The sequence below is a fragment of the Telopea speciosissima genome, chromosome 11 (genome assembly GCF_018873765.1).
Source record: "Telopea speciosissima isolate NSW1024214 ecotype Mountain lineage chromosome 11, Tspe_v1, whole genome shotgun sequence".
Taxonomy (NCBI): Eukaryota; Viridiplantae; Streptophyta; class Magnoliopsida; order Proteales; family Proteaceae; genus Telopea; species Telopea speciosissima.
This window is the reverse complement of record NC_057926.1, coordinates 27,007,936-27,152,114: the sequence shown is the minus strand read 5'-3', so window position 1 is coordinate 27,152,114 and position 144,179 is coordinate 27,007,936. Positions and strand designations below refer to the sequence as shown.

Genomic DNA, 144,179 nt, shown 5'->3' with positions numbered 1-144,179 from the left:
CAGAGAATTCCAAGTGATCTCGGACTGAGCACCGAGTCAAACTTGTGAGTCTAGACTAACACTACGTTATCCAAAACAGTTTGAATAATTAAAATAATATATTTCTAATTTATTACTTTAGGATTTGATTCCGTGCTTGAGGTGCACAGCCAGATACCGGCCAAAACTGAACAAACAACGAACCAATACGATCAAACCAAGGTGAGTGGAATTACACCATGAGTGTAGGTGTAACATGACTGATGGGTCATGACAACAACAATAATATTTACTATCTTTAATTACTTTAAATTGTTTTATATCCTCATTTGAATTCTGAATCTTATTTGATGAACATTGGAAATGGATGATAATGCTTATATGTGAAATTGCTAGATTAGATGCCGTAGCCGGCTTGGAAATGAGGCCTGTGGTAGCCCGTATTATGGGATACGGTTGACACCACCTGACTCATACGATGTCATATAGACATGGGGTTAGAGTTTCATCACCTGTGTTGCGCACCCTTGCCAACAGGGGTTAAGGTGTTGGATGCCTGTGGGAGCGACCGCACAATTCCGTTACGAGCTATATGCCGAGCTTTAAGCCACAATTCAGTTACGACCTATATGGCGGGCTTTAAGCCATAATTCCATTACGAGCTATATGCCGGGCTTTAAGCCATAATTTCGTTATGAGCTATATGTCGGGCTTTAAGCCACAATTCAATTACGAGCTATATGTCGGGCTTTATGCCACAATATAATCCAAAAGAATAAGAAAGGAAAAGAATGGAGATGAATGCCAACGGCTACCTCATAGGTTAATCACAAAGGGCTGGTCGGGTTGACCTAAGAATGAATGCGGGAGCCGACTGGTCTTCTTCGACAACTCAATGGGTGTATCGCGGGAAGGGATAACCATGCCCGCACCAGGGATACATGTATTGGGGATTGTAGTAGCACTAACTTGCCTCAGTTGTAATGTTAGGTTATGTGGCTAACAAATAAAATGAACTGCACCTCATGTGGGACTCATTTGGTTATGCTTGCATGTGTATGCATGATTTATATTTCATTCACGGGCTCGGTGGAGCTCACACTCTTGTATATTCTTTTTTAGTTCATTTTGCAGGAATGGGTTTGCCAATGGGCGAGGAAGCTGTTGATGGAATTGTAGATCTTCCTCATCTCGTTGCTTAGCGACAATTTTGTTATTATTTAAGTTTTTTTCTTTCAAGAAGTGTATTACCAAGATAATGTACTTATTGGACATAAATGGATATGTATATGGTATAATATAAGTATTTGGGATTGTATTATCGATGATATAAATCATTTGTGGGTAGTCTGATCTTCCGTTGCACTCTGATATTCTTTTACTACCTTTTTACCCTCATTGCATGGTTTGTGACGTGTAAATACTGCTTCTTGATCCTTGGGGATTGGCGGATGTCGTAGGATATCCGATCACTTGCCTAAATCCTCCCAGGGGGTGGTTTGGGGTGTGACACCTCAGGGGGTTGGAACGTTGAGCAAGTATCACCGCTTGTAGTGGCTTCTCTTGTCGCTTTGTGTGTGACACTTCCTTGTCAAGCCGAAATCATCGGATGGATATTTTAAGGCTTTGATCTTGAAGCTTCAAGTGGATTGTGGTACTCAAGTGGATAGGGAGGCAATAGGTTAAGGCGAAGTGAAAGGCCAAAGGATAGAGACTCAAGGCACTCGAGTGGGGAATGGCTAGATCTTGTGGAACTTATGGGTATGCTCATGGAGAGTTCATGTAACTATCCTCAATGTGAGAGGGGTGTATTTATAGATGTAAAGGGGTGTGTGCACTCCCAAATTCATGTAGGGATGTTCAATTTGATCTGGATCATTGAAAGGAAAGGTCTTTGCATCGATAGTTGGTGTTTGGTCAAGGTAATGACCAATGGAGTGTAGTCAAGTGTTTAGCTGCCTTAGAAAGTGTTTCTTGGGGCTTAAGGAAGCCAAAATACGCATCCAAGGTGCCAAAAATAAGCTTGGTCGCAAAAAGAATTGAAATTGGAGCTAAACATGGCAAGTTTTGGCTTCTCGGATTTGCACAAATTCGACAGTCAACTGGGGTCAAGTAAACATCGAGGAAGGGTATGGTCGACATCGAGTGACTGTTATTGATCAGTACTCGACATGGAGGGAAATGGCTTGGGTGTCGATGTGTATTTTCTAAGTATCAAGGTAAGTTAGACAGTAGGAGTACTCTGCTCGACAGTGAGATGGGATAGCTCGATGTCGATGGAAGGTTGGGTCGATGTTGACCCAGGATCTTTGAATGTCGATCTAGGTGTCAATGTCAATAAGGAAGGAATGGGATGTTTGGGCTAGGTTCTATGCTGGACCAGGCTTGTTCCATGTGGGGTTAGGTCTAGCCTTTCTAGGGGTTCTTAGAGGGCTTGTAGTTTAGGCTCCGACAAGGGGGAATCGATGATCGTTGAACGGATTTGGGCAATGCACATTAATGCTACATCCACAGACTTAATGATTCTATGCCTTGGAGGGTGCTCATCATTGTTATGGGAAACCTCCGGGGGGAAAGACAAAATGAGGTGTCTATAGAATGCCCCACTTTGTGTACTATCCCGACATAAAGGGGAGATCCAAATATGTAAATTTCGATGAAGAAATTTTGTTAAGGGGTGGAGATTTGTAATACCCTGATTTTGGATTAGGGATAATTTGGTCTTTTTATCTAATGCAGGATTAGGGCAAGCTGAAGTGTAGGAACTTGGACTAGCTGGAGGTGCATACATGCATGCATGGTAAGTAGTGTGCCCTAGTGTAATACCCTCATTTTGAGTTAATTCCTTGGCTAAGTGTAGAATTAGGATTTTATTTATAAAATATATAATTTGATTTGGAAAATAATTCATAGTTAGTAACCTAGCCTAGTGCTTAGACATGTAATTCAATTTGTTAGAGGTCTAAGGTTCTATTCTTTAGAGGTGCAATCAAATATTTTATTTTTATAATTTTTTAGGGCTTAGAAGGGCATCCACGATTCTAACTAGGGAGGTCTTAGATTTTAGCTAGGGAAGTATTATGGATTGATAAGGAAATGTGAGGTGGCGATCTCCAATTGGCTGGAAACTCAAACTTGGAGAAAGAAACTCTTCACAAAATAAAATCCCAACAAAAAAGGAATTTAGCTAAAATTAAATTACCTAATCTAAAATTTTAATTTAAAAATCTTAAGTCAAGATTCCTTTTAAAATATTTTCATTGGAGGAAAAATAAAGAGATCTAGTTAGAGACTAAATAGAATTCTTCCCATCTCTTTTTTTGTTAGGATTAAATTCTCATAACCAAATCCCAAACCCCTTTCCCTTTATCATAAATTTGAGAGGGAGAGAGAGAGAGGGAGAGAGAAAAATCCATGGACTATAGAGAGGAGGAGAAGAAGAAGGAAGGAGAAGAAGGAAGGAGAAGAAGGAGATTCGAACTATATAGAATCAACAACTTGATCATTTTTGGAGTCAAATTGTGAAAATCTTATTTCACGATAAAACGTAGCCTCATCTCTTGTCTTTGCAACCCAACTTAAATCAACCCAAACGAGGATCTGAGAAGAGAGATATTGCTGATTTACTAAAGATAGGTCATTCTGTCAAAAATCTATGTTTTTCAAATCCGGGTATAAGCAATAACTGGATGTTGATTTCTTCATTACCTTAATCATCGGACTCCATTAAAGTGATTCTGAATTAGGCAGAGATATATCAACATCATTGAAGCATTAATTTGAGGTCACTTATAGAAACCCTAGTCGCTTCACACAAGGTGAGTAGATCTTCAACCATTACACTTAATATTTTTCTTACATATAAAATTTGTTTTGAAACATTGTTTTAAATCTGAGATTTAATTTTAGATTGAGATTTATCATGCCAAAAACATATTTCATTCAAGCTTTTACTCAAATAAATTGTTCACATATGATTGCTTGCAAGGAATGGTGATTTTCTTATGATTTAATTCACATATGTGTGTGCAAAATTTTTAATAATGTCATGTTTATAGACTAATAAATCCAATGCTTATTTTTTGATAGTATGATGAAGGTCTATGAATGATTCTTCATGATTATAACCTAATGCATGATGTTTTTGGATGGTGCATAAAAATCTGATTTTGTTTAGGATTTACTTTTAATTTTCATTGATCTTATTGTTGGATAAGTAATTGCGAAGATTTTGCCCAATCTTCGCTATTATTATTCTTCACTTTATGTATTGATATGTTGATGAAAATTACTGTTTTCACATTTTATTTTCATTCTTTTCAATAGCATGTGTTAGGGTGGAATTAGGGAGTTGCTAACCCAATGTTTCGAACTTGGTTGTATAGCTTTAAATTATAACCAACCCTTGATTGTTATTTTGTTGTTTATCTTACCGACATTGGTGAATATGTTGGGGTAAGGATAAGTTGGAGAGTTTTTTAGTCACGGGCTTACCCTTATTGGTGCTATATGGACTACTAGAAAGAGGGAGATGATCAAAAACTCTCCAAGAGGGCATTGCTGGTAAAACCTTCTGGGGCTTTGACTTGGTCTGGAGCAAGTTTGGTCACTAATTTCTCCATTAATTTCTTGATGTTGAGAGGGGATACTGGTGTCGTAGTTGATCATAGCTAGCGTTCATACGTTGATATCATGAGGGCCTTGACTAGTCTATGATAACTAGTTCACACTAGTCCATTAAGGAGCGATGTGTTTGTTATTTTACGTTCTTTCAATATATCTTTTGTTGATCGTTGTCATATATATTTTTCATTATGGTAGTGGTGATAAGCAAATATGGTTATGATCATTTTATTTTGCTTTTTTTTTTTTATTTTTTTTTATCTATATATACATATTATTGTATGTCTTTACATTTGTATTACTTGTGCATATTTTCACACCTATATAGTTGTTATGGATTTACTTGCTAAATTTTTTTCGAAGCTTACCCTTACTACTTTTCAGATGAACAATTTTATGAATGCGAACCTGGATGTGAGGATGTACTAGAGGAGGAGGTCCAAGAGGACGAAGCGTTTGGATTTCTTTAAATTTTAGAAGAACTCATAGTTTGTTTGAGTTTAATTTCATTTTGAAGATTGTAACCTATATTTCAGAATTTTAAGTTTAATTTGAGAATTATAATAGCTTAGTTCAACTACCCTACTTTAGTTGAAGTTTTAATCTATATATTTTAGACATGTGTTTGTGTTTTGGTTCTACTCCAATTCATATCTCCTTGACATAGACGATCTTTTGGACCGTCAATGTCCCTAAACCGCTAAGGTGGTTTTGGGGGCGTTACACTTTGACTGAGGTAGTGCAACAGTTGTAGGTCAAAGAAGTGAAAATTTAATTCGTCGGAATGAGCAAAAACTTACCAATGCCTTACTTATGGACACTAGAGTATGGAGGAAAGAGGCATACCTGTGCAGGTGGCTCCATCTGTTGAAGTGATAGTAATGCTCGGGCGACCAAGTACGGGCTGCGCTAGCTGGGTGATGAGGTTGGTAATAGTATGGACTCTTTCGTCGGGATTGTAAACAGAATCTGCCATGGTATGGGTATACTGGGAAATATTATCGTTGACAGGGCATGGTGCATGTGAAGAGGTCGCCGATTGTGTGGACGTGATTGGAGATTGGAATATTTGTTGTAGGTGATTGCGGACCACGTGTAAGGTGCATATTGGAGTGCGAAGGGTGCCAAATCACCATGACAGTGGACCCACTATGAGGATCCATTCCGGCAAACGTGCCACATCCCGCGCAGAATTTTTTTGGGATGGTTTTAATGGTTCCTCGGTTGGAAAGAGAAGGAATGTGTCTTTTCAAGGGTCATGATATCAGGGGATGTCATACCCCCAAAACGACTAGACCTAATGGGGCCCATGACACTAGATCTAGCTGGGGTCTAAGCATGTTCAACTTAAACATTCTATAAAGAGTATACTATACATAGATCATAAACATTCATTTGATCTATGCCATAATAACTATCGGAGTGTTAGAGGAAACTTTCATGGGTTAGGGACATCAAATTTAAACCATTAAACCATAAAACCTTCGTCCATCCCATGTTCCTACCCATTGGATAGTAACATTGTTGGCATCTAGCTTTGAATATTACAGTCATCCATATGGAATACAATCTTAGAACATCATTCTTATAAAGGTCTAGACAATCATAATAATGACCTTAACTACACTTGGAGAATAGCGAGGTCAACTTCAGTCTGAGTGATCCCGCTCAATCACAATTCCTTTTCCTTTATCTTTGGCTCCTTTCTCTGTAAAAACATTCATAATAATAGAATGATAATGACAGCCCAGTAAGTATGATAAACAATCCTTTATAACAAAACTTATACATAGGTCATAATCATTAATAGGGTAACAAGCATCTTTCACTATCTCCACTATTTTTTTATTTTTTTTTTTTTTTGACAATCATATAATACCTGTCTTTTATTCTTAACCTTAGCCTCAACTCCTTATTAGAAGTGGTATCCCCTCATGTCAAACCGTGTCTTGGCTAAACCCTCAACGCCTCTTAAAACTTTTGTGTCGGGTCATGTCTTGGGGTTAGCCACAATGCCTCTCAAACACCTATATTTACCACCCCAAGTCGTCTATCGGCTTAGGCTTAAATTTTTGTTCTCACTTAAAACTTGATCTTTCATCATGCACAAGTGTACTTTCATAACAAATCTTAGGCCTATCATGAATGCAAATATAATTCATAGGCAGCATCATATAGTTGCAAACACTATATAAGCACATACTTTCTTTCCATTTCTAAACTCATTCGAATATTTAATCACGCACATATAAAATTCTCATTTCCATTATAGCATACACATCTATCATGTACTATGCATACAAGGCTTACAAGTAGCATATAACATATATTCATTTATCCAGTTAATCATTAATACATATAAACATACATTAAGAAACTACATATTCCATTATAATTATGTATCATTATTTACCGTTCGACGCTTCCAAGACTTCCAAACTTTAATCCAGTTCAAGTAGTCCTAACTTCATAAATACCTTCCTGTTCAAAGCTGTTTTCGAGTCATTTCCAGAGCACCTGGGTTGTTGTTTCCTTCATAGAAAAATTATGGCACCGCTTGATAACCTTACCATGTGTTTCTATTCTGGAAATGTGTTAGGAAACACCAAAACATTTTTTTGTTTTCCAGCACAGTTTTTTTCATTTTCATTGCTGAGAAACCGTTTTTTACCCGCTTGGTAAATCTATTCTGGAAACGTTTCCAGAAGACAATTGGAACACCATTGGTGCTTGATAAAATCTGTTTTTGGGAACATATAATGTGACCAATTTTAATAATATTGGTCTTGAATAATGTACTTTAGATACTAAAGGTTAAAATAAACATTGTAATTAAAATATCTTCCCTATTTGAAATTAATTACGATAATGCCATTTCTTTGTCAATTATACCAAAAAAAAGACTTGTAAAATCCTTTTTTTACCAACCTTAGCATAAAATTAAAATATCTCATTAACATAACCAAAGTATAAAAATATGTCAAATTTTAAGGATGCCATTAAAATTGGGTTCTTGTGTGCATTAGTAGCATAACTGACTATGCTATAAACAGTTGAATAAAGAAGGCCTTGGTGGACTCGAACCACCATCCTCTTGGAATATGCTCATGTTCCAAGTGCTCTACCAATTTGAGCTAAAGACCCATCAAGTAGTACTTTGTGGGTGGGGCCACTAAAGTCATGCTTATCTACAACTTTTAGACCGGTGCATGTCAAAAATGGATTCACACCATTCAAAACCAGACCAAAATGACTGTTTGACACCCCTATGCAACAACAGGGTTCCCTGAGCACCTTGAGCAATCAGAGATTACTTTCATAGATAATAGCAAAGCTGAATGTTGAGCCGGATTAGCAAAACCAGACCCAAATAGCCTCTAATTGGTGCAAAAAACCTAACAGTCTCCTCCATAGCTACTACCCTTTCAACCTGTTGTGGACTCTCTTTTCACTGCTCCCATTATCTACAAAGCCAAAAGAATAAAGAGAATTAAAGGCAATAACTAAGGGAGGGGATGGGGAGCATGGGCTTGGTCATGGGGGGAGGTGGGAAATATGGGAAATGGGAGGGCGCCTGATTTAAAAACACAATGTTTCCTATGCATACTACAATGGTAGGTTCACATCTTTAGAAGTGTGGGTAATGTCATCCAATGTAAAACTATCTCAAGAGCAGGAAACCCAACACAAATCATCTTCTTCCCTTCCCTTTGGGATCATAGCATCTAAGTCAGCTATAATCTCGAAATGACTGATGCCCTATTTGGGTGGTTGACTCATGATTACGCTGGCTTTAATGGCTCACATGCTAGAAGACTAGAATACATGTGTAAGGATGGAACATGTAAAGCCAGACCTCAATTACCACCACACAATAAGATAGATATATTCCTCCCTCATGCCAGATAAAACAGAGCACACCAGTTCCATATTCTCAATTAAAGAGCATTGCTCAATATGACACACATGCAATGCTATCCATCAAAGAGTATCCCTGAAGCACAGTTTGACAAAGGTCGACAAGAGAAACAGGGAGAGCACAGGGAGGGAATAATGAAAAGTTTCAAGAATCCCAGGCCAAAAACAGGGAGTGCCTTGCCTAAGCAAGAAGGGGGAACAGTCCTGAAGACAAGTCTCAAGAATCCCAGACCACATCAAACTGCTGGCTGTCTATTTTTTTCCCCACAATTTTCATATAAGAAATTAGACTGGATTATAAACACTTGACATCAGCCATTGTGAAATGCTGCAATATAGGTAAATTGCAGAGAAGAGTGGGCTGGAGACAGATGAGAGCAGCTGCAGTTCTGCTGTTGCACACTTACTCAAAGAAATAATACTGAAATAATACCCAATTGCAAGCTATCCAAGCCCAAGCCCATGAGACCCATTCATAGATGTAAGACTGCCCCCAAATTTTAAACAATTTATACTCTTAGCTAAATCATTTCATCTATCCTGCAGCTTCTTTATTCTGTCTAAAGCAGCTAGATTGAGGTGGTCACAAAGAGGAATGATTAAAGCTTCCTGGAACTGATGTTAATTCACCATCTCTGTTGGAACTAATCCACATCTTGTTATTGTTGTGCCTATTCATGCCGTTGTTTGCATTGTTGTTGGTGATGAGTAATACTCCCATGTTTATAGACTGCAGTTTCTGTCTATCACCTTCTACCTGGAACAGGAACTCTTCAATAATATAAAGTAACCTTGTCACAAGAGAAAATTGATGGGCTTCTTTGAGAAACCACATACAACAGGCAAATAGAACATAAATAATCAGTGATTAGCTAGTACTGATGGAAGTTTGGAGATTCAGACTTGGGTTTCGCTAGTTTGCTAAGAGAGGCAGAGACTTGCAGTGATGAGTTCATTTTCAGTTTAATTACCACTTGGAGGCACTCCTAGGAGTCTAGGACAGTCAAGTCTCATCTCAAAAGATGTGAACAGGTTGGCTGAACATAGGACAGTCAAGTCTCATATCTCCTATCACTTTTGCTGCCATTGCTGTACTCCTATTATTATTATTAATATAAGTCTATACCTTAACCGACCTTAAATCAGAAAATCCATCAAGACTTATAGAACCCTGTAAAACCACTAGAAAATAGCAAGCTAGAGCAAGAAATGAACAATGACCTAGGACTCGGAATCAAAGAAGAGAAAAATTGAGCATCATCCAGCATCATCCAACAACCCAGATTATTCAAACAACAGAGAAAAACCATTAAACTGACCCACCAACTACTTGTGATTCCCACCATTTTAAATAATTGTGCAGCACAAATTTGGGGGAAAAAACACAAAAGCATTCAATGAATCTCAGCCAACCAAATGCCAATAAAACGTCTCTGTAGAGAGGCTATAATCAATCCAAAGAGAACAAACAATAACAACCAATGCAAACATAACAAAACGAGGATGATAACAAACATCAACTACAGAACTAACAAACCATTACACGACTGCGCAGCCCATAATAGATCTATGTCTGAGATTTTTTCCCCTCTCCTCTTCTTCTCCACCCTCCAAACAAAATCTTTTTCACAACAAGCACTCACACACATTGGGTTGCAGAACCAACATTCACAAAAGAAGAGAACAGCAGGTGAAATATATTTTTACATGAATTCTAATCTCAAATTTTCAATCCAAAAATCCCCAAAATTGAAAGGTTATCTAAAATCTTCTCTTCAAGGCATGCACCCATCAGTCCAACAACCTCATTTGGCATCTGCTGGTTTTTTTTTTTTTGTTTAGGTGAGAATGGAAAGAAACAAATGATCTGATGCAAAAGCCGTAGAATCGCCAGTTCCCAGGGCCTGCCAGCCACCCAGCTAATGGCTGGAATTATTAATTCAACTTTCCAGTAAAAGCTCCATCGAGAGGGGCATCTAGTTAGTCTATTTTTAAATCATATGTGCTGCTTGGAATGTTGGATTCGCTCATCCAAAATTAATCACAAGAAACAGTTGAGAAGGCTTACAGAGAATCAACTAACTCCGAAAACCAGACAGGAATAAGGGAAAAAAAAAAAAACCAAGATCCAAGAGTAGAGTCTATCAAACCAGAAATTAATCATTCATAAGCAATACAACTGTTCAAATCCAACCAAACAAATCCGATATGGAGGATATGGAGGAATAATGAAAAAACACAACACTAAAAAGTTTTCTAATATCAGAAATCACAAATTAGCAAATCTTTATCACAAAATACTACAGATCTCATAAGTTTCTTCAATTAAAATATGAAAAATAAAAGAAATTGAGAAGAAAAAAAAAGGCCCTGAGATCTTGAACAGGGGAGGCAGAGGAAGAGGAAGCGGCCTAGCCATGTAGCTCTACTGAGATCTTGAGATCTTGGGTGGGTTACTCTTTCTTCGTTTCAGGTATTCAAAATGGTTTTCTCCTTGTACTGTGGGTTTAGAACAGAGAGAGCGACAGAGAGGAAGAGAGAGAGTGAGTGAGCCAGAGAGAGATGAGCAAGAGAGAAGTTGCAGATTCACACAGAGAGAGTGACTGAGAGAAACCGTAGTTGTGACAGAGAGTGAGAGATAGCAAGAGATAGATGAGTTACCTTCACAGTTGCAGGTTACCGCCAAAATTGTCTGTAGGAGAGCTGCCGAGATCGTCTGTAGGAGAGCCCCCAGAGAGCGAGAGAGCGAGAGAGCGAGAGAGCGAGAGTGTGAAACCAGGAAGTTCCGCCGTGAAGAAGGAGGTTTTTTGTGAGAGTTTTGAGAGTGAAAGAGTGTTTTAGGTTTTGGGGGGTTGGGTAATCGATTTTATCGGGCACACTTTTGGTCTTTCATGTGCTGAGGAATGCAAAACATGTTTGACATGTTCTGTAAAAAGTCTTCTGGGGAATAGAAATTATGATTTATCCACTGGAGAACAATTTCTGTGGAACAATGTTTATCAAGCACTTTTTAGGTGTTTTTATATTTCTCAGAATAAAAATAACACCAGAAACTGATTCTGAGAAGGTTATCAAGCAGTGCTTATATTTCTGAGTCCTCTAAACACAGAATTAAAAATCAGGTCATTTGCTTTTGAAATGACTGAGTTATGCCCAAATACTGAACAAGGGTCATTCTGCACCTGTACCCAGAATTCTACCCAGGGGTTTACATACCCAGACTTTGCATATGAATTTGCCCCTATTTAGGAGTAGAATCTGGGATTGAATCTTTCTTCAATAATTTTCCCCCATATGTCTAGTTTACAGCCCAACTTGAATCATTCACTTTCGATTTATAACGAAGTAGATATGCCCTCTGGACTGACCAAAGGTCATTCTGCCAGAGCAGGGTATCTAAATTTTAATGGGGTAAAACAAGGGATAAAGGTCGGAGGTCTTAGCCTCACTCCATTTCATCTATAACATTCAAATTTTAGAATACAATGGTGTATGATCAAAATTCTCATCAATCTATAAAAGGGACACTGATGAAATCTAGTTAGATTATACAATAAGAACAAATAAACAAGCTTACCTTCGTCAGTTACACATCTATGGAAATCCTACCCCTCTTTAGATTCATTCTTTTCCTTAATCCTTTTTTCAAGTTTCAAGAGTTCTTCATAAAGACCTTTAAATTTGCCTTACAATTTCTTCAATGAATCAGTAACTTAGCTTTTGAATTATGTAATCATGCTATTAACACTAACAATCCTCTAAGACCCTCTCTTGAGAACAAAATTAAACTATTAATTAGGCTTTCTTACCTTCAAAATTATGTGCATGGAATTCCTTCTTTTATTAGAACCTTAAGCCTTAATCTTCCAATAGCCCCTTCAAAATCACCTTGAAAACTCTCAACTTTACAATCTTCTAGCCAATTTCCCCTCTTTCTCTATTTTCCCTTCTTTTTCTACTTTCCCTTCTTTCTCTCTTTTCTTAGAAATGCTAAGATAATCTTACGTTATGGGCTCACCTCCTCCCCCTTCCACGATTTTTCCTTTCCTCTCCTTTCTTTTTTTTTTTTTTTCTTCTCTCTTTCTTAGAATGTCTCTCTCTCTTTCTTAACTTTATCTCACTTGAAATCTCACTTATGCCCCTCCATTATCTTCCTTTTTCCTACTTTACCTCCACATTAATTTAGATATTACTTGAAGTCTCCTTTATACCCTTCCATTATCTTATTTTTTCCTACTTTACCTCCACATAAATTTACATCTTAATTGAAGTCTCCTTTATGCCCTTCCATTATCTTATTTTTTCCTACTTTACCTCCACATTAATTTACATCTTATTTGAAGTCTCTTTTATACCTTTCCATTATCTTCTTTTTTTCCTATTGTAACCTCCACATTAATTTACATCTTACTTGAAGTCTCCTTTATACCCTTCCATGATCTTCTTTTTTTCCTATTGTAACCTTCCCATTAAACCCTCATTTAAATTCTTTTTTCCCTTTTGCTCACAACCTATAGTGAGTTAGTATTTAGAATCTTTCTAGTGAGTTTCCTATAATGTCATTGTTTTTCCTACTTATAAACCATAGTATATAAAGATGTACCATAGTGTATAAAATCGATACATAGTCTATATAGATAGGTCAAGGGTTATAAAATTACATAAATACCCTCACATAGCCATACACGACCAATAATTTAAACTCATGCTCATAATTCATTATAAAACTTGCAAAAAATTCATAAATACTTGAAATCTTACCATGAATTAACAATATCAACAAGAAAATCAATTCCCTACCATCCAGTCCAGTCATACGAATAAAAGATAAGACAGTAAACCAATATAAAAATGAAGTTCTTGGGTCGGGGTATTACATCCTCCCCTCCTTATAAAAATTTTGTCCTCGAAATTTGACGTACCTCGATCATCGAACAACTGGGGATACTCATCCTGCATGATAGATTCGAGCTCCCATGATGTTTCTTGGCTTGTATGATTCCTCCAAAGGACTTTCACTAATGGAACAGCTTGGTTCCGCAAAACTTTATCCTTCCGGTCAAAAATCTTCACAGGTTCTTCCACAAATTATAGATCTTCATTCAATTGTAATGGTTGGTAGTTCAAAACATGAGATGAATCACCAATGTACCTCTTCAGCATTGACACGTGGAAAACATTGTGGGCATTGAAAAACTCCGGTGGTAAGGCAAACATGTAAGCTACAGGTCCAACTCTTTCAAGAATCTCGAAGGGTCCTACATATCTCGGACTCAACTGGCCTTTCTTTCCAAATCTCATAATCCCTTTCATTGGAGCTACTTTTAAGAATACTTTGATGCCTTCTTCAAACTCTAAAGGCTTCCTTCTCAAATCTGCATAACTCTTCTGCCTACTCTAGGCAGCCTTCATTCTTTTCTGTATCAATTCCACCTTTTCACATGTCTGTAATATAATGTATGGCCCCAAAATTTGGTCTCTCCTACTTCAGTCCAGCAAATAGGGGATCGGCATTTCCTTCCATAAAGTGCTTCATAAGGTGCCATTTCAATTGTGGATTGATAGCTGTTATTGTATGCAAATTCAATCAATGCTAAGTGATCACTCCAATTTCCTTTGAAATCAATCATGCATGCTCTCAACATATCTTCCAAAATCTGAATGGTTCTTTCAGACTGACCATCAGTTTGAGGATGGAACGTCGTACTAAATTGTAACTGAGTACCCAAGGCCTTTTGTAAACTTTTCCAAAAGCGAGAAGTAAACCTTGGATCTCTATCAAAAATGATAGAAACTGGCACTCCATGCAACCGCACAATCTCTTTCACATAAAGCTCTGCCGATTTATCCATTAAGTAGTTAATTCTAATGGGGAGAAAATGGGCTGACTTAGTCAATCTGTCTACAATCACCCAAACTACATCATAACCTTGTGAAGTCTTTGGTAAGGCGGTAACAAAATCCATAGTAATCCATTCCCACTTCCATTTGAATAATGAGAGTGGCTGCAAAAGACCTGAAGGTCACTGATGCTCAACTTTCACTTGCTAACATGTCAAGCACCTCTGTACAAACTCCGCTATCTCCCTCTTCATATTGTTCCACCAATAGACTTCCTTAAGCTCGTGATACATCTTAGTGCCACCTAGGTGAACGGTGTATGGGCTGTAGTGTGCTTCTTCCATTAGAATCTTCTTTAGTTCAATGTCATTAGGCACACACAATCGATTTCTGGATCTTAAGGATCCATCATTCTCAATATGGAAATCCACCCACTTACCTTCACCAATCTCATTCCTTACATTTTCAAGGAATGGGTCCTTGAACTGTTCTTCCTTAATTCTTTCATTGATGGAGAGTTGCACTTGTAAGTTTGCCAATATCCCAGTAGCAATAGGTAGTACAACATCCAAATTCAGCTTCCTAGCATTTTCTATAATGTGAGGTTGGCTAGTCAACAGTTTTGCTGTATAACCTTGAGATTTCCTGCTTAAGGCATTCGCAACAACATTTGCCTTACCAGGATGATAGTTAATACTACAATCATAATCCGTCAGTAGTTCTAACCACCTCCTCTGTCTTAAGTTAAGTTCCTTCTGGGTGAAGATGTATTTTAGACTCTTGAGATCCGTAAAGATTTCACATCTTTCACCATACAAATAATGCCTCCAAATTTTTAATGCAAAAATTACTGCCGCTAACTCCAAATCATGAGTGGGGTAGTTTTGTTCATGTGATTTCAGCTGTCTAGAAGCATAAGCCATCACTTTGCCATGTTACATAAGCACACAGCCCAAACCTTTCTTTGAGGCATCACTATAAATAACAAAACCCCCTGTTCCTGAAGGAATCGTCAAAACCGAGGCTGTTACATGCTTGTGCTTCAATTCCTCAAAGCTCTTTTCACATTCCTTAGACCATATGAATCGAACTCCCTTTCTCATTAACTTTGTCAATGGAACAGCAATACTGGAGAATCCTTCAATGAACCGCCTATAATAACCAGCTAGACCCAAAAAGCTCCTTATTTCTGTAACATTTGCTGGTCTTGCCCAGTCCATCACTGCTTGTACCTTTCCCAGATCCACCATTATGCCATCCCTCGATATAACGTGGCCTAAGAAAATAACTCTGTCAAGCCAAAACTCACATTTCTTGAATTTTGCAAACAACTTTTCTTTCCTCAATGTTTGTAACACAACTTTTCTTTCCTCAATGTTTGTAACACAACTTTCAAATGTTCCGCATGTTCCTCTTCACTCTTAGAATAAACTAAGATATCATCAATAAATACAATCACATACTGGTCCAACACATCGTGGAACACTCTGTTCATTAGGTCCATAAATACTGCCGGTGCATTTGTCAATCCAAAAGGTATGACAAGGAACTCATAATGACCTTACCGTGTTCTGAATGCCATCTTTGGAACATCTTCAACTCTAACCTTCAATTGATGGTACCCTGATCTAAGGTCAATTTTAGAAAAGACCTTAGCTCCTTGCAATTGGTCAAACAAGTCATCGATACGGGGTAATGGGTATTTGTTCTTTACCGTCACCTTGTTCAATTCCCGATAGTTGATGCACATTCTCATTGTACCATCCTTCTTCTTTACAAAAAGCGCTGGAGCTCCCCACGGGGAAACACTACGTCTAATAAAACCCTTGTCCCGTAACTCTTGTAACTGCTTTTTCAATTCCTTTAACTCAACAGGAGCCATCTTATACGGTGCCTTTGAAATCGGCGCCGTACCGGGTAAAAGTTCAATACCGAACTCTACCCCTCTCTCTGGAGGTATTCCAGGTAAATCCTCCGAAAATACATCTATAAAATCACACACTACAGGTACATCAGTTATCAATAATTCTTTAGTTGTAGTGTCATGAACTGCTGCCAAGAATCCTTGGCAACCCTGCCTTAGCAACTTCCTAGCTTATAAAGCAGAAATCATCATTGATGGTGGTGCTCCTATCTTAACTCCAGAAATTTTAAATTCTGGTTCTCCAATTGGTCATAGAACCACCAACTTTTTAAAACATAACACACTGGCATGATAAGTTGCCAGCCAATTCATCCCTAGTATAGTAGTATTACATCAAAGTCTTTCATATCTAGTAACACTAGGTTGGCCTCAAGTCTCTTCCCATTAACATCTATGACACATAACTCATAGATAACATCAGTCTCCATAACATGTCCAGAAGGTGTAGACACACACAACGAACAATCCATATTCTTGGGTTCCACATCCATCTTACTGGCAAAATCATAAGAAACAAAGGAGTGCATAGACCTCAAATCAAATAAGACATAGACAGGCATACCAGAAACACTCATTATACCTATCAACCATAAACATGGACATGGAACATAACATCATTCATACATCACATTCTAACATATCATAGTATAGAACATGATATATATATATATATATATATCAATAAAATAATAATCATAAGAAAAAGTTGTACCTGCTACCACTGAAGGTGAAATTTCAACGTCCTTGGTAGTCAAAATATAAACTCTTCCAGAAGTCTTTTGCTTCTGGTTTTCCACCACTTTCTTGCCAATATGCTCAGTCTTCTTAGGCCTTTGGTAAGCACCACCAGACTTGCAATCTCTTGCATAGTGTCCACTCTTACCACACTTGAAGCAAGATGTGGTACTCATCAAGCATTCTCCCTTGTAGCTCTTGCCACACTTGGGACATTCCACTCTAGATTCCTTATCTTGGGATCTCTTCTTTTGGTTCGTCACCCACTTTCCTTTAAAATTATGTGACTTGAACTTTTTCTTCGGAGTCTCACCCTCAGGTTGGGTGTTCCCTTTGTCAGCTGCTTCATAGATCTGGGCCTTCTGAACGACCTCAGTGTAAGTCTTCAACTGAAATGTAGTCACTGCTTTTCTAACATCAGGCCTCAATCCTTGCTCAAACTGTTTGGCCCTCAGCTCCTCAGTAGCCACCATATGCGGAGCATACTTTGATAGTTCTTCAAATTTTCTTTCATAAGCCATTACAGATTGGCTTCCTTGTGTGAGTTGCACAAACTCCATCATTTTCTATTTTCTGACACTGGGAGGAAAATCTTTATTGTCAAAAGCCACTTTAAAATCTTCCCAGTTTATCACCTTCCCTTCCGCACCTAGAATGGTCTTTGTCATCTGCCACCATTGATCAGCTTCACCTTGTAGCTTGTAGGTGGCACATAAAACTTTCTGGGCATCCGAGCACACCATGAACTCGAATAACTTCTCCATTTCACGGATCCACGTCGTAGCAATAGATGGGTCCGTACCTTCACCTTTGAATGAAATAGGATGTAGCTTCTGGAAGTCCTTCAGTACGCTCATATTTGTGACTGTCGGCTGTACAAGCATTACCGCCACCACTTCCAATGCCTAAATCAAAAGTCTCAATCTCAGGGGATGCTTCTTGAGTAGGTACTTGTTCAGGTACCTCCTCCTCTTGAACAGGCCTTGCAACCGCCTGTATTCTAGTTCTCTTTCCTTTAGGCATTTTCTAATCAATAAAATCATTTCATCTTAGAATCTAATCAAAGTTCCTAAACATCAAAACTTAGAGAATTTGACTCAAAAGTCCTATGCCAATAGGTTACAAGTCTACAGAACCCTTAACTCCACTCTGATACCAAGTTATCATACCCCCAAAACGACTAGACCTAGTTGGGCCCATGACACCGGATCTAGCTGGGGTCCAAGCATGTTCAACTTAAACATTCTCTAAAGAGGATACTATACATAGATCATAAACATTCATTTGATCTATGCCATAATAACTATCGGAGTGTTAGCGGAAACTTTCATGGGTTAGGGACATCAAATTTAAACCATTAAACTAGGGGAGTCAATGGGTCGGGTCGGGTCGGTTCGGTTTTGGTTCGGGTTTTTCGATTTCGGTGTGACTTTTATAGAAATCGAAACCGAACCATTAAGAAATTTTCGGTTTCGATGCGGTTTGGTTTCGTGTTGGTTTCGATTTATGATAACGGGTTGATATCAGTTTGGATTCGATTCGGTATCGGTTTTATATAACTAATTAACTAGTAAGGTCCGGTTAGTATTATTATATTCCAAATGCAACAACTAGGTATAGAGATTCCCAATTCATATCTAACTAATAAATGAATTTAAACACGTGTTCTTACAGGGGTTGGTTCAATATTAAACCATAAACGAATATAGGAAACTAGTGCAATGGATGCTCTATAGTAATTATTACAGAAGCAAGTTTCCTGGCATTAAGTCATGAACTCATGATCGCATATAAGATGAGAGAACATCCATAAAATTTATTTGATCTCAACAGGTCTAAACGCTTTTAAAACTGATATAGATAGGTACATAAATCCATAAAATTTATTTGATCTTAGCATTTTATCGGGTTGGATCGATTCGATTTGGGTTCGGGTCTAACTGTTCAGGTCACCGGAGCACCGTCGGGCAAGCCCGTACATTGATACAACATTCATCCTTTCAGCGGTCCAGCCGTAGAATCCTAACAATAATATGATTGCATTGTTATTGAGTAACTAATTACTGCTAATCCTAAAACCCTATTAACCAAAAAAAAAATTCCTAAAATCCTAATTCCTCTTATGTTCTTAAACCCTCTCCTATCTAGCAATAAACAAACTTCAGCTTCATGATGGATCCTTGTCTTACGAAAAACCTTCACCAAGACATCATCTCCAACATTCTTATCAGGATTCCAACACATACACTCCAGTTCAAGTTCAGGTATGCATGCAAGTCATGGTTCGACTTAATATCTGATCTTTACTTTCATCAACAACACTTCCTTCACTAAAAAATGAACAATTGTTTATTCATCCGAGATCTCAATGATCTTGACAATGTAAATCTCATATACATAAATGGAGAAAATCTTGATGTGGAAGATCTTAGACTTGGTTGCCATATGAGAATTTTGGGTTCCTGTAGTGGTTTGCTACTTCTTTGGCTCCAAAATGACTCCTTTCGATGTGGTCTCAATTACATTAAAGTCATTAACCCTATTACCATGAAGTCTGTTATGATTGAATTCCCTCACCAATTGTATTCACTTGCGGGATATGGATTAGGGTTTGTTCCTTCCACTAGAAAAGATAAAGTGCTGTGTCTTGATGCTCAAAAACGACTTAAATGCTTCATACTAAGACTAGGTTGTTCAAATCCTGAATGGGGAGTGGTCAATAAAATTCCTACTTCAATATCTTCTTCCAGATTCAGGTCTGATCACTGATTTCAATAAATGGTTTCTTGTATTGGTTTCCTTATGGACCGTCCATTTGCATTACTGTGATGGATTTGTGTCAGGAGAAGCTCTATGAAGTTCATCTCCCCAAATTGAAATCTGAATCTATAGGCAATGTTTGTTGTTGGAAAATGCTGGAAATTTTTGGTTCTCTAACGATTACAGTGCCAACGATTGAAAGTCTCTTGTGGAACATTTGAGTTTTGATGGATGTCAAGATTGGAAACTGGGTGAGACAACATACTATCGTTCCTAGGTTTGATGATAAAATGGAAAGACGGTATCTTGTGCCAATTGGTAGCTTGAGAAACGGTGAAGTAATCGTGTTTTTGAATTGTGTAACTAAAAAGATGCACTCATACAATGTTGAATCCCAGCAGTGGATAGAAACCAAGATCAAGCTCAACACCACATTCTCCTCATACAAAGCTCATGTTAATAGCTTGCAGTTCCTTTAAGCAGTCACTGCACATTGTAATACCTCTATCTCTCTTAAAGTCCCTCTTTTAATTTTAACTTTCTTTCTATGTCCTGGCTAATTTTTATTTTCAGTTTATATAATGCTCATGCATTTGAACAATTTAACCACCCCTGCAAACCATTAAAAAAAAAAAAAAGATGGGGGGGGGGTTGGTGGTTGGAAGGAAAAATACTAATAAAATATTAGCTCTGTTCCTATGTTAATGATTAAACCTCACAAGTCATAACATATGTACTTCCTTGGTTTATAATTTCTGGGAATGGGATTCAGTCATGACCTTTATGTAGTTACTGGCCTTCCTTGCAGAGCAGTAGTAAATATTAAGTTCTCCCTACGAAACAAGATTGTTTGGAAGGTCTCTGAATAAAATTAGGGGTGAGATACTCGAAATGAAATATAGATTGGGTACTTGGTACTACCCTTAGTCTATGGGCTTTGTTTGTTGCATTATTTGCTTTCAAATTTCAATTGCTGCTATGTACAGTATACAGTATTGCTGCTTCCTGTTTTCCTTCCTCTCTCATTTCCTTATTTTATTGGAATTTTTTTTGGAAGAGGTTTTTCAAGTGGCCAGCTTGGAACTATTGCCATTTGCCAGTTGTTAACATCTACCATGCAGCAGCTATTTAGGTGAGATCCATATTTTATGGACAGTGGACCCCACGGTCCTCTGTTCACATGTAAAGTTTCAACCCAATCAAATTCGCCAAGCGGCAGAGTAGGCTTTCAAATATCCAAGACTATGAAAGTGCATAGTAGTGGTTGGAGTAATTGTACATACATGGGATCCATACCAATACACAAGAGGGTATTTGATTGAATAAGACTCTGAATTTTGACATCTAGCCAGTCCATACCATTACCTAGATATCTAACTGTCAAAATTGCCACCCTTAGCTGATTGAAGAACCTAATTTCCTCGAGCTTTTCTACCTTTCTAGCAGTATATATGTCAGCCTAACAAGTAAAAGAAAGACTTCATAGCCAAACACTGTGTTTGTAGCTTCCTAATGCTGACTTCATGGTCAAACTAAGGCATCATCTTAAACATCCTTATCAGACTTCCAGCCAAAACACACATTCCATTCAACTTTAGCTGCATGCAATTCTTGGTAGGACATAAACATAGTCTCTGACCCTCACTTTTGTCACCAGCTCTTCACTCAAAAGTTTATAAATGTTTACTCATCGGAGACATCGATGGTCTCGACGATGCATATCTTATATACATGAAAGGAGAAAAGATTGATATGCAACATCTCGGACTACTGCCCTATGAGAATTATGGGTTCTTGTAATGGTTTGGTACTAGTTTGCCCTAAACTATTCTCTACACTATGGTACTGACTATGTTCAAGTCATTAATACTAAGGTGCAGTCTTTAAATATTTGATACCCTCACTTATTCCCATGTGAGGTATGGATTTGGTTTTGTTACTTCCACTAGAAAATATCAAGTGGTATGCCTATTTGGATGCTACACATGGAGTGTAATAGATGTTTGATACTAGTTGCACTTCTTACTCAGAATTTCTGTAAGGGACTATTTCATTTATACTGCCCTGTTGAGCCGATGCATTTTGTGTTATGCAAGAGTACTAACCATAGATAGAGGTTTGCTTCGCCATTGATTACTTACCTCTACTAAGCTGAAGGATTCCATCAAAGAGCTCTAAGAATCCATTATTGTTCTATCCACATCCAAAAATATAGTTTGAGAAGATATAGTTTGGGGGGGGGGGGGTTGACAATGAAAATGGAAAAACTTGTGTCTATTATTTCTGCCATGATTCTTTAGAGCTAATGACTGTGATAGGATGTTAGAGCTTTTCACAAATACATCCTTTCAACCTATCTGGTAGCTAAGAATTCAACCTATTGACGGCCATGAATTTTGTACTGCCATTAAGATCAAATCAGAAGGAATTTTTTTACAGATTTATTTGACTTTTATCAATCGCCAGATGCGACTGTAGAAGTCCGAAAAAGATCCAAGTAGAGCTGATCCAAAAGGGGATCTCTATTTCAGAGCTGATCTGGAGCCACATCTATTACGTAGCGATAATGATAAGGTCTTCTCAATCCCCTGCAGCCATTTGCGTAGGGTATTCAGTACTTGAACAATCACTGATACTGGTTCTAGATATAATACATTTTGGTATAGTGAGCTTATCCCTATGGGGCCCTGTTACTTTATAGACAGGTCTTTTCTACATGTTCTTTTGTGTATGCTCTCTCTATTGATAAAATATGTGAAAATATAGAAATAGGTTGTATTGAACTTATTATAAATAGTTAAATAGTAACTAGCAGATACCATAGGCTGCACTGTTTAGTGATTAGGTGAAAAGATGATTAAAGGAAGATGTTCCAAGCATTCCTATATTAAATGCTTGGAAATTCTTATGTCTAATGTCTTATTCAAGAGCATCCATTTCATTTATATTACATTAACATAAAAGTTAATTTCTTGTACAAAAACATTTATCATATTTGTATTTGAACCTTATGTATGATGTTCCCCATGAATCTCTTTTATAAAAGTCCAAAGTGAATTAATAAGTAAAAAGAACAGTACCAATTCAGAAAACCCTTAATGATTTCCATGCACTACCTGAGAAAATGGTTTTTTTTTTAACTTTAGTAATCGGAGTAGAGCAAGTGCATAATGGTTTTCATTTTTGAAAACCCTTAGGGCTTTTGAAGTATCCTACTGGAATGCCACTTAAAATAATTGAGAAGATATCGTTACTGATGCTAATGATGCTCCTGCTCTTAATGATGCTACTAATCCACTGTTCCTCATGCACCAATGCTAGAACCAATGCGATGAATAGAGCCAATGCCAAGAACTGATGCCGATCACTGATTCCTCTTTAGACCGAAAAATATTCTTTCTAAGCATATATGATCAATATATTCGAAATTTTTTATCACATGTTTCTAGAAAATTAATCATTGCTCATTAGATTGAATTCTTGAATTGCTGTATCACATGTTTTTAGAAAACTAATCTGTATGTCATGATTGAAGGCTCCTTAGGGGTGGAAATAACTTAATAAAGCACCTCATGAATGCATTGGCCTCTTTCTATTGAAACTAATGCTGAACTGATTAGCAGAAAAGAAGCAAGATCTCTATGTAATCTGTTAATGACTTCTTGAAGAAAGTGACTATTAAGCCCATCTGAGCTGGTGACCTATCTCTATGTAATCCATTAATTACTTTTTGCAATTCCTCCTCTAAGAAGGTTATAGTCCATCTCTGGGTTCATAAGAAATCTATTTTAGTTTAACCAGGAGGCTTCCTTTAAAATCAAAATATTAGCATAACTATTCTTCAGAATGCTTGAATAAAGAGTTTCAGTTCTACCAATTCCAAGAAATGTATCTAAGATATTCAAGGCCCAACCAACTACCAGAAACTCAATATTAGAAGAAATAAGCCTTATTCCTGGAAATCTGAATAGGGATTTTTGTGGCTGGATTTACATACCCCACTTCTTTGTGTTGATCAATTTTGATGTTCTTAAAATGGAAGTTATCTGACAATTTTAATGATCTCTTATGTCAGTATCCTCTTTTTCTCTCTCTGATTGGTGGGTTCCCTACATCAACAGCATCAAGAACTCTCTCCATATGTATACTATCATTTTTTTTATTAAAGATGAAAAATACTATTAATTTAAGAGGAGAGCAAATGTTGTTTACACATCCACAAGAAGATATACCCTTCCCAAGTCAACTTGCATTTTTGGCAATCCTATTAAACAGAGAACAGATCCAGTTATCCACATCATTAAAAAAAAAGTAATTGTTTGAAAATATACATCTAACTATGAGAAAATATGAACTGATTGCCATGGTCGTAAAGATCTAAATAGTTGTGTAATCATAGCCTGTAAGTCCTGTGACACATTTCACACTTTAAATTTAGTCCATCCTAAACTATCAAAAAATTGTATACCAATGAGTCCGTTTATAGAGTCCACATCCTCATTATGAAATGGGGACAAATCAGCAATCCAGCGATTGGTATTATCAATAATCAACGTCAGGTTTGGATCAATATTGGATAGAGCAACTTGGTCCTGTGTTTTCATATGAAGTAGGATGTGATTGCAATGAAGCTAAACCCATCTGCATTTGCTCATGTTTGAGTATAAAGAGTGAAAGAAGTCTAAAAAGAATGTGTCAGTAGAGGAGTGGTTTAGATTCTCCGATAAAAGACCTAGAGGTCCTGTGGCATCCTTTTAGAAAGATCACAAGTGAACAGAATGTGCCAAATTGATTCCTGGTATGAATTGTGAAATTGGGCAAAGAGGACTAATATCACTCCATTTAGCTAAAATTTCTTTTACAGTAATGCCATTATGGAAGACTCTCCACAAGAACATCTTAATTTTAGGGTGCACTTCTAGTCTCCAAAAAACTTCCACCATTGAGGGTTAATGGTACTGGAGTAAGATGCATTGTGAAAGAGAGGTCCTATGGAGGTGCTTAGAAGCCAGTTTTGCAGAAAAAAGGCCTGAACATTACAAGAGTTTTCATTTTCATTTGGAAATTAGTTTCACTTTCCCATTTTTATCTTCCTTTATTTGCAATAAGACAGAGCTATGGGGTTCACTTGGGTGACTATGGAGGTACTTAGAAACCAGTTTTGCAGAAAAAAGGCCTGAACATTACAAGAGTTTTCATTTTCATTTGGAAATTAGTTTCAATTTCCCATTTTTATCTTCCTTTATTTGCAACAAGACAGAGCTATGGGGTTCACTTGGGTGACTTTTTCCATCATCTGATGGTGTGCTTATTGCAACTGAAGGAGGCCTGTGCAGCGCTGGATCTTCTCATTATAGTGAAAGCTATAGCCATTCAAAAGGCAGTATGACGGTTGACAATCTTGAAAGAGAATTGATGTACGTAGTTAAAGTTCCAACACATCATGGTTTTAAAAATCGAGAATTGGATTGTTGAATCGGCTGATTCCGATACGAATCGATCGTGACCGATCTCGATTTCAATCAATCCGACACTCAAAACCCTAAAAATTTCTTTGTTTTTGGATTTGTGAACCAATTCTAGGGGTTCTTGAAGGCGGATTCCGACCAATTCCAATCTTATCCAGATCAAAATCGTCACTGTCCGATTTAGTATTATAAAACCTTGCAATTGCTACATTACAATGATCCCAAATCAGCGGCCATGGCCACTTATGGGCCATTATGTTTGTTGTGCTTTAGGTTCCTGGTGCTTTTCATGTCTCGCGTGGTTCGAATTTCTAGTCCTCCTCCCCACAAAGATCTCCTAACTCTGGTATGGCCCATCGTGGGCCTCTCTCTCGCTGCTTAGGGCATCGCGGGTCTGACTCATCTAGTCGTCGTCCTCCCTTTACTATCTAGAGAACATCTAGTGGTGTTTCCAATCGTCTTGTGCAAGAAGGATTGTCTTCATCTGGCATTTCTGCTACGAAGGTGCATGGGTCCTCCAAATTGCTTTATGGGTATGCTCTTGGGTACCCCAGGCCCTCCAAGGAAAAGCTCTATCACATATTATCTTCTATCTGGGAGCCACTAGGGGCGATTTATCTCTGTTGTTACGATAGAGGGGGCTTTATGGCTGAATTTGCTACTGCTGCATCCCATGATAAGGTCTTTTCTTTAGCTCCATGGTGGTGTGGTCGCTCTATGATCCATCTGGTTCAACACTCGCTTGATGACAATCTCTTTCTCCATGAACATGAAGCCATTCCTATATGGGTACAAGTTAGCCCTATCCCTCAGGATGCTTTCTCCTATGATGCCATTCAGCAAGCGGTGTCGTGGATCGACAGAGTTCTTGATATCAATCTCAATCAAGTTGAGTTGGGCCTTCCGCTAAATGTTGCATGACTGAAGGTCCTATTTAAACTGAAGCAAGCAATGTGTGTCTTCCAAAATTCACAATAATGAAGGTGACAGAATCAGTGTTTCTCTAAAGTATGAATCTTTCAAGGTTTGCTTCCATTGTGGTCGCCTTATCCATGATGCTTCTTATTTCCCTTTGCATAAGGGTCTGTGGCCTAGGCCCTCGTCTTTGGGATTTTTTGAGAATGCTCTGACTCCACCACTGCTAATGAATGCTTCTGGGATATACCCTCCTTCATTATGGAGTCCATGGATACTTGTGTCGAAGCGGGCTCCTCTCTTGATCTGAATGGTCTTCCCAACCAGGCTTTTGAATTAGGTGAAATTGATAACTCTGGCTAAGCTTCCTTTACAACTATTTTGGACACCCTCCTTGGGACATGGAGTGTGATACTATTGTGCCAGCCACTACTGCCTCTCAACCGGACAGTGATTCACCCACTAGTGAAGATTGTTTCATCTCATCTTTGTTTGCTGAGCTCCAACTCGCACCTTCTGTTGTTGATCTACCCTCGACTCAACTCAACTTGGAGAATATGGATCCTCAGCAGGCTCCAGTGACGGATCCTATTACCTCTCTTGCTTATTAAGTGATTCTTCCTGGGGCGCCAATCTCTTCTCAAGGATGCATGTTCCCATCAGGGCCGACGTTTCTTATCCATCAGCATTTTTATGGCAGCGATCCTCTTTCAAGCCCCGTTGTTGTTATCTCTAACCGGGCATGTGTGGATGGAGTGCAGGATGTCTTTGTGGGGAACCCTCTGTGGTCTACTAACACAAGCTGGTGTTCCCTGCTTGTTCCCCCTCCCTAGCTTTGGAATTCTCCAATTTCCGGTATTCTTTGGAACAATCTTTGGCCGCTTCTTCTGATCCTCTTTTGTTCCTTTCTCTTGTCAAGGAATGGGTTGGGGAACTATCTTGTGGTTCTGATCAAGGATTTAATGACTATCTATCTGATGTTGGCACTCTTTTTCCACCTGAGCTTGGAGAGACGGCGGAGATTTGGCTTCCAAATCCGGTAATACCTTTCCATTTTCACGAATCCTTCTTTAATTTCTTTGTTGTCTTCTTTATTATTTTGCTTAGTTTTAGTTTATGCATCTTTGATCTTAATCGATGAACTTTATTCCGGTCTTTCTATCCCCGCAAATGTTCCCATTCCTGCAGGTTTTTCTCTCCCTTTTGGTCTCTCGGTTTTACTGTAGTTATTTCTTCTTCGCTAGTAATTATGCTGATATTTCCTGGAATACTAGATGTTTTAATAATTCTTTCACTAAGAAATGTTTGGACCATCATGAACACCATCTTCATGCTGATATCATTTTTCTGTGTAGAAATAAATGTTCTGACCATGCTTCTATAAAACTACCTGCTCCTATTTCTTCTTATTTATCCTTGGCCTATGTTTATAGTTTTGGAACCAAAGGTGATAAAGGAGAGCTGTTGGTGCTTTCAATCCAAGCTTATGCATTGTGGACTCAAAAATTCACCAACATTTCATTGGTTTAAATAAATCTGATCCATGCTTTGGTGCTTTCTAGGTTATTTGCCTCTATGCTCCCCTCAATATGCGCTTCGGGGCTCTTGTTGGACTAAGCTGCTCCATTTTGTTGATTCTATTGTTGATAGGTTCTATATTATTGGCGACTTTAATGAGGTTTTGAATCAATCTGTGTAATTGGGTGGAGCTCCCTTTCAACCAACACCTTCTGCACAAGGACTAGGGATATCATTTTTACCTTTTCTTTGGAGGATGTTAAAATGAGGGGTTCCTGTTTCACTTCGTCCAACAGACAAAAACCACCTGGACTCCTTAAAGAATGCCTTGATCGGGTTCTTGCTTCACCCCAATGCCTATCATGTTTCCCTTGCTCTTTCAATCCTGCCCTCTATTGGTTCGGACCATAACCCCATTTTATTTAATACTTTTGGCTCACATCCTTTTTGCAAAAAGCTTTTCCATTTTCAAGAAGCTTGGATTCATCATCCTAATTACTTTTCATTTTGCTGTAAATCTTGGTCCAATTCCCCTAAGGATCTAATTTCTGCCAAACTTACTTCCTTTGCTAACTTGCTTAGAGACTAGAATTGAAATGTTTTTGGAAAGATTATTGTCATTAAGCAGGATTTATTCAGGGATCACTCTCATATCGATAATTGTGTTATCCCCAACTTTGAGACTATGACCACTATCTCTAATAGGCTGAAATGGATTTTTGATGCTGAAGAGGTGTTTTGGCTTTAGAAATCTAGACACTTATATATAAAAGATGGGAATCGTCGGATTGAAATACCATGTTTTACCATCCTGTTTCAAAGAAGGATCTTAGGAAAAGGAGGATTGAATTTATCATCTTTGTAAATGGTACTCGCTTAGAGGATCCTAAGGATATTGCACTTGCATTTGCTACTCACTTCAAATCGATTTTCTCGACCTCTAATCCTCTTGATGCTAGTTTCATGGAGTGCTTATTTCATCTTATCATCTCAGAGATTGATAGATTTGTTCTTTGTTACACCCCTTCTTTAGATGGCATTAATAAAGGTTGTGTTCCCCTTTGGCTCTTTTAAAGCCCGAGGGGTGAAAGGTTTTTAGGCTTGTTTTTTTCATACCTTTTGGGATTTATTAAGTTTAGACATTTTTTATTTTGTATCTAGTTTCTTTGCTAAGGCATCTATCCCTCAGGGCGTTAACTACATTATTATTTGTCTGATTTCCAAAGTGGACAAGGCTTTTCGGCTTAGGGATTTTAGGCCAATTACCCGATGTAATGTTACAAATAAAATTCAAGAAATTATTTGCTAATCGGTTGAAATGCATCTCCACTCTTTTATCTCCCCTTATCAAGCCATTTTCATTCCTGGTAGACATATTTCTGATAATATTGTGACCATAAGAAGGTAAGGGTGGTTTTGTTGGTATTAAGTTGGAAATATCTAAGGCTTATGATAAGTTTGAGTGGGGTTTTATCAAATCCATCTTTTATTTTTGAGGTTTTGGTGAGCATTGGGGGAATTTAATCTCTTCTCTTATTTCCTCGACATCTTTTTCTATTAAACTAGATGGTAGTCTATTTGATTTTTTTAGGGCTTCAAAAGGTATTTGTCAAGGATGCCCTCTAAGTCCTCATCTTTTTGTTGTGGTTATGAAAGTTCTTTCCAGACTTTTGTCTACTTATCGAGAGTTAGGCTTGTTTCATGGAATTAAAGTTTCTTGCAATACACCCGCATCTCTAAAAAGATCCCACCACATCCCTAAACTTCCAGCACAGTTTGGAATCTCCAATATGTGTGTACCCAGTGCACAAGGTCCCCACCATTGTTGGGCCTGATGAGGGTCATAATGTATATAGCCTTACCCTCATTATGCGAAGAGGCTGTATCCCTATTTAAACCTGTGACCACTAGACCACAATGGAGCAACCTAAATATGGTCTCACGGATGAAGGTGGACCATGTTCTAAGAATCAATGGCCAACTGAAGTCTTTCAACATGAGACTTTCCACAAAGGTTTAGTGAACCTACAATGTCCACGGTGCTCAATTTCAGAAGCTAGCAGACAAGGCACAAATATAGCCAAGAAAATCAGAAGAAACTGAAAATCAACAACAATGCAAGCTTCAAATTGGGCCGTTTGAAACTGTTTAGGGAGGGGGGGCGGGGTGGGTGGGGTGGTTATAAAGCATTCCACTGCAAGTCATTTACCGCGCAGTAAGCAGAGACAGTGTAAGAACTGATCCTCTTTGCAAGCCAACTCAAAAGACAAAGACATAATAACTGAATCAGATGGACAAGAGCTAGTGGAATTGCTACACCAGAACTATGACCAGTGACCGTGGCTTTTGCTTCCCCCCACTTCAGACATCAAGAACTTGTCGCAACGGTAAGCTTGCTCCATTGCAACCTAGTGGTCACGGGTGTGAATCGGGAAATAGCCTCTCCGCAAAGCGGGGGTAAGGCTGCGTAAATTATGACCCTCCCCAAACTCTAGTGGCGGAAGTCTTGTGCACTAGGTACGCACTTTCTTTATAATCATTTTGTTTTGAGAACTCTAATAATGACTAAATAGAGCTGGATATGAGGGAGGTCAGTTAGCAACTGAAGGAAAAAAGAACCAATATAGAGTGAAAGTGTTCCTCTACGGTTACTGGCAGTGCTTAAGCAAGATAAGAAACAAAATCAAAACGGGCAAGGTGTAGAGGGATTTTCATCCTCTCAAGTGCGATGCACTGCCCAAAGCATCTTTAAAGTGCATCGGACGATGCACCTCACTTGTGCATTGGATTTTTAAAGGTGGACCAGTGAGGTGCACTGTCCGATGCACTGGCAGTGCAACGCACTTGAGAGGATAAAAATTCAAGTGTGGTCAGTTTTCGTCATTCTACCTCTGCAGGTTCTGTTATTTGTTTCGTGTGGTCTATGCATGCAAATCGAAAGGTTTCATGATTTAGCAATACAATCACTAGTCATCCAAAAGTACAACTCATGGTTCTCATAATGAAATTACCTTTTGCCTTCGATGCCAAAAAAAAAAAAAAGTTGAATAAAAAAGAAAGGGAACTTCCACCACAATCAAAAAACATGAGCAAAAGAACTCTTGCAGAGGTTTTTTATGGGTCTCCTGAAATATTTTTCTGGGAAAGGGATGGTGGAGTAAGGGATGAATAAATGAAGAGAAAGAACATTTCTTCTTTATACCAGGACCCAGGCAGCATTTAGAGAATTCCCAAGATCAACCACAGAAGTTGAGCTTCTTCAGCACTTTGGCATAAGCAGGATGGACAAGGGCCGGTAGTCTAAGTCTCCGTTTTGATATCTTGGACTGCGCAAACACCAACATCATAAATATAAACAACAATGTTATGTATCTTCACTTTTCAGCTTAAGAAACAGTGACAAATTACATGAAACGACAAAAAATAATAATTTAAAAAAATCAGAATCTTCCAATAAATATAAAATTCAACTGCAACATTGCCGAAAGAACAAATTCATTAATGGGGTCCGTACAGAGTTCACTATCGCTAACCTACATAAATATTCATGTAAAAATGCAAGTCAAGAGCCTTTATGGCCAATATGGTCATTTCAGGAGTTTGTTCAACTCCGAATCTTGAAGCAGATTAAATTGACTTCTTCAAGATTCTGAAGCTGGAGAATATTCATCTGAAAGATCCTTGATCACTAAAATGCTACTTGGGTCAACTAGATATGACCCTTCATCATCATCCTCATGTTTCAGGAAGAGACCAAACTGTGCAAGTATCCAGCAATACATGAGTAGATCTCCATTATCACATTTCATCGAATATTTCAAGTTTCCAATCCAAAGGAAAGTGAGATCCCAAACTACGTAGCTTATAATCTAACCAAGTAAAGCAGTTCTATTCTTTTCAGTCATGGGGTCTTGGGAGGTTTTCTGCATTGGAGGTCACATCAAATTTTCCCTTCATACTATATGTCATTAATGTTCCATTTGTTTCCATGTAAAAAGGCAGAAAAGGAAAATCTTCCTGTAAAATAAGACTTATCATGTAAAATGCAAAAATTTTACATGGAGGAAATTTTCATCTAAAATATCATTTGTAGGGAAATTTTCAAAACGAAACAAACAGGGCCTAAAAAGAACATTTGCGCAACATAGAAATGTTAGAAAACCAAGCATTAAGTGGAGCAAAGCCCCTGGGCACTCCATGAACATGTAATAAAGTTTCTAACCTAGATTGTCAAGGCAAGCACCATCTAAGTTACCTATTTAAAAGCCATGGTGTAGACTACTACCCATTAGAGTTATGGAAATTGTAACAAAACTGAGCCTAACAAACCAGGACCTATAGAGGAGAAGAAGAGAAGCTAGACGATAGACAATGTTTTCTATCGTACCAGCAGTATATATTTATATTAAAGCCAAAGACAGTCACAATAGGAATAAGACTATTACCTAGCTAACCCTAGACTCTAATTACAATAGGAAACTGAAAACTAATTACAATAGGATTATGAAACCATAAGAGCCTAATCTAAATTACTTAGCCAAGCATAAGTCCCAACTCCCACGGTATGTAACTTTAACACTCCCCATCAAATTGGAGTTTACAAATCAAAGGCTCCAGCTTGGAACAACAAGAATAGACATTAAAAGCAGCACCAGTCTTCAATAGCAGTTGTAGACGCCAATGAGTACAGAGAGAACTTCATTCAGTTAACAATATCAATTCAAGGACATCAATCATCAGCAACTTCAGTAGATAATAATTTTCGTGTTGAATAAAAATCCAACAAGCAAAGATAGGCGGTAGGAACACTAACCCCAGTCCACAATATCATAGTAGCAACAGAAATATCAAAGGCACTTCTCAAAGAAGGCATGTAGTAAGTAGTAATCTTTCCAACAAAATATAAAAATGCAACATCCAACAACTACATCATAAGCGGCAAATAGTAGGTAGTAATCTTCCCAAAGAACGATAAAAGTGCAGCAGTCAACAACTACATCAAAAGTCCTTCCAAATGAAGGCAAGTAGTAAGTAGTAACCTGCTAATGTAGTCCTAGACAGATAAGAGATCTACTAGGAGCCAAGTAACCAGGACCTTTCAAACAACTGGCCGATTGGGCAGGTTTGGGGTTTTCAGATCAAAACTAGGGTTAGGTATAGGGTAATGGATGTAATTCTTATATGGTAATGCTAGGTAGGTTTAGGGGAAGCTAACAGTGAAGGTTTGATGATGTTTAAGTGAAAATTTAAAATTTTGAAAATTAGGGTTTCAGGTTTTGGGTTTTGGGAAAGAAGGGGGTGATGAAATTTAGGGTTTAGAGGTGGAGTTTGGGCAGCATGCTTCAAAATGGATGCGTGCGCTGGTGCGCAACGGTGCTCTACAATCAGCTTTACTCCGTCCAAGTGCTTGCTGGCTGCGCTAACACGCCTTTACTAATATAAAAGATAAGCGATTATTTTTACTTATTTCTCAAAGTCAAGCAAGAAACCTTTTAAAATTTGACTTACGCTCAGCAAGAAATGCGTTGCACGATTAGTAAACTTGTTTGTTTTATATCATATCAATCAAGGCGAAAGATTGACTGGAGCAATGGTGGTCTAGGGCTTTGGATCAAGTGTTCAAGGCAGTGAGGGGATGATTCGGTTGTAATATGGTAGGGTTTTGATGGTTGGATTGGTCTAGATAGGTTTTTAGGGTTTTGGGGTTTCACAGGCAATGAGGGGGATTAGGGTTTTAAGGTTGGGATGGGTCTGAAATTGGGATCGAGTGGAGGGGATGATCTACTGGAGCTGTGGTGTGAATTTGGGGTGATTCTAATGGTGGAATTGTGCTGGACAGATTTGTTAATGTCCTAGGGTTAGATGGATCCATGGGGATAAGGCTTAGGTTGGAGGATTAGAAGAAGGAGGTTGATTGCAGAAAATAGTATAGTACTAATTGGATTTACAGGTCTTCAATGGCAGTAGCTTTGAAAGATAAAAGAGAGCCTCCCGATCTACAAGATGCAAGGAGTCGATTGGAGATCCACCAATCCCTTCACCTTGATAGAGTCCACAAGGCAACAGCAACAATGGCAGCAAAGTTGAAAACAGAATTTGAAAACTTGAATTGTGGGGGAGCCTTCCCACGATTAATTATTTATAACTGGTGGCCAATGGCCTTACACCTATTCAGCTCAGGAATTGGAGTCCAAGACCTGATTCCTATTACAAGAACAAATCCTGCCCACTTTAGAAATAGTGGAGGGGGGACAACTTAAATTAAAGACTAATACTTAAAAGATTCCCCTAGGAACCAATAGAAATAAGTCAATTAAATTGAACCATGGTCTGACTGGATCAATTTAAGTTTACAATTAAACTGAAAAATAAAATAAATATGGGAAAAATAAACTAAGACTCCTACAATCGGCCCTAATCCTGGGGCTATTTCTTCTTCTTGTGGGTGCTTAGACCTATATCACTTGCTCAAACAAAGAGAGATAAAAGTGCAGCTCTAATGGCTACACATAAGCTCTTCTTAAGGAAGTCACTTCAACAGCCCCAAATAGAGGTCTCAAATAAAAAATTTCACTGATAAATAGGAAATATAGGTTATTGCGAACCAAGTAGCAGCATCAGGTTGTTGGGGACCAAACAACATATGGTTGTTGCGAACCAGACAATATAGCTTATTGCGAACCAAGTAGCAACATCAGGTTGTTGGCTGGCGCGACTTAATTTAAATCTAATTTCATTTGATTATTGGCATTCTATAGGCATCCTTCTCCATCTTGTTAGCCCTAGAGTTATCAACAGTTCAGGCATCCCCAGAAATGCTCAGGTTGTTGATATCCTCGACCCCTCTTGTTGGGACCCGCCTCCTTCGCATCAGACTCTATCCAACATTTGGTCTGCTCTTCCAACCATCAATCTTGGGAGAGGTGAATTGTGTCATGTGGTCGCCTTCCAAGACGGGCTCCTTCTCCACAAAAGTTGTCTGGGATCATATTCGCATCAAAAGCTCTCCTGCTCCTTGGAGAGAGCTTCTTTGGTTCAAGCATCACATCCCCCATCACTGCTTCACTGCCTGGCGAGCGCTCTCCAACTGCCTTCCAACTCAGTCCTTCCTTCGCCATCGCCAGATTGTTGCTTCTCCTTCACGCTGTCTTTGCTAGAACAATGTGGAAGACACTGAGCACCTTTTCTTTGCTTGCCCCTTCTCCTTGGTTATTTGGGAGGGGATCTTAGCAAAATGTTAGCGTAGACATCGTAGAATTTTGCCATTCAGTAGAGAGTGGCTTTGGATTGATAAGACTTTTGCTGGTTCTTCTAGCTGCGACACGGTGGGTAAATTAGCTTTTTGTGCCGCCATCAATCACATCTGGATGGAGTGAAACCTTAGGAAATGGACTTCCAAATCTCATACTCACCAACAGATTTGGGATTCCATTTCTTTTGAAATCAAAGCTCGCTTCTCTTCGGTCCCTCCCTCTTTTTGTAATGACACCCTAAGGAACAGGCTTATTGTTGCCTCCTGGGGTCTGTCCTCCATTTCTCTCCAGCCCTCCCCTGTTTGAGGAGCTGACTTTTCTTTTCTTTCTTCTCGCTCCCTAAGGGAGCTGCTGTATCTTTTTCTCTTTGGTAATGAATTTTTTTTATTCACCCAAAAAAAAAAAAACATCAGGTTGTTAGGGACCAGACAACATTAGGTTGCTATAGACCAAATAATTCAACAATAGGTTGCTTGGGACCAATAAAATAGGATCCCAAAAAATCCAATAATCAAGATTAGTTGCAACAAGATCCCAAAAAAATAATCTCCAATTCGCCTCTTCACAGTAGAAATAATCTCCATGCAAGTAAGATCCCAATAAATAATTTCCAATCTCGTCCTCATGGTAGCAAATAATTGTCATGCAAGTACCAATCTTAAAAAATTAGAACTCCAAATTGATATGATCAGGGCCCACCAAATAATCCACGCAATCTGGATTTGAAACCCAATTATTAGCCACACGTATGGGACCACCCAAGGAAATATACCAAAGAATGCAATATGGGGTTTCAAAACCTGGTTCAGATCGTTTATGGGTCCACTCAATTAACATATTGGCTCAAACTTAAGAATCAGTGGCAGTATTTTAAAAAACCCAAATTTTCAAAGGTCACCAGGTAAGATAAGAGCCAAGGATATGGAAGGGATTTAAAATTATTGACTAGGAGTAGACTTGGAAGAAAAATAAAAATTGGGGTATGAGTTGATTAGAGGGAAGAAGAAGGGTAAAGATGGAAACTAAAGACATAAATAATGATGATACATGGGAATGCCAAATACGATTGGTGTTGCAGGGGTATTTTAGGTAAAAAGAAAAGACAAATAAAGAACTATATCGCAAATTGCAACCAGCAAGGGGAAAAAAAGGTTTAAAGATAAAGATAACTTGCAAGTTGCACTTGCAATAGGACTTAAGAAGCAGCAGCAGAAAAATAGGGATAAAAAACAGTCCATTATTTGTGGTTACTTCAACCTCCCGTGAGATATGGATAACAAGGAGAATCCAGTGAGGCCTGATCAGGGCCAGACAATAAGATCGACACTAACAGCAAGCATTTGAAGGATGTTAGGGGCTGTTGCCTTCGGTATACAGTCTTACATTAGAAGGTTAAATTAAGGACAAGGTAGACTAAAAGGATGTTAGGGAGTATAATGGGAAAACTGGGGTTTAAGAGAGGAGGACTTATCGTGCGAAGTAATTTGGGTTGTCTTCGACCTCTATAAGGCAAGATTGACGCTGGAACAAGGAAGGATGATTGAAACCAGGTTCGCATTTGCCTAGGTCTCCAACGCCAAAAATTTAGCATGCCAGAGTGTAGTGATTCGATTACGAGGAGCTGCAATGCGAAGAACCAGTGGTAGCTCGAGTTGCAATGCAATGCAAGAATGGAAACTAAGGCACCGACTAGTAAACACTCAAAAAACCCTTTTTGATAAATCTGTTTTGTTTCATGTGTTTTTGGGACCATAAATCAAATTTATGATCATTTATGCATCATGTAACAGATTTGTAGAAAACTTGTTTCTACAAATCTTGTACCAATTGAATGAAAGTGTTTCCGTAGCCTGCATCTCTCTCTCTCTCTCTCACTATCTCGCTCTGAGAGATGATGGCATTTTTCGTAACAAAAAGCTTTTGAGGAAAAGGCTTGACATTGTATAGAGGGCCTTCACTCTTGACAAAGAGCCGAAGCAGACCGCAGAGGATACCAGTCTCTCTCTCTCTCCAGCACTTGCTAGAGCGCATTCTCGATAAAACTTCCTATCGTCTCACCCAACTAGTAAACAAAAACGGAAGCCTAACCTGCAACGTTCCATCATCAAGATTCGACTGCTCTCCTACTGCCTGCGTATATCTCCCTGCAACTCTCCTGCCGTCCCTGAGTTGTGCGCTCATCCTTCGCCTGCAGCTTCCTCTCACGCAACAGGTAATCTCTCCCTTCTTCTTTGTCTTCATAAATTGTGGCTAACAAACCCCTTTTTTTCCCATATTTTATGACCTAATGGCAAACGGAAGGAGAAGTGGATCTTCCTTATCTGCTCCATTCTAGTGATTCAAGTGATTTTCAGGGATAAAAATATTTTACATTTCAAATACATCACTATAGACCTATAGACTCAGGTCTTGCTGTACATATTGTAAATCAAACCTAGGGTTTAAAGTCCCCCAATTCGGATGAACAATTTTATTGTGTTCTGTGTTTATGTGCTAGGTAAGATTAACTTTTGCAAATATTTTTTAAGCCCTTTTTAGTGTTCTTGTACTTGTCGAGCCGACAAAAGAGAGTCATTTTTTCAGTTTGGTAGGAATCGACCACTTGAATCAAAATGCAACTGGCACATGAGGTTCTACAGGAGTGTCAAAAATCTTCACGACACCTCAGGGGTGTCAAAAGGCTGTGTAATGAAGTACGATTACATTTTCAACAGGTTACAGGATCCCACTTAATAGGCAGGATCACAGGACACCATTAGTTGTACCATAATTGAGATATAGTGTAGAACTCAAAATCTGAAATCAGATTTTAGGTCAAACCCTGTTTGAGTGTAGGTCTACAACAATACTATTAATTCTCAAAAGTTGGAGGAACCCAACTGTTGAATGAGGTTCTACAGGTAATGCTTCGAAGTAGAAGAGGGGATAGAATGCCAAAGTCAGATTAGAACCCAAACCTGGTCAAAATAACCTCTTAGAAGAGGGGATAGAATGTCATATTGTCTCAGCCAAATATGATGGGCAGATGTTTCAGATCGGTGAGGTCCAAAACAGAGTATTTATAGAGGAAAATAGGAGTATTGCACGACTGTGTACTAGAACAGAGCAGTTTGAAACCAAGGTCTGCTAGACCCACTTAGTCAGTGATAATGTGCCTCAATGAACCACAGGAGCAGCAGTGAATGAGTCCGAACAAAACTGATATACTTCAAATCTCAGGGGAAGAAAAAGGCTTATGCCATTTTTACTAATTTAGAGGCAGCATAAGCCTGTGTTATTTTCTTTTTTCTATCTTTACATTGTATTTGTATAGTTACAGGGTTGTTCCTTTTCATACTGTAGTCTTTGTTTATATATGAAATTTAAAAGGAAAGACAGGGGAAAACAGACCTATGATTATTGGTGCCCATGTTCTTTTCTTGTACAGTATTCAGCAGATTGTAGATTTCAAGAAGGTGGATGCCCATGTTCACCAGCTGATGTAGCAGCTTAGGTATTTAGAATTATTACCTTTCCTCTTAGCCTTTTACTTTCTTTACTTAGTTTTTGACTGCTTATGTAGGAAATTGATTCAGTTTCAACAAGGCCGTTTGCAGATGCACCCATACCCGTTACCCAATACCCAATTACCCATACCCATAGCTGTGGTCAATCCAATGTTTTCAGATGGACTCGCAGGGAGGAGCATTTCTAGGTCAAACCAAATGGTGGGAATGGCATGCAGGTATGGCTAAAAATAATGCAAAGCGACCACCTATTTGGGATATCTCATTGGCAGTCTCTGTAGTCTTTGTAATTGTTTATGTTCATAAATGGGAAGTCCCCAACTCCCCAAACACCATTTTCAGTGAATGGTTGTGTTTAATTTGTAAGAGAAAGAGCCTTTTATGCATTCCTCTATCATACCTAATATTTTTTGTGCAAAATCTCATGTCCCATTGAGTTTCTCCTTCTTGCTGAATCTGTGCTTCTTTGTTTTCCTTGGTTAATTCTTGTCATAGCTAAGAGAGGTGTACTTCAAAGTTAGGGATATTTACTGATTGAGATGAATGGTAATCAGAGTTTGAATATTAAAAAAAAACTGCAGATCTAACTAGGAAAGGAGGCAGTTCTGGACTTCTGGTCTCCATTTTTTTTTTTTTAAATCTGCAGTTTTTTTTTTTAACTGCAGATCTGACTAGAATCAGATGGTCGGATCAGGATACAAATCTGATTGAATTCCTCTTTAAAGGGTACTAATGTTGCTGGAAAGTTCAGCTTGATCCAATGGATGGATCTGATTTTATTGACGATTCCTAATACTACTATGACGAGGCCAAATCCGTCAATAGAGATCCCAGATCAAAGAAAAGATGGCAGATTCATATACACATCAGAACATCTGTACGCTTTGTGAATCTCAGATCAAACAGACCATCAAATAGAATAATAGTGATGATAGGTTTGAGATATTGCAGGAAAAATGGGCAATTGCAGCCCTATTCTCTGCATTTGTAGCCTCATTTGTAGCATCATTTGTGAGCTTTGATATAGTTTTACAAAACACCCATGCGGTTACTTGTAAGCATAGTTCAAAATCTCGCGAAATTTCGGCGATATTTCGTTAAATTTCGTATATCTCGAGCTATCTGAGCTACGATACCAATCCGAAATGAAAAAATACCATATTTCGACGATATCTCGTGGACTCACAATATATCACGAGATATTGAAAAAGTCACAAAAAGTGTCGTGCAATATTTCGGAAATTTCGGTCATCTCGTTTCGGAAATCTCGGTAATTTTGGTAATCTCGTTTCAAAAATTTCGGAAATCTCGATCATTTTGGCATTTTACACCCACCGAAAAATACTATATTTCGGGAAATTTCGGTCAGACCGAAACACCGAAACGAAACGAGATTTAGTACCATGCTTGTAAGTTCCAAACTCTACTTGATGGGTCTTTAGCTCAAGTTGGTAGAGCACTTGGAACATAAGCATTTTTCGAGGGATAGTGGTTGAAATCCACTAAGTCACTTTTTATTCAATCGTTCAAAACATAGTTAGTTAAGGTAATTTGAGAATGACAAATCTCAGCCTTTTGTTTGAGGTCTTATGGCAAATTGATTGCTTTTGTAGTAGGTGCAGCCAAGGATCACCCCTGTGTCTCTATACATTATTAGAATTTAGAGATTATGCGTTATCCAATAGGAAAGTAGGAAATGGTGTTAATTCTTGTTATTGATATTCACTAGTTCCTTCTTTATTAACCATCTGTTCCAATTGCTTACAGATATATACACTTTATATGGATTTGTAATAACTTTTAATGTCCTAACATCGTTGACTTTATATGGATTATAGTGTTAGTGGAATTTCTGTAATTTATAGTAACCTAATAGTGCATCTCTATCTCTTTTTTTTTTAATGTACACTTTATATGGATTTTTAATAATTTTAATGTCCTAACATCATTGACTTTATATGGATTATAGCATTAATGGTATTTCTGTAATTTATAATAACCATTACAAAACTATTGCAGAAACAGGTTTTATCAAACACCTTTAAAATACTAAAAGTGTTCTGGATACATTCCTGGAACAAGTTTATCAAACACCATTTTGCAAACTAGAAATATGTTTCTACAACTACAAACACCAAAAAGCATTTTTGGTGAGAAACGGAACAGAAACACACCAAAGGTTTTATCAAACACCTTTACCGTATTAAAAGTGTTCTGGAAGCCAAGCAAAGAAAAGAAAAGAAAAAATTCAAAAAAAAATGAATTTATGGAGAGAGATAGCCACATAAATCAATCATTGTATCATCATGATTTTTGTCTTTTTTTTGCTTTTTCTTTTCTTTTCTTGGCGACCAAACATAGCCTAAGAGAAACCAAAAGAAGATGAGGGACAGTGGATAGGGGTTTGCTGCAGCACTGGAGATGGGAATGGGAATGGGAAAGGGTAAGGGTTGCTGCCGGTTTTTTTTTTTCACCTTACTGGCAGAACCCTAAAGGGTTGCCTATGGGAATTAGAGGGAGTGGTTTACGATGGGAATCGAGGGGATGGGCAGGATGGTGATAACACTAGGGTTAGGGTTAATGTCAAACAGAGAAGAGAGCCAACAAAGTTTACGCTTGGTCTCCACCCTCAGGGAAAGAAAGAGAACAGAAAAAAGGAGAGAAAGGGTAGTAGAGCTTAGCAAGGGTACTCTTGGTCTCGCTATGGCAGAACAGTGACGTAAAAAATTAAGAAAGGAGGAAGGAGATGGATACGTTAAGCTCTGATACCAAATTGGTGAAGGCCGGTTAGAGAAAAGAAATAATCTGAGAAGAAACTCGGAGTTGCAGGGGGGAAAGAGGAAGCACACAACCACACACTCACGCAGAGTAACACCCAATATTTTCTATTCAATTTTGTGTCCAATGTTGGGTTACAATGTATACATAAATAAGAAAAAACCAAAAGAAACCTAGTGGGAAGTAAAAGTACCAGCTAACCCAACTCTAAAACTTAAATAGAGTACATATAAAAAACCAGCCTATTCCTACATTGTATCTTATCCAAGCAAATTAAGACAAAAAATAAATAAACTATTTCCAACCCTTAGTGGACCAAAATAAATAAACTACTTCCAACACTTAGTGAACCAAAAACCTGGGTTTGGGTTTCCAAACTCTGTCAAGCTGGTCCAACCAGTCAAGTGTTACTGCATCAGCTAAATTCTCTAAGTAGATGACCAAAAAATACCAGGTCCTTGGCTCCATGAGCTACCAAATCAGCTGGAACGATCTCTTATCAAAGGCTATTTATCCGTGCCAGCCATTAGCTCCAAATAATCCTTCATAGAAAACACTAATGTTTTCACTTCAAAGATTAAGGCCTTTAATGGTTGAACACATTCAGGCATTCCTTGAGATTACTTGGCATAGGCCATCAAACACTAATGTTTTCACTTCAAGCACGACCATAGGCCTAGCACCTGTATCCATAGTTCTAAAACTCGAGAGATCTCGGTTTTCCAAGGGGTCAAGACGATATCTCTTACAAGTTCTAAAAGTGCAATATCTCTGTCGAGATTTCGTCGAGATCTCGAGAATCTAGACCCTAACTCCTTTATATGAGTGCCAGATCTCAAGAACTCATCGAGATCTCGGTGGGAAATCTATGTATACAGACACCTATCTATGCAAACCTTGGTATACAGTTATGCCTAATATCATTTAAGTAAATGAAATATTTATTTCATTTACTTAAGATATTATTCATAAATAAGCAAAAATACCGCCTATTTGAATCCAATAAAAATAGTTAAAAAATCAAATTCCAAAAAGAAAAAATGTCAACCCCTTAGTTCAAGAACAAAAAGTGGATTTCCAGCAGTTGGTGCAATTTTCAACTTTCTAATACTGGGTTAATAAATCTTAATATGGTAAAACATTGCTAAAAACCAAAAGTTTGGTATAATTCATTTGTTTTGATGTCCAAAAAAATATTTTCATTCAGAGCGATTTTGACAGAATTCACGCATACTAAATTAACTTTGACCGGTAGATAAAACTCCTTCAATATAAATCAGATTTAAGCAATCTTGGACTTATTGGAAAGCTTTGTTTTGAAAGCTTTCAACAAATCCAAGATTGTTTAAATCTGATTTATATTGAAGGAGTTATGTACCGGTCAAACTTAATTAGGTGTGCGCGAATGCTGTCAAAATCGCTGTGAATGAAAATATTTTTTGGACATTAAAACAAATGAATATTTTACCATACTTTTGGTTTTTAGCAATGTTTTATCATACTAAGATTTATGAAATTTTTATATTTGAGAAAAACCCCAGCATTAGAAAGTTGAAAATTACATCAACCGTCGAAAATCCAGTTTTTGTTCTTGAACTGAGGGGTTGACATTTTTTCCTTTTGAAATTTGATTTTTTAACTATTTTTATTGGATTCAAATAGGGGGTATTTGCTTATTTATGAATAATATCTTAAGTAAATGAGATACAAAAGCATTTACTTAAATGATATTAGGCAGAAATAAGTGTTTTTCCTGTGTCTGTCCTGGTTTCTGGCATAAGTGTCTGTCTTGGTTTCCTACTAAGTAAAAATCCTATTTGGACTTTGTTTTTGCAAAATCTAATAGTGTAATTGTGTTTAAATGGCCTAAAATAGGCTAAGTACTAAGTTTCATACCCAAACTAGGTCTAAAACCCACAGAAACCAGGTTTCGAGTCGAAGAAAAAAAAAAATGCACCAACTCGACCGAGATCTCGGTTTTTCCCAGGGTCGAGTTGGGGTCAAGTTCCGAATTTTAGTACCTTGCCTGTATCATATACTTCAAAATTAAAAGAACAGTGATAAGATGTCAATCCACATCCCCACAAACACATTGTAATCATTCAGAATTAGAATGCTCGTGGGGATTAAGAGAATGATAGTAAGAAGGCTGTCCAAAGAAGTTGTCCATACAAAAAACTGAATCGTTGAAGGCACTCCTTTAGATTATTGTTTTCCACTTTCAAGGGACAGGGCATTAAACTCCAAAGAGGGAATCCTTACATACTGAGTCTTGATAGAAAAATAGATCAAACCATGCCCCATACATCTTGTCATCTGCTGCTCTACTATTAATTCAAACGTCACCCAATATGTTTAAGAGTTGAAAAAAAAATTCTAGTTTCCAATCATTTAGGAGGTGTCAATAGGGGATGGAACTCCAAGGGTCTTTTTGGTATCATTATTCTTTTTGTTTTTCTGACACTTTTTTATTTTTACATGTGTTTGGTATCATTTATGGAGCTTGTTTTTATTTAAATAAATTGAAAAAACACATAAACCATAATAGACTCAAGAGTCTATTATGTATTATGGCCATTACTTCTTTTTTGCGCTTAAGTTTAACAAACACATGCTCATAAGACCCAACATTGAGGGGTAAAATAGACATTTGCTTTTGTTTTTAGAAAAGTCGCTTCTTTTTCTTTTTCTTCTTCTTCCCACCCCACACCACCCCCGTCTCACCCTACCCTTTTCCCTCCACCCCCAATAATGCAAGAGTCGACCTCGAACCAGGGAAACCAGCGGGAGATAGGTTGCAACCAGGATCAACACAATAAGGATGAACAAATTGAATAACTGAAACTTTTATTGCTTTTTTTCCTGTTTACATATGAAAGAAGAACATAGAAAATGATAAAAGAAGAAAGAAGGGGATAGGGAGATTCGGCTCTCTCAGCCAAGCCTCCCAGTCCTTCATATCACACACATGGACAAGAGAAAACTTGTTGAAAGCAATAATAATCAACTTCATTACATTGTCCCCTTGGCTTCTAAAAGCCTTACATATAAATAGGCAGCAATAACTTGCTCCTCAAGTTACAAAAATTAGAAACTTAAATTGACAATGTTCTAAAATTGGAAACTAAGAAATAGAAACTTCTAAATAAAAGCTAAACCTACTTTCTAATATCTGAAATTAGAAACTACCTAAGACTCGATTGCAATGAAATATTCTTTCTAAATTTGAAAATAGAAACTAATCAAATTAGAAGAGTGAAAAGAATCTCAACAATCCTCCTCTAAGCCAGCTGTCAAGGTGGGCCCGCAGCACTATTCACGTGCACAATAACTCGTGGTACTGTTCACGTGAACAGTAACTTCTCCTGAATTTTATTTTTTCTATTTTCCTCTTCGTGCTTCTCTCTGGCCTGGGGCTGCCTTAGGTGATGTTCCATCGAACCAACAAAAACTTGTCACATCATCAGACCAGGCCACCTCTCACAGCAGTCAAATCCCACAACCTTGCTGGGCTGGTTTTGGAGCTTGTTCCTACAGGTGCATATGGACTAGTGATCTACATCACCCAACCTCTCTGGTAGCCAACCCACCTACCCGCCACCGCTACCCCACTGTTAATCCTTTTTTAAGGACTATAAATCCCACTCTTTTTACGACTATAGACTTTAAAGGAATCCTTGACATCACCTTCCAATCAACCATTTTGAGTCTTTGACCCTTTTGGTTTGGACTCTCTCTTTCAGTTTTTGTATTTACAGAGAACAATCAAGATATATCACATCAAAGCTTCATTGATTGACTTGTTAGCTTTCCAATAGCAGAGGCGCATGGCGATACAGAGCGCACAGACCCTCAAGCTGCCCAATGGGCGTGAATCAGCACAAACCCCAGCCAAAATTGCCCCTGCACCTGCGACCCCAAACCACCAGCCTGTCCCTAGCCCACGCTCCCCCCCCCCCCTCTCAACCCCAAGCCACCACCTTGTCCTTGTCCTAGCACCCACCCCTGAACCTGCATCTGGTGGATTAAAAAACAGAAGTTGCAGGCTGATTAAGGTTCTACAAGGGTTTCTTTCATAGGAATGGATTGTCTTGTGTGGTAATAAATTGATTGGGTTAATTGACTTGATTATAACAAATTGCAGCCCCGCACAGTTGATTCCTAGAGCACAGATTGATGTTGAATGTCAGGAGAAGAAATTGAAAAAAAAAAAAACAAAATGAAAAATTAAAAGGGGACTCGAGGTTGAAGAAGAAGAAGAATCCCATTCCTTACAGTTTTGGGTTGATTTGGGAAGAAGATGGGTGATGGGTGAATTTCTTCACCTGCCACTAAAACAATACATGGGCATTGGACCAATTTCTTAAAAAAAACATAATTTCAATGCTGAATTTCCATGATTTGGGCCCATTGGTACAAAAATGTTATAAAAATTGTTTACACATGTAGCTATCAAACGGGTTTTTTTTTTTTTTTGATAAAAATGATTTCTATTTACTCATTTTTTTAAAATAGGTCATAAACAAGAATAAAAATGATACCAAAGAGAGTCCAATTCCCATTCTGCCAATTTGGCTCCAAGTATTGACACACCCAAGCTATGATATCCATTGCAAGTTTGCAATATATGGGCTTTGGACCAATTTCTTAAAAAAACACATAATTTCAATGCTGAATTTCCATCATTTGGGCCCATTTGTACAAAAATGTTATAAAAATTGTTTACACATGTAGCTACCAAACAGGTTTTTTTTTTTTTTATATATAAAAATGATTTCTATTTACTCTTTTTTTTTTTTTAAATAAGTCATAAACATGAATAAAAATGATACCAAAGAGAGCCCAATTCCCATTCTGCCAATTTGGCTCCAAGTACTGACACACACAAGCTATGATATTCATTGCAAGTTTGCAAAGACCTGAAGAGTAGTCCAATAGTACTATTTTTACGCATGGATTTTCCCCATTAATAGGATATTTTGGTTACCTACAGGATTTTACTATGTTGGTTTCAATTGCAATCATATTCTCTAGTTTTAGTTGGAGGTTAAATTTCAGAGACATAAGTAGCAAGCCTTAGTGGCAACTTATATGTTGCACTGAAACCAAAAAACATGTAAATGATTAATGTTCAGGCATTTATAATTTCCACAAAAAATGAAGAAAGCAAGTAAAATTTTGCATGTTGTTGAACTAGGCTATTTACCCGATTGGGGTAACTAGTCCTAGTCATATTATGTTTTTCCTTTATTTGTTTTTCCTCTTTTTTATTTGTTTTTCTCCTCAGCCGAGTTCTATTCTGGCATTCCTAGTTGTATTAGGAATTCCTAGTAGGATTAGGACTGAGGAATTATTCCTATTTGTACTTTGATCAATTGTACTTCAGTTTAATATAAATAAAGGGCCTGGGTGATCGATTTTGATCACTCAAGCATTCATATTCAAGGCTGTTTACATGGTATCAGAGCCATCTCTGATCTGAAGAGCAGCCTTCCCCTCGATTTTTTTTATGGTTTTCTTCTCCAACTCTCTCGGCTAAAGGTTTCCTTCTTCTCCAACTCTCTCGGACTCTCTATTTCATTCAGGGCAGCATCTTTGAGGTGATTCAATGAAGAATTAGCTGCTGCCCTCAATGACACCTCACTGAATATTACACAAACAGTGGTGTGATCTGAAACTGCCGCAGGTTTCCTCCAATCCTTGAGATCGAGCTGCTGCCTTATTCAAGCTGGATTTCTGTTTTTTATTTGGAGACTGATCCCTACACTTGCTGATCTACACCTTACTGATTTCAGGTTGCAGATTTGAATCCAATCCACATCAGATTCAAACCTGCAATTAGCTTGCATTCAGATATACCTAAATTTTCTTAAATTTAGGGTTTTTTATTGGCTCATCCGAAGGGGCTAATTTTTGGAGGGTATCTTCTCCACTACAAGGGAGATACTCAATCCTTGTTTCAGCCTGTTCTGACAGCTGAAATTCATACAGTTTCAAAACCCAGGGTTCCACTCGATTCTGCAACCAGCCCTATTAGGGTTTCTTATTCCATCATCAGAAGTATCTGATTTTTTGAAGGCTTATTCCCCACCACCTACAGGGAATTCGATCCCAGATTGAGCCATTTCTGACAGCTAAATTTGTGGGAATTTACAAACCAGTACATGATGTCTGACATCACTTCAACTGACTCTGATGGATCTTCTCGACCAGAGTATCTTCCTTTTTCTTCTCCCACCAAACTAGATGGGACAAATTATTTAATGTGGTCTAGATCCACTTACCTTACAGTTGCTAGCCGTGGCTACACAGGACACCTTACAGGCACTACTCCTATCCCTACTGAAGAAGGAGCTGCCAAGACTAAATGTTTATCTATTGACTCCATGGTCATGTCATAACTTATTCATTCTATGCATCCTTCAATTGCACCGGGCTACCTTCTCCTAGACACTGCTACCCAGCTATGGAAGGCTGCCAAAGACACCTATTCACAAGTAGGGAATGATGCTCAGGTCTATGCATTAAGGAAGAAAATCCATGACACCAAGCAGAATGATTTAACTATTTCTCAATACTATGTTGAACTCCGCAAGTGTTGGCAAGAACTTGATCATTACTCTGATTATCAGCCCACTAATGCCTCTGACATTGCTGCCTACAAAAAGCATGTTGGCAAAATTAGGGATGATGATTTTTTGGCTGGCCTCAATGTGGAATACGACCCAATTAGGGTTCAGATTCTAGGCAAAGATCCTTTCCCTACATTGGAGCAGTCTAATGCCTTGGTTAATAGTGAAGATCGCCGAAGAACTGCTATGCTTCATACTACACTTCCGGATCTATCAGCTTTGCATACGAGGGGCTGGTTCTACCCCTTCGGTTGCTGATACTTCTAAATCTGAAAAAACAGCAGTTAAATGTGAGCATTGTGGCAAGTTGTGGCACACCAAGGCCACCTGTTGGAAGATACATGGCAAACCAGCGGACTATAAGGCTAAACGTGCTGCCCGTAAATTGAAAAACAAAGCTAATCATACTGAGGCTATCACTCCAGCTCCTCCTATTGACACTAGACTATCCAAGGATGAACTTCAGGCTTTCCGTCGTATGTTACAGGCTTCTGCTGCTTCTACTACAACAACACCTGCCAATTCATCTACTCCTCCAGGTTCACATTTAGCCCACTCAGGTATTTCTTTTGCTGGTCACTGTGCATCGGTAGTCTCCTCTTCCTGGATCATAGACTCCGGTGCCACTGATCATATGACTGGATCCTCCAGTATCTTTACTCGTTACTATCCTACATCTGGTAAAGATAAAGTGCGGGTGGCTGATGGCTCTCTCTCTTCTATCTCTGGAAATGGCTCTATCAGTTGCACTCCTTCCTTACAGTTATCATCTGTTTTACATATTCTTAAATTTACCACTAATCTTCTTTCCATCAGTAGCCTTACCCGTGATTTAAATTGTAAAGTAACTTTTTTTCCTTCCCACTGTGTGTTTCAGGATCTGGCAACGGGGGCGGCAATTGGATGTGGTAAGATGCATGGTGGATTGTATTTGCTTGATAATGGGAGCCCTACTTCACCACCACCTTTGGCTTCTCCCGTACATCAAAGCGCGTTAGTTTCTTCTGAACTTCAACAATGGCATAATAGACTAGGTCACCCCCCCTTTAGGAACATTATAACTTTAATTTCCAGCATTAGCTAAAGACTGTTATAAAGATGATTTTTTTTGTGAAGCCTATATTTTGGCTAAACAACATCGTTCTACTTATTCCATTTCTAATAAAAGAAGTTCTTCTCCTTTTAATATTGTTCATTCTGATGTTTGGGGGCCTAGCCGAAAACCATCTCTCAAAGGCCATCGTTGGTTTGTTTCTTTCATTGATTGTTATTCTAGGAGTACATGGATTTATTTAATACACAACAAAAGTGAAGTTTTCTCCTGTTTTCAAAATTTTCATAAGATGATTCAAACCCAATACAATGCCACTCTCAAGATATTGCGAAGTGACAATGGTAAGGAATACATGGATGGTTAGTTTCAGTAATACCTTGTTGCCCATGGTATACTTCATCAAACCAATTCTGTCGATACCCCAACCCAAAATGGTGTGGCTGAAAGGAAAAACCGCCACCTTCTTGAAGTGACTTGGGCCCTTATGTTTGCCAATTCTGTCCCTTCCCAATATTGGGGAGATGCTGTCCTGACTGCTGCCTATCTTATCAATAGGCTCCCTACCCGAGTCCTTGACTCTCCCACCCCTGCTTCTTTACTGCAGGGGTCTTCCTCCTTTGTCGTCCCCACTAAAGTGTTTGGTTGTGTCTGTTATGTTCGTGATACCCGCTCACCGGGAAAGCTCAAACCCCGTGGGACCCGTTGTATTTTTCTTGGATACTCTCCCTCCCAAAAGGGATATAAGTGTTACCATCCTCCTACACGTCGTACCTTCACCAGTATGGATGTTGTCTTTCATGAAACTCTCTCCTATTATCAATCCACACCTCATCAAGGGGAGGCTTTCAGTGAGGTTGTGATGGTTGACCTTCCCATACAAACACAGACTCGAGTCCAACCACCTGTTTCTCCCACCCCTTAACCGACTGTTGTTTCCTCCCCTCTTCCCTCTGATGGTTCCCCATCGGATTTTCCCCAGGGGGAGAACTTAGAAGTTGCTGAAAATCCTATTGGTGACAATTCCCTTCAGGGGAAGATGACTCCAATCCAACAAACCATTAGGGAATTTCAGAAGAAAATTAACGACTCTAATCTCAAAACCTATCACAGGGGACATTCCAAATACAAGCAGCTTCCATCCACTGTAGCACCAACACCACCACAGTTGTCGGCTTTGGAACCAGATCAATCTCCAGGTAACATATCTTCTCCTTTGTCTCCTGATTTACCTATTGCTCATCGTAAAGGTATTCGGGCTTGTACCCAATACCCCATTTCTCATGTAGTCTCTTATGACTCCCTTTCTCCATCATTTCGTACATTTGTCTTCTCTCTTTCTTCTGTTCGTATTCCCCAAAATTGGCAGGAAGCTTTACAGATGAAAAGTGGAAAGCAGAAATGATGGAAGAAATACAAGCCTTAAAAAAGAATGATACATGGGAACTTGTGGTTCTTCCTCCAGTAAAGAAACCAGTTGGATGTAAGTGGGTGTTTGTGGTGAAACAGAAGGTAGATGGCACTGTGGATCGATACAAAGCATGTTTGATTGCAAAGGGATTTACTCAGACTTATGGGATCGATTATCAGGAGACTTTTGCACCAACTATGAAATTAAACACCGTCAGAGTGCTACTTTCTTGTGCAGTGAATCTTGGCTGGGAGTTACAACAATTAGATGTGAAGAATGACTTCCTCCATGGAGAACTTGATGAGGAAGTGTACATGGACATTCCACCTGGTTTCTCTTGTGATAAAACCAGCGGGAAAGTTTGTAAATTGAAGCGTGCTTTATATGGGCTGAAACAGTCCCCCCGTGCTTGGTTTAGACGATTTCTTATGGCAATGGTCTCTGCAGGTTATAAGTAGAGCAACGCTGATCATACCTTGTTTATCAAGAAAAATGGTGAAAAGGTAACTCGTCTAATAGTTTATGTGGATGATATTGTGGTGACCGGGAATGACAATCATGAAATCACCCAGTTGAAAACTTATCTTGGGCGTGAATTTGAAATAAAAGATCTGGGAAAACTAAAGTACTTTCTAGGGATAGAAGTTGCTCAGTCTTCTAAGGGCATCTTTCTTTCTCAGAGAAAGTACATCCTAGATTTATTAACCGAGACTGGAATGTTGGGGTGTCATCCTTCTGATACACCTATGGATGCTACTACCAGACTTAAAGAAAATGAGGGTACTCCTGTTGACAAAGGTCGTTATCAAAGATTGGTTGGTAAGCTTATTTATCTGTCTCATACAAGACTTGACATAGCAGTATCTGTGAGTATGGTTAGTCAATTCATGCATGATCCACATTCCTCTCACATGGATGTTGTTATCCGGATCCTTCGATATTTAAAATCAGCACCAAGTAAAGGGATTCTTTTGTCTCCGAATGGTCATCTTCGTGTCGAAGTATATACTGATGCAGATTGGGCTGGTTCCTCTGACAAAAAGTTTATTTCTAGCTATTGCTCATTTGTTGGTAACAACCTTGTTATGTGGCGTAGTAAAAAGCAGAACGTCATGGCAAGGTCTGGTGCTGAAGCAGAGTTTCATGTTATGGCACAAGGTATTTGTGAGATGTTATGGCTCAAAGGTTTATTGCAAGATATTGGTATTCCTGTTCCTCTTCCCATGATGTTGTATTGTGACAACAAGGCTGCTATTAGAATTGCTCACAACCCTGTTCAGCATGATCGTACCAAGCATGTGGAGGTTGACAGGCATTTTATTAAAGAAAAGTTGGAAGGAGGTTTGGTGTGTGTTCCTTTTGTGCAATCCGCTGACCAGCTTGCTGATGTGTTCACTAAAGGTTTAAGTGGAAAGGTTTTTCATCCTATTCTGGTCAAGTTGGGCATGGTTGATATTTATGCTCCAACTTGAGGGGGAGTGTTGAACTAGGCTATTTACCCGATTGGGGTAACTAGTCCTAGTCATATTATGTTTTTCCTTTCTTTGTTTTTCCTCTTTTTTATTTGTTTTTCTCCTCAGCCGAGTTCTATTCTGGCATTCCTAGTTGTATTAGGAATTCCTAGTAGGATTAGGACTGAGGAATTATTCCTATTTGTACTTTGATCAATTGTACTTCAGTTTAATATAAATAAAGGGCCTGGGTGATCGATTTTGATAACTCAAGCATTCATATTCAAGGCTGTTTACACATGTAATCATGTATGACTGTGTTTGTTGGGAAGATCGTAAAATACGTTGTAAATGGCTCGTTAATTGTCAAGCGTTTGTTTGAATCATATTTTATGCCCAGGAAATTAGTTATTTTGTTCACTATATTCACATGAATTCCACTGAATATGTGTATCAATATAAGGACACTCAAATGAGTAGATAATTGGGTATATGAACTACTGTTACTAATTGGTGCATTTGTTCAACCACTTGAACTACATCACCTCAAAGGAATTTAGATACCCAAGGGGGTTTTCATGTTTTCTTGTTCTTCCCCCTAAGCACCCACATGTACATATCTACAACAAGCTTTGACTTCATTCATTTCACTATGCACTTCAGAAAATAAATTTTCTTTATATCTTCTTCAAATCACTTGTTCATTTTATTAGCATTAGCCAGTTTCTGGATGATAATGTCTGATATCTTCTTCCAATCTGATCAATTTTCTTTGTCTCTTCCTCAAATTACTTGATCAATTTTATGAGAAATAATGAGTTCACCATGCCCAAAGCAGAGATGGCACAGAAGAAAGTTTCTGGAAAATTAATTGACTCCCGAACTTTCCTTAACCAAACCAAGATGGAAAAGGATCATCAAAGGGAGAAATTCCTATACCACTGAGATAGAAAAGTAGAAAACTGATTAACACTTCATTTCCTAGAAGGAAAAAATGAGAAACAACACAAATCCCATCTCGTAAATCGCAAGTACCTAACTGTGTCAGAATTGCAGAAACACATCTGAAAATTGGACATGAGCTGGCAAGTTCAGAATCAGACAAGAATAACAAAACGTATCAAACAAATTTTGCCACAACTAATCAAACCCATTGCCTTATGCTTATTTTATCTGTTTCTACCTGCTAATCTTGGGATATCTGTCCTACATCACTAGACTTCTGCTATTGAGAATTAAATAAACTAATTAGCTAAAGCGATAAGAACATAAAAGATCAATATGGCAAGTAACAATTTTTTCTTCTTTTCTTTATTTTCCTCATAAGCAGTTGTTGTTTTTCTTGTTGTTGAACTCTCTTTTACCTGGACAGATGGTATCTCAACCATCTTCATTAAACCCCAGTCATCCCCCCCCCCTCCCCAAAAAAACATAAAGTCCTTGTGCCTTTAAATTTTCCTGCCATACTAATTCCAGCCACTAAAGGGGCATAATCTGGAGTAGGTTGCACTTTTGCAAGGTCCCAAGAGGGGTGGTGATGCAAATTCATCAACAAATAGGGCTTATTTCTTTAGAAATAAGTCTAGGGTTGGGATATATATATATGTTGGGCCTTTGATCCCAAGGGTTTTCTATGTAATAGGCCACTTTAATGAGCCTAAACTAGGGGTATATAGGTTGCATACGGGATTAACCCAATACTTAGTTTATTTTTATGTTTTTTAATTGAACCGGTTCAAATTGGTTGCATCCAATTGGTTCAATTTAAGTGATCATGTGACTTGGTTAAATGGTCATGTGACAACTTAAGTGGTCATGTGATGTAAGTTGGGCTGGATTAGGACTCTATAAGTCCAGCAATATTTTGAGTCTATTTCCTTTAGTATTCGAGTTTCCTAGTCAATTTAAATTACCTAATATGTTAGGGATAGGGTTAGGCCATTCCTTTTTAGTGTCTACTTCTATTTTTGAGTCCTCTATATAAGTTTGTAAGGGAGGACAACATTGAATACAAATTTAATTAATGAAAAAACTTTTGTTTGCTGTCATAGCTGCTGCTCTGCTCTGTTGAGTGAACATTGTGAGTAATATCAAGGCTACCTTGTGGGTAATATCAAGGTGAAGGGATTGGTGGACTCCGATCGACTCCTTGCATCTAGTAGATCGGGAGGTCCTTCTTCTTATTCAATCGAGCTTCTTCAAGCTGCTGCTACTGCCTTTGAAGTAGATCAAACCAATAAGTAATTTTAATTTCCTGCATATATCCTTCCCCTCTTCATCCTCTAACCTAATCCACACACCCCTCCATCCATCAACCCTAATTCTCCATTAAACCTGCATTCCTACTTCAACTAGGACTCCCCCATAACTCCAGATTTAGCCTTCACTTTCAAACCCTACTTCCAGCCTACATTCCCCACATCACTCTTCACACTCGACCTTAACCCTAGCCCTTAGTTTACCTAATAGGCTAGGGATAGGGTTAAGCCATTCCTTTTTAGTGTCTACTTCTATTTTTTAGTCTTCTATATAAGTTTGTAAGGGAGGACAGCATTGAATACGAATTTAATTAATGAAAAAACTTTTGTTTGCTGCCATAGCTGCTGCTTTGCTCTGTTGAGTGAACCTTGTGAGTAATATCAAGGCTACCTTATGGGTAATATCAAGGTGAAGGGATTGGTGGACTCCGTTCAACTCCTTGCATCTCGTAAATTGGGAGGTCCTTCTTCTTATTCAATCGAGCTTCTTCAAGCTGCTGCTGCTGCTGCTGCCTTTGAAGGAGATCAAACCAGTAAGTAACTTTAATTTCCTACATATATCCTTCCCCTCTTCATCCTCTAACTTAATCCACACACCCCTCCATCCATCAACCCTAATTCTCCATTAAACCTGCATTCCTACTTCAACTAAGATTCCCCCATAACTCTAGATTTAGCCTTCACTTTCAAACCCTACTTCCAGCCTACATTCCCCATATCACTCCCCACACTCGACCTTAACCCTAGCCCTTAGTCTCCACTATAACCCCTCCATTCCTCCACTCCATTAAAGCCCAAAACCTGCAACTCAATTCTGTCCAGAATTGCAGAATTTTAAAACCTTCCCAAATCCTATTATTTATATGCCATTAAAGCACCCTAAACCTGCATATTAAAGTCATATAAGACCCATTCCCAAATTCTAGAATTAACCTAAAACCTAGTGATGTCCATTCGAACCGGCAACCCCTTTTTGCTATTGATCCTGTCATCTGGCTCCTAGTAGGTCTCCTACCTATCTAGGACTACATTAGGTGGATTGGGATCACTCCTAACCTTCCAGGTTTTTAGAGTCAAACCCATGTCACCATGTTGGCAGCACAAGCTTTTACCATTTCAACAATCGATGGCTCCTATGACAATTTCAACCATTTGAAGGCTTAAATTGTGCCAAATAATGATTCATTTAATGAAACCTAAACTTATTGCCTGTAGCTCATGGCAGTTAGTCCTAAATTTCCTAACTTCTATCTCTCAATGTTTATTACCAGTACATCTCACCTTTGGTGCAGAACTCAGAGACAAGGATGAAATACAGTGAGTTGGATTGTATTGGACGCAAACCCAGGCTCAGCCTAAGTTCTTACTAGTCAAACTGCATTGCCACAAGCATGACAAGGTAATTTCTCTGAATCTATCTTATTCAAACCAAGACGACTAACGAAGCAATTTCCAATGTCCCAGGCCAAAATCTATCTTTAATTTCAAATTGGGAATTTTTAACTAAACTTGTAGATATCCTAGTACTTCTGAGAGGTCGAAAAGCAAATTTACAACCAGAAAAAGATAACTAAAAAGAGATGAAGAGAAGAGGAAAAAATATGCTAAGAAATGCAATTCTAGAAGCCGCAGTATTAAAAGTAAATTAAAATTCACAAACCTTCAAATGAGCATTGTGTCGTTTCCCTACCCTCCATCGCCGAATTGTACCATCATTCATAGTTCTAAATCTAGATTTAAACGATCTGGGAAGGGGAATAAAAATAAAAAATTAATGGGAAAAAAAAAAAAAGCAAAACAACCCCAAAACTAAATAAACTAACAATGAACCTACGAGTAAGATTTGATCTTAATTTTCTTCAACTTGGAAGTAACTGGAGTGCCGGGTTTTCTCTTCCGCTCCTTCGAAGAATAAAGACGCCTTTGATTCAACTGAAAATAGTCAAACAAAGGAAAAACATACAAAATAGCTCAAGAACACAATAAATTATACACCAAACACAATACTGAGAAGACCCAACAAACCAACGGACAAGAATACATACTAAGAAATGAGAAGATAAAGAAAGACACCCTAACTCCACCAATGGAGGCAGTGTTCCTAAAGGAGCATAACCAAAGACAGGCTTTAAAGCACTTCTGCTTATAGGAAATGCAAGTGGTTCATGAAACAGCGGAGCAGAGTGCTGAAGAAGACGAGAAGAAGAAAAAGCCCATAATCGAAGTTTTCCGCACCATCTCTGCATCTTTCGAATGGTTCATGCAAAAGCTTCGTCAGTGTCAGGCTTCAGTGAATCGAAGAACAGTTACGAAGCCGAAAGGGTTTTTGGTATCATTTTTCATTTTGTTTTTGGCCTTTGTAAAAAAATCATGGGTAAATTACATGTCACCCCTTGGTTTACAAATGAAACTTAGATCACTCCTTGTTTTTTTTAAAACTCAAATCATCCCTTCTACAGTAACGGTGTTAGTCTGTTGTTAGTTATTGGTGTGAAAGGACTATTATACTCTTGTACTAAAATATTAGAATTAAATTTACAATACTAACCTTCCTTCATCTTCAACATTGGTCAAAGGTAGTTTAGGGATTTAAATTTATTTAACTGGCTGACATCATCACTTAACAGCATAAAACTAATGGTAGGGACTACTTTCTCATATTAGGGTCTAAACCAGGGGGTGATTTGAGATTTTTCAAAAACCAAGGGGTGATCTGAGTTTCGTTTGAAAACCAGGGGATGACATGTAATTTACTCAATAAGGGAGAATGTTCTCTATGCCGCAGCGCAGCCTACGCCCAGGCACATGGGCAGCCTATGCAGGGGGGCAGGGTGGTCATTGCGCCCACCCCCATGTGCCTAGGTGCAGGCTGAGCTACGGGCTACGGCACAGAGAGCAGCACCCCAAAAAATAAAGACTGTTTTGTAACTATTGTACACAATAGACTGTAGAATGAAAAATAAGTTTGGTAATTACTTTGTGTAAATAAATTTTATAAAATTTTTGAATAAATGGACTCAAGTCATGGAAATTCAGCATTGAAATTAGGTTTTTTTTAGACCCAAGTCATACTTCAGTGAATCGAAGAACAATTGAAGAACAGAGTAAGCAGATAGATCTTGAGGATCTGAGCGATATGAGATAGTACATCAGTAGTAGATCCCTAGAGCTAAGTCACATGACTTACTTTACTCAAAAAACAAAAAAAAGTCACATGACTTAGGGTAAGAGATAGAGATTAGAACAGATAACAGAGATGGAGACAGAACAAAAATAAAAAAGAGCACATAATAGAGTAGCAAAGTCAAAGAACATAGACACCATAGGAAATGTTAATTGTTGTTTAGAATTGTTAACAATATTAAACTTTTAGCAAGTTTTTTTTTTTTTTTTTTGTCGAAATAGCAAGATAATTCATAGTATCTAAGATATAGAACTGATAGCAAGATGATGCATAATATGTAAATACTATGTATAGAAGATATAGAACTATTAACATGTAAGTGTTAGGAAGTGTTTAGTTCAGTTATTCTGGAGAATTAGATTTTGATTCTGGATCAGATTCCCTTAAATCAGTTTCTGTGGATTTGTAACTTTGAAATTTAACTGTTTGGTTACCTTGATTCTGTAACATGAATCTTCTTGAAAAACTGTTTGGTTACCTTGATTCTGTGTCTTGATTCTTCCTGAAAACTGTTTGGTTACCCTAAATCTGTCAGGTGGATTCATCCTGAATCTATATGAAAAACCGTTTGGTTACCCTAAATCTGTGAGTTGGATTTATCCTGAATCTATCTAAATAACTGTTTGGTTACGCTGAGTTTGTCAGTTGGATTCATCATAAATCTACCTAAAGGAATGTCTAGTTGATCATGTGAAAAGGATATTGGCCAAATTATTAATTCTTAGTAAAAGTAATTTTGTGGTTGAAATGCATCTTAAGGCCATATAGTTGGGCACCCCCTCCTGATTAGTAAATAAAAAAATAGACACATCTCCATCTCCTGGTGGTGTCAATTTACTCATGGCCAAGTATTTTAATGGAATCAACATCCTTTGTGCTAAATTCAAATTGAACAAAGGTTCGTGAATTTGGAACAGTATTGCTCACATAATTTCCTATCGTATGAATTATGTTTGTTTGGTATTTGGTTTGGGTTCCAATTAAAACATCTGGTTCCACTATAGATACCATATATCCATTTCGTCTCTAGAAATCAGAAGTACACTGGCCTTCAAATATTCTTTTCCTAAAAAAAGAAATTGATGTGTGAGAGAAAAAAAAAGATAATGGAAAACATCACTTGAAATTGTGTAGATTATTGTCATAACTAATTATGCTATGAACAGTTGAATAAAAAGGGTCTTGATGGATTCGAACCACCACCCCTGGAACATGCTCATATTCCAGGTGCTCTACCAATTTGAGCTAAAGACCCATCAAGTGAAGCTTGAAATTTACAAATAACCATTAGACCTTACCACAAAACCTTGACATTCATGATGTTGGGAAGAGAATAACTAATATAAATACTAAGCTAAGAATCAGTTACCAGCACAAAGGAAAACTCAAATGGTGGTCGCTTATTAGGGTCATGCAATAGTTACAGAAATCTTGTGTGTGAGAACATTTTCATTATGCATTTGCAGTCCCAACTTGAGGAGAATTACCGTTTCAGTTCTATGCACATAACCAACCTCACTGCTATCAGAGACATCCAAATCTAGACCATTGGAAAATTCCTATCTCATGTCTTGCTTTTCAAGGGGGGAGAGTTCTCTGTGGGAGAGCATGTTGGTCATTTTGCACCCCCATGTGTTTATGCAGGGGTCATGCTCCTGGACTGGTTCCCTTTTTCCTTTTTTGAATTGATCATCAGTGGCATCATAGACATATATTGTCACGCCTCCAACCAAAAAGGAATAAAATACAATAAATGGGGTATGACTAAGACAACACACATCATCCCACACCGTTAGGATCTCGAATGCAATGTTCTGAATCACAGTCAAAGGCTAATATAATCATCACGAAAATACTAGAAAATGGAAACAAAGAAATATTACATTTCCAAAGATAAACAGAGTAGCGGACGCATTTAAGTAATAGTTACATAATTTTCATCTATTTAGTGATAGATTATACAGTAATCCAGAGTTAATTCAAATGACCATTACATAACTATCAAAACCAACTTATACAATGAATGGTATACACCATAGTTAGTAAGTTCGCGTATTAATTGTCGTATCCGACCATATAATTCAAATTCCCAACTCTTACCATATTCTATGGGGTTGTTTAATTCCGTACGCGATTTTTAAAAACAGTCGTATTAGTCGCCACATTAATTGTTGCATTAATACATATTTATGTATTTTAATTTAATTAAACAAAAAAACCTAAAACCTAAACCTAAATGTCGTATTAATTGGTGTATTAATACATATTTATGTATTAATCGTCGCATTAATTGGTTAAACTTAATTAATATTAGATGTTGAGATCCAAAAGAATGGGAAATGATTTCAAATTGGAAAGCCATATTGGTTTTAAGTGTTCATGAATGCAGGAGAAGATTAGAATTTAGTTGCAAAAAAATTAGTTTTCTACTTGATTTTTACTAGGATAAATCCGTATTTTTGCTCCCGTACTATTTCAAAGCATCCGTATTAAAACACTTATTAAACACGTACCAATTAATTGACATACACGTTTTATTGTGTCGAATTTTTAAAAATGAACTATTGTCGTGTGGGCAGCTTAATTGTTGTATGTATCCATTCTCGTATTATTACCGTACCCGAACTTACTAACTATGGTATAAACTCAAAAAGAATCAGAAGTGAAGTCTCTGAATCAATATGCCTCAAGGCATAGTTATCACATGGATACCCGTCGCCATGTTCCTCTATCACTGGCTCTGGGTCCTCCACACCAACAAAATCATAATCAGATGTGTGAACCTCCAGGTTCACCACAAATCAATCATCTATATCCATATCTAAAAATGTGTATACAAAGGAGGGTAAGCTTCACTGAGCCCAACGATGGGATGGAAAACACACAAGCAATAACATATAGTCCATGATGCATAAAATTATTAACCAGTTAACCACCTAGCAATCATGTCTAAGTCACTAGGTTCTTGTTACTGCAACAACTTGGGCAACATCGTGAATCACTTATCTTATCACCGAAATGCAACCTCAATTGCTACAATGGGGCTCACGTTGGTAGAAGTCACTCTCCACCCGAAGGCAAACCCCGATAACCAATGATCATCCATGACCTGGCCTTGAATCACTCCTCAGAGCCTCGATTACCCAATACCTAAACCCTTGTTGGTAAGGGTCGTAGCAAGAGGATCAAAAACCCTAATTGTAGTAATACTATATGATGTTATCGCATAGAGAGGTATCCCGGGCACATTAATGTCCCATACCATCTAGTACCCGGGTACTAGCACAACACGGTACATGATAGACAAGAAGTAACATATCAGGGGGATCCGATGCTGATATACCCGACACCGTATCCCAAACCAAGCATTTCTAAAATATACCACATCCATACATTCAACATCACTAACAAGTTCGCAATCATAGTTGTAAATATGCAATAATGAAAGATGCATGATACTTGGCATTCAAAACATATTCAATATATATAAACATTCCCAAAATCAAGTCAAATCCCAACCCCACTCACCTATTAGTTCGTGATTCTTTTACTAGGGTTCATTGTCGATCAACGTATGATAAGCCTTACCATAAGAGTAATTTTACCTAAAGAAGTGTGACAAAGCAAGTTAGGTAAGGTAGGAGGGGTCCTAAAGGGTCTCCAAAGGTTAAGTCTTAATGAAGGATAATAAAGTCTAGGTGGACTCTTGAGTGGAGACACCGTACGTGGGTTCAATTGGGGCAAAATGCCCCAAAAACCTGAACCGAACTCTTAGGTGGATTCTGGCCTAAGTCCACCTCTAGGTCCACCTGCAAACAAAATAGGGGTGGACTCATATGCAGATTCTGGCCTGAGTCCGATCAAGAGTCCACCCAAGACTAAACATAAAATTTTTGGGGTTTTTACTCCCAAATCTAATTTCACCTAGGTTTCAAGCCATAAGGGCTTGGGGGAAGAGTCTTGGTCCTCCTAGGGTCACACTAACCTACTCTTACCAAGGGATTATTGGGTTTAATGAATAAATCGCCCAAAATGACTCAAATCTAGGGTTTGCCATTATGAAACCCTAGATTCAGGAGAGGGGTTCAATGGAAGGTCAAGAGGGGTCTTAAAGGTGAGCATCAAGCCCCTAATAGGGTAAGGTAGAAGATTCGTGAGCATCCTTAGGTTCCAAGTGGAACCCTAGGTCAAAAACCCCCAACCTCAACGACTTCTTCCCCAACCCAAAATAAATAAGAGAGAGAGAGACTCAAAGGCCTACCTGAGCCAAAAGGCAAGACACACCTATGGTTGAGCTCCACGAGCCCTAACATTCCTCCAAACCCTTTCCTTCTCTTTTCTCCTTTCTCTCCTTTCTTTCCCCTCTTTACTCCCATGATTTCAAGTAGGTTGAGAGAAGTTATGACCATTAAATGGTCATGACTATTATTTATAGTTGGGTTTAAGTGAGGGCTTGTTTGTCTTGGCCCTTAAGTCTCCAAAATCAAATTTCAAGTTTAGGTTGGGTCTTTTGGACTTACTTTTAAGGCCCATCACAAATAGAATAGAAAAGGGTGGGGTCCACCATGTCTGGGGACATCACAATGAAGTCTGAGACATGGGACAAGTCGGTCCCACAACACTTTACCTAAAAATAAGCCTTACAGCATGGGTGGATTCACCCTTGAGAGTCTAGTCCAGGGTCCAGCCTTGCTGTAAAAGGGTAAACCAAGGGCAATATACCTCGGGCTTTGGCCCACCTTTCGAGGGTTACAAAGGGAGTATGTACACGTGTAAATAAGTTTAGAACATACCCAGAAATAGTTCCCTTACCCATCAAGGATTGTTTTCTAGGATCCCGAAGAGTTTCCTTATTTCGACGTTTACTTCACCAGGGCACGTCGTGTCGATGTGACAAGACACTAGGTGCTCTCTTTGGTACATCTCGCTCTTGGAACTTGTGCTAGGAGGGTAGCCCATGAAGTCATCATCCACAAACTTCCCCCATTCCTGATTGAGAAACCTTTCCTTAACCGCCATACCCATGAACTGGTTAATGATCTTATGACTTGGCTTGACGACCATTGCAAACAGCTCACCAACATACATGGCAGCACCATCTACACGTCACAAGGATAAAATAAACAATTAGGATCTCGGGTGTAGGTCTAAGTGTATTAAGTTTCAGATCAATTCAATTTTCCAATGTATAAATAAAAAGATCCAAAATATAGTTTGATCAACTCATGTTTCAGGTGCACTGCCTATCTCAAAGCCATGAAAATTTAACAGATTACCTCTTCCCCCTATTCATATCATGTATATATAATCAACTACTCTCTTATAATGCCATTATTCCACGAGTGTTGTAAAGCCAATTGCTTACTAAAGTAGTGAGTTGGAAAAGAGAAATATAAGTTCTCCTAATTTCCTCATCACCTCTACAAAGAGGATTTGCTTGAGGGTGTCGTCCCCATGCAGCTCTTCAAATTCTTATCAATACATAGCGTTGGCCAGCCCAATCAACTAACACACCTGTCCCATAGCAATTCAATCTCAAGTCAAAAATTGAAAAACCAGAGCAAAAGTAAAAGATACAACCCAATAGAATCATAAAAATTAACTAATAAGTAATAACAGTTACTCACATTATTTCTCTATTACTGGCCCTTCTTCCACAAGACTCCAATCTTCTTTAGCATGTTATTCTTTCTCGTAGGTGAGTCGTCATCCATATCTTCTGAATTGGGTGAATCAATCTTCCCAGTAACATATTTATCCATCAATTTCCCATTATTTCCTGTTGGAAAAAAAGCAGCTGCTACCTCAGCTGCCTTCCTCCACTGGTCTAGATCTAGTCTTTAATGGTTAAAATTGTGATCAGAAGGCCATGAAGCAAGTCAAACGTGGCTAAAATAACTCTCAATATTTCCCATGCCTTGTAACAACTTTGATTGTAAGAAATGGTTTAACCAAGAAAAGCAAGTAAAAAACAAAGTAACAATTATTCTCAATCCTTCACATTCTTTGCCTTGGATTGTTAAAAGATGGTTTAATCAAGAGAAGAGAATCATCTGTTGCACATTGACTTAATACCAGAAATTTTTTATGAGAATCACCCCTATGATCTATCATAATTAAAGCCCATCATTCATGGAGGCTAACATTAGAATATGATGACTTCAACAATCTATCTTGTAGTAAAAAGAAACAACCAGTATCAACCTAAGAAATTAGAAGTATACTGGCCTTTAAATATTCTTCTCCTATGAAGATAAGATCTATCAGCTAGCTAGACTACCATTTTCAAGGCTTGATGTGAAGTTCTAACCTCATCATCATCTTCACAACTCTTCCCTAATAATTGTTCCTGCCATGATGGCTGATATGGTTTTCAATATCAGGTAATATAATATACCACAGTAACACACATCTAAGTTCCAACTCATGATTTCTGACAAACATCCAAAAATCAAAATGAAATGGTTCTCTGTTTATTTGGACCATGATTTTGAGATGTTTCACCTTTACCATTACATAGAGGCTAATATATATATTTATATTTATAGTAGTATATTCATTTTCATTTCTGTCCTTCTAGTGATGCAAATCCGAAAAGAGGAAGAGTGATAGAAAATTCAAGAAATGAGCAAATGTCCACCATGTCATACTTCCAACATGCAACTGCGTTTTTTATTGTTTCTTATTTTATGGGAGAGACTGTTGGGGTGGGGACTGGGGAGGGATATTTGCTCTCAGGCTCTGCATGGTAGTATGATATGGATCCGATTTCGAATTGATTGATAGTGCTTACTTAGTTCCCTTTGGGATTAAATCAGTTGTTCACAATAATTAGTTGTTTGAGATTTTTTTTTCATTTATCTTTGTTCAGTTTAGGCATTATCATAATCAAAAGACATTAGGGGGGGGGGGATTGTGATCAATCTCAGTCAGGGTAGTGGTGTGAATTTGTTCCCCCTACACACTAAAAGAAAAAGTCTCCACTCTCCATAGCAAGCCAACAAACATGTCATGATTTTGAGCAGAGTCTTGATCCTTATTATTTTAAGTCAAGATACAGTTAGGGTTTAAGTTATAAATAGGAGATGCTATTTAAAGGTTCATCGAAAGGTGTTTGTTCCTTATACACCACTTTTTATATGACCAATCTCTATCTTACACGTGGCCTCCCTTGGGCCACAAGCAAACCAGTTCATAAACCCGGATCCAGAGAGCCACGCTTGAGACGGTTATGCCAACCAGGACACGTCAGTGGAGGCGGTTATGAAACTTTCAAGTGGGAACATGCTCCTAACCGTCACCCACGCACCACATATGGAAGGAACCCAAGATTTAGTAAGAGAATCTCAGATTTGCCACCATAGTTTCCTAATCTGAGCACGAGGGATCTTCATACCAAAAGAGAAAGGGGTGGACCCAAACTTGTATAAATAAGAGCCCTAATGCTCATGTAATTTAGTTTGATTCATCCACTTATTCATTCATCAATAAAGAAATCAAAAGACTTCGCAGTGTTCTCTCTGTTTTTCCCTAATTCATTCTTAGCCCAAGGCTAGCCTGTAAGTTGCATTGCCTGAGGATTTTTCCTCTTGTAGAAATCTCTGTGCACCATTTTGGCGCCGTCTGTGGGAACTGGAGAACAGAGGCCCGCGAAGTCCCCACCATGACCAACACCAGAAATCAATCCAAAGTTACCAGGGTCACTGCTGCCACCGCTGCAGCAGCGGCCGTCCCCACTGTTCCTCCCGCCGTCGCTCAGGAGGGAACCTTGGGCCAAACTGCCGCCTCCATACAGGAGGCGGAAGATCCCATCCTCGAGGTGAAAGAATCACAGCAGGAGGAATCTCATCCAAGACCTCCCGGAGACCCACCGCGGTACGTGACGGTGGACCAATTTGACGTACTACAGACTCACTGGCAGGATAAGATGGGACAGATGATGGAGATGCAGCATAATTTCTTGCAGGGATTCAAATACCCCCGCCTCCACCGTAAGACAGAGCAAGAACTCCTTCCTCGGAGCATAGTGAGAATCACAACAAAGCAAACAACATCCGACGGAAGGACAAAGAAGTATCGGGGAACACCAATAGGGTTCCCAGATGACCAAAGGTGAACAAGCTCTGAATGACAAAGTCTTGGAGCTCCACGACCGATCCAGGAGGTTATGCGAAGAAAGAACCTAGCCCCTAGTCTTGACTTCCACTTCACTACTGACCTAGCATTTACAGATGAAATCCAGCTGGAACCTCTGCCGAAGGGGTTCAAGATGCCGACCATAGAGCAATACGCGGGCACCACGGATCTGGAAGATCACTTAGAAACCTTCAAATCCCTGATGTTCTTTCAGGGAGCCTCGAACGCCATCATGTGCAAAACCTTCCCCTCCACCCTGAAGGGAGCGACGAGACAATGATTCTCGCATCTCCCGCTGCGCTCGTTTCTTGCCATAAAGCAGTGCCCCGATGAGTCAATCTGAAGCTTTCTTACAAGATTCAAGAAGGAAGCTCTAGAAGTGCGAAACCTGGATCAAATGGTGAAGTTTCAGGTATTGCGTAGCGGCATCCAAGATGTGGAGCTGAAGAAATCCTTAATCATGGATGAACCAGGAGATATGTACGAGCTTTTCTCACGCTATAAGAAGTACATTAACTTGGCCGAAGTTCTGGCCGCCGAGCAAGAAAAGGAGGGCAAACCCGAGAAGAAGGATCAAGAAAAGAAAGATACCCAGGGGGAAGAAAGTGGCGCCAAGCACGACAAAGATGAGAAGGATGGAAGGAAAAAAGAGAGAAGACAAGAAAGCATGAATCTTCAAGAGTGATGTGGAACCGGAGCCTGTTTACACGGCCCTCACCCACAACCGAGCGTACATCTTGAATGAAATAAAAGATCAGGTGACTCTACGCTAGCCGGCTAAAATGGTGAAACTGGCACATGAGCACAATAAGAATAAATACTGTCGCTTTCACCAAGATCATGACCACAACACCGAGGATTGCAGACAGGTGAAAGACAAGATAGAAGCACTCATCCAGAGGGGGCGTCTGGGCCGGTTTGTCAAGAAGGACGACGGGGATAGGAGACAAGACTATTGCGTTTGAGAACCTGAGCTAAAGCCCGGATCACCTACTCGGTCAGATAGGGAGGACCACACCCAAGGAAAATAACATGCTGAGAATGCCCCTGTACTAGAAATAGCCACGATCCGGGTTTGGGAGGTGAAACCTCCAATTCAAGGAAAAACTATGCTCGGAGCGTGTTCCAAACAGAAGTGCCAGAGAAAAGGAGGAGAATTGAGCATCAAATTACCTTCTCAGATGAAGACTTATCTGATATCCAGTCTCCCCATGACGATGCTCTGGTAATCAAGATGACTATCGCCAATTGTTCGGTGGGAAGGATACTTGTGGACAATGGGAGCTCGATGGACATCCTATACTATATCAGCCTTTGAAAAAATGCTCTTGAAACCTAAGATGTTGAAAAGAGTTGAATCTCCTCTATATGTATTCAACGGAGCCTCGGTACATGTTGAGGGGTCGATTGAACTATTGGTGACAGTAGGGACGGAGCCTAGGCTCGCTACAGTAAGAATGAACTTCCTAGTGGTGAAAGTGAACTCTACCCATAATGGAATACTAGGACGACCGGGGCTTAATGCTTTGAAGGCTATGGTATCCACCCCTCATCTGGTGATGAAATTCCCGACTGAGCAAGGAATAGGAGAATGCCGGGGAAGTCAGAAAACTGCCAGAAGATACTACGAGGGGTATTTGAGGGCTAAGGGAAAAAAACCATAGATGCTCTTAATCAACCTGGATGATAACTGAGACACCACCGAGCATGAAAGAACTGAGCCCGCAGAGGATTTGGTCCCCGTTGAGATTGTTGAAGGAGATGCAAAGAATACCATACAGATTGGAGCGGACTTAACTGGCGAGTGAAGGATTGCCCTCATCAACTTCTTGAGGGCCAACGCAGACGTATTTACATAGTCAACAATCGACATGTCGGGAGTGGATCGGGAGTTAGCCGAGTATAAACTCAATGTATATCCAACCTCTAAACCAATGTTCTAGAAGAAGAGGACTTGCGCCCCCGAGCGGAAAGAAAAGGTGATCGAGGAGGTAACCAAGTTGTTAGATGCAAGTTTTATAGAGGAGGCCATCTACCCAGAATGGCTTTCCAACATTGTAATGGTGCCAAAGCCTAACGGCAAATGACAAATGTGTATTGATTTTACCAATCTGAATAAAGCATGCCCTAAACACTATTACCCTTTGCCTCGTATTGATTTGTTGATAGATGCAACAGCGGGCCATAAAATATTGAGTTTCTTGGACGCCTATTCAAGATATAATCAGATCAGGATGTATGAACCTGATATTCTGAAAACTTCTTTCATTACTGGAAGGGATACGTATTGTTATACCCGTATGCCCTTTGGATTGAAAAACAGAGCCACATACCCACGTCTAGTGAACTATATCTTCAAGAGTCAAATAGGGCGTAATATAGAAGTATATGTAGACGACATGCTGGCAAAGAGCTTGAAGACAGAACACCATATCCCGACCTGGATGAGGCATTTCAAGTCTTAAGAAAAAGCAAGATGAAGTTGAACCGAGTAAAATGCGCTTTCGGCGTTACCTCAGGAAAATTCCTTGGTTTTATGGTCTCTTAAAGGGGAATAGAAGCTAACCCCTCAAAGATCAAAGCCATACTGGAAATGCGTCCACCCAGCAGAGTCAAAGAATTGCAGAAGCTAACTGGGAGAGTAGTGGTGCTAGGGAGATTCATCTCAGCCTCAGGTGACCGCTGCCTACCCTTCTTCAAGGCTTTGAAAAATCGAGTGCGAGAGAGAGAAACAAAGGGGACCAAGCTTACCTTTGAAGGGATAGATGAATGCCAAAAAGTGTTCACAGAGTTGAAGTGGTACTTGACCTAACCACCGCTTCTAACCAAGCCAGAACCGGGGGACACGCTGCAGCTTTATTTAGCCATTACCACAGTGGCAGTAAGCGCAATGCTAGTCCAGGGAGACGGACGGGTGCAGAGACCTATTGATTATGTCAGCAAGGTACTGCTAGATGCAGAAACCAGATATAGCAATGTGGAGAAATATGCCTATGCCCTGATAACAATTGCCCAAAAATTGAGACCTTATTTTCGAACTTACACCATAGAAGTAATAACAATTCAGCCTCTGAAGAAAATCCTGGCCAAACATGATCATTTTGGAAGACTCGTGGCATGGTTGGTGGAGTTAGGGAATTCGACATTCAATACAAGCCCCGCACGGCTATTATAGCTCAGGCCCTGGCAGATTTTGTCATTGAGTGCACCCTACCTGAGGAAGAGATAGCCCCAGATACTGAAGCTAGGGAGGCGACAGAGACTTGGACCTTGTTCGTGGACGGTTCATCCAATGCAAGCGGGTGTGGCACAGGCCTGATACTGATAAGTCCAGGGGGATTCTTAGTGTAGTATGCGCTAAGGTTTGCATTTCAAACCACCAACAACAGAGCGGAATATGAAGCCCTAATTGCAATCTGAATCTGGCCAAGAGTTTGGTAGTAAAGAACATTACTATGCATAGCGACTCCCAGTTGGTGGTCAGCCAAGTCAAGGGAGAATATGAGGCAAAGGAACCGCGCATGGCACAATACCTGAGCAAGGTGCTTAACTTAATTAATGAGTTTGCCAACTTTCAAATACTACAAGTATCCCGAGCACAGAATGCCTCAGTAGATGCACTTTCTAGGCTAGCCACCTCAGAATTTTAAGACCTCGGCAGAACCATGTACATAGACGTGTTCAAGACACCGAGCACAGAAGTCAACCAAGTCAAGGGAGAATACGAGGCAAAGGAACCGTGCATGGCATAATACCTGAGCAAGGTGCGTAAATTAATTAATAAGTTTGCCAACTTTCAAATACTACAAGCACCCCGAGCACAGAATGCCTTAGCAGACGCACTTTCCAGGCTAGCCACCTCAAAATTTCAAGACCTCGGCAGAACCATGTACATATACGTGCTCGAAACACCGAGCACAGAAGAAACCAAGGATGTGTTACCTATTGAGTTTGAACCTTGCTGGATGGACCCCCTGATACCATATCTCCAGAAGGACTCACTCCCAACAAATAAGGAAGAGGCCAAAAAGATAAGGATGAGAGCGGCGTGGTACACAATGATTGGGGGAGTACTTTACAAGAAGGCATGTGCCATGCCCTACCTGAAATGTCTCTAGCCATCTGAAGCAGGATATGTTCTATGAGAAATTCATACAGGCATTTGTGGTTAACACTTGGGGGCATAGCACTTGCCCACAAGGTCATCAGGCAGGGATACTTCTAGCCATACCTACGCAAGGTGGCAATGAGTTTTGTGAGCAAATGCCTCAAGTACCAAACATTTGCGCCAATCACGCGGCAACCAGCCACGGAGCTCACTTCAATTTCAAGCCCATTACCCTTTGTACAATAGGGCATGGATATCCTAGGACCTTTCCCAAAGGCATCAGGAGGTAGGCAGTTCGTAGTGGTGGCCATAGATTACTTCACTAAATGCGTAGAGGATGGGTAGAGGCAGAAGCTTTGGCAGTAATTTCAGCCGTGAAATTATAAAAATTCTTCCTCCACTTTGTCATCTATAGATATGGAATTCTAAGAACTCTCATCACTGACAATGGAAAGCAATTTGAACAAAAGTTCAAGGAATTTAGCGATCAGTATGAAATTCAACTAACAAAGAGCTCGATAGCACAGCCACAATCTAATGGCCTAACAGAGACCATGAACAAAATCCTACTAGATGGAATAAAAAAGAAGTTGGAGACAGCCAAAGGAAAATGGATAGAAGAACTGCCCAACATTTTATGGGCATACCAAAAGACAACAAGGCTTGCAACCGGTGAAACACCATTCATGCTAGCATATGGAATAGAGGCAGTAATCCCCGTGGAGATAGGGGAAACATCAATGAGGGTGCAACTCTATAATTCTGAAACCAATGATAGGGAATTAAGAGCAAATTTAGACCTCTTGGAGGAAATCCGAGAAATAGCTCGGGTAAGAAATGTTGCTCATTAACAGCGAATGGCACACCATTACAACTCAAAGCTGAAGCTCAGAAAGTTTCATCAAGGAGAATTGGTTCTGCGTAAGGTAGAAGCCTCCGATCCGAGATCCATGGAAAAACTAGCACACAACTGGGAAGGACCATACAGAATCTCCAAACAAGTGGTGCTAGGAGCTTTTCATTTGGAGACTTTGGAGGGGGTACCCATACCACGGTCTTGGAATGCAGAAAATTTGTGAAAATTCTATCAATAAGGTCAGTCCCCATTAGTTTTGAATCAAAATAGAAATTGTTCCTGCTTGATTTCATGCGGCCACAACCAATAAAGATGTCAGTACTTGTTCCACAAATCAAAGCAATGGTTTATGCTTGCAATAAAACTTTGGAATCATTCTTTTAAGTAAATTTCATATGCCGTTATTAATGATGTGCCAATAAAAACAATGGTCATCCGACCATAATGGTGAGTTGCACCATAGGGGCATTTTTCTAATGAAGACAGTGGTCATCTGACCATAATGGTGAATTGCACCATAGGGGTGTTTCCCCAATGAAGGCAAGGGTCATCTGACCATAATGATGGGTTGCACCATAGGGGCATTTCCCCAATATAGAAAATAGAGAACTGAGCATGAAGAAGAATGGTACCATGGGCAACAGAAAAGGTCCAAAGTTCATTTCATTACTATGGAGCTAAAAAGCCGAGCTCAATAGAAAGAATACAAGCAGAAATTAGTCCAAAACAACAAAGTTCTTTATTGACATTTCAAAATGCTAATACAAATACATGAGTTTTTTACAAACAACCAACAACATGGCAAATACAAAGGTTAAACTGAGCTCGGTTCCAAGTGAATTCTCCTCCTGGAAGATGAAAGCCGGGCAAGATAGAAATGCGCCTAACCCACAAGCCCGATGTGCCTTGTCTTGATCCTCCCGAGAAGAGCACTGAAGAACGCATGAACCAGGGGACGAGAAATATGAAACAGGCGTAGCCATAACAAGAACATCGGGTAGTGCATGACCAAACCCGACATTCATGATGCAATACGACCTGTTCCAAAGCGACCCTAAGAAGCCAAGAGGGGACTACTTTGCCAAATGGGAATCACCATCAAGACATCTGGAAGCTCCTCCAAAGCCCAAAATAGCCCCCATTACCGGTCTCCTACATCTAAAAGAGACGAGGAGGTTGAAGATGATGAGTGTGCCACCAGCATAGGTTCTCCAGTGCACTACTTGTGCAAAACCACCATACCTCGAATCCTGAAGAGATTAGGGTCGATAGGAAACAACCCCCGTAAGACTCTCATTCTCTCTGTGACAGCGTAACCCCTCCAAGCATCGGCAAGGGCACACTTTGGAGAGAGATGGCCCAAAAGCTTGGAAACCAAAAGACATGGTGTGTCGATTAAGGATTGAAGCTATAAGGGCCAATGTCGATTGAAGATCGGAGCCGAAAATAGTAGCATCCACCGGAAGATAAGCCTTCAAAAACATGCACCTTGTGTAGCCATAAAGGCAGCGACACCCAAAACACCAGAGAAGAATGAGAGCTTCAATAGAACTCCAGGGAGAATATATACAGAGGGGACTCATGGCTTCGCTATGAATAGCACAAGTGGAGACTACAGGCGCTATTTAAAGGGCAAAGCGACGATTCAATACCAAAGGAGAATATCAAAAGGCAACCACCAAAATAAAGGGAAATAACTACCAGGGCCATGTGGCCAACCCTCATTACACCAATACCTTTCGAGAACTGGGAAAGGATTCAACTACGAAGGCAGCGATTTGGCTCCTATATAAGTTCCATTAATGGCGTAAGAAACGAAGTGTTAGGTAAGGTACAGGCAATAAATGTTTACGTTGGGAAGTATGAACAAAATCTCCTGGAAAAAGTTCTTCGCCATAAAGGCAATTCTTGCCAAAAGGATGGGCACACGCCATAAAAAACGAAGAGAATTGTTGACTAAGGAAGCTGAGCAGCATGAGCCAGACAAATACTGAGCAAGTTTGCAATTCCATAATTAAAGTGTGACAGCTATTGCTGCCAGAGGTACAATGAATTTTTTATAAATATCTAAGCTCAGGATGTGGAGGATTAGGGGGCAAAGGTCCTGGAACATTCTGAGGAGGAGGGAAGAATGGTATTGAAAGGGAAGATGGATCTAATACCACCTCCCGCATAGGAATCCGGGGATTAAAACCCAATTTAATCTTTCCCCATTTGAAATGGGGAACAACCTCCATTATCTTATCATACAAACGTTGGACACCTTCTAATGCCTTATCCTCGTTGAAGCGTCGAAAAGCTGCCGACGTCACCACATTCTCTATAGTAAGGTTGGCAGTAGTATACTTCTTGGCCCATAGGTAGCCAGCAATGTTATCTACCACGTCCCTAGCAAATTCCAATCTTGCCAGCAAATCGTTCTCCCAGCTCTCAAGGGACTTGTAGTAATCTAACTCACTCTCTAGACGAGAATAGTGCTTTCTTAGCATAGCATTTGCATTTGCGTACGCGGTTACCCGAGCTTCTAGTTCCTTCTCTCGTTCTGCAGTGTCGGATCGGGTGATACCGAGCAGCAGGAGATTAACCTATAGAAAAGAGAAAGATTATAGTCGGATAAATACAAGACCGAAGAAATCAACATAGAAGCGTAGAAAGTAAAGAGAATATGACAGTTCTTCATTAAGAGCCCTGAGGCAAAGTTACAGCTGTAAAAAAAAAAAAAAAAAAAAGAAGTTGGCGACACAAGACAAAAACTCAAAAAGAATGGGAGAGCTAAACTACAAGAGCATCTTGGGCAGGAATCACGCCCTCTGCAGGTGTTAACGGAGGATTTTCCTCTCCCAGTTCAACACTCTGCTCCATATTCTGCTCTGTGACTTGCTCAGAAATGGAGACGGTCGCCTAGGCCTGCTCAGGAACCAGAGTCCCGGTCTCCACCATACTAGCTGAAGAGGTTGACCCCCCAACCTCAGTGCTAGCTACAGAAGGAATCACCGAAGAAGAATGTGGCTGGGGAATCTCCAATTGGATTTCGGCTATGAATCAGCCAATAGGATACGGATATGTATTTTTTGAGAGAAAATTTCACAGACAACACCTGTAAGTATATCAAATATCACGGACACTTCAAACATAATCAAAATATTACAGACACCCCTTATTTTATAATTTTATTTCAACTTAGTCCACTTTGTTAGGTCTGTGCAATTAAGTCGCTGTTAACTCTTATATAAGGATGAAATTACCCTTATCACAGGGTGAACTTTCCATAATACCCTTAAGGTTAAAACCCCAAAATACAAATCATTCTCTTCATTGTCTTTGATCTGACGGCGAAAGAAGCAAGAACAGGTAAGTGGCTTTTTCTTATTTTCTTTCTCCTCTTGCAAGTTGCAACCCCTTTCCTGCAACTCCACCCCTACCTGCTCCTTTAACCTTGTATCCCTTTTATAATCCACCTAACCTAAAACCAAACTAGCAATCATCTTCCCCTTGCCGCCATCTCCATTTTCTATTTTTTTGTTTTTTTTTTTTTGTTTTTGTCTTCCTTATCTTCTAATCTGTAAAAAAAATAATAAAACAAAAGACCTATCGAGTTGTACGGCCATCGTGTCGATCTCAATCAAATGATCGAAGATGTGGGTCTCCTCAGGAATTTTGTTCAGGGTGTATTTTCTGAACAGATTCATCCGATGGGGTAACGAAGTCGAAATGTAATTTTTTTAGGGAAGCAGTTTTCTGTGTGGGAGTGTGGCCTACGCCAACACTCCCATGTGTCTATCTCTCTCCTCCTTAAAATAAGGCGGCAGATGTGTCTTTTCATATGGAGAGGAGAGAGATAGACTCATGGGAGTGCTGGCATAGGTCACACTCTCGGACAGAGAACTTTTTCCCTTTTTTTTATTCATGTTTAATAGTCGTTAGCAAGTTAGGAGATGGAGTACCAATTGGTTTCAGATTTAATTTGTCTCAGGATTCAATTAGGAGTCTTTGTTTTCTTTTTCCTTGTATATTTAAGCACCTCATCGAGATATACAGATTTGATTGAATGAAATTTGAGTTTGATATACTCTGTTGTGTGCCTGCTGGAGGCAAGGGTTGGTTCGTTGGATCTTCACGGATCTTCACTACCCTGGTTTAGTTTCCTTGTCCTGAACTTCCCTTCCTAGGTCTGAATTTCTATTTCAATCTTTTCTTTGTTCTTTCTAATTGTGTCTAACTACTCTTCTTTTCCTGTTCTTCTTGTTTGTTTCTCTTTTCATTGCTTATCATTACTCTGTTCTGACAAGAGTTTGGGATCCACAAAGGAGAACTCGATCTCTCTCGTGTCCTCTTTCAGATTCAAACTTTGAGGTTATAATCACTACCTAAGGACGATCCTATCTATAAAGTTCCAATCTGAAAGACCGTTGGACTGGAGAGTTTCAAATCAATACTCAGATCTGGTCTCCCATTTTTCCGCCAAGTCTTGTTTCAGAATTTTTGTATTAATTTTTAGTTGCTGGTTTGGTGGATTACTGATTAAGATTTAGATATTAGTGGGTTAGCAACATAATCTTAAAATTTTGAGTTGATAGGTGTTGTGTTGATTGAATTCTCTCACCTGAACGTATGGGAAATATGCTCGAAGCTCTGTCCTTAAGACAGTATTTGCATCCTTACTATTACATTTGATTACAGTAAATCTGTGCTCGGATGGTCACCGTCCTCGCAAGTGCACCATAGAGTGTTTTCTAAATATAACATGTGATAAGAGACCATTATCACATATAAGCCAAAAAAAAAAATTTTCTCAATAACAAAAAAATCCCACATTATTATTTGAAAATTCCAACAGGGATGATCAACTTCTTCAAAAAAAATTTAGATATTAGTGGGTGTATTTCCTGAACAGATTCATCTGATGGGGTAACGAAGTTGAAATGTACACAAAGGTTAGGGAGTCCAAGATGGACTTGGCGGTGGTGGAGGGGTTGTACATCAGGAATGAGAGGAAGAAGTGGGGGAAGAAGATGGAATGAGTTTTTTTTTTAAATTTAAGTAACTAAGTGGGTAGAATGGACATTTCAACTTTGGGTGCCAAGTGTGCTTAACATCAGGGAGGAAGGTTGATATTTTGATAATGTTTGGGTTGTCCGTGATATTTGATATACTTATAGGGGGTGTTCGTGAAATTGCCCTTTTTTTTAATGACAAAAATAGTGTTTTGATCCTTTATAGACCCGATTATGGCTCGATTTATCTGATACATATTGATAACGATGTCGCTATCAGCACTCTGGAACACAACCTCGTGACTGACCTTGACAATAACAAAACCATGATTTGAGGAATCGCAATCTGATCGACGGATTCGTATTGGTATCGTTGGAGACTGATACCGATTCCTAGGAAAATTATTTCATGCGGTTCCCTGCTCGGTACAGTTCCCTAGTGCCTCTAATAAGAGGGCGGTGGATCCCATCCGGGCAATGTGTTCGGGGAGGGGTAAGGTGATCATTTTCGCCCCTCTATGAGAGGAATTGCAGGAATTGTGCTAGGCAAGAACCGGAGGGGATAAAGATCCCCGATTCCTAACCAATCTGTATCGATAGATTGGTATGGATCAAGGGTAAAAATGTTAAAAATAATCTATTTTTGAGCAAATTTCACAGACACCCCACCCCCTCTGCACGCAATATGTCACAGACACCTCAAACTTTGAAAAAATATCAAAGACTATCCTTATTTTATGATTATATTTCAATTTAGTCCATTCCGTTAGGCTTTTGCAGTTAAGTTGTTGTTAGATATTTTATAATGGTCAAATTACCCTTAAGAAGGGATAAATTTACCATAATACCCTTTAGGGTAAAACCCCCAATTTGCCTAAAAACAAACTGTATATTCATCGTTTTCTCTTCTTTAATCAAAATCTCAAACGGCCAAACCCAAACCAAGTTTTTCACTCAATTGACTCCACAGAGCAAAAGGAAACACAGATTAAAATGGCACTTTCGGATTTGGTTTTTTGTCTTCCTTTCTTTCTTGTGTAAATCTAGCTTCTCTGTCTGTGTTAGAATTTAGGATTCCGAAATGGAGGAGGAAACCGGAGCCATGGACTCACGGTGGGAGTTATGTGCAGTACAACCTACTGGGTACCCTCTTTGAGGTATCCACCAAGTAGATCCCTCCCGTACATCCTGTTGGCTGTGGCACTTACCTTTCTTTCTTTCTTCTGCCGTTTCTTTTGGCAAGATGCTTCACTTTTCGCAAATGATTCCCTCTATTGATTTGTTCGTGGAGAGATACCGTGGCAGGAAATCTCTGCTGCTTCTCTCGTGTGTCATTCTCTCTTCGGCGTCCTCGCTCTTATCGTTCTTCTTCGATCCTCTTTAATGGCGTAACACCAACGTTTTACTGCTCAGATTCCGAACTTGCACAGTATAATTGACTGGAGAAGCCCTAGCCTATGGTCAATCTCCTTCTGTAAGTCCTCTTGTATTGTTCTCCCTTGCTCCAACTCCTGCTCAACTTTCTTTGCATCTTTTTAGCCGTTCGATTTCTAATTTTGGATTTTAGAATTCAGATTTGGTTAGAAAATGTAAACATCAACAAAATGTTTCAGTAGAAAATATGCATTTAGTTTGCTTCAATATGAGAAAAGTCTTCTTTCTTTTTCCTTATAATTCACACAGTACCTTGGTTGGTCTAGCATTTCAAACTTCAATAGCTAGAGTTTGATTTCAGTTATCATAGAAGCTTGTCAACGGGAAGAATATGGAAGAGGGTAAAATCGACATTTTAACTTTGAGTGTAACCCTGCTTGCCGTGGTTGCCATTTTGACCAAGTTTGACAAATCCGTGACATATTGAATACTTACTGGGGTGTCCGTCAAATTTGCCCTCTATTTTTTGGATAAAGATATTCTCCAATTCCTGGCAATACCACCTTCCTTTCGTGACACCTGGCATGAAGAGATCCTGTGGTGGAGATTATTTTGCCCCATTTCATGAACTACAATCCAATTAGGCAACCGGGTTACACTAACCCGAGTAACACCAAAACCGAAAATAGGTGAAATTAGGAATAAAAAAAAAAAAAAACGCAGAAAGGGAGAGATTCAAGATTTCCTCCACGCCTTTTCTCATGCCAGGTGTCATGCAGGAAAGGTGGCATTGCCAGGAATTACCCGACTAAAGAATTGAAGGATCTGTATCCTTATTTTTCCTTCTTGAAGAATACAGGGGTAAATCTGTCCGATCCAGTCGAGACTCGAGACCAATAATTTAGTATTAACAAACCGTAAAAATACAAGAAGAAAGGCGTGGAGGAGATTCGAACCCTAGAGGCTATCCATCTTATAATCTCCTCGGAAAAACTTCTCAAGAGCCGTGCTGTGGATTTGATCCTTGGATCTCTCGCCCCAAAACTCTCTCTGCGTGTTTCACTAACTGCTACTTTTGCCGCCATCAGTGGCTGTTCAAACCTCCCAATTCAACCACAGTTCTAGTTCTTCCTCAACTGTAATTAACTATTCGTTAACATTGCAACTACCTTTCTATACCTATTGATTTCTACAGCAGAAGAAATTTTTTTTTTCTACAGCAGAAGAAGAAGCAGGTAACCTCCTAGCCCCTTCCTCTCAGTTTTCCCGGCCCAGGTCCTCACTCTTAAGTCTGTATATTTTCTTCCATACTCTACGTCTCACTTCCAACAGTTCTATCCTGAATCTACATGATTACTTGATCTGCGTTTATTCGCACGCCATTTTCTCAGTAATTGAATCCAAAGTCTGTAACAGAGTAGACGTTAATCTACGTGTCTTCTTCCGTTGCATCATACGTTAATATTTCTATTCTTGCATATTTAGACTCATCTTTTCTGTTACTCACCACTTCTCTCTTTTGGTATTTTATTTTGAGCAGATAATTCTAGCTTTTTCTATTGCTTTTTGTATTTGTATTGGAGGAAAGATATTGGTAATTTTAATGCCTTCATTGCTTACTGTTTTGCAGCATCTATCCCAAATCTAGCAATGGTTGAGAGTATAGATAATGAGAAGGCAGACATCTAATGGACATTGGTAGAAGCATTAATCCTCTTGGGTTTCGATTCATAAGCATTGATTCATAATTGAAATCATTACCAAAGAGGCCTAAAAACCAGAGTGACAAAAAGAAGAAGAAGAAGAAGAAAAGCTTCTCTGTGTAATGGCTTCTCGTTTCCTAGCAGCATCACTTGTTGCTTCTCCCTGTTATCCAAATTCCGTTGCATGGTCGGAGGAGAATCTAGTGGCCGTTGCTTCTGGACACCTTGTCACTATATTGGTATGTATGGAAAAAAGATAATTATCCATTTGGAGTGAATGAGCACTGAATAGGCTTTGGATTTTGTTTCCAAGTTATAATTTTTGTCCATTTGGCTTTGTATGTTACAGAATCCGGAAGTACCTATTGGACCTCGTGGAGTGATTAACATCCCCTCTGCAGAGCCTTTTCCCATTGGAACGATAGAAAAAAAAGGCACGGTTTGTTTATTATAGTCTTAATTTCCTTGAAAACATTCATCTTGAATCGATATAATGCTTACTTTGGGAAAAGATTAATTGCAATAGATACACACAAATTGCATTCATTATTACCTAATCGTGTTTTGTTGTTTTTTTTCTGTGCAGTGTGATAATTGAACTTTTGGGTGAACATTGAGTTTCCCACTTTAGTCTCATTTGTTTTGGGTAAATCTTATATATAAGCATTGCATTTTATAGACAGAAAGAAGGGGGGGGGGGGGGATATAACAGGACGAAAACATTGAGGTCCCAAATGATGCTTGCCCAGCATAATGGTACATTCTCAAATGAAACAACTAGACCAAAATGCTTATCTATTTGTTCAAGAAAGCCCTTGATACTGGTTGTTTTGCCAAAACATCCACCTTTGGATTGGTCATGTTTGGCATCCATTGGGATGAGATGTTCATAGAGAATGATAAGACGTTCATTTCGTGAGAAACGTCATATCATCTTGCTATATGAACTGTTGAATCCACACATGATCCAACCTGTGATAATCCTAAAGCCATCATCAACCAGTAGTATACTTGCAAGGGCTTTTGCAATCCAAAGGCCATCTAGGAGAACCAAGGAATTTCCTAAAGGGGTCTCTCTATCATGGGAAGGCTTGGCATAGCTGGTATTTGGAGCAAATTGATCACTACTCTAATCCCCAAATTTCAGGGTTTTGTGTTGCACATCTGTCAAAGTTCAGCTTGATGGTGTCCTCTCCTAGAGGGGCCATTTTATATTTGTATTAAACTTTAAAACCATAGACAAAATGCTGAAGCATCTATGATGTTTAACAATAGATTCAGTGGTTATGCCCAAAATAGATATGATGTTGTGGTCCAAGGAGCCACTTTGATGGTGATCATATCTACCACATGATTGCTAGTGTGTTGACCTGAAAAAGCCTTAAATTCTCTTTCACATATGCTCATACATGTTATATGCCCTTTCCTCCTTAAAATTTTCTTAAGTAATGCCATGGTGTACCCACTTTGTTAATGACTGAAAACATACCAAATCAATAAATTCACCCAAAGAATATCATTAGAAGAGATTATTTAAACCCCTGATGCAACACAAATGCTTGAATATATCTCCTCATGTGTCAAAAATTAAAACAAGCAATTCAAATAATTTATTCTAGTGTGAGAAACAGAAAACTAGGATCCCTATAAGAGAATAGAAAGGAGGAGGGTTTTAAAGGAGCTGGCTAGGGATTTCAAGTTTTCAACTAGGGTAAACAGAAATAGGGTGGTGATTACAAAGAATGAGGTTTGGGTTTTCAAACTAGCATTTTAAAAACTTCAAGAGTCATGCTAACTTAACTGAAACAAACTCACAAGGTGGTCAGTAACATCCCTGTCAGAACAAAGTTACATGGGATTGTGGGCATTGATCTCTATAAAACTGGGGGATAAAAAATATAAACTAGTTTTCTAACAGGTGAATGGGCTGTAAAGTCCATGAGGGTTCATAAGGTTAAAATGGTACTTGGGTTCAATGATTTGCAAGCTGGAAATCATATGAAATTGTAAATTTCTCATCAGATTTAAAAGCGGTTTTTTTGATAAAATTTCAGAATAAACAGATTTGGATTGTATAGTCTAAAATGACTATAGGAGAAGTTGTGAGGAAGGACATGCATAGTCTAGGTCTTGTACCAAGTATGACCTCGGATAGAGCCTATTGGAGGACAAGGATCCATGTAGCAGACCCCATTTAACTGAGATTCTCTTGACCTACTGGGCTGAGACTTTTTCCTCTTACTTTCTTCGTTTATCTTTCTTTTTTTTTTTGTTTTCCTTCCATTTTTCAGTTTTTCACTTCTCATCTATTTTCCCCTTCTCTTCATTCCCCTTTCTCTGTGTTTAGACATCAGTTCTTTACTACTTTGTTTTGTTTGGATCCATGTAGCCGACCCCATTAAGTTGGGATAAGACTGAGTTTGTTGTTGCTTTAAAACAGATTTGGATTGTAAAAATAGGTTTAACATGGAATAATTTTCTACATGATCAGAGGATGCCTCAAGGTCATAACTTATGAATAGACTGAAGGATTTTATTCCTGTGCCTCAGATAAAGATGACAACTAGAACAATTGGCCATGGCAAGCAGTGGTTGTAAGAAAAGAGGGCTATCAGGTAAGGAATATGGGCTGTGCTCTAACCGAAGCTATTGTGTCGTTAGCCCAGCTGATGTAGGACAAGTTTGGGAAACCACATCTTTCATCACAATCAGTCTTATTCCAGCCAAACAAGTATGATTTATTGGGGTTTACAGGCTTCTGTAGTTGAAAGAAATAATAGAAGGGATTTAAGAAATGAAAATGGGGTTGGGAGAAATATGATAATTAGATAGGGACAGTTTGCTGTAGGTATAGAGTTTGAAAGAGAGAAGTGCATAGAAAAAGAAAAAGAAGAAGAAGAAGGTAGAGAAGAAAGAAGATCATCTTGGCTTCACACCATCTTGAATAACATAAGATCACTCATGCTTTCATTCCTTCCTTGCTTGCTTGCTTCTCTCTCCAAATACAGTCTTTTTAAACCCCAAAAAGAAAAAAAAAAGAATCTAATAACTACTTTTCCAGCAATAACTACTACCTAATAACTATTTCTCCAGCAATAACTCCCTAATAACTCCCTTACAACATTAGTACACAACAATTCTGGCCCTAAATAAAAATACAACAAAATAATAAAGAGAACTACACATAATACTGGTTATTTATCCATAATGAAGTGACATGTGGCTGCATAAATCCTTGAGTGATGTCCTCATCACCAGCGTTTCTGATCTCATTCGTATTCCAGTGTTAAAAAAGAAAGAGATTGTTAACTAGGTTCAATCATAAAGAAAAGGGAGAGACTGAGGAAGATGTAGAATTAGAATCAGGCAAATGAGGTCAAGTGATTTTGGAACATTGTGTGATCGACAGATTCTACTAAAATACTCTAAAGAAAATTTTGTAAGACAGCTATGAGACTACCGTGCTCAATGGAACTGAATGTTGAGATATACACAAAGAAAACATTAATAAACTGAGCTAAGATGGGGATGTTGAGATGGACATGTGGTAAAACTAGAAAAGGTAAGAAATTAACCCATCAAAATGATTTACTGTGGTTCAGTAGGTGATAATTTGATAGAATTTTTTTTTCTTGAGGTGGTTTAGTCATGTATGAAGAAGGCTTTTTGGCTGCAGCAGTAAAAAGGAGTGATATGGAACAGATTAGAGGAACTAAAACAAGAAGGGGTTGAATGAAATTGACTTGGAGAGAAGATACAGATGGCTTTGAGTTTTAATGAAATATGACTTTAAATAGAGTTGAATGATGAAACAGGATTGTCAAGCTGATGCCATTTAATTAGGATAAAAGCCTAGATATGCTGTAGATAACCACAAGGTGGTTAGACCATGGATCTGTTTGGGGATTCTATTCCTCTTTGATGTAATTGGAGTCCTAAATATGTAGTGGTTGAGTTTTACAACCACTAATACAAAAAAGCTTGAGCTGTTAAGTAAGGTTAACAACAATGTATATCAACACCCCTTGCATGTGGAGGTCTGTAAACACACGGCCTGCATGTGACACACACTCACGCGGAAACACCATCATGTGACACCGAGGGTAGGACGTGTCGGGGATCCCCCTTGCACTTCCCAGGCATCAAACACTCAACTTCTCTGCTCTGATACCATGTTACAACTGCTTATCCTAAAAGCTCGAGTTGTTAAATTAGGGCAACAAAAATGTGTTTACCAACATTGGGTAGACGGAGCTTATTTATGTCAGGGGACTTTTTGTTCTTTTTGTTTTTGTATTTCTATGTTGTCTTATTTTGCTGTTGTACTGCTATGGACCGTCTCTTTTCGTTATTAAAATTAATCTGTTATTTGGCCAGAAAAAAAGAGAGCTGTAGATAACGAGAAGAATGTGCACCTTAACTAAACATTGTGGGAATTGTTTCATATGCAGGGATTAAATCGCTCAATCTTCCTTGATGTGGATATATATATATTTTTTTCAGATCTGCCGCCCTGTGATCTTCATCACCCCTAAAACATGAAGGATTTTTCTTAAAATAATATTTGAGAGGAAAAGTTTAAATCAGGATAATCCACTGCTTTTATCCATCCAAAAAAAAGAAAAAGAAAGAGATAATCCACTGCCAAAGGATCCGGACACTAAAATTTGTGGACAGTGTTGACCAAGTAATTTAGAAGGTTAATAGAGAAAATATTCTGGTGGCCTTCACTTGTCCCTTATTTCTTTGAACAGTTATCTCCTCTCTCCAAAGGTCTCTTGTTTTGGGTTGCAAGTACTTCATCTTTTAAACTGCATCCTTCTGGGCCTTGAATATTACAGGTTGTAATATTTTATTTTATTATTATTAAATTTTTTTTTAAAAAGCAAAATTCCTTTCTCCATCAAACTTGAAAAAAATAAAACAATGACCCATATGATTACTCATTGTAGAGTGAAATTATGTATTCAAGTTTCAATAAGATTCCTTTTGTCATTTATGACAGTTTGTTCACATATACTGTATCTTGATGTATTTGTAGATCTACTTACTGGATGTTTAATGCCCACAATTTTATCGCGCGACACTCATCCTTGTGTTCGATCAATTTCATGGTCTCATCCAGGATTGGCTCCTAACTCAGGGTATGAGGAATAAATTACACTTGGTCTCTTAATATTAGATGTCTTGGCTCAGCTGCTTCTGTTTCGAATGAATAGTAGTTGAATTTCCTGCAGATGCTTGCTTGCTGTTTGTACTAGAGAAGGTCGTGTGAAGCTTTATCGTCAACCTTTTTGTGAGTTTCGTGCTGACTGGGTAGAGGTATGCATTAGGAAAGCATTGTTTAGTATTAAGCCAAGTGGTTAATAATATTCTAACCTTAGGCTCCATTTACTTACAAGTAAAGGTAAATGAAGGGAAGTGAAACTAATATAAAAAAGAAAACGATTTTTTTTTGTAATCATGATTTTTTAAAATTAACTTAAATCTTATGTAATATGGTAATTAAGCTTTTCAAATGGATTCCCTAGACCCTAGCCCAATCATATTTTCCTGCTCTAATCCAAGTAATTTGGTTGAAAACTGAAAAGTGAAGTAGGATTCAATTATTATATTAAGTTTTTTTATGTGTTACTTAGTTACACAATGATTGCTGGTGATGATTTGAAAAGGTTCCCTGGGATGCTCAAGGTGACCTGTCGCTAATGGGATCCTGGTTCAGTTCTTGCAACAGAATCAGAATCCTCAATAGACAGGATTGCAGGGTTGGGAGCCTAGTTTATCTAGGCACCCAGAGTCAATCCAGTAAAAAAACTAGGGGGTAGGGGGAAAAAGAATGAAAATGTGCCCATGAACTGGCTTACACATCTGGAGTCCTGGACTGGGATTATTTTTGTTCAAATATAGTGCTCGCCTTGGGTGCCTTGGCCTTGCCTATGTGCTCTGCCACTGCCATGGCTTGCCTTTGCTCCGTGACAACTATGGTGCCCTGGTGGTTAGGTTGTTTTTGTTGTTTGTTAAGAGGCATCAAGTTCAAATTTCACTAACATGCTTATTCTTGTCAAGGTTTTAAACATGGTAGAAGCCTACAAGGTATTTGATGAAATCTTAGAAATTGGGAGAATGACTTGTGTCAATGAGACACAGGCCAGCTTTATTTATAATGAAGAATAGAAAATTCTAGAATGAGTAGAAGACCAAAATACCCCTATTGACAATTCTACCCTTGTACCCATATTACAACACTCCCCCTCAAGTTGGTGCATAGATATCAATCATGCCTAATTTGCTAACAATAGAACTAAACAACTTAGAACTTGGGCCTTTGGTAAGAACATCCGCAAGATGATCATCAGAAGGAACGAACGTGATGCACATTTGACCACAGTCAAGTTTCTCCTTAATGAAATGATGGTCTATCTCCACGTGTTTTGTTCGATCATGATGAACAGGGTTGTGAGCAATGCTGATTGCTGACTTACTGTCAAAGTGCAAACGCATAGGCATATCAACCTCAATCAAGGTTTTACAACAATCCTTGGAGCCAAAGAGCCTCACAAATACCTTGGGCCATAGCCTGAAACTCAGCCTCTGCACTGGAACGAGCTACCACTGTTTGCTTCATGCTCCTCCAGGTGACAAGATTTCCCCCAACGTAAGTACAGTAGCCAAAAGTAGAATGCCTATCATCAGGTGACCTAGCCCAATCTGCATTTGTATATGTTTCAACCTTCATGTGACCATAAGGAGAAACCGAAATTTCTTTCCCAGGATAAGCTTTTAAATATCTCAAAATTCTGTAGACAGCATCCAAATGTGTACAGTAGGGGTCATGCCTATACTGGCTTACCAGACTTACTGCAAAAGCAATATCAGGACGAGTGTGGGACAAGTAAATCAGACTTCCTACTAACCTCTGGTACTTCTCTCTATCTACAAGGTCCCCTTCTTTTGACCGGAGGTGACAATTAGACTCTACAGGGGTGTCAGCTGGCTTACATCCCAACATACTAGTCTCAGATAATAAGTTTGTGGTGTACTTTCTTTGGGATAAAGAGATTCCTTTGTTAGAATAGGCAACCTCAATACGTACCTAAGCTTACCCAGATCTTTGATCTCAAACTCAGTACCCAAAAACTTCTTCAAAGCATCAATCTCCTATTCTCCTCTTGACTACTCCCTGTGATGACAATGTCATCCACATACACTATCAACATTGTCACATACTTGGTAGTCCTTTTAATAAAAAGTGTGTGACCTGCATTCCTTTGCTTGAACGCAATGGAGACCATAGCTTTATGAAACCTACCAAACCACACCCTAGGAGGTGGCTTCAACCCATAAAGAGCTGGATTGAGCTTACATACCTTTCCCCGAGTCTTTTGAGAATCAAAACCTGGTGGAATATCCATGTAGACTTCTTCAGCCAATTCACCATTCAAGAACGCATTTTTACATCAAGCTGAAAGAAGTTCCATCCCTGATTGACGGCATAAGACAGTAGAACTCTCATAGTGTTCATCTTAGCAACTGGAGCAAACGTCTCCTGATAATCAATCCCGTACGTCTGGGTAAAGCCTCTGGCAACCAGACTGGCTTTATATCTCTCAATACTTCCGTCAGCCTTGTGTTTGACAACAAATACCCATTTACACCTTACAACTCTCTTTCCCGGTGGAAGCTAAACCAAATCCCACGTGTTATTTTTTGCCAAGGGCTCTCATCTCTTCCTCCATAGCTTCTTTCCAATCCGAATGTGCCACTACCTCCTGCCAAGAGTTAGGAAGCGAAATAGAGGACAAAGAAGCAAGAAAGGTCTGGAAACTAGGACACAATGAGTCATAAGAAACCACATTAGAAATTGGGTGATGAGTACAACTACGTTTACTTTTCCTAACAGCAATAGGAAGGTCTAAAGTAGAATCATAAGGAGGAGCAGATGGAAGGTTACTAGAGGGTTCAAAGTTAGTAGAACTTGGAACCGTTTCAGTCAATTGTGTAGGAGAGATGGTAGTAGGCCTGTTCTGGTCGTGCTTTCTCTTCCTGACATATATTTGAAGTGACTTATTTCCCTGAACCATTTTTTCCTTTCCGGGCTGAATGGTGGTTTTAATAGGCACAAGAGTCTCCCCCTGAACAGGAACCTCACTTTGGCTTTGCTCCTGTTTCTGACTAGTAACCCCATCCTTAGGAACATCTTCTTCTTCCCATGGTAAATCTATAGGAATTTGAAAGACCTCTTGGTGAACAGACTCCCCCTGAAGAGGGACTGGGTAGAAAGGAACATCTTCTTGAAAAATAACATCCATGGAAACGAAAATTTTTCGAGAAGAAGGTTGGTAACATTTATATCCTTTTTGGGTAGTAGCGTAACCCAAAAAAATACATCTAAGACCCCGGGGATTTAATTTCCCATGGACATGGTGATTACGAACAAAAGCAACACAGCTAAAAACTTTAGGAGGAACCGGAAAGGTGACAGTACTAGGAAGAGTTTCTATGGGACTCTTATTATTAAGGACACGGGAGGGCATCCTATTAAGAAGAAAGGCAGCAGTGGTAATAACATCGCCCCAAAAACGAATAGAAACATTCGTAGCAAACATGAGAGAACTAGCAACCTCAAGAAGGTGGCGGTTTTTCCTCTCTGCTACTCCATTTTGAGATGGAGTATTAACATAGGATGTTTGATGGACAATCCCATGGGCAGAAAAATAGGACTAAAATGTCCCAACTGAGTAATCAGTGCAATTATCAGACCAAAGAATTCTGATTTCGGCATTAAACTGAGTGGAAACCATATGGTGAAAATGCTGAAATATAGAAAACACATCACTCTTTTTCTATATTAAATAAACCCAAGTTGTACGACTACTAAAACAATTAATAAAAATGATAACCATCGATACCCAGAAGAAGATATCACACGGGAAGGGCCCCGCACATCAAAATGAATTAAACTAAAAGGAACCAAACTACGATTATCGGATACAGGATAGGTATTCCGAGTTTGCTTTGCAAAAATGCAAGCATCACAATGAAAATTGTTCAAATTACATAATTTAGTAAAACTAAGAAATAAATTTGAAAGAGTTCTTAAGGGTGGGTGTCCCAATCAACGATGCCAAGTGTGCAAATCAGTAAGGGATTTGGAAGCAGATCCTGGGAGAGAAGCCACGATAGATAACGCAGTAGGAGGCTGCTCTAACAGGTACAGTCCACCTTCCATCTTACCACATGCAATTGTACTGCCTGTTTCCAAGTCCTGAAATACACAGTGAGAAGGAAAGAAAGTTACTTTACAATTGAGCTCACGTGTAATACTACTAATGGATAATAGGTTAGTTGAAAAATTGGGAACATGAAGAACAGAAGATAAGGAAAGGGAAGGTGAACAATGAACAACACCCTTGCCAGATATAGGGGAAAAAGAGCCATTAGCAACCTGGACTTTATGGTTACCAGATAATGGAAAATACTGGGAAAAAAATTTTAGGGGAGCCTGTCATGTGATCAGTAGCTCCAGAGTCAATGATCTAAGAAAATGTTTTGACAGAAGAGGTATGTCCACAAAACGAAATACCTATGGTAGGACTGTCAGAGAAAGGTGCAGTAGTGGCAGAGGCAACACTGGCATGGGCCGAAGGTGCTGAAGTAGTAGATTCCAGCCTTGACATCAAACTCCGCAGGAGACTCATCTCATCGGTAGAGAGGGGTGTACTAGAGGAAGCATCCTCAGATCTTATTGCACTTTTTTTCTCTCTTCTATTTTCCAAGATGATTTTCATTGAGAGAGTTTGTGTTGAAGTGTTCATTGAAAGATATCTCACATCTTATCATGCTCCTGCTGTGCAATGTTGACGTTGCAGTGACTTATCATCTTACCCAAATATTTCAACAGGTTATGGACATTTCGGATATGCTATGTAGTTATCTTCAAGGTATCAATTTTGGGGAGTTTGATATACCTTCCTCCAAGTCTTCTCATGTGGGTTCTTTCTCTATCCGTAACTTTATTTTCATTTTATAGTGTTATTTAATATTTAAATTGGAATATCTTTGAGATATTGTCAGTTAACCTATATTTTGGGTCTCATTTGTTGTAGGAACAAGTGGTTAAAAATTGTAAAGATGCTGAATGTGACAATGATTTGGAGAGATCTATTTTGAGTAGGGGGCAGAGGCACAGAACAACAAACAATGGAAAAATGTAAACCATTTTTACTATAGATATTCTGCTTCCATTTTAATTTGAAATTTACTTTCTTTCACATATGTTCCTCCTGTTGATTTGACTCCTTATTTCATGAACAACTTTTGAAGGGGGCTTGTATATATTTTACAAGATTTGTCAATCTGTGGCCCCCATATTTGAACCTATTCTGTAAACTTTTCCCTTCAAGTATGTTTGAATCATAACCTTAGTTCCATAAACATGGTGCAGCATTAATGAAACAGAAGCTCTTGGCAACCAATTGTCTTTATATGGAGAAAGTAAGACCTCAAATGGTAGCTGTACTCCAAAAGATAGAAAACCTGTTACTGCATGCACAGAATTGGTCACCTTTCCATGCTCAATGTTCAAAAAGGGTTCTTTGGTACAGGTCTGAAATACTTCATGTTCTTTAAGAATTAGAAAATCTGCTGCATACTTTTGTCTTCTTATATCTGGTAGTGCTGTGTTTCCCAGGTTCGTAAGGAGAATGGGTCGCAGCTTGTCTGGGTTAATGGCAAAATAAAATCCATGGATGGTGCGAAAGCCCTTGTTTACTTTCCAGAAGTGATTCCCAGTGGTACAGTCACAATCCCCTTTTCTTATTTGCCTTTGATTATCATGAATGATTGGATTTATTATGCTTATGTTTTCTTGTTATTATATTTTTCAGGGAATCAAGAAGAATGGGTTGAACTTAATATTGACTCTGATAAAATGGATGATTCAAGTCTCCTTGATGGTATTGTGGTTGGTCAGATTAATCCTTTACCCAAAATTCGTCCTTTCATTGATGTTGGTAATCTTTCGGAACAAATTTTGCTGGCTGAATGTCATGGACTAGAGGATGTCCTTCACGTTGAGCAAGCTGTGGAAGCTTGGATAAATAATAGGTAATCTCAATTATTTTTGGTTGAATAATAGGAATTATGGTTCCCTTTGTGTAATTGTTTTTTGGGAAAATTACACTGCCACCCCCTGAGGTTTGTATTAAATACAGAACGACCCCCTGTGTTTCTAAATTATACAGCTACACCCCTTGAGGTTTGGTTAGTTGTTACAGATCGCCCCACCCTGTTATATCATTCCCGTTAAGTGCTGCAGTGTTGGTAATTCATGACTTAAAATGACTAATATACCCCTAATTCTCCTTTTTTTTCTTTTTGCTAATTTTACCTGTGAAACAAACTTAATGGGACCCACCATCCCTCCTCCTTCTTCTTCTTCTCTGCAACCCCACTGGCTCCACCACCTGCTGCAACCCAATCGCACCCGCCCTACCCCACTGCAACCTAACACCATCACACCCCACCCTCCCTTTCCTCTCCCTTTGTTCCTTCCCCAACCGCCAACTTCCCTACAAGAGTAAGTTACATTGCACCTGGACTGCTATTACTATATAAACATCAAAGAAATGAGGCTTTAAATGATATAGCCTGATAAGCAGACCGTGACGAATTGAGGGTGTAAAGGGCAAGCTGCACAACACTAAAGGCATAAATGTATAATAAGAAAATCTATAGAACCAATCTATTCAAAGTGGGATTGATTAACTCCAATTTTGATTAAAACTGATCTTGATAAAACCTATTTTGGATCAAAATCAAAAGTATAAATGATTACAGAAACTTACCTCTTGTATAGCTTGATTAGTTTTCTAAGCGGTAGTGATGGAGATATTGTAAGTAGTTGTTGGAGGGCGGTGATTTCTTTAAGAGAGCGGAGAGTTCTGATCTGTTTCTGGATCGACTCTTGTTGAATCTGTGGATCTACTTTTGGCATTTCAGATCTGTTTGGTTTTGGTTTCCAGCAAAGAGAATTGTCTTTTTTTTTGGATCGACACCTTTTGAAACCGTGGATCTGTTTTTGGCGTTTAAGATCAGCTCGTTTTTGGTGCCTTGGTGCTTCTGTCTAGATGGAGAAAACTAACCATTTCAGATCGGATCTTGGGGCTTCTGTCCAAGTAGAGAAGAAATACGTTGTTGGTGCAACTACAGTTAAGTGCCTTAGTTTCCTTTTTATTGGATGAGTTTTTTGTGTTACTCCACCTCAGGTGATTTTTCATTTTTGGAATTTTATAGTTATTAATCTGAGATCTCAGAGGTGACGATTATCCCTTATGTTTCAAAAATCCGTTGGATATTGAGGGAGTTATGGAAACATGAAGTTCGTGTAGTTTGATCAACTCCTTGTTTTGAAGATTCGCTTGATTTTCTCTTTCAAAGCAGTCTTTTACTTTCTCTTAGTGGATCTGAAGTAGATATCTGGGGGGACCATGTATTTGTTGCTGAGATCTGCTTCAGGGACCAATTGAAACAGGGCAGCTCGAGTAGCTCTGATCTGATACAGAGTAGAATCACAGATCTTTGTGAGGTCTTGGAGGTGGTAGGAAAGCTGGTTCGGCTGGAGGGCAGGTGTTCGGCTGAAGGTCAGGTGTTGAAGGAGCTGGTTTAGGTGGACCAAGCAACGGATCTGGTTGATTCTGGTTTTGGAGAGAAAGTTGAAGGTGAGAGGTGGAGTTAAGTTGAAGGGTAAAAGAAATAGAGGAAGCCGAGTTGAGTCTGAAACTAGAGAAGGAGGTGCTGTCGACGAAGACCATGTTAGGTCAAGATTCAAAATTTGGGTTTGCAGATTTTTTAGGGTTAATAGTGAATGAATGAGAGCAGGGAAAAAATCAGAAAGAGGGAAAGAGATAGGGAGAGAAGACATCACATATAAATGAATACCTGTGTGGTGGAGTTGCAGGTCAGCAATGGAGTGGGACGAAGGTTGCAGCGGTGGTGGTTGAAGAAGAACAAGAAAGAAGAAGAAGAAGAAATAGTGGTGGGTCCCACTTTTTTATGTTAGAAAAATAAAAAATTAGAATAAGGTTATTTCCATTGAAGGGCAAAGTTGGTATTTAAAATATATTATTTAACACCGTCCACTCACTATCCACTCAGGGGGTGTGGTTGTATAATTTAGAAACACAGAGGGTCGCTTTGTATTTAACACAAACCTCAGGGGGTGGCAGTGTAATTTTCCCTTGGTTTTTTTTTGGATCCTTGTCTCCTGTGCATAAGTTAAGGTTAGACCGTCGTGAATAATTGACCATCAATAACTCTCTCTCTTAAATGCAATACCTATATTATATGACCATTGATATTGCAACCATTGGCAGAGGGTCATGATGCATGTTTGAAAATCTGAGTTGTAGCCTTTAAAGATATTACATGGTTTAGATTGGAATCCTAAGGACGTGTTTGGTTTGCTAAACCAAGTGGTGGTTGCATTGACATTGGTGAGGAATCCATTGGTGGTGCACCAGTGGATTCATTGTCCTGACAGAAAAACTGTTTGGTTTGTATGAGTCTGTTAGCTGAATCTTCCTGAAAAACTGTTTGGTTACCCTAAGTCAGTCAATTGGATTCAACTTGAATCTGTATGAAAAACTGTTTGGTTCAGACAGGTTTTGTCAACACATTTGTTACTATATGGCTAGAATATGGAACATTGATGAAGATATTTGCATGCACTTGATGTTTAAACTTGAATTAAAATGGCAGTTAAAAGTGTTCCTATCCAATAAATGTCCTTTCCATCCATTACATTAATAAAATATAATTAAAAAAGTTCCTATACTATAAGAAATGGTTTCAATCTTCTGTAGTTAAAGGAGTTTGGGCCTTGGTGGATTCGAACCACCATCCCCTTGGAACATGCCCTTGGAATATGCTCATGTTCCAAGTGCTCTACCAATTTGAGCTAAAGACCCATCAAGTAGAGGTTGAAATTTACAAATAACCATGAGAGCTTACCACTAGCCTTGACATTCATGATGTTTTGAAGATGCAGTCCTAAAGTTCTAGAATCCAATATCCCTATATAGAGTTGAAAACTATGAGGTATGTTCTCACTCAGTTTCAAGTCTTTGGAAATTCAAAAGGGCAAGATCTAAGAGGGGGCAACACAAGTGATTCCATGAAATGTGAAATCAAAACTAAAATAAAAAAGGTACTTATGCACTAGAACAACAAAAAAGTGAAGAATGACTTGGATGCAAAGGCTTATTGTGGGTGAGGTGTAAAGAAGCCATCAAGGCTTGGAAATCTGAAAGGGACAGCAATTTCAATATTTCTGTTTCACAAACACTCCCCTTGACTTCCTCAAATGGATATATAACCATCATTTTGGACAATATTTCAGTTTCCTAAGCAGTTTGGGGATAATGTTTGTAATAAATGATAATCACACTAACTAGAGGCAGGGGCCAACAAAAAGTTAGACACATGCAAATATCCCAAAAAGATAAACATGCAAGTATTTATGTGCTCCTAGCTCACTTGCTAGGAAGAAACAATTGGGTTTTCAGTTATCATAGCTAACTTAGAGCTGTTATTCATGGAGGGTGATGGGTACCACATATCACCAAAGACCCAGAAATAGGAAGAATCCTAGAACAAAACTAAATATAGCTAACAAACTTCTAAATAAGGCAGCTTATGGACTTAGCAAATTCCTATAGCTTAGATAATAATGGGCATTTCTTCTGTAGTTTTGATACTTGTCCTTGCTTCTTTGCTCTTACAAGTTATTGCTGCCTCTGTATTCTGTAGACTCTGTACCCATTTGAGGTAAATATTTCACAGAGGCCTCTCTTTTACTACGTCTCTGGTGGTTTAGTCAGGTGTCAAACCCAATTTCAAGAGCAAATAATCACAGCAAAGAAGCCCTTTTACTCTCTGAAATAAACCCTTAAGTTGTTAATCTTTTTCAATAAGTAAACAACTTCTCTAATTGTGGATTAACAAACTGTTTGAAGAAATGCCAACAGGGAAAGTTGGTCCCAAGGAAATTAAACATGAAAATCCCTTTATCATAAGACTCGGCCATTTCCCTCCAAAGTTCCATAATGTGAGCAAAAGATAAATCCATGTCTTAGGCTATTGCTACACATCTCTATGATTTGTGCACTCACATGATCAGCCAACACCACAATAGAGTATTAAAACTTAAGTCCATGATGAGGAGTACCTTCCCAAACAAGCGAGTTTGAGAAATATATGGATCTTCTCCAGGAACATCAATGGTAACACTTAGCTGCAAGTGAAGAACAGATTTTTCTTAGCCCCATCTTTTTAATGATATGAGGATCCAACTATAAACCAAAGAAAATCAATTACCCAAAAATGAAGTATAAGATTGAAGAAGAAACATATAATCTGTTCACCAAATTCAACAGCCACATTTTTGGATGGTATTCCCTTAGCAAATATGGTCACAACTACTACGTCTGGCTTATGGTAGTATTCATGCCTGTGTTTTAGACATAAGTGAAGAAGTTGAAGCAGCAGTATAAAGAATCAAATTTCTCATTTTATTGAAAGTAATGTGCCTGATATATGCTAGTAATAAATTGTGCAAATATTACGACATAAGACTCTAGAAACAACTGGAGTTACTGTATATTCTGCATGCCTTTATTATGGGAAAGGTCTTACATTAGACCAACCCAAATTGATATTCAGTTTGGAAAATTATATTGGTGGAGGCACGATTGATTCCACTTTCACAAAATGGTGGAACAATTTCAGTATGGTCCTCTGGAATAAGAGCCTTTCTTTATTCAAGCCATAAATTTCTTTCATCCTTTTTGCATGTGTTTGAATAATGGGAGTCAAAATATTTAGGAGGCAAATTTTTTTTGTACAGAACAAGCGTGGTTATTACATAAATCAAAAGTATCTGTATTTTGATTTGGCTGTTGTCACCAATGTTTGCGGGCTTTCCTGGCTCAGAACAGAATCTTTTACAGTTCCATCTGATAAATGTGATTCAACAGGAGTCACAGCACTAGGAGTACTTTGTGTCTAATGCTTAGTTATATCACCAGTTTCCTCTAGTGAAAATAAGAAAAATCCATCATGACTGATAATGTGTAAATTTCATAAAATGAGACTGTGAAGACCCTAAGGTAAAATATTGATTTTCCTTCTTACTTTTCCCCTTACAATCTTGTTCATTACACGTAAAATGTTAATCTATAATACAGAAAACTGCGGCAATTCCATAATGATAATCATGGAGAGAATCCAAGCCAACAATAGAATTAAATATTTTTCCTTGGGCATATAAACTGAACTCAAAGTTTGTTTAAGAGGCTCACCAGCAAAAGAAACACAGATTATCCAAACCTGAGAAAAATCGATTCACGTTTGCAGTGGAGATGTTCAAGAAGAGAAGAATAAAACTAAAACCCCCTTTCAACTTCCTAATACCTGAAATGGAAACGATATAGTTAGCAATCAGCCCAATCGGGAGAGAGAGAGAGAGCAAGAGAGCTTTTTACCTGGTCGAGAATCGCAGATCGTGAGTTGCAGAGGTTTCCATGGTTCTTCGCTTCCTTGGAGACGAAATGCTCGACGAGGTGAGATCCACCTATATGGGTTTTGATTCAAATTTACGTAGGAAATGTGAATTAGTCGGTGATTATGAATCCGAATCGGTGCACCATCATTTTGAACCAAACGGTTTTTTAAGTTCAGATTCATGAATCATCTGATACACCTTCAGATGATTTAGCGAACCAAACATGTCCTAAACAATCCATTGGGTGTGGTTAAGTTGGCTTGGATTTTTGATTTAATGTGGTTGCAAGTAATTTATTGAATAAAATTCTTGATTTCAAGGAGTTTCGTCATGTTTCAGTTTTAGAGTTAGAATATGAGTCTCTTGATTTTTTTTTTTTCTTCATACAATGTAACCACCATTAATACCGAGATTGAAAAAGAATGAAATTGTGAGTTTTGTTTGGAAGCCTGGATGGTTGTGTGTGTGGAAATCTCCACCCCCCCCCCTTCCTGTGATCTCTCTCCCTCTCTCTTCTACCTTCTTCTATTCTTTGGTTTCATCCAATTCTGGTTACTATTATTTCTTCCCTACTACCTGCGGTAATCTTAGGTGGAGTATGGATTGTTAGAACTCTTTATTTTCAAATCCATTTGGCCTCAAACACTGGGAATATGGTTCCTACCCTAGGGCGACTTAGCCTATAGAGTTTGGGGCTGATCCGAGTTGGGGATTAGGAGATCTGAACCCTTCTTTGAAGCTTTTACTGTTTACTCCGTCCATTACAGTTTCAGATATTTATTATTAATTTATCAGTCGACGTTAATCTGTTAGATGTTGCATTCATGAGGTCTAAGGCTTATGAACCTAATCCCATATTTTCATTTTGATTGGAGTTCATATGAAAGAGATATACGTCCTGAAATCGAACCAGGTCTTCTGCTGGTTCTGTTGAATCATGAGGAAGAAGATGGCCTTCTTTCTCTACAATTCGTTTCTTCTTTGTTTACTTCACTCCACCTTCCATAATTGCACCTCCCATGTTCCTTTATTCTAATTTGTCCATAATTTACAGACCCTTCCGAGTCTACCCTCATTCAATAAATCTAATTGCCCCTTAATATGTTATGGTTTATTCCAAGATTGTCACTCATTCCTTCTAACTTGGGTATTTGGTATCCGGGTGGACCCATAGCAAACCCAAAAGGTTATTTTGACCCAGGTTCCGCATCACTTACTCTGTCCTTTTTGAGTGGGAAAGCTGGACTTAAAGTATGATACAGTGATGCAATCTGAAACCTCTGGAACCACAGGGGGCAGATGCTCTCTCAGCTCATGCTATTCAGTCTTCCTAGTTGCTTTGAGCCATTTGTTGATTACTCTTCAATCACTATTAGCCTTTTCAGTTTGTTTTTCTTTCCTCCCTTTTTAGTTATTGTAATATACAGGTTCTGTACTAATCTTTTTGCATGTGCAGATGGGTAGAAGGCTTGTTAGTGGATTTTAAAGGCCACAGCCTCCGGGTGAAACTTATTGGTATGTATCATTTCAACCTTTAATGGGTAATTTCACATTAAAATGGCATCCATATTTTGTCCATAGACTAAGTTTCTCGTAAAGTACATGGAAAATCATCCATATGTCACTGGAGCTGTGTTGTTTTGAATTTCCAAGTTTTTCTAGTCTTGGAGCTTGCTATATTGCCCTTATCCTGTTACATTTCTCATTGACAGGATGTAGATTGTATGGTTTCCTGTGCTGTTTAAATCACTTTTTTTCATTTCAGTCAGCATTTGCTGACTCTTGCTTGCTAGTTTAAAAACTACAAGTCAGAATCTCTAGCATTTTGAAGAGTTTTGTTTTTTTTTTTTTTTAAATTTTTTTAGTAATACAGTTCTCACCTGTTCTTCTGGATTTGTTCATTGAATTTTGGCACACTGCACATATCTTATTTTATGCCATATAAGTGTGGTGTTTTATGTTGGTGGACTATTTCTGAATCACAGGTGATAGTGACACCATCATCTTAGATGCTACTACTGTTAGATTGGCACCAGTTTGGAACGGTGGGCTAAAATCTTGGCAAGTAATTGTTGTAAAGATTCAGCCGGGCGATATGGAATTGACTGAGGTATGTGTTCCCCTGGCTTGGCACACTATCTCTTCTTCTCTGATTGTAGCATATAACTATATTGAATATCCAAATGTATTGAATTAATTAAATTTACACGTGGTTGTGGATCCATCAACCATTCTTATTAAAATTTTTTCTTGTAACTCTTCCTATGTTCTTCCTCTCTAGGTAACACAGATCAGTATTGAGAATCTTAGAAAAAGCAATATACGTCAAACTCTTTGTACACGTGGACGTGAAAGGAAATCTAACAAGGAGATGAGACAAAACAGCACTCTCCCACTAATAACTGCAGGACAATATGCTTCTCGCAGTGCAATGTTATCATCACTTGTTGTAGCCTGGTCCCCAGTGTTGCATGCATCATCCAAAATTGGTGTGCATCCTCCACATGGTTTGTCCAGTGACTTTGCAATACTGGCAGTTGGTGGGAAGTCTGGTAAAGTATCTTTCTGGAGAATCCATGAGCCGGAAATCTACTCTGTTGAGCGTGGCAGGTTTGCTCTTGATGTGTTGCTGGTTGGACTCCTTCAGGTTCATACTTCATGGGTCACGGCAATCAGCTGGGGAAAATTTGCCAAGGATGCTTCAAATTCTCGGGTTCTCTTAGTTACTGGCAGTTCTGATGGCAGGTGAGTTAGGTAATGCCAATAAATTACATTTTGTGGTTACCTTCACTCTGTTTGGAAAATTCATTTCTTTGTTACCTTTCAGGAACTCATTTTTATGTGAATTACTTGTACCTTTGGATGGAGCAAGAAGGAATATTTTAAACAGGGTGTACCTCTATACCATGGGGTTATTATTTGTTGGTTGAGTAGTATTGTTAGCTTCTAAGTTAGTTGATACTTGATAGTTTCTTGTTATGTTTAGGCTTAGTTAAGTAAGGAGTTCCTTTCCTATTGTAACTCTTTATTGCTTATTATATAAACAGCCAAGGGCTAGACGATAGATCCTATTCTGGTCTATAGCACAACCTTCTCTTCTCTCTCTCTATTCCGGTTACTGGTTACAGATCCTGGATTGTCAAATGGTATCAGAGCTGTAATCAGTAGCTATTTTGAGAGTCGGATAAATCTCTGGTTTGTGGTGAAACCCTAGTTCATAGAAGAAGAAGAAGAAGACTAGAGTTTCGTATGGGTTTCGATGAAGATAACTTTGTATGAAAATCATACCTGCGATTGTGAAGAGGTTCTGCTACATTGAAATTTTCTGAAGGAGAAACCAAATCTGCTAATTTACATCAACGGGTTGTCTGATTTACTGATTTGCTACTGCTTGAGATGGATTTTCTTGTATTGCTGAAAACCCTAAACTGGTTGAATCGAAGATTATCTTCGGCTGGTTTGATCTTCTAGATTTGATGGTTCTTCTGCTGGTTGCTGGCTGCTGGCTGCTGGTGGTATCGATTGAAGAAGTGTAGAGCACACACTCACTTCAATTGCTGATGTGGAATCGAGTGCTTGCTACCATCAATTTTGCTATCATGGTTGTCTGCAGTCTGCACCTGGCTTCTTGGTTGCAAGGCTGAAAGTCTGAAACCCCCTTTACTCATAACTTTATGTTGCCTGGTTGGGTGACTGTTTTAGGAGAAGCAGTCCACGATATTTAGTGTGTTAGGTTTTTAAGGCCTCTTTACATTTTTACCCCTCCTTTTACCATTAACTCCCTCACATCCTTTAATAACCTTTAATTCCAAATAGACCCTTAACCTTTGAGTATCATTCTCTTATCCCTCCTCTATTAAATTATGACATTGCCATTAGTTGGGCCTGATTGAGTTCTATTATTCAAGAGGGCCTATAAGTGTGGTCAGTTATTTACAGTTCTGCCATTCCTCTCATTTTATCTACCCAAGAGCGTCCAGAGTGTTGTGTGACCGACGTATTCCTTTAAAGCTTAAAGGAAAGTTCTATAGGACTTTTGTTCGACCTGCTATGATGTATGAGACAGAATGTTGAGCAGTTAAAAAAATGTTATATTGAGAAGCTTTGTGTAGCAGAGATAAGGATGTTAAGATGGATGTGTAGAAAAACTAGGAAGGATAAAGTAAGGAATGAACGTTGTAGAGCAGACTTGGGAGTTGCCCCGATCAATGACGAGCTCAGAGAGAGTCATTTGAGGTGGTATGGTCATGTGCAACGGAGGCTTAGGGACGCCCTAGTAAGGAGGAGTGATATGATCCCAATTGAAGGAGCTAAAAGAGCTAGGGACAAGCCGAAAATGACCATAAGAGAGGTTGTGTGGAAGGACATGCATAGTCTAGGTCTTGTACCAAGTATGACCTCGAATAGAGCCTATTGGGGGGCAAGGATCCATGTTGTAGACCTCATCTAGCTTAACGTATGAACAGTAAGAACTAGAATTCTTATCAATACTGGAACTCATGGGAAGAAAATGGATTTATGGATGGAATCAAATATGCAGTATTTACAGACAAAGGTATTCGCAGCTACTTGAATTCGGTGGTTGCCGCTTCTAAAGACAGGTATGAGTTTAGAGCCGGAAGCTTAGTTCGGACGAGTTGAGGGTTTAGGTAGGGCCTTATTGAACCAGTCAAACTTGACTTGTGCCGACTAATGATACTAGTGAAATTGATGTATCTACAGATTCTCTTGATTGGCTTGGCTGTGGTTCTTTCCTCTTTAATCTTTCACCTCTCATTTTTCTTTCATTTTCCATCTTCCTTTGTTGTTTTCCTCATTTTCTATTTTTCTTTGTTTCTTTTTTTCATCTCATTTTCCTTTTGTTTAGACTGCAGTTTCCCTACTGTCTGTTTGTATCCATGTAGCCGACCCCATTAAGTTGGGATAAGGCTGAGTTTGTTGTTGTTATCTACCCAATAGGCCCTTGAACATTATAGTTAATTACCAGATTTACACTACTTCTTTGTAATTGTGTTCCCAATAATTGGGTTTAAACATGAGATTGCATTGGGAGTACATGGATTAGCTCCAAATTTGCCATTATCTTGCTTTGGTGACCCATTACTATGGCCAGATTTTACAGAATTACTATTGGTCTAGTATATTCACAAATATTTTTGCTTTGGTGGGCCTAGTTCGCATCGCTTTGGGATTTAAATTTTTTTGATAGTTAGTCCTTGCATGGAGATTATTTGCTACAGTGAGGGGGAGATTTAAGATTATTTTATTGGAGATTTTTTGCAACTACTCTTGATTATAGGATTTTTTGTGATGCACATCCTTTAAGATGATTATTATTATTATTATTTGTCCATGTGTTAGGCTATACGTGAGGGGGATTTATTTGCTCTACAACATCCTTAGACTGTCTGATTCACAACAACTTGATGCTGTCTTGTCCATAGCATCTTGATGTTGCTACTCGGTTCGCAGTAACCTAAATTCAATGTTTATTAGTTGTAAAGAATCCCATAACCTGTAACCAATGCCTGGTAAAGAGAAGAGAGAAGATAGAAAGAGATGGGGAAGAAGAGAGAACAATGGGAGAAAAGGGCTCTGTGATAGAATGTTTCATGTACTGTACCAGCCAACATATATTTATATTAAGCCTAAAACAGAATTACAAAAGGAATATAACTCTTACCTAGTTAAGCCTAAAACCTAAACTCTAAATAGAAGCTTACTTAGACTAGGAAACTAACAATTAAAGACATAAAGAAATAAAGGAAACCAACCACGATAAGGGGACTCCCCCTATCATATTACATATCTTAACACTCCCCCTCAAGCTAGAGTATACATACATCAAAGGAAAGCTCCAGCTTGGACCAACACGAATAGATATGAAAGGCAGCACCAGTCTTGAACACATGTAGTAGTCATAGACGCCAACGAGCTCAAAGCAGCACTCCAATCAATTATCATAAATCCATCAACACTAGCAGCCCAAACAAATCCAATCAGCAATAGTATCATGCCAACACCAAAAGCTCTTCCCAAGGAAGACAACAAAATGTAGCACCCAACGGCTACATCAAACATCACTTCCAATGAAGGTAACAAAATGCAAGTAGTAACATGTTCAAACAAAGATAGATAAAGTGCAACTCCAATGGCTACACAAAAGCCCATAAAAGTGCAGCTCCAGTGACTACACAAAATCTCATAAAAGTGCAGCTCCAATGGCTACACAAAAGCCTATCTTGAGGAAGGCACTCCAATAACAATCGCAACTCATTCCGTAGTCCCAATTAGACTCACTCCTGAGCTCTAAACACGTAAAAAAGTCTCAGATAAAACTGCTTGCAGTAGACATCAGACATCTTCAATCTCCCCCTCACGTGTAGCATTACACGTGAACAAATAACGATCAATAGTCAGCATCTCAAAGGACGGACATCTCAACAAATCTTATAAGCAAGAGCACCGAAAAATAAGATCCTAATAAGTTAATCTTCAATCACGATCAGCCACATATAATCGCCAATAAAATAAGCATTGTTGAATAATGTACACCAGAATACCGTCCACGGTGGTCTTTTTACTGCTTTATATTTAAGTGTTTGTACTGCCTAGTTAAGTCGGCTATAGCTAGAGGTATTTTTGTCTCTATGATGTAATCTTTCATATTATAAATATATGGCTTGGTTGATCAGTTCGATGATTCAAGCTTTCTCTCATATTTTGTTTTGTTAACATGGCATCATAGCCAAATTCTCTGATCTAGGTTTTCAGAACTTCCCCTCCATTGTTCTTCTCTTCTATCGTTTCTCCTTGCTTCTCTCCATCCCTTTTAGGGCAGCTCTAATGAGGTGATTTTCTGATCTAGATGCTGCCCTTCATCAAACCTCATTCATCAATGTTGTAAACAACACTTGAGATCGATAGCTGCTGATTTCCTCATCTGCAATTTTTTGGATTTCTCCTCTTCCTGGAGATGGAGCCTCTATTACCCTGAGGATTGTTTTTTTCAACCCCTAAACTTGATGTATCGATGAGTATCAGTACCATAGTTGTCAAGGCGCCTTTGTCACGCCTTAAATTCTGGTGTCGCCTTGGTCGCCTAGGCAATGACTTGTCGCCTTCTTGGTGTCTCCTATTCCTACTCTAGAACATAACTAAAATAATGAACTTCTAAACACTACGCTAGGCAGCGAACCTTCTTGGATTCTAAGTACTCCATGCAAGAAGTCATGGGCCCACCAAATCTGGGTAGATAGTAGATACCTCATCTTTAGTCCTAACTGCAATAAATAAAATAATTCTAAATTATCTCCAACTCTAATTACATCAAATAACTGAATAAAATCCTAATTAGAAACAAAGACTAATCTACCTAACATCCTTCCAGGCAAAAGCATTGGTCTTTAACAGTAGCTGGCCATGGGGCCCACACGATCTGATCTTATCTCTTCCTTAACCAGAAAGGAAATCTGGGAAATATGGAAATAAATCTGGAAAACATCTTTGTCCAATTAAAGCTGATCGATGTGGGAGAATGGGCTAGTATAGGTTACTCGATTTGGGTTTGAATAAACCCAGAATTTAGAGCAGATACAGCACTGACTTGGCCCAACTGAGAGTCCTAGCTGCATCAGTTTGCCATCCCACTATAGTATCTTGAAGAACAGACTCCTCGGCTTCAAGATTACATTCGTAACTTCAAGGAACTGACGGAGTATTGCTATGGCCTTAAACTAGACAATCATCATGCGAAGTAGATCCCTCAATTGTCTAAAACTCATGGTCAAGTTTTTCCTAAGCCGGGGGGGATTGATGTAGATCGGGGGGAAGAACCAGCCACACCAGCAGCCTGTCCAGAATTTTCCCCAACGAGCCAGTATTTGTGGGCCCATATTCTGAAATAATTTAGGCCCATGTACCATGCCCTATTCTGTCATTGACCAGTAGGAATATAACAGATTTGTGGGTCCCATTATTGATTGTGTGGAGATATTTTTGGAATAGTTATTGATTCACGTGGGAAGGACTCCTTAAAGAAGATTTTATTTGATTTTAGTGTCTATTTTCTGTAATTAAAATTAGATGTGAACGTTGGTTAGTTTCTATTTTTCATAAATGATATCTTGTAATGGATTTTATTCCCTAAGCAAGAGCGAATTGTTTTGGGATTATTAATAAAGATAGGGATTGCATTACAGTCCCCACGATTTGGTTGAAAAAGAAAAGTTTGGTTTGTAAACCATGAGATCTGTGAAATATGGTGAACTGTGAGACCTAGGAAGGGAGAGGCTGACCAAGGCCCTAGGTCAGAGGCCTTGGTCATATCCACACCCACCTCCCCAAAAAAAAAAAATATTCTTCCTCTTCTTCTTCCCATCGATTCTTCTTGTTTCTATTTTGATTATTCTGCAGTTGTAAAACATCTGAGAGACACCTGAGGGTCTGTTGTCATTGTTGTATTGCTGTTTTCTTCATAGAAGACTATCCTATAGCAACTGAAACAGACCTTGGAGATTCATCCACATCTTGCGGCTCAACTGTTCTGGTGATTTACAGAGGAACTTCGAAACTTTGAAACTCCAGATCAGGCCATCAACTTCAGCCCAAATTTTGTCATTGTTATACCCTTCAAAGGCCCTTCCTTTGTAATTGCAGCCCCATCTGATGGCAAGTAATGCTAGTTCTGTGAGTTACTAATATATATATATATATATATTTTTTTTCCAGTTTGCTTTCTAAATCTGATACTAATCCAGCCATCAGACTTGGCTGAATTTTTGAGGAGTTATTCAGCCCTAAGAGGTCTACCTTCGATTGGGATATCAGTCTCATCCAAGCAACTTAGGTACTAATTCTGGAACTTGGGGTTTTCTGTCCAGCCGTTAGGCCAGAACTGATGGTGCTTTGTTTCCACTATGGGGAGACTTCATCCCGTAGCACTGTACTACTGTTATAGGTTGTCAAGATTTTTAAGAGTTGAAACACCTTGCTGATTAGGTGTACTGTTAGTTCCTGGTGCTGGTTTATATGTTGTAGCCTGCTGAAATCATTATAAAGTGATCCTACTGTAAGATTAGTCCTTAGTGATCTAGTTGAGAACTGGTCTTACGTTACTCAAGCTTCACTTCAGTAAGGCCAAAGCTGTTGAGGGTTGATGTGTTGAAGTTAAAGATCAAAATTTAAGGAACCCTTGAAGATCAACTTAGGAAATAGTTTCATCCTGTAAATGTTTTATTTCCTTAGTAATCCTAAGCAAGGATTAAAGTATCGCTATCGGGTTTCGTATCGTTCAGGCGATTTTAAGAGACGTATCGTATCGGTGCAGAAACGCATGTAAATGATCAAAATACACATGGAGATACACTTTTGGACACAAAAAACAATATAAACAAACAATATATGTCATATATCATGCATATACACTAAGAATTGTGAATAATGTATAACCAGACAAGTGCGACACTTCAAAATTGTTATAAAAGTTTAAAAGATGAGATTTCTTACATGTAGAGTCACTCTATTGTCATGAAGAATGTCGGGGTGGATCAAACTCATGTCTGTAAGGGTCTTCAAGAATAGGAGCGACTAGGATGATGTTGTGTACTGACCAAACATAAGCACAATACTACCCCTAGTCGAAATACTGATGGTAGTGTCTCTCCCACTCATAGTAAAATCGCGTGTACTGTTCTGGAGTGGCTAATGTCGTTAAAGCACTAGGTTGGTTGTGCCTCACCGTATCCGTAACTTCCATACCTACAGAAGCTTCATGTCCATAGCCCGAAGAAGAACCTGACGCATAATGCCCATGGCCTGATGAAGCACCAGCATGATCTGAACTAATGCTAAGTGACTCCATGCCACTCATAAGCACATCACTATCATATGTATTGTGGGAACGCTTGCCCTTCCAACTGTAAGTCTGTGGGCAACCACAGTGATCAGTATCTTGGGTAGCATGTGTGTATCCTCCCTCACGTGTGACCTGCATCCTAGCATAATATTGTGAAGCCCCACGGCCACCACCATCATAAAGATCATGTTGAGTTCCTCCATACGGATGACTTGACCTTGTCCTCCTAATTAAATCTTCATCAGGGCTACTGACATCCTCTTCAACATTAGGATCTTGTTCTTGTGATGGTGTATCATCATCAAATTGTCGAATAATGTTCTCTGTGATTGGATCAGATGTGGTTGTCTGGCGATCCTCAGTTAACTGATCCATCACCAATACCTTATCGATGTCCTCTATCCATGCTCGAACTGGATCTTCTTCGTCAAGTAGGTGGTTGATGTCGATTGGGTTGACATCTACTTCATCCCCTTCTCTTTCCAACTCTAAATATTTCAGCTTCAACTTCATATTGTAATGGACATAGACTAACTTCTCCAACTTCGAATAACTGATACGATCGTGGGGTTTGGTGTGTGTCAACCTAAATGTACTCCAGTTACGTTCGCAGCCACTAGAGGATGCCATTAGGGATAACACCCGAATTCTCATAATTGAGCCACCAATTAGCTGCACAATAATAAATGAAATATTAAAAGACAAAAGTTTGAAACAAATTTTAAATAACATAATAAATTATTAAACCTAGCGTACCTGGACGTTATGTGCTTCTAGCATGGATAGTCATTCTATCAACAAAACCACGAGTGGCCTCCCGAAAATACTTAGCCTAGAGAGGTATTAAAATATTAGTTCACCACTGAAATTGTTCTTTGATATATTCTTGGTCTCAATCTTTTATACAACCAATATATTATTAACTTCTTCCATGGCAAGTGTGGCTTTGGCCACATCTGGCTCCAATCTGTTGACAACTCTCTTTAGGGCTTCCAATAGATCCGGTCTACACCCTATATTACTGTTGTATTGAGTATCCGAATTCAAATAATATGCGGCACATGGTTTGTAATTGATGGTTAGAAACCTAGAATACTAATAAATAAATAGTAACTTAGTAAGTGTTTAAAATAAAAATAAAGTCATCTACATAAGGATGAGTTATAAGATTACCTGCCTATTAAGGATATGATTCTCTCTCGATCGGTTGTACATTCCATGTACAACTCTTCTTCTGTTTTAGGTAATCCATATCAATGCAATATTATTCCTTAGATATGATTCCTCAATAGAGGAGTATTTAAATACAAATTACAAGAGATGAAAGTATAAGGAAACAAAGATTACATCGAATAATAGATTGACATCTTAACCAAGAATGTGGAGAGACTTCTATTCGAAGATAAAATTGATATCACATGTGATCATATTTTCCACATGTGATATAGATTACCTAAAACAGAAGAAGAGTTGTACATGGAATGTACACCGATTGAGAGAGAATCATATCCTTAATACACCCCCTCAAGGTGGAGAATCGGGCAACCAAATCTTCAACTTCTCTTAAGAATTCAAAACGAGCAGTAGAGAGTCTTGGTAATTATGTTGGCCAATTGATCATGAGTGGAAATGAATTGAACTTGAAACTGTTTCTTGGCCACACGATCACGAACAAAGTGGAAGTCAACCTCAACGTGTTTTGTGCGAGCTTGAAACATCGGATTGGCGGAGAGATAAGCGGCGCCTATATTGTCGCACCATAACACTGGAGATCCATGAAGAGGAAAGCTGAGTTCCAAAAACAAAGATTCTAACCAAATCAATTCCGTAAAAGTATCGGCCATAGCCTTGTATTCAGCCTCTGTGGAGGTATATATGTCACAAGCCTAGGGTTTTGTTGATTCTAATCATCCTTCTCATGTCTACAGATTTCATCGCTCGTTATATGGCCTTAAACAAGCTCCTTGAGTATGGTTTCATCGTCTATCCACGTTCCTTACTCACCTTGGCTTTATTGGTTCAAAGACCGATACCTCTTTATTTATCCGGCGCACTGGCTCTCATGTCTGCTATGTATTGGTCTATATGGATGACATACTTGTGACTAGTAGTGCTGCTTCTGCTGTCCCTATTCTTCTGCAAAAATTATCCGGCGAGTTCTCCATTAAACCTTGGTCCTCTACATTTTTTCTTGGGGATTGAGGTCAAACCTCACAGCCATGGTCTTCTATTAACTCAGTCCCGTTACATCTCTGATCTCTTGCGGCGTACTGATATGGTTGATTGTAAACCAGTCAAGACGCTTATGCCCACAATTAAGGATTCGAACTCAGGGGGTGCTCTCTATGATAACCCAATGGAATATAGGTCTATTGTTGGGGCCCTACAATATGTTACTCTCACACGCCCGGACGTGGCCTTCGCTGTTAATTGGGTCTGCCAGTATATGCATGCACCCTCCATCAATCATTGGTAGCTTGTCAAGCGCATTCTACGCTACCTCATGAGTACACACAGTCATGGGCTTCTCTTGGAGCATTCCCCCTCTCATCGCCTACAAGTTTTCACGGATGCTGATTGGGCAGGCGATGGTAATGATTGCAAATCCACAGGTGGTTTTGCAATTTTCCTTGGACTAAATCTTGTTTCTTAAACATCGTAGAAGCAAAGAACCGTTGCGCGTTCCTTCACAGAGGCCATATACAAGGCTTTGGCCGATGCTTCTGCGGAATTGATTTGGTTAGAATCTTTGTTTTTAGAACTCGGCTTCCCTCTTCATGGATCTCCCGTGTTATGGTGCGACAATATAGGTGCCACTTATCTCTTCGCTAATCCGGTGTTTCATGCTCGCACAAAACTCGTTGAGGGTGACTTCCACTTTGTTCGTGATCGTGTGGCTAAGAAACAGCTTCAAGTTCAATTCATTTCCACTCATGATCAATTGCCCGACATGTTTACTAAGGCTCTCTCTACCGCTCATTTTGAATTCTTGAGAGACAAGGTGAAGATTCGGTTGCCCAATTCTCCACCTTAAGGGGGTGTATTGAGGATATGGTTCTCTCTCGATCGGTTTTACATTCTATTTACAACTCTTCTTCTGTTTTAGGTAATCTATATCACATGTGATATCGATTTTATCTTGGAATAGAAGTCTCTCCACAATCTTGGTTAAGATGTCAATCTATTATTTTATGTAATCTTTGTAATATCAGGTCCAATGTTTTAAATCGGGATCCTCTTCCCTTTTTGGAGCAGGCCTATGCCATACTTTCGGCTGAGGACACGAGGCGCACTGCCATGGTTCATCCTGTCACTCAGGAACGGTCAGCGCTTGTTTCTGGTTCTCAATCTTCCCGTGGGAATTCCTCTCGTCCTCCTCCTACTGATCGGCCATTTAGTGATCGCCCGCCTATTAAATGCGATCATTATGGGAAGGACTGGCACACTAAGGACCTATGTTGGAAGCTTTATGGTCGTCCTGCGGATACTCGTGGGCGTGGAAGAGGGAATTCTAATCGGCCTAGTTCCTCTCGTGCTAATCAGGTTGCCACTGAAGAACCATCTGAACAGTCTCTTTCCTCTGTGATGGTTGAGTTGCACAATCTGTGGGATATGATGAATCGCCTAGACACATCTTCTTCAGCATCTGTATCTCCTTCCATGGCGGCTTCGGCTTTGTCTCTACCTGCTTCTTCCCCTGCACCTTCTTCCACAGGTATTTGTTTTGGTGGGAATTGCACCTCGGTCATGCCTGACTCTTGGGTTATTGACTCTGGAGCAACCGACCATATGGCAGGTTCCTCCTTTATTTTTACTACATATACTCCTCTTTCAGGCCAATCAAAGGTTCGGGTTGCGGATGGATCTCTTTCTTCTATTTTTAGGAAGGGATCCGTTCAGTGCTCCTCCTCTATCACTCTTTCCTCTGTTTTACATGTTCCTAAGTTTACTACTAACTTGCTGTCCATTAATAGTTTGACTAAGGATTTGAACTGCAAAGTAATATTTTTTCCAACTCATTGTTTGTTTCAGGATTTAGAAATGGACAGTACGATTGCATGTGGTAAGGTGGTTGGTGGTCTGTACGTGCTTGACCGTTCCCAGACAGCATTGACATCCCAGCCGGCATCTTCTAGTTTTGATTCTGCTTTGCTCGAGTTAAATAAATGGCATCGTCGTTTGGGCCATCCTCTGATTGGGGTTTTATATACTTTATTTCCTAGTCTGGTAAAACAATGTAATGAACACAACTTTTCTTGTGATGATTGCACTTTGGCAAAGCAAACTCGGAGTATTTTTCCTATTTCAGACAACAGAAGTTTGACTCCTTTTGGTTTAATTCATTCTGATGTTTGGGGCCCTGCCCGTTGTGTTTCAACCTCTGGGTTTCGATGGTTTGTGACGTTTATCGATTGTTTTAGCCGGACAACTTGGGTATATTTGATGCATAGCAAGAGTGATGTGTTCAATTGTTTTATGTTATTCCACAAAATGGTCCAGACCCAGTTCAATGCCAAGGTGAAGATTCTTCGCTCAGATAATGGCAAGGAGTATATGGATGGTGCTTTCCGTTCCTATTTAGACGGCCATGGGATCATACACCAGACTTCTTGTGTTGACACTCCCGCTTAAAATGGAGTGGTTGAACGCAAGAATAGACATCTACTAGAGGTAGCTCGTTCACTTATGTTCACCATGTCTGTTCCTCCTCGTTTCTGGGGTGATGCCGTGCTTAGGACCGCTTACCTCATCAATCGACTTCCATCTCGTGTCTTGGGTGGCCGCTGTCCCTTGGAGATGTTGGTTGGCAAATCCAGCTTTGTGGTGCCCCCAAAAGTGTTTGGCTGTGTTGTGTTTGCACGCAATCACCACGTCCATGGTAAGCTCGATCCCAGAGGATTACGGTGCATTTTTCTTAGTTACTCTCCCACTCAGAAGGGCTATAAATGCTACCATCCTCTTACCAGAAAGGTGTTGGTTACTATGGATGTTGTCTTTCGGGAGTCGGAGGCTTACTTTCCACCGTCAGTACCTCTGCAGGGGGAGACTCCAAGTAATGAAGAGGTCCCGCTGATTGCTCATTTAGATGTTGAGATACCAACCATTGAAGATGTTTCTATTGAACTAGAGGACGGAGTTACAAGTCAAGAACAAGAAGTGGGACAGATTTTGCAACCGGTGCAGGGGGAGAGACTAGTGAAACAGAAATACACTCGGGGAACTGATTTTCCTATAGATGGTCCTCGGTACAAAGAGAAAGAAACCACCACTGCTACACCACCTACGCAATCGGCATTTGTTCCTACTCCAAATCCTGCTTGTAGTCATACTTCGGGTAAGCCCACTCTTGATCCTAGTCTTGATTTACCCATTGCTGTTCGCAAACAAAAATGAAGTTGCACTCAACATCCTATCTCAAACTTTGTGTCCTACAACTCTCTAACTCCTGCCTTTCATGCTTTCATAGCCTCTTTGTCCTATACCTAACACTTGGCAGGAAGCAATAGCCGAACCAAAATGGAAGGAGGCAATGAATGAAGAAATGCTTGCCCTTGCGAAAAATCAGACCTGGGATTTGGTAAGTTGTCCACATGGGAAGATGCCTGTTGGTTGTAAATGGGCCTTTGTTGTGAAGCACAATGCTGATGGTTCTGTGGAGAGAAACAAGGCGAGATTAGTCGCCAAAGGGTTCACTCAAACCCAAGGAATCGATTATCAAGAGACTTTTGCTCCTGTAGCGAAGATGAATACTGTACTGGTCATCATTTCTTGTGCTGTAAATCAAGGATGGGAACTTCAACAACTCGATGTGAAGAATGCCTTCCTACACGGAGACTTGGAAGAAGATGTCTACATGGAGGTACCCTCGGGTTTTACCTCTTTAGAGACTCAAGGGAAAGTGTGCAAGTTAAAGAAGGCCCTGTATGGTCTGAAGCAGTCGCCAAGGGCTTGGGTTGGCCGATTCCACAAAGCTATGATCGCATATGGGTATAAGCAAAGTAATGCAGACCACACATTGTTTGTTGAGAGAGTGGGACAGCAAGTTACCCTTTTGATTGTCTATGTTGATGACATAGCAATTACAGGCAGTGATGCACATGAGATTAAGAAGCTGAAAGCTTATTTGGGCACGAAGTTTGAAGTCAAGGATTTGGGCAGATTGAGGTACTTCCTTGGGATTGAGGTTGCTTATTCAGCTAGGGGCATATCTCTCTCTCAAAGGAAATATACCTTGGATTTATTGAAAGAAACAGGGATGCTTGGGTGTAAACCAACAGATACCCCTCTGGAGCCCAATACACATTTGAAGAGTAAGGAAGGTGAGCCAGTGGACAAAGGCAGCTATCAGAGGTTAGTGGGTCAAATGATTTATCTCTCACATACCCTGCCAGACATCACCTTTGCTGTAAGCCTTGTCAGCCAATACATGCATGATCCTCACTCTTCTCACTTGGAAGCAGCATACAAAATTCTCCGTTACCTCAAGTCAGCTCCGGGGAAAGGAGTATTGTTCTCTCCACACGGCCATCTCCGGATAGAGGCGTACACTGATGCAGATTGGGCCAATAGTCTTGATGATAGGAAGTCCACATCTTGATATTGCACATTTGTTGGAGGTATTCTGACTACTTGGAGAAGCAAAAAACAAGCTATTGTGGCCCGATCTAGTGCTGAAGCTGAATTCCGAGCTATGGCACAGGGTATTTGTGAGCTCCTTTGGCTCAAGGGGCTTCTTCAAGACTTGGGAATGAGTACTGATCTTCCTATGCGACTCTACTGTGACAGCAAGTCAGCAATCTACATTGTTCACAACCTAGTCCAACATGGTCGGACCAAACATGTTGAGATTGACCGGCACTTCATCAAAGAGAAGTTGGAACAAGGAGTTATTTGTATTCCGTTTATTCAGTCTAATGAACAGTTAGCTGATATCCTTACCAAAGGAACCAATACAAAATTGTTCTTTCCTACCGTTAGTAAGTTGGGCATGTTTGATATGTATGCACTAACTTGAGGGGGAGTGTTGTAATATAGGTTCAAGGGTAATATTGTCCTTGTACCTATAGTGTCTAGGTTCATTATGCACATGTTAAATGTATTAGGTATGTTAGGTGTGGCAGGTGTGGTAGGTAAGGATTGAGTAAATCATTCCATATTTGTAATATTCTGAAGTTATAAATAAAGGCTTGGCCTCTGTCTCATTGACAGGCCAGTATTCACGGAATTCCACAGTTTCCTTGTATACTTTCATCTTTTGTAATCTGAATTTAAATACTCCTCTATTGAGGAATCATATCTAAGGAATAATATTGCATTGATACTGCCCGATGAACATCTGGAATGAGCATCTTTTCCATCACTCATTTATAATTTTCAAATACTTCTTATTTGATGTTGGGTTATTATCTTGTATCTTCTTAACTAATTCCATGGCCTCTACCGTCTTACCGATGGTCTGCTCCTTATCCCCATCAACTTGTCTAAGAAGACAAAAGAGTGGCATCATAATATTATCAAGTCGGCACATCATGTCCCAAAACCTTGAGGAGGTGATAAGGTCTTGAACATATCTCCCAATTTCAGACCTTGCATAATTGCAATATAATTTGTTGCAAATCTTGTGGTTGCAGGCCTCACTAAATCCCCTTTTGTGTACCTCCTCATCAATGCCAAAACCTAATAGTGATTATAAATAAAGTTGATGATCTTGCATTAGCAACCACCCGTTGGATCTTTGGTAATTCTCCTATGTCCTTGAACTTCAGATCTATACAATGAGTTGCACATGGTGTCCAAAATAGATGCTTCATCTTTAACATAAGCAACTGACTGACCTTTTTGAAATTTGCTGTATTCTCAATTACTATCTGGACAACATTATCTTCTCCTAGCTCCTCCACAACTGCATCCATTAACTTATACAAGTAATGGTCATCTTTGATTTTATTAGATGCATTGGCTGACTTGTGGAAGATCATCCTACCGTCACAATGTACAAGGAAATTGATGATGAATAATCTTGTCGGTCTATTCCACCATCACACATGATGGTCACTCTATATAAATGCCACTTCTCCATGAACCTCTCAATATACTCATGCACCTGTTGCACAATATCATCCAAGTAAGGCCCAACAACCTCATAAGACGTGGGTGGCTTAACATTTTTCCCACAATACTGAATCTCCTTTACCATAGCTTTGAAGGGGGATTTTTGGCCTTGTGTGGTGGAATCATGAAACTGTAGAACCATCTGGAGATTGCTTTACCTATCGTTTTACTCAATGCTTTGGGCTAAAAGCCTGAAAGCTTTCTTCAATCCTCTGTTGGCCATCATCTCTCGGTCTATAGACATTAGGATCCTTGTCTCGGATATATAGGCTCTTCTTTCTCTTACCCTTACCACTCTTAGTAAACCGGTCAAACATTCCCTTGACACAGGTCAGCAGGCTCCTTACCCTTACCTACATATGGACGACAAGAAGAGCCAACACCAACTTCTTCAAGGCCCTGATGTTGGGGTTGAGCTGATTGACTTCTTACCAATTGCTCAGCTCTCCATTGTTTCTCTCTTGCTTCATGTCGCATCGCCCATGCCAACTCTGGGTCCTCCTCCGCTTCCTTATCTGATCCTTCATAATCTTTGAAATCTTCCATCAAATTTTCTACCAAAACATCCTCATCCTCTTGTGCTTGAGTGGATTTCATTTTCGTATTTCTTAGGTGTTGTTGCATTGCCTTGCTTAACTCTACAGGGCACTTTGTACACTTGGCAACATTTCCATATCCTCTTGGCATGTGTTGTTTTTGCCGAGTTACCCCACCTCCAAGATGCTGAGTGTCACAAAAGTTGCACATTGTATGCAATCTGTTGTTTGTTTTGGTACAATAAGACCACCCAATGTCTTATTGTCGCGGCATCGTCCTAAACACCAAGGATAATTAGATAACTACGTAAGTATTGAAGTATATTAAAATCCAAACATCAACAACTTAAACAAGTTAAGTTTATGTCTTTTTTGGTAGAAAAGTAAAGTATATGTCTATATGACTATGAGATGCATTTCATGCATTGCATGTACTTAGCAAAGTATATTAAACAAACTTTAATCATTTTTTTATTATTTTCCACAATTAGTTTCAAATTATTTCAATTTTCAAAAATTAAAAATGACATAATATTGTACATTATGATACAAATAATATCAATCTAAGTTTTGTCATGCATTTCAGCCATTGGGACATTTAATCAAACTATAATGAAAGAATAAAGATGAAAAAATACTTTATTTTTTCATTTTTGTAAGTATTTTATAATTCCAGAAAATAGCAAAAAAATAAAAATAAAAATTACAGATTATAGAGTAAAAATATAATCTTCATTCAAGGTGATAGATCTGTACATAATGTAGTACATGTATTATACATATAAACATAGGTTCTAATTTTTGGAAGAAATTAAAGAAAAAAAATTTTGGGAGCCATTTTCGTTTTTGGGTGAAAAATGGTAGATTTGAGTTCAAATCTTTGCAAATGTATACAAAGCATGCATCTAATAGTTAGTTGAACCTATTCTCCTTGAATCATAGCAAAAAAAAGGAACTAAAATGCAAGATTTGAAGCAAAAGATCAAGTTTTTTTTTGAAAAAAACCTAACTTTCCCTTCAAGAACTCCTTTAATCTCGATTTTAGGTTGTTGGATGCTTCAAATGATGTAATTCCACCACTATTAGAATTGTTTTTCACTATAGAATGGAAGCCCCCAAGAGATTTGGGCAAAAAAATGGCTTCAAATCCAATTTTCTAGGTTTTCTCCTTGGCTGGAAATGGTTTTTTCCGCTCCAGGCAAGCTGTCTGGTTAGTGTTTGGTGTAAAATGTGAAAAACGGCATGTGTATCGAGACATATCAATACGTATCGATACATTTAAAAAGCCAGACAACGGTAAAATTAGTATGTACAAAGCCAGGCTGGTTGCTAGAGGCTTCACCCAGACATGAAATTGACTATCAGGAGATGTTTCCTCCAGTGGCTAAGATGAACACTGTGAGGTTCTCCTGTCTTATGCAGTAAATCAAGGATGAAACTTATTTCAACTTGATGTAAAGATTGCATTCTTGCATGATGAGTTGACTGAGGAGGTCTACATGGATATTCTACTAGGATTTGATTCTCCAAAGACTCAGGGAAAGGTGTGTAAGTTCAATCGAGCTCTTTATGGGTTGAAGGAGTCTCCTCAGGCATGGTTTGGTAGGTTTCATAAAGCAATGGTCTCCATTGGATTTAAGCAGAGCAATGCAGATCATACGCTATTTATTAGGAGGACTACCAAACATGTGAATATATTGATACTATATGTTGATGATAGTCATCACTGGGAGCAGCTAGGAGGAGATTGACTCTTTAAAAAAATTTCTGGGCACTGAGTTTGAGATCAAAGACCTAGGGATGCTTAGGTGCTTCTTGGGTATTGATGTTGCTTACTTCAACAAAGGAATCTCATTATCTCAAAGAAAGTACGCATCGGATATATTGTCTGAGACAGGTATGTTGGGGTGCAAGCCAGCAGACACCAAGGTTCTAAAACTCGGGTCTCGGTGGCATCTCGGCCCAGCCGGAAACCAAGACGAGTCGAGATCTCGGCGAGTTGCTGCAATTTTTTTTTTTTGACTCGGACCCCTAACTCTGTGGGTTTTACATATATTTTGGGTTTGAAACTTGGTATTCAGCCTATTTCAGGCCATTTAAACACAATGGCATGCCCAGATTTCCCAAAAAACAAGTCCAAATATGAGTTTCACTTTGGACTATAGGTTGGAAGCCGACGAGTCGTACTAAAAGTTTAAAACAACCTACTCAGCAAGATTTTCGAGTTCTGTTCATAGCTTAGTTTATGTTGTTTTGTTAGATGGGTCAAATGGGCACAAAAAATGGGTCCAAAGTCTCAAAACCCATATCCATACACATACCGAGATCTCGGCAAGATCTCGCTGAGATCTCGGCAAGATCTCGCTGAGATCTCGGCGAGAAATTGCATTTTTATAACTAAAAAAAATCAGGAAATTGAACTCATTTGGCTGGGCCGAGACGATACCGAGATCTCGCTGAGATCTCTCCGAGAAATTGCGCTTTTATAATGCGTATGTGATCTCGACTCGAGTTTTGAAAAACCGAGAAACTTGGCAAGATCTCGGCGAGATCTCGCGAGTTCTTGAACCATGGCAGACACCCTTGTTGAACCTAATTGTCACCTTCGGTTAAAGGAAGGAGAACCTGTGAATAGGGAGCAGTACCAGCGACTGGTAGGACGTTTGATTTACTTGTCCCACACTATTCCAGACATTGCCTTTGCAGTAGTCTGGTGAGCCAGTACATGCATGACCCCTATTCTACACACTTGGATGCTGTCTACTAGGGTTGCAAGTTTGGCCTTGTCAGCTCGAACCCGCCCTGGCCCGCCCTGAGCCCGAACAGGGCTTGGGCTAAGATTTCTGGCCCTGAGGGCGGGTTAGGGCCAGAAATTCCTAGCTTTGAGTCAGGGTTGAGACCTCGGGCTCAACCCGACCTTGATTTTGACCTTGAATTTTGGCCATGTAGAAAATTCTTTATTTATTAAAAAATATAAGTTATTATATATAAACAAGTCCCTAGTGTACTTGGTAGTTTGGGGTGCATAAAAACCAATTGCTACCTGGAGGTCTTAGGTTCAACACTTATTATTTTAATTTATTTATTGCAGGGCCAAGATCAGGGCGGGCTTGGGCTAGGCTTGGCCCGTCAGGTTCAGGGTTAGGGTCAGGGCGGGCCTGGGCCCAACTAAGGGGACTCAGGGTTGGGCTAGGGTTTTAAAAAGCCCGGCCCAATTCGACCCTGTTGCAGCCCTACTGTCTACAGAATTTTGAGGTATTTGAAAGCTGCTCCAGGAAAAGGAATTTCTATTTCTCCCTATGGTCACATGAAAATTGAGACATATACAGATGCAGATTGGGCTGGATCACCTGATGACAGGCATTCCACTTTTGGCTACTGCACTTATGTCGGGGGGGGGGGAATCTTGGCACCTGGAGAAGCGGGAAGCAAACTGTTGTGGCTTGTTCTAGTGCAGAGGCCGAGTTTCGGGCTATGGCCCAGGGTACATGTGAGGCCCTTTGGCTCTAAGGTTTATTGCAAGATCTTGGAATTGAGGTTGAGATGCCTATGTGGTTGTACTTAGATAGCAAATCCGCGATCAGCATAGCTCATAATCCTGTTCATCATGATCGAACAAAGCATGTGGAGATAGATCGTCACTTTATCAAGGAGAAACTTGATAGTGGTCAGATGTGCATTACTTTCGTTCCTTCAGATGATCAGCTTGCAGAAGTTCTGACTAAAGGATTGAGTCCTAAGTTGTTTGTTTCTATTGTTAGCAAGTTGGGCATGATAGATATATGCACCAACTTGAGGGGGAGTGTTGTAATATGGGTACGAGGATAGAACTGTCATAAGGGTGTTTTGGTCTTGTACCTTATTCTGAAATGTTCCTCTATTCTAATATAAATAAAGCTGGCTTGTGTCACATTGATACAAGTCATTCTCTCCATTCTAATATTTCATCAGTATCGAGAGTATCGATACGTATCGACCGTATTGTATCATATCGACACGTATCGATCGATACATATCGATACACTCGATACAATATATTTAAAAGAAAAAAGATATTGATACCGACCGATACCAATACATATCGGCTGATACGATACGATACAAGCCGATACTTTAATCATTGGCACCAAGGCCCTCCCTCTAGAAATAATTAAGAATACATATGAAAAATATAATTATCAAATATTATAAGAATTTTAGGTATGCTACAGTCATGATTACAAAACTTTCCTTCTTTTCAAAACAGATTTCACTTCCCTTCCCTTCCTTTCACTTGCAACCAGATGGAGCCTTAATGTATTTACCCAGGCTTCAATACCATTGCAACAAGAAAAAAAACAAATATATATATATATATATCTTAACAAAAATAGCCCTTTTTTTCTTTGGGTAAGTTTTTCATGCTTTTTTGAACTATGTACGATTGGTTCCTCTCACTTTTTCTTTTTTTCACTTGCTTTTCAGGGTTAAGATCTGGCTGGGGGATACTGATCAATTATTCAAGTCATCAGAGGTTAATCATGCTTCCTTTTCCTTGTTGGAGGAGGTAATGAAATTCTTATCCTATTCTTATCAGTACTCCTAAAAAAGTGTTGGTTGTTAATTGACATATCTCTATGTTTATTCTTTGTAAATAGCTACCTGTTACTTCCACACCAGTCTCGACACTTTCACTGACTCTGCCGGTACATTCTCCGTACAAAATGCAAATAGCAATTGGCAGAGTATCTGGATCATTGGAAGTATGGATCTTTGATATATTCAGCTGTAAATTTGAGCATGTTGGCTCGTATGATGTACATGGGCAAGTGGTGAGTTATGAGTGGTATTGAGCTATCTTACATCAACTGGGTGACGTTTGACATGTTTTGCAAATTTATCCCAGATTACAGGTCTAGCCTGGGCTTTTGATGGCCGCTGTTTGTACAGCTCTAGCCAGGTATTGAAGTACATGAAAATCAATAGTTTGATGGTTGTTGTTCATAATATTTTTTACTTTCATTCTTTTTGGTCCAATGCATGCATATCTTGTACAAGTGTGTACACTTGGGTTACATGGAATGTTAAATATTCTGTTTTCTGTTGGATTTCACTGTTTTTTCATGCACTGCTGATGGGCATTGATGGTTATAGGAAAATTCTGTACGTAGCTGGATTTTAATGGGTAGCTCTTTGAAAGAAGTACCCTTCCCTTCAAATCCTTTGGGCGTTAGAAGCTCTCTCGATGTATGATGTACTTTTTCATGGTCTTCGTATCTTTCACATTTTCTTATCATCCTGTTACCTAATAAAGAAATTTCTTTACAGCTTCCTAGTGCATCTGATTCATGCTTTGGTCTTGCCATCTCTCCCGGAAACTTGGTTGCTGCTGTGGTAAGAGAACTTATGCATTCCATATGTTTTGAAGGTCCCACTAAGTTTTATATGCTCTTAGTATTGATGTTTGGTATCACATGCTTGGTGACCATGACCATTGATGATGCAGCTGCAATGAGTTTGTCCTTTCTGTGGCTAGAATATTATTATGGCATATGTAATATGTTAAATAATGTAGATTTTAGTCAAGGTGAGGGTTAAATGTCAAAAGTGGCTTAGTTACACTAGCAGCATTTAAGTCTGTCTTATAATTTAAATTCATATGTCCTAGAAAGCCATCTGGATTATGTTATGGTGGATTATTTGAATGGATATGGGAGGCTTTGGTTTGGTAATCAGAAAGATTTCCTTTTTTCATTATTTGCTCTTGCATCTTAGAGGGGCAGACTTTGTGGTTCATTCATTTTTCAGCATCCCCTTAAAGATCCTTGGGTTACTAATTAGTGGAATATTCTTTCACTGAATAACCTAATCTGTGGAAACTTTAGTTATCCAATTTGTGTCTCCTGTGTGGACAAGATGCCAAGTCTATTTGGTCCGTTCTACTTCACTGCCCATCCTCTGAAGAAAGTTGGATCCATTTCCTGAGGAATCATGGCATGTTTGACCTAGTTGATCTATTTTTAGAAGGTGGGGGTGATGCAAGACAATATAGAAAAGCCTGAGGGTAACTTTGGTTAAATAAAACCAATCGTAATGTAAATAGCCATTAAGATTTCAAGAAACAAACTATCCAGAATTGACATATCTGTATCTCGAAGGCACCAATACAATATGGTACTGATACAATCCCTGAAAAAAATTGGTATTTGTACATGTAAGAAACCTCATCCTTTATACATCATGAATTGAACGCACTTGTCTCATCGTACTTTGTTTTAATTTTTATACATAATATATTTTACATATTACTTATTTATAGTGTTCTATGCTTCAAAACTGTATTTTGCACATCCTAAGCATTTCAATCGTTTCTTGACTATTTCCATACGTATCTTAGCGTATGTTGCATCTTTTCGATAGATACGATATGTCTCTTAAAATCACCCTTCCGAAACGATACCCGATACCGATACTTTAAACCTTGCTTTTGACTCCTATGAGTATGCATACAAATTTGACGAATAGAAGCCCTTATTTTCATATATTACATTTACATCTTTCCGATAGATATGATAAGTCTCTCAAAATCGCCCTGCCGATAAGATACCCGATACTGATACTTTAAACCTTGCTTTTGACTCGTATGAGTATGCATACAAATTTTACGAATAGAAGCCCTTATATTCATATTTGTCATTACTTACCTTAATTTCAAATCTACTCCTTTTCTTGGAAGAAAATCAGTCTCTTGAACTTTAGCTGTAAGCACGGTGGGGGGAGGCAAAGGATGTGTTCGTACGGTTCATTGAAGGGGGTATAATTGACTCGTTGATTGTTGGGAGCTTTCACTGGTCTATATGGGTAAATGATGTCATTTCACACATAACAGTGTGAAATGACTTAAATGACTAAGATTCCTTGGTTTCAAGGATAGTATGGTAATTATGCAGCCCTAACCAACCCTTAACAGTAACTGGGGGTACTTGATCTATGAAATTTGTCCCCATTGCCATGTGTAACTGCGAGATATTTTCACCGGAAAATGGTCATGGGTGGTGAAGAAGTTGGGGAGGTGGGGCTGCTGTTACTTGAGGTGGAGCAAAAGCTGGCCGAGAGAGAGAGCAAGTACCAAGTGCTATATTACCACAACTGCTACTCTACCTAGCCAACCGCTCTCCTCAAATCCAGGACAGCCCATCACCTCAACTGAACCTGGTAATCTTTCTCCTCCTAGTGATGTTGATTCTTTGAATCTGCCTATTGCTGTCCGTAAATGAAAGAGGAGTTGTACTGTTGTGTCTTATGATTCCCTCTCTCCTTATTGTGCATCTGTGTCTTCCTTGCCTTCTATTTCTATTCCCCAGTCTTGGCAGAGGATGCAATGGCAGATTCAAGATGGAAAGAGGCTATGATAGAGGAGATGAGGGCCCTAAGCAAAATTGATGCATGGGATCTAGTCTCTCTTCCTCCAGGCATGAGACATGTGGGCTGCAAATGGGTGTATACAGTGAAATACAGAGCTATGGAACAGTGGATCGATAAAAAGCCAGGCTGGTTGCAAAAGGGTTCACCCAAACGTTTGGGATTGGCTACTGGGAGACATTTGCACCTTTGCAAAACTGAACTCCATTCAAGTTATCCTTTCATGCGTTGTTAACTTGGGCTGGTAACTACAACAATTTGATGTTCAAAAGGCTTTCCTCCAAAGAGAACTTGAAGAGGAGGTATATATGGAAGTTCCTAAAGGATTCTCAAGTAAGGACAATCAAGGGAAGGTGTGCAAACTGAAGTGTGCATTATTTGGGCTGGAGCAATCACCTAGATCTTGGTTTGGGCGTTTTTATAATGCTATGGTCACAGTGAGATACACTCAAAGTAATGCTGATCATACTTTGTTCATTAAGCAGTCTGGTGATTACATTATTGTGCCCATCATCTATGTTGATGACATCATCCTCGTTGGAAGTGACTCAGCTGAAATAGCTAAATTGAAAACCTTTTTGGGCAAGAGTTTGAGATCAAAGACTTGGGACAATTGCGGTACTTCCTGAGGATTGAAGTTGCTTGCTCTTCTAAGGGAATCTTCCTTTCTCAAAGGAAGTATACCTTGAATCTTTTATCCGAGATAGGGATGCTTGGTTGTCGCCCTATTGATACTCCTCTTAGGCTAACACACATCTGAAGGGCAAAGATGATGAGCCAGTTGACAAAGGAGGCTATCAACGATTGATCGGAAGGTTGATATATCTCTCCCATACTCGACTAGACATTGCTCATATTGTGAGTCGTGTAAGTCAGTATATGCATAACCCATCCTCTACCCAGTTGGATGTTGTGTATCATATTCTAAGGTACTTGAAGGTAGCTCCAGGAAAAGGGGTTCTTTTTTCTCCTTATAGTTACATGCATAGTTCGAGAACTCGTTTCGTTTCGGTATTTCGAGCTGACCGAAATATCCGAAATATTCGAAATTTCGGATATTTTGGTCGAAATATTGTATTTTTTCTGGTATGTTTCGATAGGTCATTTCGGTGGGTTTTAGGCCAAGTTAAGGCCTGAAACTTCATGGAAACCCTATTTTAGGCTATATAAATACATTTAAATGTTCAAATTGCAAAAATAGTCACCCAAAATGGTGTTTTGGATATGCACCATTGATTGACAACGTACGGTCGAACCCTAATGTATAAGTGTATAACTTAGTTAATTACACATTTACACATACACATTGTACATTAAACAAGTAAATTGACTTGGAACTAAGTTGGAAACATAATGACTCATAAGTTAAGTCATAAATCACAATATTAAGTACATAAGACATCAAGTCAATAACAAGTTAACAAATAACAACTTAAGAGTTAAGATTTAAGAAGATGATATCAAACATTCCAAATCACAATATGTCAATATCCCCAATTGTCTCCTACAAGGCTACAAGTCAAGTAGTTAACTAGTCATCATTCATCTCAAATGTTTACAAATTTGCTAATAGTAACTACTCCGCCGTCCAGGATCAACCCCACTCATGGTCCGCTGGAGCCGACGTGTATTACTCTCCGACTGTAGGACAAATGCATGCCACGTCATAGTCTGGGAGAAGAAGCGAGTGTAGTCATCCACAGTGGCCATGTAAACTGCATCATCAACATGCTGAAGGTAACCTATCCTAGGATATAGGTCACCAAACTGTGAAGAAGTACTACCCATTGATCCACTATGATATGAGTCATATGACGGCTCTGAGAGCATGTACGGGTTGTACGGCTGCGGCTGGTGGGTTGGGTAGCCAGTGTAGGAAAAGAAGTCATGCACAAAAGACGATCCATTATATCCTTGTGAGTGGGAGTCATACTCAAAACTGGGAATGGATGGAGAAGATATAGGCTGCTGCCCCCAAGGGTACTGCCCAGAATGCCCTTCGCCACATGGATGTGAATGAGAAGAACCATGCTCTGATTGTGCTGGAGATGGACTGCTGTCTACATGAAAAGATGGGGCACGGAAATGCCCACTCGATCTATTGTCTCTATCGCCAATACTCCCCACCAACAGAGCCGATAGGGCATCAATGTCCATAAGCTCACCGCCTACTAGTACCACTACTACGACCACCAGGATGGGACTGGCCACCCTGCTTTCTCGAGTAGGTCGAGGTGGACGATGTGGGCCGTGTGGCTGGTGTGGGGCCGGTGGGGGCACGGATTGCCTCTTGCTGCTCTTGTACCACAAACGGGACTCGAGTTCCCTCATATGCTTGACCACCATCACCATCATCATCACGTCCATCATTACATTCATCATCACCTCCATCATCACCATCTCTACTAGGACCACCACCACCATCTCCACCATCACCATCTCCACCACCACCATCTCCACCAGATGACATAGACCAATCTTCATCCTCCTCATCAACACCACCAGTAGACTGGAACGGTATGGGTGACGCGTCCCGTGCATGTACCTCACCCTCTGCAGCCATGAAGTCATCCACATCAGCTTCTATGTGTTCAGCTATCATGGGGTCAGGTCTGCCTCCAGGCTGATCTAACACTGGCTCACCTCTATCCCTCACCCAATCAACAATAGGATCTTCATCATCTGACTCCACCTGGAAAATGTCGGCGAGATCGATATTTTCCCTGATACCCTCTTGTCCCATGCGTATGTGTTGCATCTTCAACCTCAAATTATAATGCACATACACTAAGTCAGAGAGACGTTCAGAACCCAATCTATTTCTCCTCTTGGAGTGGATGAGAGAAAATGTACTCCAATTCCGTTCACAGCCAGATGCTGAACATGTCTGGGAGAGAACCTTGATTGCTATTTTTCTTAAATTGTTTGCCGAACCCCCATACAACACCCACCATTCAGCTGCATTATAACAAAAGAAACATGCCACCTTCATTTCAAAAGAATAAGATATTGAATTGAGTAATGACTAATGAAGTAATGACTAATGAGTACCGGCATCACCGCGTGTCCGGCCTTGCTGTGCAGCTTCGGTTCCAAAACTTCCCAATGCATCCCTAAAAGTCTTCAACTATAATCATTTGGAAAATATTTAAAATTAGTAATGACTCGTTACTATTTAGTATTGAATTGAGTAATTCCAAATGAATTATAACTTATAAGACTCACCTCATTGTTGCATATCGCCTGTAATTTGCTATTCGGCTCCAACTTGGCAACTACTTCTTTGACTGCGTCAATAAGACTATTATTCAACCCAAGCCTATGACTGTATTGGTACTTGGGGTTCAAATAATATGCTGAAATTGACATTACATATTGACTAGTTAGTAATATATCCTTCAAATTAACTTTAAAAGATGTAATTGCATAAAAAACAAAGAGTGTACACTCACCAGCCTTATGCAGTGGATGCATAAGTTGATTTTTCCAGCGCTCCTTGATAATTTTGAGAAAGTGTTTGCTACCTCGTGGATTTGCATTGTAAACACCTTCATTCATCAAGTCTATGGCAACATATAGATGTGGCATGGTTGGTCCCTTGATAGCAGAATCAACTATATGCAAAACCTTGACCACTGGGTCCAGAAGTTGTACCACTTTATGCAACTTAGACCAAAAGTCATCTGATGAAATTGTAGCTTGTGCTTCCCTACCACCATGGGTATTGGACCCATTCCAGATTGAACCAGTCTTGAAGCAAACATTGATCTCGGTCAGGACTTCTTGGTTTCTATACTCTTGAGTGCAATGTAGTTGGTGGCGAATCTAGTTATGCCTGGCCTCACTAAGTCACCCCCACACTTCTCCCTCAAGAGGTTTAGTGCAAACCCATGGTTGTAGACAAAGTTGGTCATTTGCCTTGCCTTTTCCACGACATGTTGTACCAATTTGATCTTTCCCATGTCCTTCAACATGAGGTCTATACAATGGGCAGCACATGGAGTCCAAAACAACCGGTGCTTATTGTTTTGCATCAACCTCTCACCGGCACTCTTGTAGTTGCTTCCGTTGTCCGTTACAATTTGGACAACGTTCCTCACTCCTACATCTTCTACCACTTCCTTCAGCAATTTGTAGATATACTTTGCATCCTTTTTCTCCTTGGATGCATCAACAGACTTCAGAAAGACTGTCCTCCCATCACAATACACCATAAAGTTGATGATGGACTTTCTTGTAGGACCAGTCCAACCATCACACATTATGGTCACCCCATAGTTCTCCCACAGCCCCCTCTCATTGATGTAGTCTTTAAGTTCTCTCTTCTGTTGGGGCAAATACACATTCATAATCTCATATGGGGTGGGCCCCTTATACCCTGGGCCAGCCTCAGCAATGGAATCTATCATAGTCTGATAAAAGGGGCCTTGTGCTGTGTTTGCTGGGATGGTATGGTATAAGTGTATAACATCCACTTAGCTATAGATTCCTTCACCATCCCCTTCAGATTTTTCCATGCTCCCTTGATTTTTGGTTGTTTGTTGCCTTTCTTTCTATAAACACTAGGTGCTTGGTGAAGTGCTGGGTCATCTTGTGGTGGTGGAGGCGGAGGGGGAGCTGCCCTCGTCCTCTGTGATCTCCTAAAGGGATTAGGCAACCCACCTCCTCCACTTGTACCTGCTCCTCCACTACCACTAGCACCAGCTCTAGAGGTACTAGCTCCTCCACTACCACCTACTCTCTGTCTCTCGACTCTCTCCTGATCCTCATGATAACTGGCTCTGCTCATCATTTGTGCTCGTCTCCAATCCCTAGCCTCTTACTCAGTCTCTATATCATCAGGAACATAGACATCATCACTGTCATCATCATCATCATCACGATGGCTTGATTGGCCTCCCGCTGTACACCTCACTGCTTCCTTAAGATCTACTTTTGCCTTCTCCCTCTGAGCCTTCCTCTTACTCTCTCCCTTCATGTAATCAATGACAGCCCTAGATACCTCCACAGGGACCATATGACATGCGACCACTTCAGGAGAATTCCCAGCTAGATGTTGTTTGAGTCTAGTGGCACCACCTCCCAAAAATTGCATGTGACAATAGTTGCATTGGGATTTTCTTTTATCCCCATCAATTGGAGTGCAATGCAACCATGCAATGTCACCCCTAGTGCGCCTGGGTGTGCTCCCCTCCCCTTGGGTCTGGGCCGGCTGCCTCTGCCCCTCTTGCCTCTGGCTCTGTCGTTTACCACGGTTCGTCATAATCAGACTAGTTTACTATTGCATGAATAAAAGACACTTCATTAATCACTGAAGCACATCAATTCTTTTAGTTTAAAATTTTAAATGTTTAAGAATTAAGATTTAAGAGCACCTAACACAAGTATATAAGTATATCACTATTTAGTATTTTTCCCCTAACCCTCATATTTTTCTCATATTTAAAAACAATTTTTAAAAATAATTTTCAAATAAATATTGGCCTAGCACAACAAAATCGAAAAGATATGTAAATGGGCAGCAAATAAGAAGTATGTACAATTTACTTTTATATTTTTTAGTAATTTTAAAACAAAAACCTCATATTATTTCTTATTTTTTGCTATTTTTTTGAATTTTTTAAATATTTTTTATAATTTTTGAAAATTAAAATAATTAATTATTGGCAGAAAAATATTTTTGACACCATGAGGCCATAGATCGGCCAATGGTGTCTAACATATATTTAATTCATCACCATACAATATTCATAACCCCTATTATTTTTTGATTTTTGTTGTAAATAAATCCAATTTTTGAAGTAGAAAAATAAATAAATAATATATCTACCAAAAAAAAATTTCAACACCGTGAAGTCGTAAATCGGCTTCTGGTGTCTAACATATATTTATTTCATCACAAACAAACATGTTGATCAAGCATTTCCCTAAAAAATCAATTTTGAGAATATGGTTTTACCGAAATAGTGGAAAGGCTTCACGGATGTGCTAAGAAGTTTGTTCTCCAAGTGATTCCGGCGTAGATGTGGCAAGGATTCAAGTGGGAAGTGAAAGATTGAAGAAGAAATAAGCAAAAACCTTCAAAACCAAGCAAAAGAGGAAAAATGCTCTGTTTCTCGGTCTCGGTCGAAATTTCGACCGAGACTATCGAAACATGGTATTTTATATAAAGCATTTTCTCGAGATTTTCGAAATCTCGCGAGATTTTGAAAAAATCTCGAAATCTCGAGAATTTGAAAAAATCTCGAAATCTCGAGAATTTCAATCGAAATTTAGTATTTTTTTGATTTGAGGGGTCATTTCGTTTTGAGGGGGTCGAAATTCTCGAAATCTTGATCGAGATTTCGCGAGATTTTGAACTATGGTTACATGTGTGTAGAAGCCTTTACTGGTGCCGATTGGGAAGGTTCTCCAGATGATCAATGGTTTACATTTGGCTATTGTACCTTTGTAGGAGGTAACCTTATGACTTGGCATAGCAAAAAACAAGCTGTTGTTGGTCAGTCTAGTGTAGAGGTTGAATTTCATGTTATGGCGCATGGCAGATGTGAGTTGTTGTGGCTTAAGGGTCTCCTTAATGATCTTGGTGTTAGCATTCACTCTCCAATGTTGTTGTACTGTGATAGCAAATCTGCTATTAGTATTGCCCATAATCCAATTCTGCATGATAGGACAAAGCACGTAGAGATAGACCATCATTTTATCAAGGAGAAGCTGGATCAAGGAGTTATATGTATTCCCTTTGTTCAATCTGGTGATTAGTTGGGTGATGTCTTCACTAAAGGGCTTAATAGCAAGGTCTTCCATTCTATTTTGTGCAAGTTGGGCATGTGTGATATATATGCACCAACTTGAGGGGGAGTGTCGTAATTTGGGCAATTTGGGTACTAGTTTAGGTATATTCTGTCCTGGGGGTATACTTGTAATTTGTACTCTTTCCCCTTTATTACAAAAAAAGCTTGGTTGTGATCCCTAGGGATTCAAGTCATTATTCTCCCAATTAATTTCTCTACTTTGATATCTGCTGCTTCAACTGCTACTATTGCTACCACTCCAACAACAAGCACATTGTCTTTGCATATTTGGATCTTGGACCTAGAATGGAATCAAATCCTTTATTCCAGATCTTTTAGAATGCATTGTTGGAAATTGGGTAATAGGCGAGCCATCACATTTGGAATTCTCCCTGGATCCCAAAACAAGAAGGTTTATCAATTCCAACTTCCATCCCTTCCTACCCATCCTATAAGAAGGTAGAGGATCTTTTAATCAGTAGGGATTGGAACCGATCACTCATCCACAACATTTCCGTGTCTCAATATCCGAAGACATCCTCTCAATTCCACTCTCCACGCACCAACATGAGGATTTTCTTTTCACACCATGTACAAAATCTGGGCAACTAAATCAGCTGCTTCCTTCCTATCTAAATATGGCTCTTCTCACAATCACCTCATTTGGAAAACCCTTTGGAAACTCAAAGTCCATCCCAAGTTCAAAGTGTTTACTTGGAAACTCACTAAAGGAGGTCTACCAACCCTCTCAAGATTAAACCGCTTCATCTCCACTGACATGCTATGCACCTTTTGTAATAGAAAGAATGCAACGGACTGGCATCTTATGTTTTCTTGCAGCTTCACTAAAAGAATCTGGGTAGGGGGAACCCTTAGCATTCAGACTAAACTAATCCAAGCCAACAATGTCTCTGATCTCATTGAAAGATTGATAAGAAACCCATGTTTGAATCATAATGAGAAAAATCTCATCTTAAGTATTGCATGTATCATAGTCTACTTCATTTGAATATTAAGGAATCAATCCATCTTCCAAGGCAGATGAAATGGAGAATGATGTTTTACAGATAATTAAAGTGGGGTGGATGAAATGGAGAGGTGCGTCCAGAGTACTGTGTGACCAACATAACCCTTTAAATCTTAAAGGGAAGTTCTATAGGACTATTGTTTGACTTGCAATGATGTATGGAGCAGAATGTTAGGCAGTTAAGAAGTGTCAAATTGAGAAGTTATGTGTAGTAGAGATGAGGATGTTAAGATGGATGTGCAGGAAAACTAAGAAGGATAAAGTATAGAATGATCATATTAGAGCTAAATTGGGAGTTGCCTTGATTGATGACAAACTCCAAGAGAGCCGTTTGAGATGGTACTATCATGTTCAATAGAGGCCTAGGGACGCCCCCGTAAGGAGGAGTGATATGATTCCAATCGAAGGAGCTAAAAGAGCTAGGGGCAGGCCTAAAATGTCCATAGGAGAAGTTATAAGGAAGGACATGCATTGTCTAGGTCTTGTAGCAAGTATGAACTCAGATAGAGCCTGTTGGGGGGGCAAAGATCCATGTTACAGAACCCATTTAGCTGAGATTCTCCTGACCATCTTTCATTTGTGATTTTCCTGTTTTTTGTTCCCCTTCATTTCTCATGTCATCCCCAATCCCTCTTTTCCCATCTCTTCATCCTCCTTTTCTTGTTTGGACCTTAGTTTCCCTATTTTTTTTTTTGTTGGATCCATGTAGCCAACCTCTTTAAGTTGGGATAAGGCTGAGTTTGTTGTTGTTGTTGTAATCCATCTTCCTAGGCATTAAACCTAACCCTGTTAAAACACTTAACCTTACCAAAACATGGGAAAGTGAGTTAACCTACTACACTTGCCGGCTGATGATCCTATAATCACCCCAACCTCACCTCCTCCACCATTGGATTTCTATCTCAACATCCCATCTAAGGATAAACTGATACTTATCTCGGATGGAAGTTTTGATAAAAGATCCAAACACAGTAGATGGGCAGCGGTTACCCTTTCTAACAACCACATTATCTCTACATATTGGGAATTTGGTGGCACAACATCAGTTTAAGAAGCAGAAGCCAGAGGGATCTTGCAGGGATTCTCTAGTGCAATATTTGTGGGAGGACAAAGAATAGAAATCTGGACGTACTCACAGGAGATGGTCAACTTTCTGCAACAACCAACCATCACACCTTGGCCATGGGAAATTTTCGGAATTCTCTATGACATACATTTTCTTCTGTAGTCTTTTAATTCAGTTTGGATGAAGTGGATGGATCTATTACCTCTTTACCTCACCACCTTGCTGACATATCCCGCTACACTGTAACTTTTTGTAATACTTTAGACAATTTATCTAGCTTGTACTCATTTTAATCTTCAATAATATTTTCATTTCACGCCCCCCCCCCCCCCCAAAAAAAAAAAAACAAAAACTAAAACAAAAAGCACATTGTGCCTCTGCTCTCTGACAACCGCTCATCCTCTTCTTTGTCGTTGACATCAACATTGACGTCAACTTTGGCATATGCTTCTTCTCAAACTGTATCTTCAGAAGTTTCAGCAACTTCAGGGCACTTCAATGAACTTCTGCCCGCAATTACCCACTAACACTGGCTTTTATCCCTTTCTGGTCAGTTCCGGCATCTAAATGTCCTCTTGCTGCCTCCTAACTATTAATACGAAAATACATAAATATCCCTACACCATATGTTCTTACTTATTTTTCTGGCATACATTATTAGTGAACATTAACCCCTAATGAATCAAAGGCAAAGGGCATCTGACTTTGGACAAAAAATAGAGGTTACAACTTCAGTTTTAACTACCTCGGTTACAAACAGATTTTCCCTAAATTAAATTATGTTATTCTCTAGATAGGATTAAAATGGATTAATATCCTTTTTCTCCATGTATATATACATTGAAATATGTATTTTGGCTGAGATTTATCTCAATGTAACTTTTTCTGTTGAAAAATCTACTGTAGTGAAGTTCTCTAAATTTTAATGGTATTTGGAACTGTAACAAACAGTGAGCACTGAAAATTTGGTATCAAAGAAGGATTGCCAAATTTGCCAATTTTTTAGGAACATAAGTAAAGATTTGGGATTTTATATTCTTCTAATACATCATATTGCCTTTCCTAAAATAGGGAAAATTTCAAAATGTTGTTGAAATTTTGGATTATGATATTAGCATTGTTATTTTTTTGTGCAGCCCATCATAATTCTTCCACAATGTAGACTAGAAAGCCAGGGTCAAGCACCGACTGTGGCATGGGATAGTAGTGGGTTAAAATGACCGAACACCCCTTCTTTTAACACATCGTAACCTGCCCCCCTTATACAGCCATGCATGAAAACCACCCCATTATGTATATTTTTCCTTGTTTTGAAACATTTAGTTTTTCAATATGTAAGCACAATACTTTCTGTTGTTACTTATGAATTTGACCATGCCATGCTGTCTTCATTGAACTCATCTTTCTTCCTTTATATGGAATATGTGAAGAGGGAGTTGTAGTTGCTAGAATTAGCTATTACTGCATGATGATGATTTGAAAGTTGCTTGTTTTGTACATTCACTATCCTTAATTGTGACCAAGGGAGGCAGGAGGTTGTGGCACAGTCACGGCCTCCAAACTGTTGGATTGAGATCCCCACATTACATCTTGTTATTGTTTCCTCTTCTGTTAGTTACACCAAGGTACTAAAACTCGGGTCTCGGTGCCAACTCGACTCTTGGAAAAACCGAGACGAGTCGAGATCTCGCCGAGTTGGTGCATTTTTTTTTTTTCAACTCGAAGCCTCAACTTTGGGTCAACCCAAGATCTGGACCCGAGATCCGAGATCTCGCCGAGATCTCGCCGAGATATGTCGAGTTTTGTCCAATTAGGTAAGGTATTTAAGTGGTAGGTGGGTTAAAATAATGGGTTGAAACCGAGATCCAACCGAGATCCGAGATCTCGGCGAGATCTCGCCGAGATATTGCACTTTTGAAACTCGCAAGCAATCTCGTCTCGAGATTTCAAAAATCCGAGAAACTCGGCGAGATCTCGCGAGTTCTCGAACCTTGAGTTACACTCTACAATACCATGGGTCTAAGAAGTAAAATCTGTATCATGATTTCAGGTTCGTGGCTTTGATGCTGATCTTTTGAATCCAATGTATCAAGCCAGGTGATTTCCCCCCCTTATGGTTCCTTATTGACTTGCTCAAGTTACATTGCCCTTATATCCACTCCTGTTCTTTTTCAAACCTAAAAACATTTCAAAACCAGAAGATGACTGTTAATGTTGCCTTAATTTGCTTGCTTCCATTCAACACTTTGACTCTTATTCTTCAATGCAACATGCTCAGGATCCAAAAGGCTGTTGTTGAGTTCTTCTGGATTGGTGGGCAGCAAATTGAACTTCCGTCAGACACATACCCTGTCTTTGGAAATGAAACTTCTGCTGGTTTCTCTGACACTGAATTGGCCTGTTGGCAGTCTAACATTTTGTGGTCTCTAAAGCAGTATGATCAAGTTGAAAAAACACTGGTTCTTTGGGATGTCATTGCAGTATTGTTAGCTTTCAAGCAAGCTTCACCAGATTACATGGACGCTGTACTGATTAAATGGCTCTCAAGTTGGCTTGATGGCTGCCCTGAGGGCTTTTCAACTGAAAACATCTTGCTTCAGGCATCAAGATCTTTGTCCAATATTCCTTCTCGTCAACTGCACCTTCTCAACATTATCTGTAGAAGGGTAATACTATCAGATTTCAGGGCTGATATACTTAACGGCAAACAACATAAGCTGGAAAGAATTGATTGTCTTGAAAATGACAAATCAAGTCCATGGATCGAGTTACTTGTCAACAGTGAAAAAGAGCTAAGAGAGAGGATTGTGGGCTTCAGTTTTGCAGCTGTTTTAGGTCATAGAGCTTGTTCAGATGCAAATATTTCTACAGTAAGACATTGGCTCCCAGTTGCTGTTGCGCCGATGAAACAGTGGGTTTTAATGAACCAAGATTGGGTACAGAATCAGCTTAAATTCCTGAGATCAGAAATTGGAGAGTTGCATGGAAGGTACTTTTTACTTTCACCATTTATTCAGTTCTAGTTATCTTGGAGGGGATCTTTTTCATTGCGACTTACATCAATGATTCTTTTGGAAGTGTTTTCTTCATTGAGTCTTGACATTCTCCAGTCATGGGAAAAATGATTTTGCATCAGGATCGATCTCTAGGTGTAGTTATCATAACTGACAAGGGCAGCCAACAAAAGAGTATCATAAGAATGAAAATAGAATGGAAATAGGAAAATGCCTTCACACTCTGAAATGCTCTCTCTACACTCTAATAATACTTGAGCACCTTAGTAAATTAAGATGAAACTGAAAGTGAAGGTATGCCCATGATTTAGTAGTCTTTTAGCTTTTATAGTGTCCTGAATTCTTTTTGTGCATCGGAATTTCAGTCATTACTACTTTTGTTACTTAAGGATTACATCTCTTTTTTTCCGTGAGTTTATCTATTTATGTTTTAAATCTAAGTTGTTTAAACTGAAATGGTTGGTAATGTCAGGTAATCCTGAACCAGAAAAATCCAGTAAGAGATTAGTGTTATCTTTTAGAGTGCAAGAAGGAGAGGAGAAGAAAGCTGAAGAGAGCAGCCACGGTTTTGGTTTGGTGTGTCATGTCTCAAAACAAGAGACTAACATGCATATATTGAAAAGAGTATATAATTACTCTCAGGCCCTTGGCCTTTTACAAATGATACATAAAGTACATAAAACAGCGGTTATGTACATATATACCCCTGATACAACTATTCTTAACACTCCCCCTCAAACTGGGTGGTATATGTCATACATACCCAGCTTGTCTAACATAAAACTAAAGTGATGAGAGCTAAGTCCTTTGGTGAAGATGTCTGCCACTTGTTTATTTGTCTTCACAAAAAGAGTACAAATAGTCTTAGATTCTATCTTCTCCTTGATAAAGTGTCTGTCAACCTCAACATGCTTTGTCCTGTCATGTTGAACCGGATTGTGAGCAATACTTATTGCTGCCTTGTTATCGCAGTAGAGACTCATAGGCTCAGTTGTCTCAAACCCCAATTCTTGAACAAGTTTCTTCAACCACAAGATTTGACACACACCATGAACCATGGCTCTAAACTCTGCTTCAGCACTTGACCTTGCTACCATAGGTTGCTTCTTACTTCTCCAGGTGACTAAGTTTCCTCCAACAAAAGTACAGTATCCAGAGGTGGACCTTCTATCAGAAATAGACCCGGCCCAATCAACATCTGTATAAACTTCGATTCTCAAGTGACCATTCCTAGAGAAGAGAAGACCCTTTCCAGGACATGACTTCAAATACCTGAGGATCCTATAAACTGCATCAAGATGTCCCACCTTAGGTGCATGCATAAATTGACTCACCACTCCAACAGCATAGGTTATGTCAGGTCTGGTGAGGGAGAGATAGATTAGCTTGCCTACTAATCTCTGATATTTTTCAGCATCCACAAGAGGTTCACCACAATCCTCCCCTAGTTTGTGGTTCTGCTCAATAGGGGAGGAGATTGGTTTGCATCCTAAGTAGCCTGTCTCTGTAAGTAGATCAAGGACAAACTTCCTTTGGCAAACATTGATCCCTTGCTTGGATCTTGAAACTTTAATCCCCAGAAAATACTTCAATGGACCGAGATCTTTGATCTCAAACTGCCGAGCCAAATAAAGCTTAAGTTTTGAGATTTCAGCTTTACTGTTTCCCGTGACCACAATGTCATCAACATAAACAATGAGAGTTGTAATAGTGCTGCCCTTCCTTTGTATAAACAATGTGTGATCAGCTTGACTTTGAGTATACCCATTTTGTAGGAGGGCTTGTCTAAACCTTTCAAACCAAGCCGTAGGAGACTGTTTGAGTCCATAGAGAGCCTTCCTAAGTCGACACACTTTCCCAGTGCCACCAGGATGCTTGAACCCAAGAGGAGAGTGCATATATACTTCTTCTTCTAGGTCACCATGTAAGAATGCATTCTTTACATCAAGCTGGTACAATGGCCAATCAAGATTTGCAACCATTGAGAGAAGTAAACGAATGGAGTTATGCTTGGCCACCGAAGCAAAGGTTTCCTGATAGTCAATGCCATACACCTGTGTATAACCCTTGGCAACAAGTCTTGCCTTATACCTCTCCACAGTACCTTCAGACTTGAACTTGACTGTGAATACCCATCTGCACCCAATAGGGATTCTCCCTTTAGGGAGTTCAACAAGGTCCCAAGTATGATTCTTCTCAAGAGCCAATATTTCTATGTTCATTGCTTCTCTCCATTTTGGATCTGCCATAGCCTCTACTACATTCTTGGGAATAGAGATGGATGAGATAGCCACAGTAAAGGCTATACCTGTAAGGGAGATAGAATCATAGGAAACAAACTTGGCAATGGGATTAGTACATGCCCGAGTTCCCTTGCGGTGAGCAATAAGAAGATCTAAGTCTGAGGATGTAGAAGTAGAGGAAGGTATACCTGTCTCAATGAATGGAGTCTTAGGATGAGGAGACGAAGAAGGATTTTGGTAGGTCTTCTTTATAGGAAGCCATGAAGAAGGATTTCTCCTGTCCTTCGTATACATCAGTAGCTCCCCCTGTTCTCTGTTCTCCTGTGCACTAGGAGGCTCCCCCTCAACAATAGTATCCACAGAGGGTTCCCCCTCAACAACAGTATCCACAGAATTTTTCTTTCCTTTGTCAATCTGAAAAGGGGAAATAGGGACAAGAGGGGAAAGGAAATGAAACAAACTCGGGAACCTCTTCACCCTCAACACCACCACCAAGAGATGAACACTCCCCCTGAAGAGGTGACTGAAAATACGGTATGGTTTCAAAGAAATGGACATCTTTGGAGAGAACCCATCGACGAGTAGGAGGATGATAGCATTTATACCCTTTGGAGGTGGAAGAATACCCAAGAAAGATGTACTTTAGGGCCTTAGGATCCAATTTAGTGCGGGCAGATTTGCTAATGTGTACATAGCAAATACAACCAAATACCCTTGGAGGAAAAGAAAAGGAAGAAGACCTTGAGAGTAGAACATCAAGAGGAACCTTGAAGTTCAAGACACTAGAAGGCATGTGATTAATAAAAAAGACAGCGGTGAGTAGGGGCATCGGACCAAAAGGTTTTTGGAACATGCATGGTAAACCAAAGGGATTTAGCCACTTCAAGGAGATGGTGGTTTTTCCTTTCAGCCACCCCATTTTGTTGTGGGGTATCAACACAGGCCACCTGATGAATAATGCCATGGTCAGAAAAAAAGGTTTCCAAACCACTATACATATACTCCCCACCTTTGTTAGAGCGGACAATTTGGATCTGAGTGTGAAATTGGGTATACACTAACTCATAAAAATTTTTAAATGCAACATAGACATCACTCTTATGTTTCAAAAGGTAAACCCAAGTAACCCGAGAATAGTCATCAATGAAAGAAACAAAATAGCGGAAGCCACGCAAACATCAGTATGAATAAGATGAAAAGGTGAAGTAGATCTATTTCCAGTAGATGGATAAATTGTTTTACAACTTTTGGCAAATAGACAAGGTTCACAATGAAAAACATGAGTGACAGGAAAAGAAGTAAATAAATGTGGCAACAACTTCCTCATAATAGAAAAGGAAGGGCGCCCCAAACGACGATGCCAAAGCAAAATATCCTCCTGAGTACGTCCACCTTCTTGCCCACAAACATAGGACTGAGCTTGCACAACAGGGGAAGTACCAGTCTCCAAAACATACAAGCCGTTAGCTTCACGACCACTGCTAATCACCCTCCTCGTCACCAGATCCTGAAAGAGACAATGGGTAGGAAAGAAGGTGACAAAACAGTTCAAAGATTTAGTCAATTGGCTAACTGAAAGAAGGTTAGTGGAAAAATTGGGAACATGAAAGACAGACTTCAAGGGTAAAAGTGGTGCAACCTGGATATCTCCCTTATCAGAAATAGAAGAAAAGGAACCATCAGCAATTTTTACCTTATCTTTCCCAGAACAAACAGAATAGGAGTTATACAGCTGAGATCTACCAGTCATATGAACCGTGGCACCTAAGTCAATGACCCAAGGTGTAGTACCGGAGGAGGAAGAGGCCTGCAGTGCAGTCGATGTAGGAGTAGCAGAGGAACCATCCAGATGGGCCACAATCCGGCGAAATGCAACAATGTCTTCTTTGGAAAGAGAGGAGGGATCAGATTCAAGGACTCCAACATGAGCCTTAGGTCCCTTCTTCCGCTGCCCTTTCAGTCTCCCAGAGGAACTAGAAGGAGGCTTCCCATGGAGATCCCAACAAAAGTCTTTTGTATGCCTAGATTTGCCACAATGGTCACATAAGAAGCGGCCCTTCGCAGCTCCCTTAGCAGCCCCCTTATCAGCTCCCTTAGTGGAGTCCTGAGGGGTGGAAGAAACCAGAGCAGAGTACTCAACAGTGGGAGCAGTCCCCATGGCACCCCTACGGGTCTCCTTACTTTGTAGATATCCACACACCTCCTCCAGTGAGGGAAGACTTGGGCGGCCAAGGATTTGTACCCTAAGAGGCTCAAAATCAGAATTAAGGCCTCCAAGAAGAAATAAGACCCTCTCTTTCTCAAACAACCGGTGCACTTTGACCTCATCATCAGGACACAACTGAAGATCTCTATAGTGATCATACTCCTCCCACAGGCCCACAACAAGACTATAGTAATCAGAGATGCTTCTATCACCCTGGCGCAGGCTAACAATTTGTTGGAGAAGTTGGTACACCTTTGTAGAGTCCCCAACTCGATCAAAAATACTGGCCACACTGTCCCAAATGTCTTTGGCAGTCTCCTTGCCCATAAATCTTCTTCCAATCTCAGGCTTCATTGAGAAAAGAAGCCAAGCCATCACAAGAGAATTCTCAGTGTCCCATTTGGAGTATCCTTGGTCAGTAGGGAGGGTAGCCTTGATGCTGCCATTGATGTATCCCATCTTCCCCCTACACCGAAGAATCAATTTCATGGATCAGGACCAATCCAAATAGTTGTGGTTCTCAAGCTTGGCAATAGGAAGTTGGATATTGGGGATCTCAAAGGAAGAAGAGAGAGAAGGAGCTGTTTCCACAAGAGGCAAGGGTGTTTCAACATTTTTCTCACCCATATTTGATCTTAAATCAACTACTTAGAAGATGTAAACAGCAGTACTTCAAGCAAACAGATTTCTCTCAAAAACAGTAGCACAAAACAGGGCAAACAATAGCCAAAAAAGGCTAAAACCACTTGTAGATCTTCAGAAAATACTCAAACAGCAGCGGAGTAAAGATGAGTAATGCTCCTTACCAAAAAACGATGCAAATGAACCATAAACAATGGCCAAACAAGGCTCTATTGAAGAGCAGGTGCCAATCTAGACTCTAGCTGGCGGAAATTCTGGGCAGAACAGCCAAACCGAGATCTCTTGTGGATGAATGGATGCTTGCAGAAGGCTTAAGAGGAGCCAAGGAGATCAAAGAGAACCCCCAAACGAAACTAAAGCACTAAGAAGCACTCCATTTGGTTTCAAAACAAGAGAGATACAAGTTGGAGAAGATAACCTAACCAGACCTTCGAACAGCAGCAGCAACCAAGTGAAAGAAAACCTTCTTCATTCCCCAAACTTCCTTCGAACACTTGCAAACAGCAGGATCAATGCTCTGATACCATGTTATCTTTTAGAGTGCAAGAAGGAGAAGAGAAGAAAGCTGAAGAGAGCAGCCACGGTTTTGGTTTGGTGTGTTATGTCTCAAAACAAGAGACTAACATGCTTATATTGAAAAGAATATAATTACACTCAGGCCCTTGGCCTTATACAAATGACACAAAGTACATAAAACAGGGGTTATGTACATATATACCCCGGATACAACTATTCTTAACAATTAGTACTGACAGGATCTAAGAAACAGAGAATATAGACCAGAAATAGGGCAAAATTTATAACTTTGGCCGGAGATATCAGAACAAGCTACAAACCTGGTTGAGTCAGAACCAGTAGAATAACTTTGCAAATCATCTCTGAAAATAGAGAAGTGGTCTAACCTGCACAAACAATTTTTAATGGCACTAAGAAAACAGGACTGCAGTTCTGCAACTAGAATTCTAGATGCTGGAATCAGAATTTGACACCACAATTCTATAAGAAAGTATACCAAAGCTGGTGTACTAAATTTCAGACGATACCGATCACTAACTAGAGAGACATATGAAGAGTACGCAATCTGAAATTTAGCAGAAAACAAGTGGTGCCACAAATTAGGAAAGTAATAGTAAAAAATAGCAAGAAGAATAGTAGAAGAGAACAGGGCATAGAGATCACACCTGAAAAGAAAGATGAACAGAACTAGAAGAAAGAGGAGAGAGATCTGATCTCAATCCCATAATGCACAGTTCAGCAACTCCAAAAAAATACTCAAAATATGTTCAGTTGATAGGGGGAGTGTATACATATTTATAACTTTTTTAAATTTCCTAAATTAACTCATGAAAAGGCTTGTAATCACTCTTACACACTTAAATTAATTGACTCAAACAGAACTCTTTTATTAAGAATCCTAATCTAACTCGGTCTTTTAACATAGAATCGTTAAGGTTGCTCCATTGTGACCTAGTGGTCATGGATTTGAGTTGGGAAACAGCCTCACCGCGAAGCGGGGGGGTAAGGCTGCGTACATTATGACCCTCCTCAAACCCCACAGTGTCGGGAGCTTCGTGCACTGGGTACGCCCTTTTTATATGGGCTTATAAATTAGGTCCAAGATAAAGTATTTTTATCCCAATTGGGCAATTGTAAGTTGTAACTGTATCAGTTTGTCGAAACTAAAAAAATTATTTCTTTTGTTGTGATCATATCAATCAATCAATCACAAAACTTTAAAATGAAATTATTCTTTATACAGATGCAACAATGTGAGCATTAACTCATGCATGTTATTCTTTTATATAGTGGCTTAAATCATCAGTTTAGAACTTACCAATCCATTGATTTTCTACTCCAATAACCCAAATCAAACTCACTTCGAACCTTATTAATCTAGTTTAGTCACTTTTAGCAAAATATACAATGCATCAACAGACACACGATTGATAAATGCTTCTTTGGTCTTCTTTGAATGATTCTTTTTCCTTTCATTTTTGTTTCTTTGTTGATGCTGAAAATGTTGTCGCTTGAGTTATTTTTGCCATCTGCAGTAGTGATATCCTAGAGCTACATTTTCATGGACTTTCAAATATTTCATGCCTGCGAGTAGTATTTGTGATCCTATTTGCACATCTTATTATTTTCTCTCTTTTCTCTCCTTGAACAACAGGATACACCCAACTTGTGATTATGCAACTGAAGAGAAATGCAGCTTTTGTTCTGCTTCAGTTCCATATGAATCTCCAGAAGTTGCTTTCTGCAAAGGCGCAAAGTGCACCAGGGAAGCTGGCCAAAGCCTTAAATCAGTCAGATGTGCTGTTTCTATGCAGGTTTTCAATACTACTATATCATGGTTCTGTATGTGCTGCCAAAGAAGGGCTAAGAACCTGGCACCCTGGACTCTTTTTACAATGTCCTCAACCTCTATCGATGTAAAGTCCTTAACTGAGTCGAACGTCTTTGACGTGCCCTTGAAACCATTGTGTCCCTTCTGTGGAATATTACTACAGAAATTGCAACCATCATTTCTACTATCTACATCACCAGTGTAACATAAATGCTCGTTCTCCTCTTTATTATTTATATTATTCTAGTTGGAATGCATGTGCAACGTTGTATATAAATCTGATTACTTATAAGGATTCTTTAAAAAATTGAAATGTATATCTAAAGTGATTCTGAAAATCAACTTGCCATTTTATTGTTAGGGTTCAATTTGAACACTTTCTACTGATTCAAATTCTCTAGTTTGATGTACTCTTCCTTGATTGGACCACAGAAAACAGGTGAAAAGCATGGGAAAAAAAAAGACCATGTATGAAACATAGTCAACACTTCAGTCATTGGCTAGGCACACGAGAATCGAGTATTCCTATCCAATGGCTGAAGGGTTGAATGTGTTCATTCATGGTCATCTATGAAACATTTCACCATGAATCAGTACACATGTTGTGGCAGTCTCTTTCCCAAGATTTGAACGTGCAAAACTTTGGAAAATAGGTTTAATTTGAGTGTGGATATGCAGATAGTGACCTACTTTCTTTTGTCATGTCGAGGTGAGTATTTTGAATAACCTTTCCAAGGGATTCTTTCTGGTGTGTTTAAATGACTTTTGGAGAAAAATAATATGTTCAAAATTGTAATAGAGATGTTACCATTAAAACTCACACTCCATTGCACCGTCTAGGCTGTTTTGGGGTGATTTCTATTTCAATTTTAGGGGGTTAATTTTGAGTTTTGAATTTGTTTGTTTTTTTTTTTTTGTGTGTTTTTTTGATGAAATAAAGAAAATTGCATTAAGAGCAAATCAAAGTACAGCAGTCTGAAAAGGATCCACAAAACCTATTAACAGACTTAGATAGTGTAGCCCTATTTGCCAAAATATGAGCTGGCCTTACTATATTCTTGTCCACTTTTTTTATTACAATATTATCAAAAGAACTGTACATAGACACTATGTCAAAAAGGAGATGAAAGAGTCTCCATGGCCAGTTCGCATATTGATCCTTTTGGAGCCAAAAAGCTAAATTTGCTGAATCAGTCCACACAGTCAAGTGTTTGCTGCCTTTTTCTTTAGCTGATTGAATGCCTTATGCGATTGCTTGTCCTTCTGCTTCATCTGTATTTTCTACAAATCCATAATCATAAGTGATTAAGAGTGAATCCCCATTGATATATAGAATAGATGCCCATCCTCCTTCCTTTGAGTCCAACATAAAACTACAGTCGGTTAGTAGAATATGACTATCTGATGGAGCATTTGTTTGATTTGATTTTTACATCTTTTTCCATTGAAAGAGAAATTCTAAAATAAGTGAGAAGGTCTTTCAATTTCAAAATTGATATTTCGTTTACTCTATTTCACACTAATCTTTACTAAGCATGTGTTAAACAACGGTTCTTTCGATGGGCAAAGAAGTAATTTCATTCATTTTTTATTCAACTCTCCCCTCTGCTTGTACTTCTTCTCCTTTTTTCTTTCTTCTGCGTCCACGGGTTCAGATGACCTCCTTCCGTTGATTACGAGTTCCATGCGAGCTCTCCCGCTATTGCAATCCCCCACTCCATACCCACCACTAGCAACCCATGTGGCAAAATCTCTAGACCTACCTCTGTTAATTAATCTCGTGGCGAACTTGCAGCGCTAAAGCTCAGAGATTTAATAACAAAGCATTAAGGGTAGATAGGAACACAAAGAAAAAAACAAAGAGAGAGAGAGAGAGAGAGAGAGAGAAAATCAGTAGTTAAGGGTGTCAATCGGTTCGGTTCAATGCCTTGATGGTGTGATCTAGAACCGAATCAAAAACCGAACTAAGAACCGAGCTGGATCTGAAAGTGGAAATATTAGGGGTGCAACTGGGTCGGGTTGGGCCGGGCTTTATAAAACCCTAACCCAACCCTGAGTCTCCTTAGCTGGGCCCAAGCCCGACCCGACTCTGGCTCAGGGCTTGAAAAATCCAATCTTGACCCGCCCTTAGGGTCGGGCTGGGCTGAACATGATTGGCCCTGATCATGGAGAGGGGAAGCGAGATGAATGGGCTGGGCTGTGCCTAGGAGAAAATTATCAATTTTACTTAAAATAACACTATAATAAAATATTTATATCACTTCTTATCTTCATATTTAATATATTATATAACAAAATGTGAGTGACATTTAAAGTTTATAATATATACTATATCAATATATATTTTATAGTATAACTTAAAATAGGGTCGGGCGGGGCCGGGCTCAACCTGAGGCCTCAACCCTGGCCCGACCCAACCCTGACTCAAGGTTAGAAATTTTCAACCCTGACCCGCCCTCAGGGCCAAGATATATCAGCCCGGGCCCTGTTCGGGATTCGGGCCGATAGAGCCAAACTTGCACCCTTAAGTGGAATCGAATCCGAACCTGTTTGGTTTGGTTCGATTACGGTTCTAATTCAGTTTTTCAATACGGATCTAATTCTGAATCACCGAACCAGTGTCAAAAGCCCCCTAGTTTTAACGTTGGTTGATCTTTTAGTGTATACTATTTTTGGTTATGGGTCTTGTATGCAACTCCAACCGGCTTTTGAATCTTTTATCAATGGGTAAATAGTAGGAACAAAGATTTTTGAATCTTTTATCAATGGGCAAATAGTAGGAACAAAGAGGGATAAAGGCGAAGGAGAAGATGAAATAGCTACAAAAATACTAACTTTTTTTCTTATTTACCTATCCATCTACGTCTGGTTTTGATCATAAGCCATGTTTGTTTGTGTGCTTTTGTGGGACTTGGGAGGAGAAGCCAGTCGTTGAAAGCAGCAAAAGAGTAATAACCTCGGCTTAAAAGAAAAATCCAAACAGCTATGATTTTTCTTCTTTTTTCCCCTTATGTTATAATTATTCTTTCTTTATATGCACTTGTTCGTGGAGGTTATAGGGAGGAGAGATTCCATTATAGGTTATATTTTTGCTTTTCTGGTTCGTGGGTATTATTGGGTTAGTAAAGAGCTTGCCATACAGATCCCCATTTTCTCCATATGTTGTTGGAGGGCAGTTTTGCCATGATAACTAACTTATTTCTTTAGTAAAATGATTACAGAAAAATTCTAACCTTTTTCTCTATTTTTTCTTTTTGGCTCTACAGAGGAAAGATAGGTTTTAGGAAACTCCAACAGAGGAAGTGATGCTTATGAATGATGGCAAAGGCAGTAGTTGGCTTGGGTGCTCAATGGGTTTTTTTAACCCCAAGATCTCCTAGCTCTTGAATGGGAGAAATACCTGGTAATTATCTTTTGATGCATGTGGCAGCAAGGGAAAGAGTGACTTTGAAGCTGTAACTGTAGAAGGGTAACAATGTGTTGGCCGACTGTTAAAAGGGCAATGGAATTCAATCTCTTCCCTAAAGCCTAAGATTCAAAGGTTAAGGATCTGAGATTTCTCCTACATTGGAGGCGTGAAGAATCATGTTCTGATATATATTCAATTGGAGAAAGAATCTCTATTCTCAAAAATTGAATTACCAAATGGATTTTATATTTTTGAAATAGTTCACATTGATGCAATCAAAACAACTACAATTTTTTGAAGAAAAATCTATTTCATGAAATAAGTTCGAAATTGAAATTGAATTCACACCAATCAACCCTAAATTGTGAAAATAATTGATTTTTTGTCACTACACCGATTGATTGTTGCATTAAAAACTCATCTAAAGTTTCAGCTCAATCAGAGATATAATTCACAAGCTGATTTTTCTCATGGAATCATTAATTCTGATTTCCAGATTTTGTTCTGTTTTGACACTGTCAATCCTTTGTGGGTTGATCGAGATGCTTTAATTTGAGCTAGGTTGTTAATAATGATTGTTAAGTTTCCG

At 39.2% G+C, this 144,179-nt stretch overlaps 2 protein-coding genes across 3 annotated transcripts; one reads left to right on the top strand and one right to left on the bottom strand.

Moving 5' to 3' along the window:
* Positions 1 to 24,123: 24,123 nt before the first annotated feature.
* LOC122644907 lies at positions 24,124 to 56,267 on the bottom strand. The gene is made up of 6 exons (XM_043838273.1): positions 56,067 to 56,267; positions 55,856 to 55,953; positions 55,682 to 55,766; positions 30,869 to 31,007; positions 29,978 to 29,982; positions 24,124 to 24,134 (listed from the first exon to the last, which is right to left on the bottom strand). Exons 1-4 carry the CDS (start codon positions 56,265 to 56,267, stop codon positions 30,918 to 30,920), a joined length of 474 nt encoding a protein of 157 aa, XP_043694208.1. The 3' UTR covers positions 24,124 to 24,134; positions 29,978 to 29,982; positions 30,869 to 30,917.
* Positions 56,268 to 78,451: 22,184 nt separating this feature from the next.
* LOC122646148 lies at positions 78,452 to 140,549 on the top strand. 2 transcript variants are annotated; one of them, XM_043839641.1, is made up of 20 exons: positions 78,452 to 78,615; positions 78,726 to 78,810; positions 83,418 to 83,520; positions 83,614 to 83,698; positions 88,278 to 88,364; positions 88,483 to 88,586; positions 88,821 to 88,980; positions 89,067 to 89,169; positions 89,263 to 89,482; positions 96,394 to 96,452; positions 96,923 to 97,047; positions 97,219 to 97,682; positions 117,906 to 117,987; positions 118,079 to 118,252; positions 118,327 to 118,380; positions 118,575 to 118,667; positions 118,749 to 118,814; positions 131,780 to 131,826; positions 132,008 to 132,718; positions 140,005 to 140,549. In XM_043839641.1, the coding sequence occupies exons 1-20, from the start codon at positions 78,499 to 78,501 to the stop codon at positions 140,384 to 140,386; spliced, it is 3,321 nt and encodes a 1,106-aa protein (XP_043695576.1). In that variant the 5' UTR covers positions 78,452 to 78,498; the 3' UTR covers positions 140,387 to 140,549. The 2 variants fall into 2 exon arrangements, with proteins under 2 accessions (XP_043695576.1, XP_043695577.1); XM_043839642.1 differs by having other exon boundaries at positions 88,278 to 88,368; positions 88,493 to 88,586.
* The last annotated feature ends 3,630 nt before the right edge of the window (positions 140,550 to 144,179 follow it).

Coding starts and splice junctions, on each gene's coding strand:
- LOC122644907 (XM_043838273.1), bottom strand. CDS start 56,267: ATGCAGAGATGGTGCGGAAAACTTCGATTATGGGCTTTTTCTTCTTCT. Junction 55,954..56,066: donor CTTTATCTTCTCATTTCTTA/GTATGTATTCTT, acceptor GACTATTTTCAG/TTGAATCAAAGGCGTCTTTA. Junction 55,767..55,855: donor ATTAAGATCAAATCTTACTC/GTAGGTTCATTG, acceptor TCCCCTTCCCAG/ATCGTTTAAATCTAGATTTA.
- LOC122646148 (XM_043839641.1), top strand. CDS start 78,499: ATGGCTTCTCGTTTCCTAGCAGCATCACTTGTTGCTTCTCCCTGTTAT. Junction 118,381..118,574: donor GTTTGTACAGCTCTAGCCAG/GTATTGAAGTAC, acceptor TGATGGTTATAG/GAAAATTCTGTACGTAGCTG. Junction 131,827..132,007: donor AATCCAATGTATCAAGCCAG/GTGATTTCCCCC, acceptor CAACATGCTCAG/GATCCAAAAGGCTGTTGTTG.